General features: G+C 38.0%; 2 protein-coding genes across 2 annotated transcripts; both read right to left on the bottom strand.

The window, feature by feature from the left end:
* Positions 1–24,877: 24,877 nt before the first annotated feature.
* LOC126754966 (actin-2, muscle-specific) lies at positions 24,878–27,246 on the bottom strand. The gene is made up of 2 exons (XM_050467202.1): positions 27,096–27,246; positions 24,878–26,093 (listed from the first exon to the last, which is right to left on the bottom strand). Exons 1-2 carry the CDS (start codon positions 27,133–27,135, stop codon positions 25,003–25,005), a joined length of 1,131 nt encoding a protein of 376 aa, XP_050323159.1. The 5' UTR covers positions 27,136–27,246; the 3' UTR covers positions 24,878–25,002.
* Positions 27,247–49,215: 21,969 nt separating this feature from the next.
* Positions 49,216–109,571, bottom strand: LOC126756073 (retinal homeobox protein Rx). The gene is made up of 6 exons (XM_050468897.1): positions 108,705–109,571; positions 102,490–102,609; positions 88,182–89,576; positions 87,691–87,857; positions 50,828–50,993; positions 49,216–50,717 (listed from the first exon to the last, which is right to left on the bottom strand). The coding sequence occupies exons 1-6, from the start codon at positions 109,096–109,098 to the stop codon at positions 49,852–49,854; spliced, it is 3,108 nt and encodes a 1,035-aa protein (XP_050324854.1). The 5' UTR covers positions 109,099–109,571; the 3' UTR covers positions 49,216–49,851.
* Positions 109,572–110,341: the final 770 nt, after the last annotated feature.

Below are 110,341 nucleotides of genomic sequence, written 5' to 3'. Positions count from 1 at the left end.
AATATTAACACTCGATGAAATACTATGTTTGTGCAGCCGTCGATAAGTATGCGCAAGAGTATTTGTTGTTCATATGAATTGTCGCTCGAGTCGTTTCGATGACATTCCGAATGCAACGATTGAATAGCACGACTGTGTACACGAACATATGTGTGTGTGTGTGAGTACACGTTCCATCGGACTGATTTCATTTATTCTGCTGTAGAAAACGCAATTTTCGCTAAGATGACAAAATTAAATTCCATAAGCAAATAATCAAGTGGGTGAGCGCGACTTGCTCGAGTCTGGATTGCGGATTTGCTTGGCGACGTTTTGGCAAAAGGAGCAGCAATATTCAAATATCCTTTAGCGGTCGCAAAGGAGCGGAAGTTGTAAAGGCCACAATTGTATACAAAATTTCGATTGGCTACATGAACTGCCAAAGCGTTTAAGCATACACACACACTCATACATACATACACGCGTACGCAATCGGTGCGCGGTGGCGAGAGCTGAAGCTGATTGCTATGTATGTGCATCTGCCCATTGCAGCAGCGCGGAATGGAGTGCGCCGACACACGAAGGTAATGCCGAAAATTCAATAAGTTCAAGTAGCTCAGCTTTTTATTTGAGGAATCGGTGCTCGAGTGGCTGTCTTGCCACAGGCGCTGCAGGCGGTCGAAAAGCAACAGAATAGCAGTGTAACTCTTGCAATGAGCGCTCAGGAGTGTTCGTGCAAATGTGAGTGGTTCGGTATTGGACTTTCATCCGCACGTACATATGTGTGTAAGTACGCTTATGCCTGCAAGTACGTGTGTATGTGTGTGAGTATTAGAGGTGATGTAATAAATGATTGCGCTCTGCGGGCTACAAATATATGAAATTTATCAAGTGGACTCAAATGTGCTCACACTCAATAATGCACTCACTTCCTTCTTGTCAAAGCTGCACGGCATTGTAAGAAGGGTTGCCATTGCCCGTTGCATTGTTGAACTTTTTCTGCAAGTTTTTTGTAACAGAAGGTGTATTTGCGGCACTTGAAGTGGTCTTATTCATTATTTAGTGCATTCTTTGCCATATTTTCGATTATTAAAATGTGTAATCAACATTGAAACTCGCGTCAAGTGCCTCAGTCGGCATTCATGTGTCACAATGCTTATACTATTTCGCTCATTTCCGCAAGCAGTGGCGTAGTTGGAACAATTGGCAAGGCGTAAAATTGATTTCACACATTAGTTGATCAAAATAATAACTATTAAAATTATCTCCTTTAATTATTCGATCATCAATTAAAATATAGCAAAGGATTTTGTTTCCAGTCTTTGTAATACTTAGAGACTTAGAGCAAGTTTTATTGGAGAATTTTATTATTTGCATCTTGGTGGATGGATTTAGCATCAAATTTGACCAGGATAGGTCTGTGGATGGAACCGATAAATATTTCTTATCTAGATTGGTATACTAACCTTTTCTATAGTCATGTGAGGTTTGAGTCGATAACCTTGTCTGGCGATTTTGCCAATAAATGGAACAGCGAGTTTGCATAACATTTTCTGTTTCCAATGGTTTCCAACAGTGTTTTGGCGAGTCTTTTTATCAGAACACAAAGCATACGGGGGAAGTCATGAAGTCATTGAAATATCGGAAACTTGCCTTGCCTTATGCGAGTAGTTCATGTACCTCCGTTAATGACGATAAAATGGAAAAAGTTAATGAAACAGTGCTTGCTTATCATCATGAGAGGATCTCAACGTCTCTAACGAATCGACTCAACACATTTTGGTTATTGATTTGGGTATGAATCGTGTCAATACTACCTGTATGTTTTGCAAAAACGACGACGAGTAGTTGCGACCTCTACTCAGATGGTTGACAACTTTGTTGACAACTTCATATTCATCAAACGCATTACTACTGGTAACGGTACGCGGTTTTACGAATATGACGTCAAGATTGTTCAATAATCTCGCATATGTAAAGCTTAAGTACTAAGTATTCACGAGGATTTTACGTCTTCTAACTTGCCGATAAGACAAAGAACCGCTCGAAGTAATGAAAATATTGCTGCCGTTCTGCCAAGTGTTGCTGAAGACCGTATTTTGTCGATTCCAAGACGTTCTCAAGAATTTAGACTGTATCAAACTACAACCTACCAGATTTTGAGAGAGGATTTTGGCTTTCATCCGTATAAAACTGAAGCTACTTGGACTACCGTAAACGTCGTAATTTTGCTGATTTTGCCTTCGAACAACTTGAAAACGAGTTTTTTAATAAAACTATCTACTCCGATGAGGCTCACTTTCATCTACATATGAAAGTTGTGCGGTAAATAAACAAATGCCAATTCTAAAAGTTCTTCATGAACAACCATTATATTCACCTAATTTGACAGTTTGGTGTGGTTTGTGGTCTGATGAAATCATCGATCCGTACTTCTATATAAATGAAGCTGATGCCACCGTTACTATCAATGGGGATAGTTATATTATAGATCGACGATAACCAGGTTTTTCGACCGCAATTGGAAGAAGTTGATCTTGACAACATCTGGTTTCAACAAGATGGAATTATTGCGAGAAAAGTTTAGAGATTCGATAAGTTCAAGAAATTGTGACATTGAATAGCCTCCAAGAGGTTGTTATCGAACGCCATTAGTCTACTTCTTGTGGGGTTATTTGAAGTCATTGGTCTCTAGCAATAAATCACACTCTATTCAAACTTTAGAAGTCAATATTGAACGTGCTATTCATGGCACATGACTTGTTTTAGTGGGAAAAGTACTCGAAAATTGGGTTCATTCGTTCCTGTAAAGGAGGTCTTAGAAGTCATTTAAATGATGTTATATTCAGAACTTCACATCAATTGAAAGGATTTGAATTTCCTTACCAATTAGTGCGTTATTTTCTGAAAAGAAATAAGCTCACTTCTATTGGAATACCCTGTATAAGCAATATTAGGCAGGGTTTTAAAGTGTATAAGGAAAGAAATATTTTGCTGTGGGTTCTGGATAACGCTACGATAAAATTTTATTCAAATAAGTTATTTTTTATACAAAACCATTTCAAAGTGCATATTTCTGTTTAATTCCTTTGATAAAAATTTATTTTCTATCAAAATTTCCATTGACGTATACTTCAAATCTTAAAATCGCAAGCTCCGAACGCTCTCAAATATGCCTACGCCTGTGTGCTCACGAACAATAGAACTGTATGAGGCCACTTGAGCGCATTAAAATTGAATCATAACTCAAGCATACGAGCACATTCGCGAAGTATAAAGGGTGGAACGAATGAATAATGTATCAAATTAAATGAAATTTGTGTTTAATATGGAAACTGGAAATTTGAAGATCTCACAATCTATGATGCATATATGTACAAGAATAATCACCATTTAATTTCCCTGTTTTCACTCATTACAAAATGCCCATGGTTTCAAGGCAGCGAAGATTGCGTTACATTGCAAAATAATATGGAATCTGCACATCAACGTTGTCGCCTTATTTGCAGTCGTCTTTCCATATTTCTCGGTTAAATTTTCACTGAATACTGCGGTAATTAAACAAGTTAAATCCGCTCAAAAGGTGCTTACGGCAGATTTCATTTCGCAGCGTTTTGCTCATTACTTTGGCTTGCATCTCTTTATGTTTGTGTGTGTGTGCGAAGCAAAGTTGTTGAACATTTACTTGCATCTGTATTTGTAAATGTGCTCATTTCCCGTTGCGCTATGCGTCCTAGTTGCCGGGGAAGGCGCGTTAAGTGGAAACTCACTTAAAAAATTATTTAATTCATCAAAAAGTTGTCAACGAAATAATTACGGACTTGTTTCATCATTTGAATTCCATTCATTATGAAAGAGGATAAGTTTCGAAATGAGGATGCGCAGCGAACAATACCGTTATTGTGGAAGGAAAGATAAACGTTTCAATGGTCGGTAGTTTGGTGACGTACGACGCCGATGCTCAGCTTCTATATTAAGAAATCTTTTAAAAAATAAACTTAAAAATAAGTTTAAGTGCAGCAGAATCACAGGTCTGCTAAGAAGCTTTCTTCGAAAGACATTTATTATAGTAAAGGCGCCGCCGGATTGTTGTGTTTCGAGGTGGGCATTACCGCTATGCTGGACCTTGCGTGGGATTACAGCTCCTGCTGAACGAGTTTTTCTGATAGCGCTCAAACGTCGTCAGAATATAGCAGTTCTAACTGTAAAAGTTTTAGAATTAGAGATAGAGGATTTTGATGATTCATAATAAAATTCTTCGCTTTTGAATATTATAACTTGATATCGGAAAGTTTCTTTTATAGATATATATTCTTTAATGGCGAGGACACCGCATACGCAGTTATAGCCGAGTTTACAACAGCGCGCCAGTCGTTTCTTCTTTTCGCAATTTGGCACCAATTTAAGATACCAAGTGCAGCCAGGTTCTTCTCCATCTGGTCCTTCCAATGGAGTGGAGGTTTCTTTTCCTCTGCTTTCCCGGACGTTGAATACTTTCAGAGCTGGAGCGTTTTCAGCCATTCGAACGACTTGACCTAGTCAGCGTAGCCACTCATACAGCTCATAGTTCCATTGAATACGATACGATCTTCCGTAGAATCTTTCTATCGAAAACTCGAAACGTCGACTCATCAGATGTTGTCATCGTCCATGCCTCTGCACCATACAGCAGAATGGGAATAATGAGTGATTTATAGTGTTTGGTCTTTGTTCGTCGAAAGACGACTTTACTTTTCAATTACCTACTCAGTCCAAAGTAGCACCTGTTGGCAAGAGTTTTCGTACTTCGAAGTTATTACTGTCAACAGTGAAGTGGGAGTCCAGTAGCTGTTTGTTTGTTGACAGGAGATATTTCAACTTGCCCTCATTCACTATCAGATCCATTTGCTTCGCTTCCTTATCCAGTCTGGACAAAGCAGAACTAACTGTGCGGTTGTTGAGGACCATGATATCAATATCGTCGGCTTACGCTAGCAGCTGTAAACTCTTATTGAAGACGATACCTTCTTTATTTAGCTTTGCAGCTCGAATTATTTTCTCCAAGAGTAGATTGAAGAAGTCGGTCGATAGGAATTTGCCTTGTCTTAAACCTCTTTTGGTATCGAACGGCTCTGAGAGGTCCTTCTCGATGCTGACGGAGCTTTTGGTATTGCTCAATGTCAGTTTACAACGCCGGTGTTAGCAAATTCAGGCATCGCGGTGCCACAAGCAGCTTTAAAATCGACGAAGAGGTGGTGTGTGTCGATCTTCTTTTCAGGGGTGTTTTCCAAGATTTTCCAAAAGTTCCTCTAAAACTGAAATAAGTCTTATATATGTATATGAATACATAATACATATATAAGTAACTATAATTTAGTGATCGTGTGAAACGAAGTGATAAATTTGAGCAGAGAAAGGTAAAAGTGTCACTAAACTAAAAAGATGTAAGATGAGAACTGGTTTACATTGCATTGCAAAATTGGACATTTAATAATTTAATAAAATATTTATACTCAATTGCACAGTGATAAAAATGTATAATAGTAAAACAATAAATCTCTCTTAATAATAAAAACAATTCACTAAAATTTCCCTGGTAAATATATTTAGAAACTTTTTAATCTTAAGGCATACTGCCTTTATTAAATAAATTATCCAATTGCTTGAAAGAAAACCCAATATATTCAGCAATTATAGCCTACTTTTAAGAGCAATGATACAATCACGCCGCCTAACAACAACGCCAACAAGCAATTTAAAAAACCGCTTGTTTTGTGTGTGCTTATTGCCTATTAGAGAGAGAGATGCATATCAAATGACATTTCCTCGGCAGCTAAAGAAAAATTAGAAAGTGAAACCGATTATTATTTGTTAAATGATACAAATTGCCAGTCGAGCAGACAAGGAAAACAGCGCCGTCAATTGTTGATGCACCGCAGAACTCAATCCGAAATTGCAACAAATTCTTAAGTGTCTACAAGTAACAACTTAAGATACACACACACATACACACAATAAGTTGTTCGAGCAAGAGAGACAAATGTCGATTTCCGTTTGAGACAACGCTGTGTGCCGGTGGATAGGAGGGGAGGGGAGGGTTGTTGAGACGTGGCGCACCGCGGCGCTGTTGTGTAAGCTGATACTTTGACAGTGTGCACCTTTTCCAAAACAAAATCAAAAGATGCCGATCCGTGTTGCTGCCTACCTTTCGCGATCGCTAACAACTCAAGCGACAGTTTGCTCAACTTATGCTGTTGTTTTTGTAAATGAAAAATGGGTGTGCATGGCATTGAAGTGCTGTGTGGTGAGCGTCCTTTGGAAAAATGTCCACAAATCGTTGCGCTGCCTTCATTTGTTGTTCTTACAGCAGCTGATCGAGATCAAGCGGCATATCTGATACTTCGCCTTGGGCCGCTGCCATATTTGCCAGTTCTCCCATTTTATTGGTTGTAAATAAATCTTAATTCTTATCTGGTTTATTAAGCTGGACATGTGATTAAAAAAATAGCAATGCCATTGTGGAGCGGCTTTAGTGACCACTTTACAATGTCGCTCCTTAATGACGGTGGTGTGTTGAGGATTTTACGCTTGATGAACTAATATTGCGAAAATGGTATTTCTGCTAGATTTAATTTCGTGATAATGAAGTTGCGTTCAAGTCAAAAAACAACGAACGAATTGGTCAATGCTTAATTTGGTTCGAAATTTTCCTTTTGTTCAAGAATAATTGCCCCAATGGCACTAGCGAAGTTCCACTGACGGCTATCAATTTCTGTAAAGAGATTTATAAATCTGACATATTGAATGAAAACAAGAATCAAATAAAGTTCGGAAAATATGTAACCCTGAACATTTTATACTCCTTCAACTAACATGTCACATACAAAAATGTTCCCTGGCTTTCAAAGTCTTACATATATACAAACATCAATCATATGGAGTAAAGTCTGGCAGAAGTTTGAAAATCCTGATGTTAGTTATATTGAGGCCAGGTCAAGTTTTAGACCCGATTTTATCCATTTTATATATTAGGTTTGCTCAATAATACATAGTCCATTTTTATTAACATGTACATTGACATACGGTCAAAAATAGTGGAGTCCACATTTTGGCTTTCATTGGTTCGATTTGGTAAATTTTTGATCACATATCTACAAACATCAATCATATGGAGTAAAGTCTGGCAGAGGTTTGAAAATCTCTGCGATAAGGCCGACTGATATATTCTCCGCGGCTTATCCACCCAGTTTTACGACTTAGAAAAATTAGTAACTGGAAAAATAAGGAAGCAGCGGGAAAAGCAACGACACTCATCACAACCGTGTGTAAAATTTCCATTTATAATTGGGATTTATTGCCAATGTGATATTCTATCTCTAACTCACTCACTCAATGTGATTCGTCAGAATGAATCGATCGATCTGGCAAAGGTATCAAATATGATAGATACGCTGCTTGTAACGTTTCGAAATCGAAGACAAAAAGTTGAGAAATTTTTGCGTGAGAACTTGCGAGGAATACTACAGGGACTCAGTGTACATTCCTCAGTTGGATACAATCGGCGAAGATTTGAAGACGCGCTTTTCTAGAGAAGTATTGGATGGATTTCAACTAAGTTTGTTGTTTCCAGAAAAAGTGTGTGCTTTGAAAACCAAAGAAATGGAAAGTTGTATGGACTGCTTGATAGATAGGTTCAAAGGCCCTTTGGATAATGACAAAGCGACGTTTGAAGCTCAAATGTGAACTTGATCACTGGCAGTGCAATTGGGGCAGAAGTAAAAGTAAAAAGGCAACAAGTAACCGACTACTGTATTGAAAGCGTTGAAGACCTGCGATGAAGACCTATACCACATAATTGAAAGTTTTCTTCGCATATTTTGTACACTTCCTTCCTTCCTTCCTTTTTCGACATTTCGCCTCACGAAAACGTGGCTGAGGACGATCATGCTTCAAGATAGATTCATCGGCCTGGCGTTGCTGCACACGCATCATAACATTGAAGTCACTGTAGAAGAAGTTCTCGAAAGGTTCTCAAAACTTGGCTCTCATTGTTTTGTAATCTAGTGAATTGTTTGGTATTGATATCAACCATTTAACGCTTCGCTGATCTATATGGGTCTGGTGATCCAGATGTGGCAGTTTTGAGTATCATAAAAGTCCTGCGCACACAACTGTCCAAGTTAGATCCCACGCTACCTCTGCTGCGAGAATCAACCCTGCGACCTAACCTGATCTAACCAATTATTTATATTATCTATTTTGTGTTATTAATTTGGCTTCCGGCTTGGAGAGATTCAAAATTGGAGAAACTAGGGAAAATGTGAAATTTTGAAATGCATAAAAATTCAGTAATTATTTCCGCAAACATCCTGTACGAACACGAGAAACCTTTCCCAACAGCAGGCCCTAATTTATGCAATCATTTGCATCAACAGATTTTTCTATAATGCCACTTTCATCAAATAAAATTACAATCAACTACGAAAGTAGAGCAGCGAATAGCAAAACAAAATTCGACAAATATGTATATGCAAGCATTTGGAAGGAATGAACACAGCACGGTCTCTGGCAATTGTCAGCGGACAATTTGGGTCGCCGGAAATTCGCATTTATTTTAATCGGCGCATAAAAGGTGGCAACTTTCCGACATCTTCGACCATTGCGCTGCCGTTCATAAGCGTCACCTCTTTCACATCTCTCTGCCTCAACCTCAGGCTCTCAGCCTCTCCGCACAACCAAAACTTTTCGCAACGTCTTCGGCCGCCAGTCTCCACCTCCGCTCTGGCTCGTGGCATTCAGTGAAATGAAATTAATTTGCCACATTAAAAGCGCAACGAATGGAATAAACGAAACGGGCGCGTCAGGCGGGGGGAAATAAATGTAATAAAGTGAATTGAAATGAAATTCATTGCTCAAACTTTGCAATTTTCTGTGCGCTTCCGCTTTCCGGCCGATGACAATGAGGCGCGCAACCGCCACCATCAACGCCACCACTCCGCGCCGGCACTTGAGCAAATCGAATTGGCTGATGTTTGCAAGCGGCAAGTGAGTGTCGCAGCAATTTGCAATTGTCATTTTTCGCCGATTTTCTTCAATTCCCAGCTCATTTGGTGATTTTCCTTTGGTGCTCGTACACATTTTGTTGCCTTTTTATTGATTCCACAATGGATCTGGTGACAGGATTTTTTTGTTACACCAAAGTGGCGGAGTAGCGTTAAAGGAGCGGAAGCAAATGTTGCCAAGCGAGCGAGAAGACAAAAAGTTGCGCCGACGTCGTCCGCCTCGGTCCTTTCGACTGCGCTGCCTCTTCATTGTCATTGGCGTTGGTAATCGCACATCGTTATTGTTGTTGTTGTTGCTGTTGTTCTGACTCCAAAAGAGTGCGGAGTAAACGATTAGCAGGCACTTATTTTGGTTAAGAGGCCAATTGAGTTTATTAAATCAAGCGAGATAATTGCCGAGTAAGGCAGAAGCAGAGGAAGGGGACAGCACGTATGCGAAGAGAATTTGATGAAAAAAGAAATATCAAAATTTGGAAAAAGTGCGCGCCTTCAAATGCTAATGGATGAAGTGAGGAAAAAATAAGTAGAGGTATGAGAAAAATAAAATGGTTGGAAAAAGCGGAAGTTAGGTCTGTGAAGAGGGAATGGAAAAATGCAAATGTCAGTTGATTAACTGTATTTTGACAGGTATAATTACATACGATGTACATTTATGTGTGTAGATATTTTCTGACTTGTTAGTTTTATTCTCTTTAGACATTTATAGCGGGATTCTGTAACCAGTCTCTAGTCTCTGTTTGAGACATTTTGAGGTAAAATCTCAATTTGTGACTAGTTACTATTCACTAAACAGTCTCTAGCGTTAGTCTCAAAATATTGACTCAAACTTGAGACCTGGTAATTAGCAGGTCACAAAACCAAAAAGAACTCTTGTCTGCCATTTTGAATATACTGAATAGAGATCATCACAGATATTAATCGATTGTAGTTATTTTCTATTTTGTAAGCAACTCAAACACGAAAAGGTTAAAAATAAATCAATTTAACATAAATTTCGTAAATATTATGAAACAAAGCCAACATATATTTTTACTTTTATTGATAATTATGTTTTTTGACTATGTTATAGAAAATTTAATATTTGTTATCGACATATTTATTTTCATTCAAGTTTAAAAACATCTCTGAATAATGAAATGTAATAGATTTTGTGACTGTCACTTACAGAATAGCAAAATCGTCTCAAGTCTCAAAAATTGTCTCTAACTCAAAATCTCAAATTTAGAGACTTGAGACATTATCACAGTACAGAATCGCACGGTTAGTTTCCCCGTGTTTTCCCCATACTTCACTTCCATATATATTATTATCTTACTTCTTTCTTAATCGATCAGATGAGATATGCGATTTCAATAATAATCGAACTTAATAAAACTCCAATAACACCTTTTGGACAGCTGTGGCCGCTGATCCTTGGTGATTCCAAAATTCTATAGTTTTGTATAGTGTGAGCATATTTGACACATGCCCAGTCAGAATACCTACTATGGCGGCAAGATGAACCTTGTTAAGAGCAAGTAGTTTAAAGGACCTCTTACATTCCATTTTGGGTCAAAAAGATCTCGCAGCCATACACGTTTTGGTTGTTGACCAGCGCTTGCTAAGCTCACGGGAGGTCCAAAAATTCAACACTAGAGCCAAAGAGGACAGCCCCACTATCAAGCTCAGATTTGCAGTTCCAACCAAGTCGAATAAGGAAGTTGTCACTGATAAAGGGGTCAAACACTGATTGACTAGTATTGGACGCACTGTCAGCGAGTTCAAGGTCATTATTGCAGCTCTGTGATCGGAGTGAATATACACCTCTCTGAACTAAGCTGCATTTCGTAGCAGTACTCGTTCATCAATTGCCACCTTGATTACAGCTAGCGCCACTTGAATGACACTGCAGGGGCAGCCTGAAGGAGGAGTTAATTGAGTGTATCTCGATAGAGACTTCTATGTGTACGTAACCGGAACGGACTCGGATTTTTATCCGGCGAAGGACTGTCAACTCGGCATAATTCTGCCGCTACAACCAAAACAACAACAACAGATTTGAATTTGAAAATGGTTCAGATTTACTCGAGATTCTAGCTTGGAACACTTTTTGATTCATGAAACAGTGTTTTCTGCTTTTCGAATCTTCTCAATTGAGTTTTCTGAGACCTTGACGATTTTGTTTATCATTATTACGAGACTCGGATCTCCGTAAGTTGTCTAAAGTATAGGAATCATTAATGGATTACAGACGTCAATTTTTCGGGACCCTCCAAAAGATTTACTAACGTTTAGGCCTTGCTCGGCGCTGCAAATAGTCGTTTATCATTCGTCTACAGTGATCACCGTCGACTGAAGCAGCTCTCTTCCAAATTTACGACAGAACTTGACTATCTTAGGATACATTTGCTTCGCGCTCATCTTGTGTAGCTGTACCGATCACTAAATGCTCCATATTTCTTAAGGTTTATCAAACATTAGGCCTGATTTTGTTTCCTGCAGAGAGGGAGAACTCTTTATTTCTATATAAGAGATAGGAGAATCTCACAAATCAGATAGAACTAATAAATTACATACATTATTATATCTTCTTCTCAGTTGGCTAATATTATTATCTAGTTATGAAAAAATAAATAATATACAAATTTTCAAAAAACCACTGCTAAATATAAAAATAAAAAAAAATCTTAGCCCTAGCGACGTGACATAACAACCACATAGACGGCGGAATGCTTGCAGTAAAACTGGCGACAATGGTAACTGGCAATAAAAGCAATTAATTTACATTAGCAACATAAGTCTTGCAACACCTGCCAGGCGGCGTATGTGCGAGCGTGGTAATTAAATCAATAAACTTGATAGTGCAACAGCAAGTGAAGCAACAAAGCACGCGATGCCACAACTACAACAGCACAGCGCACCAGCTCAACGCTGGCAGCAAGGAAAAGGGACTCGGGACGGTCGCGGTGCGAGTTGCAAGGTGTTGAAGTGATACGCGACCAGAGCGAACTATCGCCAACCGTAGGCCTTGCGTGAGCATGTGTGTGTGCATGTGTGCTTCTGTGTGTAAATATTTATACAGAAAACATATCCTTGGGAACTAGTCTGTCCACATAACTACTTTACATATACTCATATGTGTGTATGTGTGTGTGGAGTCGTTGCTTGCGTGTGGGTGTTTCCGCCCCGAAATGACAGTATTTAAATGCAAACAAATTGAGACAAAGTTACGGAAATTAAATTAAAATCAAATGCGAGTAAGCAAACACACACACAAACTAATTTATACACACACACACACACGTATGTGAATAGTATATTACGTATGTATAAATATTAGTCCACCAAAATAGGGTTGAAGGTTCTGTCGAGACGCATGCGAGGTCTACACATATACATATTGGTATTTGTATGACTAAGTGACATGACAGCCAGGTGCGATATGCTCAGTGTGCCATTGAGCTTGATAGCTACTTTGCATGCTTGTTTACTTCCGAAACTATGAAGAATTATGACCCCGAATTTTCAAGTAAACGCCAACATGCCTGTATCATAGTTAATTGCAAACAAAAATAAATAACGGCAAAATGATTTACTTAATGCCGTTAAGTGCATTTCAAACAGCTGTTAGAATTCACGGTTTGTGTGTGCGAAAAACTACTTATAAACTCAATTCATAACGAAATATTGTCTTTAATTCCAATAGTGATAATTTGATATTGCCCTTCGAATTATATTTTGCCTTGCTATTTACTAACTTGTTGTATATACATGCTTTAGATCTTACATTTAGAGGAAATCTACAAAGTTTTTGTATAACACTTTGACTTTATCGATGTCAAAAAATATTTTCACCAAACTCTCACTCTTCAATTTTTATATCTCCCTCAACATGATTCGAATATAAAATGGTAAGATATGTAGATTAGCTTAGTGGCTCAATGCCTTATTCATACAATTTTTAAACATTCCAAACGGATTGTGAGAAGTTTTTGTATTTGTACACCAGAAAAAAATCCAAATTTTCCGCTAGGAATTAAATAGGATCGATTTTTCGCATATTTCGAGGGTAAATATATTTGAGAATATTTTCAGAAAATTGGAAAGCAAGTACTTTCAGAAACATATTATATGATATTTTAAGTATTCTAAAGGGTGATATATTTCGAAATTCCTTTCTTTTTTCAAAGAAAAAACACATAAACTTCATTTTCGTAATTGGTGAATGACACGCGTGATGTTTTGCTCCTAGGCCTGAATCGAAGCGGGATTGTCCCCATGGACTTTAGACTTTACATATCCTCACAGAAAAAAGTATCACACGATCTTGGTGGTCAATCAACCGACCCAAAATATGAAATCGGTCGACATTGACGGTTACGTTTTCACATTTCACTTGCGAACAAATATGGACCGATGATTCTACCGGTCCTGAAACCACACCAAACCGTTATTTTTCTGGATGAAATGGCAGCTCTTGCATTCCTTCATGTTGCTCTTCATCCCATATGCGCCAGTTTTGCTTGTTTATATATCCATTGAACTAGAAATGGGTCTCAACGCTGAACAAAGTTTTGCTAGAAAACGCCTTATCTTCTGGAAACTTTTCAAGAGCCTGTAGAGCTAAACGATGCCGCTTGGGAAGCTCAAGCGGCTCGGCTCTCCACCGTCTTTGTGAACACTCTCAGCTACGGCTGCTATATTTTCTTCACCGACACGACTCAGGCATCATCTGTCAAAAGAAACGAGTGAAAAAAGTACCTCTACTTCGATCACCATTTGACTTAGATTTTAGAGCTACTCTGAGTTGTAAATTTGGGAATCCAATTGACAAAGAAGTGACCGTAGCGTCGTTCTCAAGCGTTGGCCATCTCTGTGACGTCGTTGTAGCCAAAAGATCTTGGGTTACATCCTCACAAGATCAAATTGAGGCAAAAAATGAAGCCGTTTGACCACGAGAATCGTCGTATGTTTGTGAATGGGGTGAAAAACAACTTGAAAATGATCCGGATTTTCTTCGAAAAATCATCTTCAGCGATGAGGTTCATTTCTGACTGAATGGCTTCGTCAAAAAGCAAAATATGCGTTATTGGTCAGGCAGCAATCCACACCTACTCAATGAGTGACCATCTCATCCCGATTTATAGGCCGACGGTGTCATTGGGCCGTACTTCTTCCGTTATGATTAAGACCGGCACATTACTGTGAATGGGAATCGCTACCGCTCAATGATAGCTGAATATTTTTTTTATTCCGTCAGAGGCCTTACTTCATGATACTTGACATAACAATACAAATAATTGACTGTTATAGTATACTACTATATTTCCCATAATAGTCCTATGAACTCCTAAACAAAAAAATATGCGAGTAATTTTGGTTAGAGCTGCTGTTTTTTATCCTTTGACATTTCTATGCTCATCTCTTAAGCCTTCTATTCATATGCAAATTATGCCACATTTATAGTAGGAAATCGTTGTTGGATTATGAGTTCATTATAAAACCGTATGGCGGTAATAATATGCTTATCTCGGTATCACAACAACAATTAGCGATTGTGGATGAGTGAATTATGGTTTAATGAAAATGATATTGTAGACGCGACTACCGGAAGGGTGTAACCCGATATTTGTTACAAGAGATTTAAATTTTTATTTGATCTAAACTGGATTGGATTGAATTGAAATGGTTTGATAAAAATAAACATATTAACAGCTAATGAACGTTTAATTTCAGAGTAGCCTGCAAATGCTTGAAAGGTGCTGGTTTTTAAAGCGCTACCAAAAAAGGAAATGTGGGAAAAAACAAAATACTCAGCATATAACCAACACTGACTGCGCTGCACCTTAAGTTGTATAGTATACTCTACCAGAGACGTATGTAAGTATGTTTTATATTCATGAAATATATATGAATGTTTGTTCACCGATTCATAGACATATTGCGCTCGAAAAGTACCAATTTGAAATTGTGCGAAATATCTCACTTCAAAGCCATTAGCATTCACACACTTGTACGAGTAGGCATTGCCATGACAATTGATTCTTCGCTTTCGGAATTTCTTCTTCAATTCAATGGGCTCAAAGAGGCGCACTCACGTGTGAGCGAGCCAAAAACTCATTTGCCTTTAAATTAGTAGCATAATGCGGCTATTTAGAGGTTACTTAAATGCTCATTAATGAGGTGCTTCAAACGGCAAAACAGCAAAACACATACGACACAAAGCGGCTGTGCGGCCTCAATTGAATAAGTTCGTATGACTACATAGATACACACACAAGCGAATGTGTGCACTGCCGACAAGGTGTTACCCGAAGTGACAAATGTAACGCTTCTCCCAGCATTTGCCTTTGATTTCTTACCTTTTCACGGAGCATACCTTCGCACTTACGGTACTTTCGACACTCTCACACACAATGTACGGATTTACTTGGTCGCAATTATATATTTGTATGTGAAAAGGCTTATTTAGCTTTGTACAAACAACAAATTACATGCCTGATTTAATTTTTAAATGTTCGCTAATTTGCCAAAAATAGTATCCTTTCAATTCATGCTTTGTGGTGTTTTGTGTTTTTGTTGTTTTTTTTCTTTCGTCCTTCGTGCCGTACTAGGCATTTCAACTCCGTTGCTTGTTCGCGCACAATTTCCATTTCGTTTAGCGTGCGCATGTGCTAAGCACTTTCGTTAATACCCACCACCCGAGAGTGTCGCATCCTGTGCAGCCGGTGGCATCACCCACATCATACACACCGACACCGGCATGCAGAGCTCAGCGCTGTGCGAGTATTTGCGGCTTTGTACTGGCTATTTCACTTGCATGAGTACTCATTTGTTGTTCTTATTTGTTGGCTCTTTCAAGTGAGACACACTTGAATGTTTTTATTAAATGAAAATAAATTTCGAGTGCGCTCGAGAATTACTTGAATTTCTTTGTTATTCAGTAGTAGACTTGCTTATTTGTCCATAGCTGTATTTGTTTCATACATACGAACGTACATATGAATAAGCGGAGTACTTGAATTGGCCTGAACGCCTCGACACAATGTTGCTTTGTCCAATATTTGAATATTGTTATCCTCCTTTGCCCGGTAATGGATCCTCTTAAGCGAGAATTTAACACTTCGACGACTTTAAGTAACAGTAAAAATATATTTTTTAAGTAAAATTTTATTTAGAACGCAGAGTTGCCCAAGAGACGTTACAGGTTCATTGATGTGTGTAAGTATGTATGTCAATCGAGAGATTATCTGTAAATTTTGGTATCGTTAAGTAATTTTCAGAAAGATCATGGTACCAGCAGTTCTGCAGGGATGAGAAACCATTAACTAATTTTATACACAGACATATCTTAGTAATATCTCTTCTCCGATGCTCATTCTGGGGTTTTGAACATTTTATCTAAAATAACTTTTGATACCTGATATAAAAATTCTTGTCAGTAGACAAACTACTTGTATGGTGTATAGGACTGAACTTTTCCATCACTTTTACATATGGGTTGGATCTTCTTGTTGAAACAACTTTCATTCGTTACGACTAAAATAATTAACAAATCTTCATGCCATCTGATAAAGTTCGACTTCGACTAGTCCATTTAAAATGAACGCGGAAACCAAATCGTTGAAAATTCTCTTCCTAGATTGGTATTTGAGTGGCACAAAGCTCTCAGTGAAGGTCGTGAAGTCATCGAAAACTTGATTTAAGCGAGTCGTCCATCCACCTCTGTTATGAAAGATCCAACGTTTTCGAACCAATTTTTTTTCAGCGATGAGGCCCATTTCTAGCTGAATAGGAATGTAAAGAAGTAAAATTTCAGATTTTGGGACGAAGCGCAATCTGAAGAGACCAACATTTGAAAGAGATAATCTTCAAAAAATAAATGCCAAAGAATGTTCTTTCGAATGATATTAAATATTACCCATTAAGTTTGAAGTTTCTGTGTTTTTTCTTTTAAAAAGTAGGGAACCTCGAAATGGGGCACCCTTTACAACACTATATACGAAAACTTTGAAGATGTGCAATGAATATCAAAACATCGTGTGTAGTACCAAGGCAATTGTAAATTCATATTCAGACATACATATTCATCTATATAAATATACATCTATGTATGTGATGTATGTATCAAACACCACCGAGCCAAAGAAATATCGTCGACAAGGTCCCTTTCCACTTTATCGATTAGAATCAATTAGTTGGCGATTATCTTAATTTTATTATTTTTCATGCTGTGCTGGCTTTGTTGTTGGTCCTTGTTGCTTTCGTTGTTGTCGTTCAATTATTCAAGCGAATTTGCACATAAATTGCATAAATTGCAAACAATTTTTAACCCCTGCAAAAGTTATCACCGTTATCCAAACCGCACAGAAATCATCCCTTTCACTGCGGCTCCAAGGGTGACGCTGGTGCTTTTGTGTTGTTGTAACTGCGCGCTGCAACGTGCTGTTTTTATGCAACGCGTGGGCAGTGAATTTTAATTTTAAACGCAAATTGTGATCGCTTCGTTACGCTTGTCAAAAATCGAAATCATTCAAATTAAGGCGGCTTAACTCTTTTTATAAACCTTGATTGTGTTTATGTGGGTATTTGTGTGTGTGTGAAAGGCGAGCGATTTTTGACCAAATATTCATCTGAATATGATTTTCGTAAATATTTTTCTATTCCATTGAAAGTTGATTTTGGCTTTGATTTTTATTAGCTCCACATCAAAGAGAGCAGAGCACATTCAACGCATCATTTGTTTATCTGCTTTGATAACTAAGGTAATAAAGTCGAAAAGTCTTGGTATAAAATTATTGGAAATCCATGCCAATTTTGATTTTTACCAATGCTTAATGAGTACATTTCTTTGTAATTTTTTTTATAAATCTAATTCGTAAAATAAAATATGTTATGTGGGTGTGACTTTCCATTTCATTAAACAATTATAAGCCGACATTTCTGTATTGAACCCAGAAACCAAGAAAAATGCGTTTAATTGTGAAAAATAAAGAAATAATAAAGACACAAAAAATCACAAAATAGAAGGGTGGATTGATTAAAACCCAATAATGCTGCAAAAATCATCAGAATAGTCGCGAAAGACACTAGTTTATAATCAGAATTGGTTGATTAAGGGCCGTTTTCTCAATGTCCGGTCAGCAGCCAGCTGCCAGTTAAGATATGGTTAAAAAAGTTTCTTTATGGAAAGAAGGAGTCTTGGTTAAGTGAACCAGACATTGTGATAACGATCTTAAGCCGATAATTTTTGTTAAAGAGAGAGAGAGAGAGAAAAAGAGCACATATCATTGTTTCTGTAATAAAAACATGAAGCAACTGAGCAGTTTTGTGTCTGGCTTTAAATAGTAAGTTACATTCTTAGTTCTGACCAAAATTTTATATAACCTGAAAATAGCAGTTGCTTGCGGTTCGTTCTAGTTACAGAGTAATTTATAACCAGTTGCTTTCACTAGCAAACTAGAACTCACAAGTAAGAATGTAGTTACATATGTATGCAGTTTTGTACGAGCAGCACACCCGCCAATTTGGCTGGTTGGAACTTGAGCATTCAAGCGACAATCACTTCATCGATTGTAATTGATGTGAAAACAATGGAGCGCCTGATTTCTAAAAATTCACTTGAGTCTTGTCGAGAAGCGTTCTGCGACGTGCACACGCATACGTACCTGAAATATATGTATATATATGTGTGTGTGTGAGTACGTTAGTGGTGTGGAAAGCTTCGTCTGCTGTTCATGGCGGTGACACAAATTGACCAAATGCCTGAATAAAAAGTACTTGAGGGTTGCACCCTCTCCTTAGTTTACCTTGAATTTATGAGATTATAAATTGTATTTAGTTATGTTAATTAATATTATGCAATTACCATTATAAGATTTTTGCAAAGCAATTAACTTTATTATTATTATTAGTCGAACACATTTACCTATATTGTAGATCCTTCACATAAGATCAAACATGACTCGAATTTGTCCATTTAGACTGCGTGCGGAAAACCGAATCGATAAAATATTTTTCTTCGACCTCGAACCTTTTTGAGAATTATGTCAATTTGTGTGTTTGGCAGCTGTTTTTTTTTTGCTAAAAAAAAAGTTTTTCTGGTCGCTACTCTGCAACAAGGGTAAGCTACCACGCACTGGCTGACGAGCTTGCCCACTTTGCAGCTACTTCCAGGAAGTAGAATTAGAACTCTTTATCGCGGTTGGAGCTGCCATATCATAAAGGAGCTTGCCTGCGAACAGTAGAGAGGAAGAGGTATTACCAACAACTTTCAGGCATGCGCCAGGCAATGTTTCTTATAGGTAGTTACAACTTCATTAAGCTAAAAAGTGTAATTAATGTTCCCAGACACAAATTGCGGCAATTGGGGGTATTTTGGACCCCTGGACACTGCAGGCTCAGGAAGTACCTGCTTAATATGGGTGCAAACTGCCGGTTTTGCGACATCGAGCCGAAAGCTCCTGAGCACCTGATTGTAGACTGCATAGCATAATCAAGTTTCTTGAATTAATATACCTCAATAGGCTTAATATGGCCTCAATAGCGCTAACGGAATTTATAGGAATGATGGACCGATGTATATAAAAGGGGAGAGCACAATACACCTGAGGTTGTAGCGCAAGCCTCAATTTATTTCTATCTATCTATCTAATAGATATATTGAGATCAAAATCCAGCAATCTAGAAAAAAATGTATGCACATGCAACATGTTTCTACAGAGGGTAATAGTTTTGTTCACCTAACTGTAGTGCCATAACTACATAAGCGCTAAAATAAGATACATTATATAGTAGAACTCTAATATGACACAGGAGATCGCAGTACAGGCATCTGTGGGGTAAAAGTTTTAAAATTTGGGCGTGGTTCCGCCCTCTAAAAAGTTTCATGTACATGTCTCCGAAACTACTGAAGATAAAAAAATCAAATTCGCTTAGTGCAAATATTATTATGTTGAAATCGGCAGATAACTCCGTCCACTTCGGTATAGTTAAAAACTAATAAAAGTGCGATTAATCAATAACTAAATGCTACAGAGGCATTAAATTTTATACTCGAGATGGTAAGAGAGGGCATTATGAGAACCGGTATAAAAGTTGGACGATGGGCTTGACACCGCCCACTTTTACACGTATCTCGGGACCCGACCGACCGAATACATATGGTAAGACGTTCTTCGCACATTTTAAAGTCACAGCGAAATCGGACTACAACCATGCCTACTTCCCATATAGTACAAATTAAAATTCCACTTTTTCTTCCTTTCACTTTCCAGTACAGAAATCAAGAAGCAATTGATATAAAGGAATAAAACTTCGCATTAATAATTTCTTAAAGTATGCCACCTTATGACCAAAAGTTGTCCAAATCCAACCAAAACTGCTCTAGCCACCAAATACCGGAAATGTGTATTGGTATATACAATTAAAATTCAGAGAAAAATCTCTCGTGATAATACTATCTTGGTGTGTTGAAAATGGGTTGAGTCGGGTCAATACTTCTCCATACCTAATATAATGATTTTCGAACTTCTGGGTGTCTTTATAAATATAAAATTAGGCGATAACTTGACCCAGCCAGCCCTCATATAACAAATATCAGGGTTTTTGAACATTCGGCAAACTTTCCTCTTTATGATTGGTGATTGTGAGCTGAAACCCAGGGAACTGTAAGAGTATAAAATGTTCGGTTACATTCGAACTTAACTCTTCCTTATTTGTTATAGATTCGGTTTGCGCGCAAGTTTTAAATGGACAAGTCTGGGCCATATTTGATATTGTGTGTACTCCTCAGTCACTTTAAGCTAAACATAACAAACAAAACATAACTTTTTTTTGGAAGCTTTTAGTATTGATACTTTCCCAAAGCATTATCATTATCGAAGAAATGAGCACATTATGCGTTTTATATGATTTTCTCCCCTTACATCGCAAATTTTTGCTATTCTTCTTATTCTCCGATTGCTTCTGACATATTTTATTAAGTGAGATTAAGCCCAAAAACTGTATTTTCATTTGATTTATTATTATTTTTTATTTTTTCTCGCTGCAAGTCTTAAATTTCTTATGAATTATCGTAGAAATTAGTTAAATTAAATCTCAGCCACTAATTGTATATGACTTTTACATCAAATGGCATGCTGCCAAAAACCTCTTTTACAAAAACAAATCGCCTTAACCTCGAAAGAGTGAAATGAGCAGCATTCCTCTCTCGTTTAACACGTCATTTAGCTGATAATTTGTATCGCACAGATGCGCCTTTGACGAAACTATGAGCAGCTTTTCTTCTGATCATTTTTAAATTACACACTTATACATACATATGTGTGTATGGGTGTGCATAATTCTTTTGCAAATGCATCTGCTGATAAATCGTCTTGCGGTAACACTTACAAATTGCCATAATGAAAGCAACAAACATGTGCTCGCAATTTACAAAATCACATTCAACAAATTACAGTGGGCAACATTAATTAACGATCTTTTAATAAAGGAGGAAAGCTGCTTAAATGTGTTGAAAAATATTACGGTAATTATGTTTGAATGTGCATTAGATATTTAGAACTTGAAACTGAAAAGAAAATTTTATAGTTTTCAAGTGTTTGACTACGAGCAAAATTAATTAAATAACTGTGTTTAGTTTATATTTAAGAATATACAACTACAAACACATGAGTAATTAGCAAATACTTGCTTACATGTACATATGCATGAGTAGTTCATGGATGTGAACGAAGACGCTTCAGAATTGGAAAGTAATTAATATATTGTCTGTCAAAAAAGTATAAATCAGCGTATCAGAATGTATGTATGTACATATGTACTAAGCAGCTTTGCGTCTTTTGGGTCAAGGAAAGTGGGAAATGTCTTGACAATGACGCGTGACCACTTAATAGAATTAGCTGTTGGCTGAAGAATTGTCTTAGTGTTTCAAGGTCTTTTTTGTTAAACAATCTCAGCGCATTTTTTTAGTTATTATTTATGGTAAAATATGGGTCAATGTTGGAAAATATCTAACTGGACATTTTGGACAATTTTGAAAACTAAAGACCTTCGTAAACACTTGGTGTATTTTTGAGATAACCCATGTGCAATCTGGTATAAATCTAAATATTATTAATTATTACTCCTTGATATTATTACGAAATTTTTATCTGAAACTAATCGCTTTTGAACGTGATAAACACCAAACTTGGTTTTTGAATGTCACACGATGGCTTCCGATCAATTTAAAATTGGAATTAGGAAAATAAAAAAAAAAATGAATAAGAAATATTTAAAAAAAAAATTTCAAATCAACTATGCCTGTTCATCTCTTAGGACTTTAAAATTGTCAGATATCAGAAGTCATCACATAACCAATAAAAATATGTGTACGATGGGAGTTAGACTTAATAAAATAATTTATAATAATAAAATAATATTTTTTATTTTTATGATGGCCAGATATCCAATATTCAGTTATTTGTTGTCACCTTCTTAAAAATAAGAAAGACGTTAACTTGGGTTATATCGAAGCTATAATAACCTTCCCAAATAGAAAAGTTCCGGATAAAAACTTAATTTTCATCGGTAAATTTGTATGGCAGCTATGTGTAATTGTAATCCGATCTGAGGAAAAATTTCGGAGATTGTACCGTTAGCTTGGACAATTATGCGTCCCAAATTTCGACGAGATATCTTGTTTAATTTTGAGAGACCTTGTTAAGGGTATATTATTGTTATAGTAAAAGTGACCAGATATTTCGCTCCCAGTTAAGAAGTATAATGAACTCCTCTCCAAGCAGTTTCTGCTGAGTTGCTTTCGAGGAAATCATCCCTGAAATCACCCGCTTGGAGCGGCGTAGACGTCATAAAACAATACGCCGACCAGACTTCGGACGCAGACAAGCACTGACCGCCATTCACACCTTCGCCAACTAACCTCAGTGAATGACGTACTTGGAGTCAAACCACCTTCCCTTGCAGACAAAGAGCTAAAGTTGGCGCGAGAAACGAGATTGACTCTTGTGCAGCTTCGTTCTGGATACTGTAGCAGGTTAAATTTCTTCCTATCCAGAATAGACTCTGACATATCAAATATATGTCTAGCGTGCAGTGAGTTCCCGCATGACAATAGCCACCTCTTTGCATGCCCTACTAACCTTACACATCTGACACCCTTCGGTCCGATTCTGTCGAAACAGCATGTTTCCTGGATGACGTCGATGACTACATATCTAATCCTTACCATCCTAAAGGGGAATAGCAGGAATGTATTTAAATATGAAATCTTCTTAATGAAAGGTCCAGGTCCAGTCCAGGTATTGTTGTCCTTAAAACTTCTATTATATTTTATTTCATATTTCATTGAAAAAGTAGATGTTGATAAAAGAAACCCGCCTTTCTGAAGTATACAGACCTGGCGCTTTTCATTCCAATTGAATTTCAATTTCCATTCTGCTTCAAATATTTTTGGAATTTGTATTGATTACCAAAAAGCTCTTCACGCAGGCGAGTCGAACATATCTAGCAATACTTCGTGATCAAAATAGCTGCTAATAATAACAAATGATATCGAAAGAAAAATATGTATACTCGAATATTTGTGTGTGGAAATTCGGAGGAAATTTGAGCACACAACGCAATCTCATCTGCGGAACAATAAATTTAAAGTATAAAAATATATGCTTCTACATTTCCATATACATAGCTATATATGTACATATGTATATATAATGGCACTGTGTACATCCTTTGCTTTCCGACTTTGGGTCGAGCGAAGTACGAGCGCCAAGCGTATACATGAACTCGTACCGATTAGGCGAGGTAAAAATAAGTAATCATGTCATTTCCATAAATACTCGTACACACCACACACAAAATACCAGCAGCCCCTAATACATTAGCGTCTAATGCCAACAACTGCATGGTGTTTCAGCCAACGCAATCCCATCGATGTATACAGGCCAGAGAGCTTTTTCGGCGGTGGCCTCGTTGGCACCTGCTGGCGGTGTTACGAGCAGCAGCATTCGGCTGTGTTCCAACGCAACGTTTTGGCTTCCAAAAATAGACAAACTGCTAGCCAATGTTTTTACTCGAACGGTTAATATGTATGTATTTATACAAATATTATATTTCTACAAGATTACAAAAGAATGAACGAAGCTGTTATGCAACACGCCGAAAGCTCGTGTGTTTCGAAATGCCGAGTGGAGAAATGGGCGGCGTGTGCGGAGCTTGTGCATGGAAATATGATCGGTGCTTTCGGAATATTTTTTGGCGGCGGTGGAGGGGAGTCAAACAATTTTAATGCTTTTGTTGCTGGCGAAAGCTTTCTCGTAGCTACAACATCAACGGCAACAACATGTATGATCTAAGCGACCTATGGAGTATAGCGAAGACCCAACCCTATGTTGAGTGCTATGCGTGGCAGCACCCAACCCCTCAGCCCCTCAACCTTTTTAGCCCCCTTTGTTTGACCATAACTGCGTTATAAAGTCATTGATATGAAAAATTAAGTCTAAAAAAGTCGTTTTATTTATAAATAATTATAAATTGTTTTAATTTAATTACATAAGAAATCATTACATTATTTTACATGTGGCAAAAATACCCTTAAAACAATAATGCGTTCATTATGCTTTCATAAAACTATAAGCAAAATCAACAGTTAATCGAAATGAAACGAAACATATTCATAAACGGTAAATTGTTAAATGACAAACATAAAACATAAATCTGGTTCAGTGTTGTTTGTGTGTTCTTTTGTTTTTGTTTTTACAGTTGTGAGTTGTTCAGTCGTTATGAATTTGCGATCTGGAACCAGCGATCAATTGGTATTGACAACATTTATGCAAATAAATAAATAAACGAATGGGCGGGCATCTCTGAAGGCATGTTGTTGTTGTTATAGCTAATATGGTGATACTGCATCATCAGACACAATAATGTGGCGAACAATGCAATAGCCACGTCAGCGCGAACACGTAAAAGCGTATTACTAGCTGGTAACAGTAACTGCTTAGAAGCACTTGCGGTGGACAATGCCAGGGCCGGATTCGTCGTATTCTTCCTTGGAGATCCACATCTGTTGGAAGGTGGAGAGGGAAGCCAAGATGGAACCACCGATCCATACGGAGTATTTACGCTCTGGTGGGGCAATGATCTTGATCTTGATGGTGGATGGAGCCAAGGCGGTGATTTCCTTTTGCATACGATCAGCAATACCTGGGTACATGGTGGTACCACCGGACATGACAATGTTGGCGTACAAGTCCTTACGGATATCAACATCGCACTTCATGATGGAGTTGTAGACGGTTTCGTGGATACCGCTGGATTCCATACCCAAGAATGAAGGCTGGAAGAGGGATTCTGGGCAACGGAAACGTTCATTACCAATGGTGATCACTTGACCATCGGGAAGTTCATAAGACTTCTCCAGGGAGGTGGAGGCAGCGGCGGTAGCCATTTCTTGTTCGAAGTCCAAAGCAACATAGCACAATTTCTCCTTGATGTCACGGACAATTTCACGCTCAGCGGTGGTGGTGAAAGAGTAGCCACGTTCAGTCAAGATCTTCATCAAGTAGTCGGTCAAATCGCGACCAGCCAAGTCCAAACGGAGGATGGCATGGGGCAAGGCATAACCTTCATAGATTGGTACGGTGTGGGAGACACCATCACCAGAATCCAAGACGATACCGGTGGTACGACCGGAAGCGTACAGGGAGAGGACAGCCTGGATGGCGACATACATGGCTGGGGAGTTGAAGGTTTCAAACATGATTTGGGTCATCTTCTCACGGTTAGCCTTTGGGTTCAATGGGGCTTCAGTCAACAAGACTGGGTGCTCCTCTGGGGCGACACGCAATTCATTGTAGAAGGTGTGATGCCAGATCTTTTCCATATCATCCCAGTTGGTGATGATACCGTGCTCAATGGGGTACTTGAGGGTCAAGATACCTCTCTTGGATTGAGCTTCATCACCGACGTATGAGTCCTTTTGTCCCATACCAACCATCACACCTTGATGACGTGGGCGACCTACAATTGAGGGGAAGACGGCACGGGGCGCATCATCACCGGCGAAACCGGCCTTGCACATGCCGGAGCCTAAAAAATTAAAAATACAAACCGTACGTAAGTAAGAGATTCACCATGCTTTCGTTGGTCTTTATGTGTTGTAGGAAAAACGGACGGCGGGAAACGAAGAAACGTGCGGTAAAAGTGAGTGACGCAGCGCCATTTGATATGAACTGCTGCAAGTATGTGCGAATTCCAAAGTGGCTGCTGAGAAAAATGGCGCATAAATCTCACAGCCCGTCATAGAAACAGCTAACCTCACAAAATCAAATTTTTGAAAAAATCGCTTTCCGAAAAAAATCGGTTTGAGAAATACAATTAGAAACCTGATTGGCCTACTTTAATATGTTTTGTTTTTAATATTTGGTTTTGCTAAAATTATTCTCATTGAAAAGTGTGTCGTCTATTTCTGACAAGTACTGTTATTTTTAGTAACATATGTGAAATTTTCGAATTTTTTTCAAGTATTTTTTTAATTTGTAGAATACTTAGTCTTTCTGTTGAACGAAATTTTGAATTTATTTAATAATATATTTTCTCTTTATTAGCCAAATTATATAGAAAACTCTAATAACACTTTATCAGATTCTTTTCCTTTCCTTCTTTGCCTCAAGGGCTTTGCTATCTCTTTATGCTATGTTTACCACATTTTATTTCAGATTAATGGGGAACTGGTACAGTTCGAATGAAATATTACGTGATCCCATAGGGGGGGTCTCACGGCACACACTACGCAATGCTGGTCAATGCCAACGCCCTATTTCTTGAAACCAGATATTTCTGTATCTCTCTTGTCCTTAATCACTTGAGATTTAATAAATTATTTTTAAACTTTATCTTTTTGTTATCCTTTTCGTTTCAATGCTATGCTTGAGATGTTCACTTTTCACTACACCATTCTCGTATCTCTTCGCCTCCTTCCGCCGTAAATCCTTCAAACAGTAATCCAATTGTGCTTTGTTGCTGGTAGATTGGGCTTTCATCCGACCCACCAACAACAATATCCACAGATAATATCCAATGTTAACGCACCATTATCAACGACCAAAGCAGCAACCTCATCGTCACACATTTTGTTTGTGTTTTGTGTTTTAAAACCACGAGCAAGAAGAAATAATCAAATAATAAGGCAAATGTGTACGCTTTGGAACACTACTCACTGACTAAAGTGCCTTGGCCACTGCCAGTCGATTTTATACCAATCAACATAAAACTACAATTTTCATGTTCATCGTATGGGAAATCCAAAAAAGTTCTTCGGCAACAGCGATCGTCAGCTGCGACGCCGCTCAGCGTCACCAACACCCGCAACACTCCATTAACGGTGGCAACCTCACCTCCACCGCCAACTCGGCATACACGATACACCGCGCCACACACAGGCACACATACAGGTGCTTCATCAAAGCAGCAACACCAACACCAGCTCATGCAACGAGGAATATGGTGTGTTTACGATTTTCAACGCCGCTAAAAATAGACCGATCACACCGCCGCGCTCACAGTCATCAGCATCAACCAACACACTTACGCTATGCATTGCGGAGGCTGGATGGCAAACGATGTGCGCGCAGCCGAGCGAGTTAGCAATAGCGATCGTGCTCCTGCGCACTGTGGCACCCCCACTCACTATCTTCGGCTGATCGTATGCTTGTGGGTGTATAGGTTGGTTCGGCTTGCTGGCGAAGCTGTTGTGCCGTCATAGCGGCAGCGCTCGCTGTTCGTTGTTGATCGCAGCGTATGCTCGCCTTCGTTCGGCATGATCGAGTGTGATTGTGTATGATTGTACGAATGTGTGTGCATATTTCATGGGTAATTGGTTCGGCTCTCCACGGAAAGCGCTCCAAAAGCGCCGTATAAGGCAAGGCGACCGCGTCAACGCCACAACGCCTGCCGTTGCGAGTTCGTGGTTGGAGGGTGTTGTGCGGTGCGGCGGTACTATTTTTTTAACAAATTTATTCTCAATCTAAAATGTGTGGCACTTTTTGTTTGCTTTAATTTCTCCGTTTCAAGCACATACGCTGTTTATGTGGTGGGGGCATGTGAGGGGCATACATCTCGCCTTCTAACTCAGAGGCTGTCCCGCTTGCACGCGTTCGCCAGCGGAGCGCATAGCTTCATATCAGCAGCATTTTGTCGCTTTTCAAACAAAAATATTTTCAATATTCTATTTTCGAACATTTAATTTTTCAAAAATGCTTAATAAATACATATTTTCTGCTTGTATGACTGTAGGGCTGTGTGGTTGTGTTGTGGCTCTCACGTTGCGTACGAGCAACGCTCTCGTTAGCCGTTGTGGCCCCCACGCACGGGCGTCTAAATTTGCATTTGTATGGCCGAGCAAATTGGTATGGTACATGTGTATCATTATGTAGGAATTTTTCGTATTTTTGTATGCATATATGTGTATATGTACATATGTATGTGAATATGAATATTCGTTGGATAGGCGAAGGCAAGGTGGTCAGCGCTTACGTTGTTGATTTTATTTATTGGCGCCTTTTTCTGTTTTGTACATTTCTATTTTTGGTAATTTCCATGTTGCCACCCTCTGCGCATTTCTTCGGTGTTGCCACCTCGTCGTTTTGAGCTGTTTGCGCTTGGGCTTTCATTTATCTACTTTTTTGTTTGCTTTAATAAAATGTTATGCTCATGCACCATATACATATTTATATACCCACACACATACATAATCACATTTGTTTACATGGCGACACACTGTTGCACCAACATGTTGAATGTCGCTCCAGCGGCGCTCTACAGTTGGCTGGACAGTGAGCTTTCATGATTTTCTTTACATCTCAACATTTTGGGTTTGTTTCAGCGAAATTTCTGGACTTTTGGCTCAATAAAATATGAAATAAATCTTTATCACACATACACTCTCAAGTTCCATTAAATTCGGATATAATATTGTATACACCAAAATATGTATGTATGTATGTACATATCTATGCTAGCATACATGTCTCGACTCACACTTGTACATGGGGCGCAAGTATTTTTGGAATGCTAAGTGGGGCATGTTTACATACTTTTGCCGATTTTGATTCTGTAATCGAGCAAATGGAATGATTCCAGTAGTTTTATATATATGGAATTGGTGCATTCTCGAACTATTTACGCTTGCATGGGTTATAATTAAAATGATCAGCTCTAAATGTGGAACTAGTTCAGTCCGAAATAGCCACAAACATATAAATATTCAAGCAGGGAACAATGAGTATTTGAGAAATGTTAAGTAGAATCTACATTCCAATACGATCCCAAGGGAATATAATTTTAGATTTATTAGAGTTTAGTTCTGTATATATGTTGGGATGAAAAGAGATGTAGTGCAGACAAATTTCTGTGATATACTGGAGAAGTTTCTCCCACTATGAAATCTTCCAAAATGTCAAGCCAAGGTAACTTAATTCGAAAACCGGTTGGTCAGTATAGCCTACTCTGAACAATCGCCAATCTTGCATTTACTGTGAAGTCTGGAATTATTTGCCATGAAATTTTAAACAAAACTTTTTCTTTTTCATTTTTCTACAATTTTTTTCTAAGAAAAACAAAATCAAATTTCGGTAGCTCTTCCATCATACTGGGAAAAATCTTGTATTTCAATACATTTAAATGCTTTCCAGCACATATTTCAATGCACACACTATCTAATGACGCTTTATGCTTGAATGGAAAGCTTTCACATATTCCAGCTGATGTTGCACTACATTTGAACAAGTGAAATGGAATTACTTCCAAAAAACACATTCAATTGTTTACAGACTGACCCGCTTAATTCTACAAACCTCTGGAAATATCTGTATAAATTTAGAATTTATTGGCTGTTAGCGGAGGAAATTGAGCAGGAAAGTTTTTACGGAATATACACTATATTTACTCTATGGGAAATATTTCTGTTTATTAGGCCGAGGCGTAATGTGTTAAATAAGGTGTGGCTAAGTGATTGCTTTCTTTCTTTCTTTTGTAATTAGAAATATTGATTTTCCCTCAACTTAAATATCATTAGCAAACTTGAGTAAATCATTATAGACTAGTTTTTGAAAGCAAAAAAATTATTGTAGGATAATTGGAAAATAAAGATAAAATAAAAAAAATACAAAGAAATAAAATTATTGTTCGACTCGAAGCCGGAAAGAGCAAAGGACGGGATGGTTACATATTTAACCATTAAATTTTTTTCATTTCGATTTTTTTTTTCAAAACTACGAGTCCTATAGAAAAAAGTTATATACGAAAGTTATGAAAGAAAAAAGTATACAAATTTCGCAAAAATAAATTTATTTTTTCACATGATCTCAAAATGGATATGAAAAATTAAATAAACTGAGTTTTTAGTATTGTTTGCAAAAAAATATTTTTGTTTCTTTTTTTTAAGAAATTTTTCTCATCATTTAGTGTTACTATAGGAAAAGGACCCTAATTTTTAATCCAAAATTAACACTTCAAAATATTAGATTTTTAAAAGTATCGGTAGGCTTACTCTTCCTTGAAATTTCACCTTTCAAAAAATATATACATACATTACTATGGCGAACTTTCAGACTTCAGAAAACTAAAATTTTAAAAACTCTTTTGAATCGTATCGTTCATTTTACTTTCATCCCTATGTTGTTGGATTCTATCGCTACTTAATGCAGCTTCATTTCTTTAATGAAATATCAGTGGAATGCTCAAGATTCGGTTCCTAAACATAGATTGTACCCTAGGGTGTATCATTCTGAGGCAACCTTTTTTTTCAACTGAAAAACAGGCTAAAATCTTTCGAAAATGTGAAAAAGAAAGTCACTCAAAAGATGAGCTCTTAATATTAATATTAAGAGGTGCCTATTTCAAAATATCTGTTTTCCATATAAATTACATGGAAAAAAAAAACATTTTTTTTGTGGTGGTTATTGTGTGGTGGTGTATGTGCATGCGATGGCTGCCAGTAGGGATGGTAAACTCGATTCCGATTCTACTCGAAAATCGAGTTTTCTCGTAAAATAATCGATTTTTCGGAATCGATCTTCAGTAGTCGAAGTCGATTAAGAATCGATTCTTGACATCGTTTGCAATTAACATCATTAATGTTTCAAGAGCGGACAATTGGTTCTATATATTAAGATGTTTTTAAGAATCATCTTGTGTAGGACCATCAAACCTGCATGCTCGGCTGTCCATAGACCGATCTAAGAATCTTCTCAATATCTCCAGCGTTAAGACACATAAACCTTGGCTTTGTTGTTCATCAATGTCGCCATTTTATTGGTTTTCTAACTTTTCTAACTTGTAAAACTCGTAAAAAATCTACTTACAAAATAATTTGAGTAGAATTAGGGACAGCTGAAAAAAGCTATTGATATTAAGTTATTTTAGCCTAGTAAGAGTTATATTTCATAACAGGCGCAATATATTCTTTAACAGGCTATTTACAAGTAATAAGACCTAAATAAGAGATCAGTTGAAAAGTCTCCGGTACACATAAAATATGACAGATGTGGGATCATTAGTTTGTGAATTAAATCACTTTAAGTGAAGCAATTTTTGTTATTGTGAAAAATTGGCTAAAAAGGCATTTCGCGTGTTGATAAAATATTGCTTTTTGAAGGGGAAAAATACCAGTGAAGCAAAAAGTTGGCTTGATGATGCGTTTTCGGACACTAAGTTTAGACGTGAGAAAGGGAGCACCGAAAACGGTGGTTGTTACCGACAAAACATCAAAAAAGTACAAAAAATATTTTTGGATAACCGTAAGTTGAAGTTATTTGAGATAGCAGGCAATCTAAAGACATCAACTGATCGTGTAAATCATATTATTCCCGAATATTTGGGTATGAGAAAGTTCTGTGCAAAGTGGGTGGGCGTGAGCTCAGTTTTGATCAAAAACGGCGACGAGTTGACGATTCGGAGCAGTGTATAGAGATGTTTGAGCTCAATAAACCCGAATTTTGTGTCGATATGTGACAATGAATGAAACATGGCTGGATCATTTTGCTCCGAAGTCCAATCGAGAGTCAACCGCAAGGCTACGGCGTCTGTGTTTTTGGTTGCGCACAGAATAATTTTTATGGACTACCTTCAAAAAGGAACGGCCTAAAAAAGGAGCAACATCGACTATTACATAGCGTTATTGCATCGTTTGAAGAAGGAAATCGCCGCAAAGAGACCTCATTTGAAGAAAGCAAGAGACTTTTCAATTGAACTCTTATTCTACTCATTGAACAAAAATATAGCACATTTTCAGCTGTCTCAACTGCTGCATTCTGCAAATTTCCTTAGGCTTAGCGAAAGGTGTTATGTGGTCAGTGATGACCAATGGAAAAAGCCAAGCTGTGAAATAATCAATGCCTAATGCTCCCTCCTAATATGTGATGTAGGGTTCACATACGTATGTTAGGAGCGAGTTTTGTACAATTGTCAGTTGTGAGTAGGCTCATTAGCCATTGAAAGGATTTCGCTCTTCAATCGTTGAATGTGGTGATCCCTTTGTGGTGGCTTAAGCGTAATGAAAGGGTGCTAACTACTCCAATTCAATACTCTTGTATTTGTTATTGACATTATTAGCTTACTGTGGCCAAATGTCTGTCACTCACCCATTCATGGGATCCATAGAAGCAAAGTGGTATTTATTTACATTACGAAGTAGCTGACCCATGCCTAACTGATTAGTGTGATTTGGATTTCCATTGTGCTGACGGCGTAGGCTGCGCGGATTCAGATTCAACGCCTAGACCTACATTCATATGTGGTTTTGTGTGTTTGATTGAGCGCCTTTAATTGAATTTTCATTTGGGTCGATTTGTTTGAATTGCTGATTGTTTCGCGTTGTTGTGGGTATTTGTGGTCGCCTGCCACATTTGATTTGGCTCTGCGCTTATTTGGAACTTGTGAAAATATTTGCACAGCCACGCGACATTTAACAGCGAAATCCAATAGAATTTAGAAATGAGATTTCATGGGAAATTCGCACAAATTTTCTTTGTTCACAATTATTTAGGTTATGTGCATGTTAAAGGGTTATTTTTAATGTTTAGGGAATTACTCTAAGAAAATAAATTACTAGGTGTGTGAGGCATATATATAGCTTCTTTCTGATAATATTTTTCGAAGTTGAAATATCGAGTAGTCGACAAAGTCGACCTTTCGTTGAAAAAGTCGATGAAATTATGGAAAAGATTGACCAGGACCGTCAAATAAGCAGCCATGACAACGCTAAGGAACTTAACCTTCATGATAAAATGGTTTTAAACCTTTTTAAAAAGGCTGACTACAAAACGAAGCTCGATGTTTGGGTACCACATGAGTTGTCTGTGAAAAATTTAATGGACCGAATTAACATCTGCGATTCTTTGCTGAAACGAAATGAAATCAAACCATTTCTAAAGCGAATGGCAACAGGAGACGAAAAATGGAATTAAATTCGGCAATAATGAACGAAAAAGATCATGGTCCAAGCTCAAGAAATGGTCGCAAAGCCAGGACTGACGCCTCAAAAGGTTATGGTATGGGTCGAACGATTGATTCTACATTTAACTGTTAACAACTGATGAAATTGAAGCAAGCAATCGAAAAAACGGTCAGAACTGATCAACGGAAATGGCTCTTTTTCCATCAGGTCAAGGCTAGACCACAGTGATGACTCGGCAAAAACTGGAAAAGATTTGCTGGGAAGTTTTAAAGTATCCACCATACAGTCCTGACCGTGCAACATCGTTTTACCATTTGTTTCGGTCAATGCAGAACTCCCTTAATGGAGTCAAGTTGGCTTCAAGAGAAGCCTGTGAAAATTTCTTGTCGCAGTTTTTCGCCGAGAAACCAGAAAAGTTTTTCACTGGGGGAATAATTTCTCTAGCGGATAATGGCAAAAAGTTGTCCACTAAAATGGTACATATTTGTTTCATTATAAATATAAAAAAAAATAAGTTGAAGTTTGATTAGAAATACGAAAATACTTTTTCGTCTACCCCATATATTTATTTTGTTTTTGGATTTCAGATAAAAGACGAAAAATCTTTTACATTGCCAAACACCATTTTTCGTAGGTCCAGGCGAAAAAATCACCGTTTTTGAAGTTGATTTCTATAAAATAAGTCATTATATGCACCTTTCAGAAAAAATCAAAGATCAGCGTTCTCACTGCCAATTAGCAACAATTGAGTTGTTTAATCCCTTACGCAGGCCGCATAAAATCCGCTACTCATTCACACCAGAGAACACACACACACACGGGCACAATAAACAGTTCACACAACTGGTGATGAAGTGCACCAAATAAAGTAAATGGCAACTTAATAAAAATTCCTCGAAACCAGCGGTGAGTTGATGTGATGAAAGGCGCGTTACCATAGCTAAGGGGGTGGATGAAAGGATGAACGGGACGCTGGAGCGAAGGGAAACTGCACGAAACAAAATAAACGCACACAGCGAAGCACAGCTCACTGCATGCGCATGTGTGTGTTTGTGTGGGAAGAGCGAGTCCTTTCCAAACGAACGTCAGCATCACTGAGGCACAGCATCAACAACAACAAAAGCAATGCTGTGCTAAGTCAACTGGCAAAAGAGCAAAACATCTATGCGGCGCAGCTACCCACGCACATATCGCCCTGCAAAGCAGGAATTTATTCATTTTGGTTGGGTTAATGTGATCCATTTTATTTTGTTTGCTTAAGTACGCGTGCTAATGTCCTTGCCGTGTTCGGCGGTGTTCGGCGGTGTGCGATGACAGAGAGCGCTGCGCCAACTATATTCGTTTCAGAGGCAGGGCCGTGTTGTTGTTGGTACTAGATTGGGGGGCGTCGGCGTCCACACTGGTGACATTGCTCAATTGCTGCACGTGCTCTAACACAATATCCTTGACTATGTTTTCCTACAGTTGGCTTATTAAAAATCTAACAAATTGCATTGTAACACACACATATAGGGCGCGAATGTGTGTGTGTGAGGTTGTAACATTATTATTATGCGTGTGTGTACTTAGGTGTTTATGTACCTAAGGGATTGCTGTTTATTCTGGTGATTTTATTAAATTCTGATTTAGCAATTTTGTCAATTTTCTCGAAACCAGCAAAGCAGCAAAGCAATGAGCTTCCGCATTATTATTATTACAATCTATGTAAAACTGCACATACAAATATACATACATATGTATTTGTATGTGGGCCTGCATAGAGGGTTCAATGCTCAATAAACATTCGGATGACGATCAAATGGCTAAATGACTTCGGGCTTTGTTTATTCGATAACGTCTGCGGCAATTACTTTTACGTGTGACTAAATCATTGCAAATTGGTCAATTGGATATTTATGGCATAAGCTAAAGTTTTACAGAAGATCAAACAATATCATAGAACTCGTCCATTTTTTACCCTCAACAGGTTATATCAAGAAGATTTTAACCCCCAGAAGGAAACGGCGGGCACAATATAAAATATATTGTATATAAATGATCACTAGGACAAGCTGAGTCGTTTTGGCCATGCCTATCTGTATGTTTGTCTATACAAGGGGCGTTCCAAAGTAAATAGGACTTAAAAAAACGCATAACGCTTTCCTTTCATGAGCAAATGCATTTTTCCATGGTGCCATATCACCACATTTCATCAGCAGTCACAATATTGTAAATGAAGTTTTTCTCCTTTTTGACCTCTTTAATCATGTGCTTCGAATGTTGGATTCAATTTGTGCGGAACAAACCGTGCACACACTTTTCGTAAGCCCAAATGTTCGGTCAAAATGCGATAAATCGATGTTTTGGAGATGTTCAATTCCATTTCCATGAATTTCAGTCTAGCACCACCAGGGACGCACTTTCAGAGTTGGTTTTAGGCGAGATGGCAATTGAATTGGACTATTTTCAAACTATGTCACCCAGAAGTTCTAAATGCCGTGCTATCTGTTTGCTTTTAAAGATTTTTATTTTTGATTTAACTTTGTGGATTTTCGTGGATGATAGATACCATGAAAAAATTTTGCGATCGCTTATACATATTCATACTGCTGTACATATAAGTCTTATTCTTGAAAAATACTATATTTGTCGGCATTTTATAAACTTTTTATGAGAAGATTAGGTTAGATTGGGTTTAGACTGCGAAACGAAATGTAAGTTCTTACACGATATATAAAAAATTATTTATATTATATATCTTCTTTGTTCATCTCTGAAATGTAACATATATGGTACGAACAGGTGCTACCAAAGACTGCTTAAGTACTGAGTTTGAAGCTGAGCACGTTTAAGAACTTAAAAACTTCAACCATTGGCAGACTGATACTTTCCTATAGGATGATTCGAAAGGAGTTCGTATTAAATCTGTGAAATAGTTAAGAAACTCTCTCTTACAAAATAAATAATTTGGCATAAATTAGTGACAGGTTTGATTATGATATTCATTTAATTGATGTGGGTTTTTTAGCCCTGAAAATATTCATTGCAGTATCAATTGAGAAAATTGGGGAAGGATAAAAATGTTTTCAGTGGAGAGACGATATAATTCACGGCAATGAATATCATCTTGTCCTATGCTTCTTTAAATCGAGTATTGGGTTTCAAATTAACAAATTAAATACCTTTTTAAGAGTTTAATAAAATCAACACATATTGATTTTAGTCATATCGCAAAGGACCAAACTGGTCTATGCGTGGCTTTGTGGCTTACCAGATTAACCTAATCTTAGTCATAAAATTAAAATAAATGTTAAAGTAAAACTAAATGCATTCCATCATTTGTTACATCATTCGCATTGCGAAATTCCTTCAAGGCGTACTAATTAGGTAAAAAAAAGGGATGCAAAAAGGTGTCATGCGTTGCACTCAGCACGAGAGATATGCTAAACGAGACCTAATTTTATAACTTTTCATCGATTTCTAAAAACTGAACCAACACAATCGCGAAGGAATGTGCGCAGATTGACGGAAACATATGAGGGCAAAATGATCATATTCAAAATGTGTGGTATGACAAATCTGAGACTGCTGTTCACTTTGCTCTTAAGAAAATAAATATTGAAAAAATTAGATTTGTGTGAGTACAGAGATTAAAGTAGCGCAAAGGTGTTCGAAAATAGTGCACAATAATAGAAATAAATATCACAAAAGCGTATATGAATACATATATAAATACATATGTAGGAATATATGGATGCATATATGCATATAGGTGAATGAATATCTTTATATGCACGTAAGCTAAGGCTGATCGCGGCAGCCACTTTATAACGAATTGTCAACACGATTGTATAGCAATAAATATTTTGCTAAACATATTCTTGCATACGTTCATATATCGGTATTCGCTAACATTGCTATATTCCAATATTGTTTTCTCGTTACCATTTTTTATGTATTTATGTAATTATGTATATTTTCTAGGAAACATATAGTCGAAATTGTAGTGTCAAAAAACCACCGCGCTGCCATTGTCAATTAAAAATAAAAAAGTATTTAAGTCAAATTCATATTTTCCACTAAATACAAGCCAAGGGAAAAGGGAATTCGTATGAAAAAAACTAATTTTAACATATTGAAATGAAAATATCTAACTCTTCGAAAATAAATTCTCACATATGAAATGCGAATGTAGTCTGTTTTGTGGCGTGTATGTATTTGCTATACAAATTCCAATTCTCTTTGATGGCAAATTTTCACTATTACCTCGTACGCTAATGAAAGCCGAGAGTTGCATTGCTGTTGGCCGAGCGTTTTGTACAGAAATTCAGAAATTATTTAAAAATATTCTCCAACAAAAAATATTTCTCTATGTGAGTGTGTGTGTGTAAGTATTTCCAACATATTTATACACACACATACATACAAACCCACATAATTGTTTTTTTCGGTGTGGACCTGTGTGTCTATATATACATATATTTCTAATGCTGATGCTCAGATATTTTTATGTGTGCTTATAGTATATATTCATTTATATGTATTTATGTGTTATGAATGTTCATATGTATATATGTATGTATGTTTGTGTATGAATTGTGTAGCTTTTGCTTATGAAATGATACAGCGGACTTGTATGGTGCGCGTCGAAAATGTTTACAAGTTTAGAGAGAGTTTTGTTTTTCAAAGGACGGACAGGAAGGAAACAGTGTTTGGCTTCTTGACTTATTTATCGGGCGGCTCATCATATTTACAAAATATTTGTGCTTGATTGTTGGGCTTATAATAAATTTATCATATCTACCATATATGTACATATGTACATACATATGTGCATGTGGGAGTTATCAGTGTTTTTGTAAAGCATTATGTATATCCGTCATTTGATAGAAATATTTTAGAGATTTTGTATTTATTAAAGTAATTTCTAGTTATTATATCTATACATACATATGTACAAATATGTATAGAGTACAGCAGAAGTCTTTGAAAATGATAAAAAATTAAGAAATTGATATTAGGTTCAAACCCATCGGAAATGAAAGCTGAAATCACAAACATTAAAATTGAGTTTTTTACTTATTACGAATATATATGTATATACAAATACGCATAAATGATTAAACTTCTGCTATCAGATATAACCAATTTATAACCAATATTAAAGTTTACATTTCAGTATGGCTTGTTTCTGTTTTATATCATTCTTTCTTTCTCCTGGAATCTTTCGAAAAGTGATTTGACGCTATTTTGCTTTTTCGGTGATTATGTGAGTGTATCGTATGTACACACATATATATTCACTACAAGCAATGTCTAAAAAATAGCGCTCAAAAACACTTTCTTCGCATACATATGTAAATAGGTGCGTGCCAACAATGCTGTTCGGCCTTCGCAGCAACGCCACAACACCGCCGCAACCACCGCCACCGCATTCACTTCCGCTGATCGCTCGCCGATCGCTCAGTGGTTTTTCGCGTGAATATTTTTAGTCGGCTTATTCGTGCGTATAGTTGCCAAAAATTTTGGATCACTACACGACAGTCCGCCGAGCAGCCAACTTCCTGCTGCTGTCAGCCAACTCAGCCGCGTCTGCTTTCGCTCCACCTGCGCACTTGAAGTAGCTGTCATTCGTGATTATTTGGCGTTCGCATGTTGTACACTGTGCGGCTGTCCGAAATTCAAACTCAATTTTCAATTTTCACTTCTGCGTGGCTTTTCCGCATTTCCTTTTTCGTAAAGTCAAGTTGACTTTGCCGCTCGCCTTTCATTGACAAGTTTTCGTGTGTTTTTTGTGTCTTTTGCCGTGTTCACTTTCGGTTTCGCTCGCTGACGTTGCGGTATCTGTGTTCAGTTAGCTGTTATTTTTACAGTTTTTGCCTTTTTCGTTTGTTTACATTCGTGCCATCTTCACTTTTCAAGTTCAACGCATTTTTGCATTTGTCATACCGACGCTTCTCCGCGCCTTTTCCCGCTCCTGGCCACCCATTAGTGCTGCTTTGTCTTTGTTCGCCCTCACATGTTGCCATATCTGCTTAGGTGTAGTTGAGTTTGCGGTTAAAAATAGCCACCAACTGAGTGGGGCCAGAGTGAGGTCTGAGTGCGGCGGGGGAGCAACTCTTTGATGCAGTGCAGATGTGCTCGCTGCGTCGGTTAGCTCTCTACTTGGCCCTATGATCATTGCACGAGGATTAGCTCCTTATATGGCGTTAATTTATTTTTACGCTGCCACTAGATAAGGTGCCGTTACTCGCTGTGGTGAGTCAACAGTTTCAATTTATTTATACTGCAGACAAGCCAAAGGCAAAAAGCAAAAGAAAAGCAAAAAGTCACAAGCGAAAGCCATGTAAAGTGTAGTTGCGGTTGTGTATGTGTGTGTGTGTGATTCTTGCTTTTATTTGTGTATGTTGGAAAGGCATCCGTCATGTGGCGGGCGGAATAGCGGATTGTTTTCATTTTCAATAATGACGCTGTGCACTTTAAATTTACGATGTATTTTTAGTCAACAGTCAGTCAGTCACATACATACATACATACATACTTGTGTGTTTACATGCAAATGAATTTGTAAAAGTTTTATTCATTGGGGAGAATTCCTTTGAGTCTTCACGCGCACGAGAAGAGATTCATTCAGATTTGAGGAATTCAAAAATTCTGTAAATGCACAAGTAAATTAATTTGCTGGCAACGCGCGGCGGCAGGTGATGACGAACAAGTGATGTGGCGACACATGTGTACATATGTACATATAGTGATGTTCATATAGACATATCAACACTTTGATTCATGCGCATTCCTAGTATTTCACTAAATGTTTATATATGTATATATGTATATATAGGTTTGTATGTATGTGTACATGTGCGTAAATAAATATAATTAATAAAATTTTTGAAAGCAAATCAAACTAGAATTTGGTCGCTTAAGATGAGATGTTATGCATTGCCACCTCAAAATGACCAAATACATAGTTTTGCTCATTTACCGGTGGATGTCTTGATTTTAGTCCGCAGGACCAAATATTCGAAACTGATTTTCGAAATTGATAATGAAGGCAGTAATTGGTTGTGTCTTGATTTTAGTTAAATATCTAAAATACGACTCGTTTATGTACTGAAGTATGGCATTTGACATCGGAATTTGGATTGATTATTTTATATTCATAAAACTGCTTTTTGAAATTGATAATGAGAGATCAGCTCTCTTTTGTGACTTTTAACTCGGCTGTGTATATTATATATGTATGTATGTATATAGTATATGATATACAACATTTATAGTTTCTGAGAATATAACTTTAGGAATCCATGCGATGCCATTATGTATGGAACTCGTTTTCTTTTGCATAGCCACCAGGGGCATGCTTCCAGAAATCCAGACGGTGAACGGTTTGTTGGCATAGATCATAGGCTTGACGTAGCTCCACAAGAAAAAGTCCAACGGCGCCAATCGCAGGACCAAGGTGGCCCATTGGCTGGGCCGTTTCGCGAGATAAGACGTTCACCAAACTTGGTTTTCAATAAATCGATTGTGACATTCGCTGTGTGGCTTGCTGAAGATGATTTTCTCCAATGGGACCAAAAATAAATCCGGATCAATTTCAAGTTGTTGCTGAGCCCAATTTACTAATACTGACGATTCTGGTAGTCAGCCAGAAATGAGCCACATTGCTGAAGATGATTTTTCGCTGAAAATCCAGATCCTTTTCTAGTTGTTGCTGAGCCCAATTTACTAATACGACGATTCTGGTAGTCAAGCGGCTTCAGTTCTTGAGTCAATTTGATCTTGTAAGGATATAGGCCAAGATCTTTTGGCAAACTTCGCCACAACGACGTCACATAGATGCCCAACGCTTGAGAACGACGTGTGAGAGACTGACTTTGGTCTTCCTCAATTGATGCACCAGTGGCAGCAATATTTGTCTCACTGGCACGGGAACATTTTGAACTGTGCCCATGGATTAAAATTTTTCCACTAGACGCTCAATTGTTGACATGACAGGACGATTATGACGACTATAAATTGGACGTAGCGCTTTTAAAGTTGAAAGTGAAATTTTAATAAATTCGACTTGTTGTTGGATGATAAAATGGCAAACCTTACTGTAGAGAAATGTCAAAAGAGCCGGAAAATATGACGTCGTTTGCTGTCACTATCGGTCCACTTTTGTAGCGTCTCTATTGAAAACCCCGTTAGATATATTAGATATACTCGAGAAAAACTTCAGCTTTTTATAGGCAACATAAAAGAGAGCTGAAGCCATTGAAAATGGTTGAAAGATGGGAAATAAAATAACAAAAATACAAACTGGAAAATAATTTGAGGGTTGAATGTTGACATTTCCAACAAAACTATGATTCTTATGGAAAAATGTTTAATAACAAATTTGTATTCGATCTTTTCTATATACTTATATACCCATATATACCGTTTTTATTTAGAATATTTAACTTTTTTCCTTATTTGTACTTAATATTGGGAAATAATCCCAATTATCAATTGAAATTTTTTACGTCAAAATATCTGTTTTTTTTAAGTCGTCTAGTTTTTCTACGATGAAATCTCTAGTTTCTGATGGTATAAAAAATCTATATGTATATACATTACTATGGCATTTTTTTCAGAAAATAAATTTGTTGCATAAATTATGGACCCTGGTATAATATTTTAAACAATCCTTCTGCAAATCGATAATATTGATGTTAATTATTATCTCCCTTAAATTCATTAACTTTTCGGAAAAATTTATGTAACAATGTGAAAAGTCTGCATTTTTATTATATGAAGAAGAACAGTGATATGAGCTGTTTTCCAAAAATAGCTGAAATGTTTCTATTTAAATAAACCTATATGTATAACATTTTTTTTCGTACTTATAGTAAGCTTTCACCCAAAATTTGCTTTGGACTCTTCGTCAAGCTCCCTGAAATCTTTATCACAGTCAAGAGTCACAGATGTATTATTTTTATTTCCCATATTCTGGACTTTCTCCCCACTGTAAGCAATCAGTGCCTCAACTATTGTCCGTTAGATGACGCCGACAAACTAGCAAACACATGAACCGGAATATTTTATAATCGGATTTATTCGTTCAAAGTGCTGCAGCTTTGCGTGATTTTTCCCTGTTCAGACGCAAGGTTTCCTTTTCACTGCATGTTGTTAAATTTAAAAGCAATTTGGAAAACACATTCATAAAGGTATTGTAAACAACTGAGGGTTTCAATAAAATTCAGGCGTCCGACACGCCACAGCCACGACAATAGCAATTTGTAGGCATTTTCCGTTGATAGGGGAGATAAGCATCGCCCAGCACTCAGCAGCATGACGATGTGAACACCAAATGCAGTGTAAAGAAATGTACGCACACAATGGATATCTACATATGTATATACATGGTTTATAAGAACAAGAGTATATAAATATCAAGGGATGGCTGAGGCAGGGCAAACAGAATGTAAAGGCAAGCAGAGTATTGATATTTAACGAAATTGTAACGAAACAGCAATAAATGGAGTACAAATGAAGCAAGAGACTGCTGGTGGAGGGGTGTCAAAGGACATGGGCATATATACATTGTATATGTATGTATCTGTATACACAATAACAGACGAGGTGAAAAGTGAGACGCGTAATGCTTGGTAATTATCCGCAAGGTATATTTGTTTGTTCGGATCCTTTTGATTTCCGTGAGATTTTTTATAATACTGAAACATGTAAAGATTTGAAATTACAAGAGCAAGTCAACAACTCTTAAAAAATGTCACTATGCCCATATATATTTCAGAATCAAAATTAGCAAAGCGGAATGCATGTGGTTGATACTTTTAGCAGTTGGTTGACCAATGCTTTTGTTGTGCCTGTGGAAAGTGTACATATCAATGCTTTGAATATATATTCCTTGCGTCCTCACAACAAACGTCGTGTTTGCTGTCGCCCTATTAAGAGTAATATTTCATAAGGCAGCTAATAGTCTTATTATTAAAACATTAGCCGGCGATTCAGAGGGTGTGATAACGGCAGTCGAAGCAAGCCCACCGTCGGCAATTATAGACAATTAAAAGTAAGCACTTGGCTGTCTGCGAATCTAAAAGTTTGAAAGCAGTTCGGTCATGTTGTGATAGAAGGACGACATGCATCCAGTGTCTTTGAAGTGCGTACGCTCCGAGGACCTAACATCGACCCTGACCATTCTTGTTGTAGCGAAGATACGCGCCCGCTTGTGTACAGCAAAGTACGCTCTTCAACAAACACAGGGAAGCTACCTCGTTGAGAAGCTACTATCACAACCGACAGCGAAACGGGTTTCTACTCGATTTGCGCTCTTACTCTCTGAGAACACTCTGAGGATACTGAAGTTATGGAGGGAACACTTTTCTAGGCTGCTGAACGGCAGTGGAAGTATTACATCAGCAGTCGGTGAACCTAATTCCCCGTGGGATAAGCCTCTTTGCTATCGCATGCAAGGTCTTTATCGAGCATAGTGTGTGAAGGATTTAAGGCAACCGTCAACAAACAATTTGGATCTTATCAGTGTCGTTTTATAAGTAGACCTAGAAAATCAACAACTGACCATTCACCATGCGCCAAATCTTGGAAAAGACACATGAAAAGAGAACAAAAAAAGCTGCCTTTATGCCTAATGTCTGAATTTAGTATTCCCGCAAAACTAATACGGCTGTGTAAACTGACATTGAGCAATATCAAAGACTCCATCAGGATCTGCAAGAACCAGTCCGAGCCGTTCGATACCAAACGAGGTTTCAGACAAGGACTCTCTATCATGCGACTTCTTCAATCTACTGCAAATGGATCTGGTAGTGAACAAGGGCAAGACGAAATATCTCATCAAACAAACAGTTATCCCATTCGCGACTTGGATCCCACATCACTGTTGACGTCATAACTTTGAAGTCGTAGATAATTTCGTCTATCTTGGAAGCAGTATTAACATCAACAACAATGTCAGCCTTGAAATCCAGCGCAGAATAACTCTTGCCAGAGGTGTTACTTCGGACAGAGTAGGCAATTGAGAAGTAACGTCCTCTCTCGACGAGGAAAGAGCAAACTCTATAAGTCATGGACGATGACAAAATCTGTTGAGTCGGCGCTATAAGTTTTCAAGTTCTGCGGGTTCTGCGGAAGATTTATGGTCCTTTGCGAATTGGCAACGGCGAATATCGCATTCGATGGAACGATGAGCTGTACGAGATATACGACGATATTGACATGGCGCACTGTTGTTAACTCGGCTATAATCGGGTAAGCAGAGTCTACGCAAGTGTAGAAGAATAAGAAGCAGAAAAGTAATTATAATAACAAAAAAAGTTAACTTTGTCTGCTCCAGAGCTAGAATACCCTTCGCAAGTGCATTTTTTATAGCTTAAAAGGATAAAAAGGTTTTGTTCTTGATCTTAATGTATGCTTTGGACAAACACTTTCGTGAGGATGGTTCGTCAAATAAAAAAGTTCTCTATACGAAGATGTGAGTTTACTACATCAGTTTGTATGACAGATATATTCTATAGTGATCCGATGATACACAGCTTCTTGGGTTAATCTCTATCTCTATTCCTATCTCTTAATATGGTTTGGTCGCCTACATTTTCAATAAAGTAGTGGCTTAGGGATCTATATGATTTGTTGAGTTGTCTTGCTCGAATCTTTTAACCATTTAGGCGATAGTAGTTAACCTGGGATACCATAAAGTCTCATCGTTGTTGGAAACGTTGGCTTGTTCTTGATTCCCGAGATTCTCCTGTTTTTAAATGCACTTTTGCTGCCTGCATTTTATTTTCAGAACTATTTTAATTACAATTTATTGTATTCGTGCTTTTTTCCTACTCCTTTACTTTCACTTTCAGCCGCCGTCGCTCGTGTTGCTGTTCATGCACAATAAATTGATTAGCATTTAATAGCTTCATAATTGCGGTGTCCTTTATCGTCATGTTCGCTCAATCTAATTATCCTGTATTACGTTTTTGTTTATCATTCATTTGCGGTTATAATTGCATTTAATTTTAGCGTGTCAACAGTTTTTTGTTTTACCTTCACTTGCAAGTCATTTAATTTACCATTGCCGTTATTGTTGTTGTTGTAGTGGCAACTATGCATTAGGAGATTTATTTCTGTGATAAAACATTAATTGGGTTATTCGCTGTAGTTTGTTTATTTGAAATTTAGTTATTTTAATTGGAAGCGCTGTTCCATTTTGTGATACTAGAACACGTTCCATAAGTATTTGTGGTTGAATAATATACTATAATATAGTATACAAGGTATAGTAAATAACAGTGTTGGGTTAAAAGTTGTTGTATGAAAATCTTCTTATGACATTCCTCCAGATGTATGATAATATTAGCCGCCGATTCTTGTATAATTTTGGAGGCTCAGAAACCTTCAAAAACTCTGATTTATACTTTTTCAAAGATGATCCCTTAATGGGGGTGTGAGAAAATTTAAAAATTGTATAATTGTGGAAATTTAAGGTTGCAGAAAATTTTTTTCATAAATGAAGTGTCCAAATACAGCTAAAACCTTAAGGATACTCTATAGCGACAGACTAAAAAATATGTGGGTAGGCATTAACAAAAATCTTGCTTTAATTGTTTTAAAATTTTAATTGTGTTTTTATACAAACTTCTTTGAAAAAACATTGAATTTTTTTTTAATTACATCCGATCTCCGATGGCACTAAAAAGGGTCCTCCACTGCTGCAGTGTTTCCTGTCGTTTTCGTGAATGGCATCTACAAACCAAAATTTTTTGTAAAAAATTTTCGGTACAAAGGCCTAGGGTAAAAAAACATCAACAATTTACAAAATGGCGGCGTGAAAAAAAGTTTATTTTTACCCAATCTTTTGGTGGTTTTGACCTGTTAAAATATGATTTTTCATCATATCAAAAAAAGTAGGTATTGTGTGGAGAACTATGTACAGAACATGTGGAAGGATCGGATTATTTGTTAAGGAGTAATCACTAAAGCCAACTTGAAAAGTGTAGTTTTGAGAAAAACGCGTGTAAAGATAAACTGATGGAGCTGATAGAACTGAGCGGTTAAATTTTAAAATGCTGTAACTTAAAAATTATTTAAGATATGAATTTAATATTATAGTATGTTATATTTAAAGGCACAACCTATCGAAATCTGAAAAATATAGTTTTTTTTTAGTTTTCACATTAGCTGAACCCCTTACCGATTTTGTTTTTCTATCATCAAAACGGAGGGATTTTCATCAAAGTTGTATTAAAATGCCGAGTTCTAAACCTGCAAGATATTCAGGATCATAGAAACTTTGATTAAATTGAAAATAATACATACAGATATAAAAATAGCTTATCTAACTTTTCTTCATCAAAAGTGCAGATATAGTTTACTAGGTATTGGATACTATAGTTCAAAATTTTCGACAGCTTTTTTATTTGTAAAATACAGATGTATATTATAATACTTTAAACAAATAAGATAAAATATCTACTATGACTGTATATACGCTCCTACAACCTACAACAATCGTCTTGCAAACTGAATTACAAACCGACATTCATAGGAAATTTGAATTTTGCAACAACCATACATTTTCCTAAACATTTTTCAGACAAAATTCTCACCCACACCATGTTTTACAGTCAGATTCGACTTTGCTTGGTAATCTCTTAATTAAGCTCCACTCAGTCATTTCCAATTTGTTAATTCGCCGCTCATAACCGAATTTAATGACGTGCCGGCGAGGCGGATGAAATAATCAAACGAACGAGATAAAATTGATTTACTCTACTATAGTTAGATATGTATGTATGTTTATGTGTATGCATATTTGCAATGCGGATATATATACTTACGGTACTTATAACTGAACTACATGCACTACAAATGAGTGTGAGCTGGTGTGCTCTCTCGCTCGTTCGTTTTGTTGTTGGCGGTTGGTCAGATAACCACACTGTCTCCTGCATGCATTTCCACTTCCATTTTCAATTTCGCTTTACTTCCGTTTTTATTGACTAACACAATTTCGTTGGCTAGATTTTCTATTTTGCAATTTTTTTTTATTTCGTTTATTGCGATTTTAATTGAGTTGATTGGTTTTGGTTTTACCCTCCCGTATGAAAAATGCTTGCATGAGAGCGCGGCATGCGTGAGAGGGTCATGAATTGACCTAGATGACTATAGTATTTACTCGGATTCCCTTTTTTGAAATTGAAGTGGAGGTTGACTTTCCTTTATAAACAATGAGGAGTTAAAAGGTTGCATAGTCAATTCAAAGATTTTTCGAAAATTTTGTGTTATTGATAAAAAAATTTCAAAAGTTGGTTATTTCTCTAAGTGAATCATGTAAGAACTCATATATAAAACACATGTTCTTAATAAAGTTACAAATTTTCTCGACGAATTGCTTTTTTTTGAAGAGTATTGAATAAAATGCTGGAAATAACACCCTTACCACATTCTTCACCAAATTTATTTTACAGTTAGAAGCAAAATCGAGAATCTACCTTGTTTTTAGTAATATGTATATAAAAAAAATTATATTGATCCTCATCAGTTAGTTTTTAAGGCAGCTAGATGCTATAGTAGTCTGATTCGTATAATATATTCGGAGATTATAACCCTGCCTCGGATCATAATCTATGCTAAATTTCGAAAACATATCTTTCAAATAAAAAAGTTTTGCATACAAGGATTTGTTTCGGCGCGATCAGTTTGTATGACAGCCATATGTTGTAGTGGTCGGATATTGGCGGTTCTGACTATAGAATAGCTCCTTGACTAGTATCTTTAAACTAAGGGATTAGATCGCATATCCCACATACGCAGAAGGATAAATTGACTCAGCAAGTCACGCTGATCATTCCAAATCTACAGGGTTTGTCCGGAGAGTAATAGGACTGAGTCGATTAAAAAAAATTTATTGAACCAATCGTTACAATTCATTAAAAGTTTTCAAAATAGGCTCCTTCTGCATCGATGCAGCGCTGCCGGCGCGATTTCCAAGCATTGAAGGCTTCACGGAAGGCATTCTCCAGAATAGCCTTGAGGGCCGATGTGCATGCTGCTTGGATCCCCTCTGATGTCTTAAAATGCTTGCTTTTCATCGGCTTTTTCAGGCAAGGAAACAAACAAAGTCCGTGGATGCCATAGCTGGACTGTAAGGCGGCTGCGGAAGCGTTGGGATGCCGGCATTGGTTAGGTAGCTGTTCACAAGAAAGGCGGTGTGAGCCGAGGCGTTGTCGTGTGAAACTTCCAATCGGCTGCGATGTCTTGTCAGTCCCGATTGGCCCTTCCTTTGAGTCTTTTGAGGACTTCCGCGTAAAACATGACGTTGACGGTTTGTCCAGGAAGAAGCAATTTATGATGGACAATGCATGGGATGTGAAAAAAGACAATGACCATCGTTTTCAATTTGGATTTGCTGATTCTTCCCTTTTTTGGCACAACATCTTGGTAAGCCAACTTGATCATATCAAACGTCTCTTTCGCAGATTGGCCAAGTTTCACACAGAATTTAATCGCGTACCTCTACTCTAACGAACGCTGCATTTTCGGCTTGCACCACTCAAAGAAACTCGTCGCTCGAAAATCTTTGTCCTGACTCTCCAGGTTCTCGGACACAACTAACCAGCCGCTCGTTCGTTAGCTAGGAACGCCATCTACCGAAAAACAGTTCTATTAATTTCGGGAGAAACCCTGTACTTCCAATGTGCAGAGACATCGCGTATACCCAACTGATATTGCAACAAAATTAATGATTTCAAAAGAAAAACGGTTTTGAGAGAGTTTTGATGTTATTCAAGAATTTATTTACCACTAAGTTTAGCTATACATATGTAGTTAAGTAAGTGGAATGTGCTTTCGTGGTAACTACGTACATACATTGGTGCCTACATTTTGTGGACACGGCTAAAATCCATACTTAACTCTAAGGTCTTTTAGTATTTACAAAAGTTGCGAGTTGCTCTCCGCCGCTCTTCTAAAACTAATTTTTATTATGCTGTAGGAGCTAAAATTAAACGGATAGCGATATATTAATTGAGTATTTTGATTCGAGCATTAAATTTGTATGTACTTAAGCGTAATATAATATATATGTATGTATGTATCTATGTGATGATGATACAATAGCACAGAGGCATGCTAATAGATAGAATTCTATCATACAATTTATCTAGAGGCTACTCATACACATTTTCCATTTGCGAGTGTGCGTGTATGTGTTTATTTGTGTTTGTGTTGGTTTTGCTTACATTCGATCTCATTAAAATACGACAATTATTTACTAATTAAAATCACTAATCGCTGCAATCCATCAAATCAATTATAAATACAATTCAAAATAGAAAGCGAGTTGGTGCCTGGTCTTCTATGACGCCACCGCAGATAAATGTGTGTGTGTGTCAGCAGTGGTGTGGTGTGGAACGCTTAGACCATGGCCAGGCCTTTGTTGATGCTTTCCAAGTGTTCTTTTGCCTTGATGCGCAGCGTCGCTATGGAATTGGAGCGTATATCCGCCGTCTGCGGTTGATTTGCCGAAATCGGCGACTGACGATTGATGGGATTGCTTGTTGTGTTGTTGTTGAGTGCATGGCCGGGCGGTGGGCTGTCGCGCCCCACGTCGAGCAGTTCCATGCCGGCTGCATGGGTTTTACCGTGGCCACCGCTGGCATTGCCGCCGCCGCCGTGCATTGCTTCGTTCGCATCGGTACTTGTGGTGAGATTTTGCGGTGACTGCTCCAAAGCTGTCGGTTGAGTCGCGCGTTGTGATGGTGAGTTGAGCGCGGTGGCTGACGATGCGGTCGGCATTGATGACAGTGGCGGTGGCAGTCCACCGGACATGCTACTTGCCAATGGCGAAAGTGCTGTCCGCATGCCAACTGCATTCGGAGGGATGGAGGCGGGTGCGTTTGCATTCGCGATGGCTGCTGCTGTCGCCGCCGATGACATCGACGCGGAAGATGATGACGTAACTGACGTGGCAGTTGATGAACTCAGCTGTGGTGGCATTGTGGCCAAACTCTGTGGTGACATGCGGGACAGATGTGGTGATAAATGTGACAATTGTACATGATGACCGGGATGCGTAGCGGCGCTTAGTGCTGATGGTGGCGGCGGTGGTGGTGGTGCGCCTGGATGCCCGGTGGGTGGTGGAGGGTGAGCGGGATGCATAACGGGGCCATGCGGTCCATGACCCATGGCGGCCAGACTGCTCATGGTCAGATTGGATGGAGCCAGACTAAGTGGGGGCGTCAAATAGCTGGGATAGACGGTCTGCGGGTGTGAAAGGAAACCTGCCGAAGGACGAAGTTGGATGTGAATAGAGAAAAACTTGAATGTGAATAAAAAAATAGTGAAATGCTAATTGGATTACAGTTAATGAGATAAATGACTTAATAGTTACCTGGCAGTGCCGAAAGAAGTGGCGGTGATAACCACGGATCGACTGGCAGACCACCAGCGCCACAGCCCAAACGATGGGGAAGTTGAGTGAAGTGCGTGAGACCCAAGCGCAAGCTCTCCGATTTCTCTTGACGACGCCATTTAGCGCGACGATTCTGGAACCACACCTGAAATAAAGAAATTTCAAAAGTTATAATATTTCTACGACTGTTAAAATAGCTGTCATGTTGAGATATTTCTTCAGTTTAGTTATTAGTATCAATCCTCCATCAATAACCACGAAGGAAAAAAAATAAACCACGTCACCATTTTGTGGTTCTTCCGCCTTTTCTGCTATTTCGAATGGTCATTAAGTAAAGCAAACCTGCCACTCGCACACACCAAAGCAACACCCGCACTTAATTACACTTCAACGAGCTTAATTGCAACAACAACATCAGAAGTGAAAACAAAATGGCGGCACTGCTCATTAGCGAAGAAAAAATGCAGACATTAATAACGAAAATAGAGGGACAAAAAGTGTGGTAACCTCAAAACGAACATAACGAAGGCGTAGCGGGGCTCTCGGGGAGTGAGTAACAAGCAAAGAGCAGAAGATAAAATTCAATTAGTGCTTCGGCACTAATTAGAATTATCGTAACAATGAGTTTGTAAGATTTATAGAGCGACTTAAGAAATCCACAATCTAGGCAGACGAGCTGAGAGGGGAATTGTTGTAGCGACTGCTCTCTGAAAGTGACAGACACACAAAACATACACATTCATACATATATATTTTACTAATTGGTACGCTTCGTCATAATGAGAGAGCGAATTGGCGGTTTGTGTAATGTGCTGCTACAATGCCAAGAGAATTAGTAACACAGAGAAAGTGAGAGAGACAGGGAAAGCGTAGAAAAGAGACAGTGGTTAACTTTAATTCCCTGTGAATGACAGTTTGCCCCACCAGGCGCACTCAACACCCACAAAGGCCTCATCTCGCCGTCTGTGCAGTCGGCAGCAGGACACCTAGCGATTGACGGCCGTAGACTGGCGCACAAAGTAATTATTTACAATTTACGCGAATTAATAGGAATTATAATGATGGAAATTGAATTTCAGTTGCTGTTGGTGTAAGCCGGGAACCTGCGTCGGCTGGCAGGTGTGGAAGAAGTTAAATAGGTGTTTGTGAAAAAAGAGAAAAAATGCGGTTTAATGCAGGCTGTGAGGTTTATGATCGGATGGTTTTATTTACTTATAATGAGCGCACGTTAATGAGAGAAAATTATTTAACTATAAGGCTGTAATCATTGCATATTAAAGTTTACTTGGGTTGAAAATACAGTATCTGAAGTTAAGGTAGAGCTTTAGCCTTTTTACATAGTAAAGCATACATACTTATATTGGGTAGTCGAAAAGGTTTTTTCGTATTTGGTCAGTAGATGTAGTTGCAGCCGTATACTTATCTCACTGGTACAAATCACATTGTGTCACACCACCCAGTGTTGGAAAAGTGAGATCTTTAGCTTCATTTAACTAAAAACAAATTAAATTCGGGGAAGTTTAAAAAAAAAGTTACAGCTGCTCAAAAATGAGTGAAAAAAAAATGAAAAATTGGCTTTATTTTGAAATTTTTATATAAAAAAGGGAAGAATGCCACGCAAGCCGCCAATGAAATTTGTGAAGTTTACGGAGACGATGTTATATCAGTTCGTGTAGCACAACAATGGTTCGCTCACTTCCGTTCTGGAAATTTCGATGTGAAAGATGCACCTCTCTCTGGTCGACCTATCGTTGAAAAAGTCGATGAAATTATAGAAAAGATTGACCAGGATCGTCACATAAGAAGCCGTGAGATCGCTAAGGAACTTAACATTCATCATCAAACGGTTTTGAACCATTTAAAAAAGGCTGGCATCAAAAATAAGCTCGATGTTTGGGTATCACATGAATTGTCTATGAAAAATTTAATGAACCGAATTAACATCTGCGATTCTTTGCTGAAACGAAACGAAATCGAACCATTTCTGAAGTGAATGGTAGCAGGAGACGAAAAATGGGTCAAATACGACAATAATGTGCGGAAAAGATCATGGTGCAAGCGTGGTGAAGCTCAACATATAGTAGGTAGCAAAGCCAGGATTGACGCCTCGAAAGGTTATGCTAAGTGTTTTGTGGGATTGGAAAGGAATCATCCACTATGAACTGTTCCAGCCTGATCGAACAATTTACTCTACATTTTACTGTCAAGAATTAATGAAAATTAAGCATGCATAAAAAAAAACGGCCAGAACTGATCAAAAGAAAGAGCTGGACCACACACATCTTTGATAACTTGGCAAAAACTGGAAGAGCTTGGCTGGGAAGTTTTGATATATCGACCATATAGCCCTGACCTTGCACCATCGGACTACCATTTGTTTCGGTCAATGCAGAAATCCCTTAATGAAGTAAAGTTGCCTTCAAGAGAAGCCTGTGAAAATTACTTGTCTCAGTTTTTCGCCGAGAAGCCAGAAAAGTTGTACACTGATAGAACAATATCTCTAGCGGAGATAGTATATACATATATACATAAGTATTTATGTATGTACATAAAAGTAGTCCCAAAGTAACAGAAAGCTGCAGTAATCCCTACAGCTGGAATTATTGCATTATTCTTCAGTGGACCGGTAAACTATCGGCTAAACTTTTGAGTAATCGAATACCAGAAAGAAAAATAAATCCGTTATTTAATTAAAATTTTCCCGCTTTTATATTAAATTGCACACATTATCCTTTCTGGGTCCTCCATTAGAAATTTGCCACAGTTAGCTGGAGTATATGTAAGTACTTATATAAACAAAATATGTATGTATGTGTGTGTGTTTAGCTCACCGCAGCACGTCAGCTTCGCTTGCCTGTTATAATTTGCGTTTGTGCTTCTTCATTTTAATTAAATCATCAAAATCAATTTTGTAATTTCCATTCATGGCGCGCCATAATGAAAATAAACACAAGCAAATACACAACCCATACATATATATGTACACAACAAATACATCGAAGCGCACATATAAACAACATCACACCAACGCCATGCATGAAAAACGCCAATAAGTGAGAGGCTGAAATACCGCCCATCTTTTAATAACCTACACCCCCCGAGCTGCCGAACGCCAATCAACCACCCACAATTGCAGCCCAACAACCATATAAGTGCGCACATAACGGTGGTGCAGCAAGGCAGGGATGCTGTACTGTTATGGCAGATAGACTACGCTCACGCAGCCGTCGCTCTCGCTCTCACGCGCCGTTATGCTGGCACTCTCATTTTGTTGAAGTCATTGTAATTTGGGGTTGCTCATAGCAGTTAATTCTCACTTGATGAGCTCCCGCTCTCCATCTAATTATTGCGCTGTATCCCCCCTACCCGCAACAATCTCCTAGAAGTGAGTGAGTTTATTTGTGCGCATCTCGGATGGCGACGTCAACCACTTTTCAACTTTAATCTTTTTCATAAACTTCGCTCGGCGCCAGCCAGCAATTTGGGTCGTTTTTGTTTGGATACTTATTTGTTGTTGTTGTTCTGTAAAATCGTGTTGTCTCCACAGCACCGTACCCACCTCCAGTCTCCCTCCACTCTACACGCTTCAAAGTTTGCAATTTTATTGGAAAACTTCTTTGCCAGGGGCATCGCAAGGCTGGCACACCCACACCCAACCACCAAGCGCAGCCCACCGCCCACCACCCAGTGAGCAAGCGGACACCGAGTTACGCACTCCGTTGAATTTGCCGATTGCGTTGCGTTTGTGTTTCTTTTTCGGTGCTGCTGTTTCTGTTGTTGTTGTGCCAGTGATGGTGTTGTACGCTTTTATATTATGTGTGTTATTGTTGTTGTAATTGAATTGTACACCTTTCGGGATTGCTGGCCAGCAAGAATATTGGAGGTCCCTCGTCGCTGAGGGGATGAACCACTTCGGAAGGGCAAACATCAAGCGAATTCAAAAGTGAGTTAACAGCGCAGCCAGGTGAGCAAGGGGGGTTGGGGGGCTCCCCACAGTATGTGTGCATGTCTGCAGCGTACGATGTTTCATAAAAAGCGAACTGCGTGCTTGGCTCGGTGGAGAAGGGTCTGTGTGCGGCTGTGGCAAGCAACCGAGCAGGCGAACGAGCGAGCGAGCGAAAGAACACAAATTGCTTTTCGAATGTTTCTGACAGTTTGCAAATTGGAAAATTGACTTTTAACACACAAGCGTTCCAGCTTAATAAAAGCGTTTCGACTTCACAAACGCAAATGTGTGCGCAGCAAGGCAACACCGACGACGGCAGCAGCAGCAGCAGTAATGCCAGTAAAGTAACAATGACTAACACACACATATACACACAGGTGCACATGTTTGTAGCTGCAAACGGTTGCGCATAAAATGACTCTGCTTTCTTTTTGGAGCGGTTCCTGGTAAAACGCTGCTTTGTTGGCCGGCTCACTCGCCGCCAATTTAGTTTTGAACATGCAGCCAGTTTGAAATGAGAAAGATGAAGGCAAGCAATAAAGAAAACATTTCGAGACGGTTTATCTATCCCATTTTAACTTTCTTCTTTTTTATTAGTCTTGTTTGGTTGTTGTTGCTGTTGTTGTTGTAGTGGCAAATCTCAAGTGGTGCGCAAATTAGGTAAATCAGTTTGAAGTTCGTTTTCGCCATCTTTGTAGTCGCTGCTGTAACTCACAGCCAAGTGGTTTTGCCGCCCACTGTGCTAACGGTATATTCTAATATTATATATGTATGTATGTGTGTATCTGAGGTTGAAGTGTTTGGGACAGCAAAGTTTTAAAAGTTAATAATTGTCATTGGAAATCGAGTTAATTTGCTGATATTTGTGCTGGGACGTTGCCACCTCTATATTGTCTTGGGAAAGATTAAAGTTGCAATGGATAAAAAATTTTGTTTTTTTGAAACGCCATTTGGGCCTAAGTATTAAAGGAATATTATACATGCATATAAATTATTGCTTGTTATGGAAAATTCCTCTGAACATATTTATATAAACGCTGGATGTTTATCATCATCAGCGAACACTCTTTGGCATTAATTTTTGGAGATTATCTTTTTCAAACGTTATGGAATGGTCCATCCATTCCGATGACTGCTGCGTGATGTTTTGGATGTTTATCATCATCAGCGCACACTCTTTGGCATGAAATTTTTGAAGATTATCTTTTTTTCAAATGGAAAGTTAGCCGTGGCTACGCATCTCAGATGGTCCATCCATTGAGTCCGATTTTCGACGACTCGTTCAAGCATTTTCACTGGCGCATGACGCGCGTTTGTCTTGAAAACGTCGGATCTTCTTACAACTTTTCAACTTTCCCATATAATGAAGAGATGTCGCTAGAAACGGTCGAGCGGCTTCAGTTATTGCACAAACTGTATTTTATACGCTTTTAATTTAAGATCTCGACGTAAAACGCCCAAGTCGTTTCACACGTCAGTCCGAGATGCTGTCGAATCGACTCTTCACGGACTTCGTGTACATTCTTAGCTGTGGCTCTTATTTTTTCTTCACTGCGTTCTGGACGTGTTCTATTCAGTCGAATATAATCCAATAATGAATGCTGCGTCTAAAGATGGGTTGCGAATAGTACGCTCAGAAGTCCGAATATTTAGAACATAAGTTGAGTGTAGCGCCCAAAACACACTCTTTGCAGAACGTGAATTTTCGTAATAAAGTTGAACGTTTTGTAAAATTTGTTCAGGGTTAACAACGTTGACCAGTAACATGACATAACTTGACAGCTTGACACGACTCAAGCGTGATCTCCCAAAAAAAGGCTATTGAAAGTAGAGGTTCTACTTGGATCTTCCATTAGATAGATATTTTTAGGAAACTGAGCCAGAGTGGCTACGAAATCCTAGAGGAGTCAATAAGAACTCAAAGCCAGGGTGAATTTATCAAACAAATCGTGCCTTCGTTTATTCGATAAGTAAAAGTGAACTCCGTCGAGTATAAAATAAGCCCTAAAATGCATGAAATATAATGTTTGAATCATTATCGGGTCGACATCCAACTTCGTAAGATCTCGAGAAAGTATTACGTGTAATAGTGGCCGGTTGTGGAAATCATGAACTCTCTATTTGACTGTATTCTAGTGACTTCGGTATATCGAGAATATCTTCAAAACAGATTTTTTACTTAATTTAGCTATGTAAAAACTCTAATACCATATATTAGGTATTCAATGAACTTTTAGATACTTTTTCCAATATTACTAGTATCAAGACTGCAGATATCACAGTGTCATTAGTACAAAATTGACTCATCGAAACCCCAGAATTCGCGCAGACATCGTTTTATAAAGAGAGAGAGAGTTTTGTCAACCATGAACGTTATTGGCTCATAATGAGGAGTTACCGTTACAGTGGATGGAGAATAATATGAAATATGCTGTCGTGTGACACAACTCTTTTTGCAAGTTCAGTCAAATTTGGGTGGTTTTAAACTTCGATCGGGTTTTTAGAAGTTTTTCTCTTAAAATTTTAGATACGTTTTAATTTTTGAAGTAAAAAATCGGTTACCAAAACGCGATCTACATCTTCATAATAACAAATTATTGAAAGTTAAATTTCCAGTGAAAATTTCTCCGTCATCGAAAATTTCTGGGGAATACCAGTAATTAAAGTAATGCATGCGATATTTTACTGTTATTTCCGGAAAGAAATCGTGTACGCGTCTGTGCCACCACTGTGATAATTGCCGAGGTGAAGGTAATAACGGGTTATCAATGTAGAGTTTACGCTTCAAAGTGCAATTCAATCAAGTTGATTTTGTTTTTGTAATGCATTTACTCCACCAATAACGGTTGGACAACAAAACAACGTGAACCGAAAAAGCAGAATGTTTCCAACAAATTAATTTAAAATAAAAGTGCAGACTGCGCGATCGATAAGCTCCGCAACGCACCACAGGTGGGCGACTTATCATCGATCTAATCAAGGAGAAAATTGTTGCAACACCGGCGTAAAGTCACACAAACAAACATAACCGAAATTTTAAAATGTGTGCTGCAAACAGAAAACCGAACTAATTACTGGGTTATGTTAATAATGAATTTACCAACACACACGCACACAAACAATTGCTCTGCTGCCTGCATGTATGCGATTTTTGTGCGCGCCGACATCCTGTGGCGTTCCAGGACATTGATAGCGGCGCCTAACTGTGTGAATTTCGCTGCGAGCGCAAACCAGACCGAATGGAGGGAGGCAGTGCTGACGGGGCAGACGAAAGGCTTAATTCAATTAAAATCGTTTGCGCTCGCTTTTCATATTTTAAAATTACAAAATACATATTTATTAATGTTCATGTTTGCTTGTGAGTGTGTGCTGGCCGTTGCACATGGCGCTGCTGCTCAAAAGTGCAGTGCCCCGCAGTTATAATTACAGGACGCGCATATGCAGGAACCAAACTCGTGTGACAGCGCGGACGACCAGGTAAGCAAAACTCGACAATATAACAAAGTGTGGAGAGCGGAGGCCGGAAGGGCGCGCAGGCGACAGATGAAAAGTTCCTGTCATAATTATAAACAAAACTCCTTCATTCACCGAGAATTATGACATGTTCGGTTGGCGAGTAGCGTCTACTCAGTGTACGAGTACAACAACATACACTGTGTTTGTTGTTATGTATGAGGAGTAAGTTTGTGAATCCATTGTTTTGCGGCATTGATTCAACTTCTCTGCTTTTGCTTTGCTTTTCGACGGCTTAATTTTTAGTTCCGCCTGCTGTCGGCTTCATCTTTTTCGCCAACAAAACACATCCTGTCAGTTTGGCTTTCATTTTTTCCTTGATTTGCCTCGCATTTCATTGTGGCAGCATTGTTTAGCGCTTTAATGAAGACACAAAATGCTAATGAAATGTTTTAATTAGTTTAAATGCCGACAAGGATATTAATTTCCACACACAGTTCAAACGAACAAATGGAGCTCCGAGCGAGGCAGGGATACAAAATATGTTCTGGTCACAACCAGAAGAAGTTATCAAAAATAAAGGAGTTAATTAGAGTTATGATTTGGTTTGACTTGACATTTTCTGCAGCTTTTTTTACCCTGAACAAGGTGTATTAAGTTTTCCATTAAGTTTCTAACAGCTGGAAAGAAGCGGAGGCCCTATAAAATGTACCTACACATACATGAATTCAGCTATAGAAGATACATAAATCATCAGCATGACGACTTGAGTCTATTTGGCCATGCCCATTTCTTTGTATATCCCTAATGTAATCCCTCAGTTTTCCCGATATCGATTAAAGATTTTGCAACGTCCTTTCCTCCCCAAAAAGCTGCTCATTTGTTGAAATCGCCGGAAACGGACTACTACAGAATATAGCTGCGATACGAATTGATCGACCTGAAACAAGTTCTTGCATGGAAAACTCCGACAAATTGTTCATTATAACATACAGCTGCGATACGAACAAATCGATCAAAACATGCTTTTCTACGGAAAAGATGTTTATTTGTGATATGATTACACGATAATGACCGTGTGCAATGGCTATCGCTCCGACCATTTTCACTTCTTCGCTGTACGGAACATAAAATTTGTCCCCGCTAAATCCACAGCGATCATATTTACTAACTGGATGAAGGAGTACAGTCTTGACCTTAATGTTGCAGTCGATGGCGTTAAAATTCCGAGTGTCAATAATGGTAAGATTCTAGGTGTGGTATTCGACAGCCTGTGCTCTTTTACTCCTTACACGAACGCGATTATTGCCAAAGTAAAGAGCCGTGACAAAATTCTCAAGTCGCTAGCCGGCAGCACATGAGGAAAAGACAAAGAAACGTTGTTGGAAATAAACGAGGCAATCGGCCGGCCGGTCCTTAACTACGCCGCACCAATATGGTCGCCTGGATGCAGTGAAACGCAGACGAGGAAGCTACAGACATGTCAGAACACTGCACTCCGGACTACGGGATGGATGAACCCCTATAAACAGTTCGTACTGGGTGAGGCACAAGCTCATTAACATAATGAATTCCTCTATTCTTTCTCAGTGAATGGTTTTCGTACTGTGGAGCCAAAACACCACCCCTTAGTGAATGGCGTTCTTGGAGGCAGCTTTGTTCTTGTGAATACTTTGCCGCAGAATTTAAACCCTCTCGAGCTTTGTTCTGGATACTGAGCAGTTTAAACTCCCAGAATATACTTGTATATCCAGCGTGCAACGAGTCTATGCATGACACTAACTACCTCTTTGTATGCCCTGTTAACCCTACACATCTGACACCCTCTGTCTGTGGTTCGACCCCGTCGAAACAGCACATTTCCCGGGATTCCTGAAGAAGGTTTGGAGGCAACAAATAAGGATTTATGGTATTCTAAAGTTTACCAAACTAATAGAATTTCACTCGAAAATCAATGGAATACTCATTTAACCACTATTACAAAACAAAAGAAACGAATACACTAAAGTATAGTTTCAGGATCTGAAAAAAAAGTCAACAAAGAATGTCCCCTGAAGTGATTAAAAGTAAGCATAGTTCCCTTAAACAAGGTCATTTTAGAGGCAAGTTAATTAGAAATGCTCTCAAACGCGAGATATCTACTTCTAGTGAAAAGGTCAAAGGTTCGACGTTTTCAGGTTTTGTTCCAATGTGTGATGCGGATCTCATGATTTCAATTTTGAAAATATTATAACTGAAACAGGTAGTCAAGTAAAAAAAAATTTAATTATTAAATTCTCTACACTACCCCCTACACTTCAAGAGTTTACACTTTTGTCATGACTAATAATACAGAAAACTAATAAGCTAAAATTTTTGTAACGAAAATATCAGTATTAATCTACTTGTATGTTTTGGGTAAAGAACACTCACTTTCTTCATGTAATTATGGTGTAACGCAACACGCTACACGCGCATCTTGTCAAAAACAACAATGGGCATGAAACCAAAAACAACAAAAAATAGTTCAACAAATTGCCGACTTTCAAGCGACGCACAAAACATTGAACTTCTGTCAATCAGGGAGCTTGCCACAAACTAAATGCCGGAGTAGCCGCTGTGTTTCGTCGAGATCTGAACTAATTCACCAATCAGTTTGGCCCTTCATTCCACCCACGACGTGTTATGTTGCAGGTTATTGTTTTTGTCACAATTCATTGCTGTCGCTTGACATTTAACTTTACATCGTTGACAGTTTGTTGCAAGCTGAAATCTGCTACTTTGGCAAACAGAAGGCAAATAATAAGAATCAACGCGAGTGTGCTGAGCGGAGGGTGGCGGAGGCGTTGAATGCGTTGAATATTTGCGCTGTGCAGCACGTGCCGTCATGTATTTAATTAGCTCCTTCAAAGGCGAACGCCTGCCACAGGCGCTGGTTGTGGCGGTGGCGCTGCACAATGTCCTCCACGGAGACCGGAAGGTGGCGAAACCGTTAGACGTACCGCTTCATTGTGCTGGCATGGCAGTTCGTAGTTGGTTGTTGGCGGGTGTTTGGGTTGTTTATGACATTGGGCGTTCTATTTGTACTCGCTTAATAAGCAGTTAAGTTGGCAAACACAACAACACAGCGCATATACAAAGGAAACAAAGAAGCTGTTACAGCCAGCAACAAATAAGATGGAATGTAAATAAATCATAAATAACACCCACATCCAAACACACACGCATATGTATGTATGTATGTATGTATGTATGTATACACACACTAATGGATAGTAAAATGGTTAATAATGAAATGTTTAGTTGTAGATTTATTTACTTTTGAGTTGTGCTAACTTTGCAAGGGTCCCCAATAACGGTGTGTGGGAGAATATGTGTGAGAGAATTAATAAAATTGATTTTCGAATTAAATATTCAGCATAATATTGTAGCTAAAACTCTTCACTTGGCTATCATTACTCGTTCTAATATTCATATGATTATAACAGAAACTGCTAAGGTCAAAAGCGTCAATATCTATTTAATAATTATATAACACAATTAAACTTTGCACCAGTCGTCAAATAGTGACAGCTCATTGTTGCTTTATTAATTTCGCTTTTTCGGAACAGATGTTCAAAAGCATTCCGAACAGACCGACATAAAGCTCCTAAATGCTTAAAGCTATACAAATAAGTTTATAGTAGCATTAGGGTGGTTAGCTTTGCGAAATATTTTTGCCTTAGAATCACAAGAGTACATCATATGATGACAATATACATTCCGGACGATCTCCGACCTCTCCAACTGATGAAAATATTAAAAAAGTAAAGAACACCTTGCTCGAAAATCGTCAGGGAAGTGTTAAAGAGATGGCAAGAGAACTCGTTGTCTCTGGCGAGTCCGTTCGAATGATTTTGTTGGATATTTTAGGTATTAAGTGAGTTATTGGTCGACTCGTTCCGATAAAGCTGATTTTTTTCTTAAAAGAGTAAGATTGTGACCGAATTTTAAGCGAAAAAAGCAATAAGTACAAACAAACTGAAATTGCCGCTCCGTGGAACCCGTTTTCAGTTCATCGAAGAGATAAAAAAATCGCTGAAGACCAGTGCTTATAAAGAGCCTTACGAGAACTGGAAAAATCGTTGGCATAAGTGTATTACATCTGGTGGGGGTTACTTCGAAGGCGACAAAATTAATATTGATGAATTGGGTATTATTATTATAAAGTTTAATATTTTGCATTTTATTTACAATTTCCGAGTATTTTTTTGAAAGAAATGTCAATGTCCGTTATGAACCACCCTAAAGAGTCGGTTAATTGAACAGAATTAATTACCCAGACAACATTTCAGCAATACAAAAGCATTAACCCACAGAAGTCGCTTGACGTACACCTATGCTTTTCTTTTATTTTTTACCTTTTTCATTCGTACACCCCCTCGTATATGGTATAGTCGTAAATTTCAACAAGCGCCGACAGTAAAAAAGCGAAAATGTGTGTGTATGAAGTGAAATAATGTGAAAAGGTGCAAAATGTGTTAATTGTTCTACACCCTCGGTCCAAACTACTATTTACACCACAAAACCGTAATTTATAATAAATAAGGCCACTTATGTCAAATAGCTGACAAACAAGAGCTGGGTAAATAAAAACTCATATTTGCTCATGTGCTTATGCTTATTAGATATAATAAGCACAATGCATGAGCCGGAATGTGTGGCGGTGTGTGGGTTGACTTGTTTGCATTGTAGGGAATGGACTGTGTAGAAAGCTGCTGTGAGCGGCACCTTGCAGTAAAAATTGGAAAAATTCTATACCAAATTACATATATTTAACGGATTTGTGATTTTTGGAGAGAATTGCGACTCTCAGGTAATGTTGAAGTAAAAGACGAAATATCTCAATATGTGAAAAGAGCGCTTGGGCTTGATTGTGGTGTTGCAGTTTGGCACATAACCTCAATATATTATAAGGCGGCTAACAATGCTTTTCAGGTAGTTCGCCTGAATTAAGAAGGGTATAAAGCAAATGGGTCTAGTAGTTAACGAGTCGCACTCACGACTTGGCAGTCATAACTTCGGAGTCGTAAATAATTTCATCTATCTTGGAACAACGTCTAACACAAACAACCACGCCAGCCTCGAAATGCAACAGAAGAAGAAATGTAATTGCAGAAGGTAGTCCTCTCTCGTCGAACCAAAACTAAATTCTACAACTCACTCATCATCCTCCTGCTATATGGTGCAGAGACATGGACGATGACAACATCCGATAAGTTGATGTTACGAGTTTTCGAGAGAAATGTTCACCGGAAGATTTATGGTTCTTTGCGCTTTGGTAACGGCGAATACCGCAGTCGATGGAACGATGAGTTGTATGAGATATACGACGACATTAACATAGTTCAGCGAATTAAAAGACAGCGGCTACGCTGGGCAGGTTTTGTCGTCCGATTGGATGAAAACTCTCCAGCTCTGATAGTATTCGACGTAGTTCCCGCTGGGGGAAGCAGAGGAGGACCTCCACTCCGTTGGAAAGACCAGGTGGAGAAGGATCTGGATACACTTGGAATTTCCAATTGACGCCAAACATCGAAAAGGAAGAAGGACTGGTGTCTACGCTAATAAAGAAGAAGAAAAATATCAACTCTTATCTAACTGGAATAAACTAACCTATAAGCTTTCTAATATACGCTTCATAAGTTTCATTGGCTCTGTTGTAGTATTTGAAAAATTTCACTGTTTAGAATACTATTTGATCAAATTTGAACCGGACCGACAACAAAACCAAAATAAAGTTTCAAATATAAATATTTTTTTTTTCGCGTCAATACAAGAATGCCTACGTTTAATACAAATTTTTGGCACGTCCTCGCTAGATTTTTCAACGTGGAAGCTCATATTCATAAACCCCCGTCTGGTCGACAGTAATGATGTAGGGTTCTTAGCTGCGATTTCAAGTATCTATTTAGCGCTCTTTACTCTAATACGTTTCTGCAAACCATTCAGGCATTTTGGTACGAGTATAGCATTGTCACGCTTTATACCCAACACATCAACCAAAATGATTGAGTCGATCCTAAGAGATATTGAGACTCTCTACTACTTCTTTGGTACCAAGGCTATTATTTTAACTCGCCTAAGTTAAGTTTTCGATGAGTTCACGACCTTCACTGAATGCTTTGTGCCACTCAAACACTTTTGTTCGTGATAAAGTAGACTCCCCAAAACATTTCAATTTGCTTAGGGATATGATTTTTTGAAGTAAAAAATATAGTCTTTAATCCAAATAATAAGTTTCTTGAAACTGAATGAACATCGGGCTGCGATTATTCCTATAATCTCTTCATAACTCTAAACCTTATTCAACTGAAGCCTAAAGTTAGTTCATGATTGCACCTTCCTGAAAATTTTGGAAATTTCAAAATTTAGGAGCAAATACATCACATTTGGATATCAAAACTTTCGAGACAATGGGCTTAATTATAAAATATTGCCAATGTGACGCTGAAGCCTACGATTACACTACTCTCAAAAGAGATTACCAAAAAGCGTAAAATACAAATTCGTCGTAAACATCATCATTAGGCGGAATTAGTTTTGCATAAAGAATTTATGGCGATTATTTCCGCATATATTAAATATATTTGTTTTTTTTCTTGTTGTTTTTTTTTGGCTATAATTCAATGATATTTATTTGTGAGTGCATTAATTTCATCTGTCAAATGTAATTTCGTGTGTAATCTACCGAAAAAACATAATTTTATTGCGAATTGTGCGCTTCATATTCATACATGGACAACAAACACACTGACGGTTCGAGAAACCGTGGCATAAAACCACACAAATTGACTGTGTGTTGCTGGGGGTTGGCATTGAGACTCCCGTCTATTTTATATACTTTGTTTGTCGGTCTTCTTTGTTTGGCCTGACGGAAAAGTTTCCCACTCGAGAGTTTCGACTTCACGCTACCGCACGCAACGGCGGACCCTTCCGTTACGATTATGCAGTTATGTAACGGTGTAAGGACGCGTGTATGGCTGTGTGTGTGTGTCTCGCATGTTTGTTCTTGGCGTTTCTAATGGCTTTGTTGTTTCTTTTATTGTTGCATATGTCAAGTGAGGTTATGTTTCGGCGTGATCCCTTGCACGGGGGATGAAGTGATTTATGATATTATTTTTTGATTTCTACGGTGAAATGTGTTGACAGTTCAAGGTGGATTTCTGCATAGCAAATGAAGACACTGGCAGTAAGGCGTGTGTGTGTGTAAGTAAATAAATTTTATCAAAAAATAGACATATTCACGAAGTTAGACGGGAGCTGCCCAGGTGCACCAAAAGCAGACTGAAGTGTATGTCGAATTTATATTTGGAAATTAGCCTCCACAGCTAAATAGTTCATAAGTGGCAATCAGAAAAAGGCTAATGTGCTGTCTATCGCTCGTAAAGTAGCTTAGAAGAATTGTTTCGAATAACTCGAGTTGACATTCCAAGCGTGAGCATACAAATCCACATCACGTGTCGCGTCTCAATTCCGCTCAACTTCATTTCATTACCTTGCAAAGTAGAAAAACAAATGCTCGGGGCCCAGAACTGTCAAATGATCAACGATGATTGTCACTCACACACACACACACACCCATACACACACACCCATACACACATGTTTAAGGGCGACTGCATTACAAGGCGCTGGCCCAGTTAGAGGCGCACACTTCACAACTTCAATTACGGACGCACGCAGCAAAGCTCAAGGCGGCAAACACACACAGTCACTCACACACACACATTCACACAAGGAACATCATTGGAAAAAAGCAGTGTGTTACTACCTTCTGCGAAGTAGGTAATTTTACGCTAAGTATGCAACTGGAAACCACCACCAGCAACGCCAGCCACCGCCACGGCCGCCACCAACAACAAGCCGTTGTTTGTCCAACGCATAAACGCGCGCAGGACACAAAGCGCTGCAAGTTATCAGCGAACAAAAGGATGAGAATCAACCGCAAAGAAGTGGAGCACGCAGCTCGGTGTATGGTCATGTGAATGAATGGGGAACGCGAGGGTTGCAGCGCGCAGGACGCGGCTGTAATTGGATGCCATTGTGGCATGCCGACAAGGTAGGCGGAAAAAACTTCTGAAAAGGACTTGTTGCCGCTACAAAGTACTGAAGATGCCGCCACCGCCGCCGTAACTTGTTCCCTCGGCGGAACGCTCCGTTTGGCTGGCGTTCAATTGTAAAGCTTTTCTTTTGTGGCCGCCGCGTCGGCTTATTGCGCGTATTGCGTTTTAATTAATTGCGACACGAATTTGACCTTCGATTACGGTTGTCGGTTGTCGGTGCGTACCAAATGTAGGCGATTCTAAGGACAAAATGAAGAAGTTTTAGATGTAGGAGCCCTAGCGCAGGGGCTTTGTTGTTTAAGTCGAGTTTGGCCGGAGGCGGAGTAGCTCTATTATTCGGTTTATTGCTGAGCGCTATAATGAGGGATAATTGTGGCGTACTCTTCATTACTTTCCTATAGGCTAGTATAATTTGGCATTGAGAGGAAGAGTTGGCAATAAGTGCTTGGAAGGTGTATTAATTTCATGTATAATATACTTGTTTGGGATTTTACTTTGGGTTTACACCAGTTTTTCTGTACTCAGAAAATAGACCATCGAGAGACTGAACTTTGTAACTAAGTTTAAAAACATCTTTCGCTAAGTTACTGATATTTCAGAAATATCTTTGTCATATTTGGGTTTGAAAACAAAAAATTGGAAATCAAAGTAAATGATGAAAATCACTTTAATGAGCGACCGACTTTGTAGTGTTATTTCGAGTAATTTTTGGAACACCATTCGTTAGATTGTGGGACAGTTTCGACATCATAGTCGAAAACTCACGTCTCGCCACCAGTCATTTTGCGTTAGATGTACATATGTAGGGTTCTCAACTACATTGTTATGCTTTTGCGACATCTGCTCGAGAGCATTTCTGAAAAATTTCATACCCAAAACATTAACCAACATGTATTGAGTCCTTTACATGAGATCTTGAGGTTCTCTGTTGTCTCTCTAATGTCAACAGGAGAATTTTTTACCCCTTTCACTATTTTTTACCCTTTTCGATGCTTTTGTCATTAAAAGTAATTAGACGACTTACATAATGCTGATGTTTTGAATGGCTTTACGACCTTCTCTGAATTCTGGTGTTCGTGATAAATTGGGCTCCCCAAAAAACTTTTACAAAATTTTCTTAGAAATCATTCCATTGACAACTCAAATTCTCAACCTAACTCGTTGTTCTTGTTTTTATTGAAAAAATCGTCAGACAAACATACAGCGCACAGTTAAATAGGCCTGTCCGGGTCAAATTTGATCAGATGATATTTTTGTAAAATACTTTACGCAAAGTGGATCTTTTTATCCTCATTCCCCTTCTTTAATGACGTAGACACCGTTTACCCGGTTGTAGTCAAGTTTACAAAAGCGCGCTATTCGCTCTTCGTTTTCACTGTTTGGCGCCAATTGAAGATTCCAAATGTAGTCGGTCCTTCTCCGCCTGGTCCTTCCAACGAAGTGGAGGTCTTTCTCTTCCTCTGCTTCCCAGCGGGTACTGCGTCGAAAACTCTCAGAGCTGGAGTGTAGCCGCTGTCTTTTAATTCGCTGAACTTTGTCAATGTCGTCGAATATCTCATACAGCTCATCGTTCCATTGACTGCGGTTTTCGGAAACGGAACCCGCGGAACCTTTCTCTCGAAAACTCGTAACGTCGACTCATCAGATGTTGTCATCATCCATGTCTCCGCACCATATAGCAGAGCGGAAATAATGAGTGACTTATAGAGTTCGGTTTTTGTTCGTCGAGAGATCACTTTACTTCTCAATTGTCTACAGTCCGAAGTTTTAATAAATTATTTATAATGACTATCCTCCAATCCTTCATACTCCTATAAAATATACCACAGTATTGAAATATTATACTTCATCCATGAGGTGTTCGTATGTATGGATGATCAAATCAACACTTTTAGCAGGTTTCTTCTTTATTTGAGACATTATTCGAAAATAAGTTGTGACATCATCTACCATTAAAACACATCCATGAGAAAGTTTTCGAATTTAATTTGATTGTATAACTCCACCGAAACCTTTTCGTTAAGAATATCGTTCCACCATTGCAAAGTTATTCCAAAATATGAAGTCATCTCATATTTGTTACAAATAACCACCAATAAAGCACCCTTGTTTCATGTCACTGGTAATCGCTTTCAAAATCAGCAAACAAATCCAATTTGTTGCTTAATTCAATTTTGAATCTTTTAACAATTTTCTCATTATGCGCAACATTAACAAAAACAAACGGGGAGAACAAAAAAAAAGAATCAGAAAATCAAAGTGAAGCACCACCCACTTGACATCTGACACGAAATATGAGCGAACAAAAAAAAAAGAAATGAAAATACAACAACAACAACATCAACACTAGCCAAATCTACAAGTGCTCTTCATAATGCAATTCCGATGACTTCGCTTTTGTTGCCAAAACAACGGGCGAGCGATTTTTGACTTCTGCCACACTTCAAAACATTTAACATTCAACATAAATACCGTTTATTTTTTGTAAAACGGTTGCTACAACAACAATGTCAACAACGATTCATACAGTTACAATGTGCACAATAACAACATTATAACAACACAAATAAGTGTACGCACATATACCCGTATATGCAACAGTGTGCGGCTGCATGTGTGCAACATATTTATGTGCGACAACAACAGATGTGCAACTCATTATGACGCATTTAAGCGCTCAAATTGAATAATATTCATAATTTTATAAAAGCAACCTCTGAGGGCGAACGCAGCCGAGGAAATGTGTGAGTAGCTGGTGGAAGGACACCTTTTGAGGCAAGTGAGTCGGGGTTGAAAGTAGATGCGAGTCATAATTTTTTTTTTTTTTTTTTCAAATTACTCGCACTTAATAGGTATTTACAAGCTAGTGTTGTTTAAATATTGAATAAAATGCATTATGAAAACTTCTTCTTCTTCGCTGACACTTGTTTTGTGGGGCGGTGTATGAACACCTGACGCGTTAATGGCACTATGGTGCTTCTAAGCGAGGGGTAAAAGTGTAAACAGTTAATTTTTGAATTTCAATTGATTTTAGATGTATTGAAAATTGATGAAAATACAAAGTTTTGACATTTTATAACGTTCTAACATATTCTCAAACAAAAGTGCATGAATTATTGACACGATTTAGCTTTGTTTGCCTGTCTGTCTGTCTCTTAGTTTTTGAGACATCGACGTGATATTTCGCAGTATATAGTAGTCATACAAACTAATCATTCAAAATCGAGTCCTTTTTTAGTAGACAAGATATCTTCACTAATTTTTACATGAATTATTTTCTAAAGTAATAGTATAATCACCGAAAAAATAGTCTTTATTCAGTTGGCTGAAAGCGCGTAGTTCTAGTTTTATTCGTCGCATCGGGTCATGTTATACCTTTTTGGAAAGCTCATTTCACGCGCTAACACGTGTTTGATTGATTGTCGTTTCTTTTAAGGCGTTCGTGAGTTATAGTGTCGCAAACATGGAGCAAAATAAAGAGAAAATACGGCATATTTTACAGTACTACTACGATAAAGCAAAAATGCATCTCAATTTGTGCAGTTTCCATTTCCACCGCACAACGATGGAGAACGTTTTTTCTGGTGTTAATAGTCGCCTCCGGAAGGCCTGTCGTCGAAAATTGCGATAAAATCGCTGAACTGGTCGAAAGAGACCGGCGTAGTAGCAGCCGTAGCATCGGTCAAGAGCTGGGCATGAGTCATCAAAAACTCATTTCAATTTCAATAAGAAAATTCAATAAAAATACCGCAAGACTTTTTTGATTAATATTTCGAAGCACTATAGCAAACGTCCTTAAAACTACTTTTTTTTTTGACATTTAGAGTGTGGTATATGATGAATTCCAAAAGATCGATGTCTGATTTGTGATAGAGCTTGGCACTCACAGAGGAGAGTAATAGAACTGAGTCGATTTAAAAAAATTTATTGAACAATCGTTACAATTCTTTAAAAATTTTCAAAATAGTCTCCTTCTGCGTCGATGCAGCGCTGCCAACGCGATTTTCAAGCATTGAAGGCGTCACAGAAGCCATTCTTCGGAATAGTCTTGAGAGCCGAGGTGCATGCTGCTTGGATCCCCTCTGTCGTCTCAAAAGAAAAGGAAGATTGCCTCTTTGTCTCGGGATCATACTTAAAAATGCATGACTCGTCACCTGTCATTACTTCTTCTTCTTCTTCTTCTGTTCACCTGTCATTACGTTATTCAAAAATTGGGGGTCACCTTGACACATGTTTAAATTTTCTTGGCACACTTCCACTCGCCGCAATTTCTGGTCGTCAGTGAGCATGTTTGGGACCTTCTTCGCGCACACCTTGCGCATGTGCAAATGTTCCGTCAATGTCATGAACCACAGATTTTGATAAATTTAATATCTGGTCAATTAAACGAATATCTAGTCGACGGTCTGAGTTCAAAACTTTGCGCACACGAGTCACATTGTCGGTGTTTGTCGATGTCGCAGGTCTCCCAGCTCGGTCTTTATCAGCGACCTTTTCCCGGCCCTCTAAAAAAGCCTGGTGCCACCGAAACACACCACTTCTTGCTAGGTAAGTCTGCTTGATCATATCAAACATCTCTGTCGCAGATTTACCGGGTTCACAAAGAATTTAACCGCGTACCTCTGCTCTAACGAACGCTGCATTTTCGGCTTGCGCCACTCATAGAAACACGTCGCACGAAAATGTTTGTCTTGACTCTCTTGGTGCTCGGAGACAACTGACCAGCTGCTCGTTCGTTAGCTAGGGATGCCCTCTACCGAATCCAGTCGGTGCACGCACGTTCGGAAGTACAGTCGCGGCTGACAAACCTTCTACTTATGTAATAAGTGCCTCGATGTTGGCTTATCCATATCTGTTTCACTATCTGCATGTTTCGATCATTTTGCGCTATTCGTTCAAAATCGTTTAGAGCTCACTATTGATCGTTTTTAGTTTCGTTTAGAGGGGCTCCAGACTTATCCAACTCGTCTCCTGTTTCGTTGCCGAAAATGTTCCTATGACCGGGAGCACAAATTATGGATAAGTCGAGTTGACCTCCCAGTGAGCTTTAAGCCTTCCTCGCTTTCTTTGGTACGCTGGAGTTGATATTTAGCGACGACAAGGCTGGTAGAGTCGCATGGCTGTCTGTGTAAATGTTCGCTTTCTGTAGCCTAACCTAGTTGTTCCATAGAATACAATAGGACTTCTCTAAGCCTAGTACTCCCGCTTGGAAAATGCTAGCTGAGTTTAGTAGAGGAAAGATAGTGAGATAACAGTATAGTTGGAGTATACTCTTGTTCCTACTCCACAGTCTATTTTGCACCCATCTTCTAAGACCTCCAGAGAAATTTTCTTAGAAAAATGTTAATGTATAATGTTAGTGTTTGAGCTCTCTCCAGAAGGTCACTTATAAAATTTGTGAAATACGTATTAAAATCATTGGCATTAGTGGATGTTAGAGGGTTTGATTTAAAAAATATATTCATCGGAGTTTCTTATTAGAAATCTCCTAAGAAAAGACACACACTTCTCCAAGTTATATACATATATACTATTTTTTTAATGATTTAACTTTGTTCTGGAAACATAAAACTTGTGTATTTGCCGAGAAGAATAGACTTTGTTATTAATCATCATCATTAGCCTCATAAGCCATTGCTTGAAGTTGGTTGCGGAAATGGAATCGAGCGAGGTAAAAGCTTTATTTCCACCGAACAATCATATTCTAAAAGAGACGAATCAAAAATTATAGAAAAAAACAATTCTTAGATCGTAACTACAAAACTATTTGTTGCAATTTTCTTGGTAAGGTCCTTCACCTAGTTTTCCGTACACCTGTAGTGTCAACAAATTAACCCCTTTTGTTTTAGTTTCAGGTTTCAATTAATTCAATCGAATAATGAGGCATGCAACGCACCTATGCCATACTTTTGCAGCTAAATCAGCTAGGACCTAATTAAAGCCACGTAAATGACGGAGGGGATGTGGGTAATGGCAAGGCATCAAGGCCACTTGCTTGTTTCACTTCGCTACTTTGTCTCACACGCATGCAAAGGCAACAGCAAGCAAAAGAAAAATAAAACGCCAACTAACAACTAATTGATGGAGTTGTTAAAGCGCTCACAGGTGAATTATGAATCCAGAGCTGGCAGGTGAGCCACCCCACAGCACACTAACGAGCTTAGCAGCTCACTTGCCAGCTGATTATGCATAATTTGTTATGACAAAATGAGTTAGTGCAACATTGTGTGTATACTTCCAAATGCTTCACCTCACTCACGTCCTCATTCGCATTGCCATCGCACGGGCGAGTAGTTGGTGCACAGGCGGACAAGGTGGGAGAAGGGGCTGCAGCATAAATTAAAATTCCATCCTGTTTTGACGTTTTAGTTGATGTTTTAATTATTTTGCGTGCAAAGCGGAAAATTCATGGGGCACGCACCAACTTACATATGTATGTATGTATATACAGATACACAAGTCACACATAGAAGTTGTTAGTTTTTTATGATTTATGAGCATTTTATAGCTAGTTCTAGTCTAAGCGTGTGCTAAAGTTGGCCTTTGAGTAATGCTTGGCTAAATTAAGTCACCGAAAATTGGGAAGTGATTAATTAGCACATCATAATTCTCGCGGCACACGACAATTTCGCCGCTAATAACAGCCAAGCGCTCCATTAGGCAAGCTATTGTGTGTGTGTGTGTGCGTGGATATTGGCAGCTTTCAGAAATTATTCAAAACGATAAAAATATTTGTTCGCCAAACGCATGGCGGCAAAGAAATGCGGAAAAGTTTCGGGAGAAATTAATTGAAAGCGGAAATGTAAGCCTAGCGGTGTGAGGCGCAGACACGATTTAGCTTTTATGAGGCCCTCTGCGTCGAATACTGTACCTAAATGCATACGTAGTATGTAATGCCATATAATAATTAAGCTAATGCGTCAAAGTTGCCATAAAATTTACATTTTGGCTGCCCGCTCATTTCTGTCGGCTTCCTCGCGCTCCTTAATTGCGCTTGTTGTTGTTGTTTTTATAACCCGCTTAGCCATTTAGCTCCACTCAAAATACTCCGATCGGTGCCGTAATCGGCTTTGCTTGTCATAATTAGTGCGTGCGCACTATGCGCAACAACAACAACAACAACTATTCTTCGTTACAGTCATCCTTTCGCTCTGTGTCACAACAAATGTTTAATAACAAGCAGATTTGTAAAAATATTCTTGTTGCAGTGACATTTTCCATAAATGCACGCAAACATTCTCAGAAAATCTGCTGCACATACGCATACACACACATTGGCTTACATATATTTCTGTAAATGTAAAATTATTTTACCTTTAATTGAAAGTATGCATGTATGTGCATGACCAGTCACCGATATTCCCAAGCTTTGTATTTTCCTGTTCGATTTTTGACAACTTAAGCTTGGATTGATTTAAATTGACAGTTCGATTATTGAGATTTTTGTTTGTATGCGCATTATTTATTATTATTATTGTCTGCCTTTGCTGTAAGAATATTATTATATATGTGTTTAAGTACATATATACATATGTACACTTGCATGTATGCATGTGTTAAGGAACAGCTTGTCTGGCATCGAAGCAGATGATGAAGAAGGCGGAACAGGCTCAGGTGAAATTTGAAACCGTTAGTTAGGTACACATGCGCTTAGCTGAAGAATTTACATGGTGTAGACACGTGATTGATTGCACAGATTTAATTAGATTTAGAGTTGTATTTCATTAGGGAGAGTATCGATGTGATTTTCGGTTTGTTAATAACGTCCTCGTAAAAGAGAACCATATATAAATTTAATACTTTTTTAGATTACAAAAATTATAGAGAGACTCTCACTTCAGAAACCGCTCTGCTGATTAAATACTTTGAAACTTTGTTTAGTTTTCCGAATTGACTGTCTTGGATGATATACCAGCTATGAAATCCAGCTGAAGGTGTTTTAGTCATCTGAAAAAATTTTGCTGTAACTTAATCTAACCTGATTATTATATATTTCGTAGACGCATGAAGTCCTTAATATTAAAAATTTTATGAAAGAATAGTTAAGAAACCTTTCCAAAATTCTCCCCATGTTTTTTAACGATCTCTATAATTTCATTTACAAATACAAAAGATTTCATAGCAGAGCTTAATTTTGATTATTCAGTTTGTATCACTGATATATCAGGTTGTTCAATAAGTTCGATAAGAGAGGGCGTTGCTACTGGCCATATTTTATGTTTTATCTTCATATGAACGTATGTGAAGTTTCATTTCAATCTGTCATTTCATTCTTTGTTTACAAGTCATTTAGTGTCACCGTGTCACATAATTTTTTTATAATGGAAAAAATTGAATAACGTGCAGTGATAAAACTCATATTTTTGGATGGTGTGGCATCAAAAGAAATTCACGAATGAATGTTAGAAGTGTTTAATGATTATTCACCTAAAAATAGAACACTAGAAAGATGGGTGGCGGTATTTAAACGTGGTCGTACAAGCCTTGAAGACGACAATCGTCGATTGACGGAAAGAGATTTAGTAGATGCTCTACACATCACATTAGGCAGTATGAACCATATTTTAAGTGAAATTTTGGGTTTTAGAAAACTGTGTGCACAATGGGTGCCGCATTCGCTAACAATGGAACAAAAACACATTCGAATGCGACGTTATCAGCTACTTTTGAAGCGTTTTAAAAATGATAAAATTGATTTTGTGCATTGATTCATCACTATGGATGAGACCTGGGTCAATCACCATGATCCTGAATCAAAACAAGAGGCTAAAGAGTGGTGTGAACCTGGTTGTTCGACTTCGGAACGCGTTTTCCTCGAAACTTTGTTTTTGAAGTCGGTTGGCGAAATTTCTCGAGAACTACCTCAACTGATCTTCATGAAATTTTACACATATTTGAGATACAATTCTTAAAGAATTTTTTTCGATTACAACTATTTGAAAAAAATGTCACGTAATTTTCACTGAAATTTAAATTTTTTTTAATGTCTGTCAAAAATCCAATTTTCTGCTTTTTTTTCCTTCGTCCACGTTCTAAGCTAAAGTTTTAACTAAAACACGTATTTTTCACTTTAGATGATCCTGTGAGGAGCTAGACTGCCAATGCGAGCACATCCTTTTTCCGAGGGGTCATCGGATATGGCTTTGCAATGGCTGAGTTTATAAAATATTTTTTTCCAAAAATTTCAGAATTTCTTTCTTAATAGTGTACGTTGGTAAGAATAAACAATTCTAATAAAACATTTAATTGTTTATATGAGAAAAAATTTGCTAAAAAAGCTATTTTTTTACCTGAGAAAACCCATGTAACCCCTTAAACGGTATTTTAGATCAAAACTTTCGAATGGCAATAATAAAGTCGGTCTAATCTTCGCTATGCATTTGAATTAAATAGTTAAAGACCAACAAATAAAATAGTAAGGAAATAACCTCAAAAAACGAAAAACCCTGCTTAAGGTTTGTGCAGACTATCTACCATACGAGTATACTTGGAAGGGAAAATTATATGAACGGATTTCAATGTTTTATATTCAACTACCAAATCTTGAGAAGTTATACAGAAAACTTCAACGAAAGAGCCAAAAAGAATCATATCACTTCAAGAACAATGTGAGATTCCGTTTATTAGCCGAGCGCCCAATATATTATTTTAATTCTATTACTCAACAAAATAATTTTATAATTTCTACATTGTTTAACTAAACAAATCATTTATACCGCACAAAATGTCGTACCAATACCCTGAAGTCATTAACCAAATTGATTTTGAATAACTAATCTCCACCACGCTCGGCAATTATGTTCTCACACGACCACTTCATGCACTCAACTGATTTCATTTTCTAATCAGTGGATACGAGTTTCCCACTAGAATTCCAAATTATCGCTTTCATTGTGTTGATTGAATCATCAAGTGGCTATTTATGACCAATTTCATCACACCATTTGCGGCGATCTGTCCGTCTCCCCATTAAGTAATTCAGTTAATAGAACATATTGTTAGGAAAACTTGGTCCGTGCCTCACGGGAATCATACGAACACATTTCGGTAAGAATGATTACTGTTGTTCTTGTAAATGCTTTAGCAGGAGACCTTTTAGCTGAGCATACCCAAGGGAATTGTTGGCTTGTGGTCATATTAGGCAAGCTAGAAGTTAAAAATATTATTTATTGGTGGATTACATATATGAAATAAAAATTCTAACTGTACTATATAAAGTATAGAAATTTTCATATTTTTTATTATATTTTAAAATATTTGCTAGATAAAAGTCTCGATTACAAAACTCAGCTCTTGCTGAGAGATGGTTTGAAGTTCTCTATCTCGCTCGGAGTAAAATTAATCACCAATTGCTTCTATAGCGAGCCTAAAGCATTAATTTTCATATTAAGCAACGGATTTGGCTGACTGACGTTTTCGAAGTGTCTTTCGGTCATAATTGACCGGAACGTAGAGCAGAGTTTTTTTGTTACTAGCCTCAGCTAAAGATAACCCAATCATTTTATGGTGTGACCATAAACACTTGCGTTGTCGTGGTGAGAACTCAAGGATGCCGAGAGGGTGATGCAGAAAAATAAATAGTTCAGCCACAGATGACAAGCATATAACAAATGAAACTTTTTTACGACGCCATCTGAAGCCGAATGGTGAAAATGAGTGCGAGTAAAAACGTGGCAATGGAAAAAATGAACTCCGAACCGATTGCTTCACGAGGAAAGTGAAAGAGAATTTGCGCTGATTGAGATGAATAGCAAAAAAGAAAATTGCACGTAATAAATAATAGAAGGACAAGCAAAAAGGAAAGGGGTGGACAAGTGTACTTCCTCTTGAAGCGGACTGTCACAGCTAAACTTCGGTTGCACGGAGTTGGTTTGGAGCTCTTTAAGGATGCAATCACACGCCGAATTAGCCACAGACAGTTAATGTGGGAGTTCGACAGCATGTTGTGTTGCAAGAAAGCTATTTGCCGCCAAATGTGTGTCATAAATGTAGTATGTGTGTGTGCTTTGTTTTATGCTTTCAATTGTTTGAAGAAAAGGGTTAATTAAAGCTTAACGCATTGGAAAAACTAGATAATTACAGTTAATTAATACAAAACCAAAAGGCCGCAACAAAAGATTGATTGACTGCATCGAATCGCGTTAGAAAGTGTTGAATAGAAAGCAGCGCATTCGATGCGAGCGTTTTGTGAAAGCGGAAGTCAGTTGTGCACAAGTGAGTGTTCATATGTATGTATGTACATTAGAGTGATTATTGAGGAATACAAAAAAAAACATAATAGATATGGGGTTTTCACAAGTCTCATAAAGTTTTTTTTGCGTTTGGTACTTTTTTAAACGGAAAAATAGGTTCCTAGACACGTAGAATTAAATATATACGGAGATTTATAGTTTAATGATTTTAGTTTGCTAGGAGATTTGTTTCTAAGAAAGCCTATTATTTAATAAATATATAAGAAAATGTACAATTCTTGATTTTATATACTTTAGTAATCGGAGTTTCATTTTGAAAAGTACTGAACACTGAAAAAAGAAATTTAACGGTGAGCAAGAATTTTCAGCTTAAAAATAGGTTGAATACAAAAACCAAAAAAAAAAAAACAAAATATTAATACCTTAGATGACTACCGTAAATGATAGAAATACTTTAAAATTTTAGTTTTTGACAAAAGGACCGTCACATAAGCAACCATGACATCGCTAAGGAACTTAACATTCGTGACCAAACGGCTGGCTACAAAAAGAAGCTCAATGTTTAATATATTTAATTGACCGAATTAACATCTGCGATTCTTTGCTGAAACGAAATGAAATCGAACCATTTCTGAAGCGAACGGTAGCAGGCGACGAAAAGTGGATCAAACACGATAATAGTGTGCGAAAGGATCATGGTGGTGAAGCTCAACAAATGGTCACAAAGCCCGGATTGACGCCTTGAAAGGTTATGCTGAGTGTTTGGTTGGATTTCAAACGCATCATCCACAATGAACTGCTTTAGTCTGATCGAACGATTGATTCTACATTTTACTGTCAACCACTGATGAGATTGAAGCAAGCAATCGAAAAAAACGGCCAGAACTGATCGACAGAAAGGGCTTCGTCTTCCATCAGGACAACGCTGGACCACACACATATTTGATTACTCGACAAAAACTGGAAAAGCTTGGCTGGGAAGTTTTGATGTATCCATAATATAGCCCTGACCTTGCACCATAGGACTATCATTTATTTCGGTTAATGCAGAACTCCCTTAATAAAGTAAAGTTGGCTTCAAGAGAAGCCTGTGGAAATTACTTGTCGCAGTTTTTCGCCGAGAAACCAGAAAAGTTTTGCATTGCTGGAATAATGTCTCTAGCGGAAAAATGGCAAAAAGTGGTCCACCAAAATGATACATATTTGGCTCATTCAAGTTCATTATAAACACAAAAAAATAAAAAATAAGTTGAAATTTGATTAGAAATACGAAAAGACTTTTCCGAACCAACATTTACAAATACATTCATGGCTCCGTAGCAAACAAAATTGATTTTTGGAAACTCAGAACTGGAATGAAGAAGTAGGCGCAAAGTATCCAAAGCCAAACAAATTAAAACGAAACTAATTTTTAGATTTTCATTATATAAATCTACTTATATGTACCTATGTCAGTATATGACCGCAGGCGTCCGCCTGTCACAGGTTGTTACCGCAAAGTGCAATTTACGAAATGTTTAATAAATGAATACTCACAAAAGCGATCTAAAGTAAGAAAAAATAAGACAACGCTTGTCTATTTCCATTTCACATGTGACCTGGGGTTTAGTTGTGCGTGTGTAATGATAAATTAATGTTGAACAAATTTTCTTAACTTTGTTTGCAGAAGCACATTTTATTGCGAATAAATATAAAGCAAAGTAATGGCAACCAATAACCGCACAGGAACTATCAATTACAGTGCTAAGCAAAATGATTTAATCAGAGCATAAAACTGTCAAATAAAATTTGTGTGCCGCCCACTTTGCCAATGAGCCGCCACAAATATGCTTACTTCATAAAAAAAAGATGAATATATGGTTGGTATGTATGTATGTATGTATGTATGTATTTAGTTGATAGAAGGTGGTAAGACGCTGAAGCGCCTAAACCGCCAGCACATACATACGTCACCTTCAATGTCCCACAATCCGCAGACACACACACTCACATGCAGACTGGCAATCAATTTTGTTCAAGGATGCAGTCCTTGCCCATATATATCATATAAATATGTATGTATATAGTCTCATATGTACATACGCAAGTCTTCTGGCTGGTTTTTGTTGGGCGCTCGCTCAGGTATCCATCTCGTTAAAATGCCGAAAACAAATAAAAATGGCATTTCACTAACAAATAAAATGGATTTTTATTGCATTCGCTATTGCTTTTCGCTATTTTATACAATTTCTCGTGCCGTTATTGTTATTTTTATTTATTCGTATATTTATTTATTTTTTATTTCGTTCGCTTTATTGGAGTTTTTTTATTTGTTTGCTGATTCGATTTCATTTTGTTGTTTTTCGGTTGTCCTTTGCGTTGTTATATTGATTGCCTTCTGGAGTTATTGTTGTTGGTGGCGGCGCAATATTTGGGCTACCAACTAAAATACACACAAACATGTGAGTGTATACATATACATATATACTTCGGTACATAATGTGTGGCGTGTTGCACATGTCACGCCAGCGCAGCCAATTTCACATATTCATTCCACAATAAATTAGCTCGTGTGTTCATACATACGTACATATACATACGTTAAGGTGTGTGCATGCATATCGGCGTGCAAGTGTGTGCGTTTGTGGCTCAAAGTGCACTCGTACATGTCAATCTCATGCCAACATTTATTACTCGATTTGACTTTTATTTTTCCTAATACCCATTCAGCGATCACCATTTTGTGCTCTCATTTACATACCAATAAATTATTGTGATTTGTCCAATTTTTCCCGTTAGCGTTACCTGTGTTTGTCGAAATTTTATATCCGCCGCATTTAGAAATCAACAAAAGCAATCGTAAAGATTGCGATAAGCAAATTTTTGTAATTCTATACTCATTGAATAATTTTCCATAACTGCTGAGACATACACACATACACATATGCATATACATACATATAAAAGTTTGTGTTAAGTGTAGGAGCTGGAATTATTTATACAAGCTTTGGGAAGAGGTAATCTGCATAAATTTACAATATAGATTCGAAATAGTTATAACAATTGTATTGTCTGTATTTCAAAGAGAACTTAAAGTACTGTTAAACTGGGCTCTCTTATACTACTATAAGCAAAAATACTAAGACTTTGTTCATAATATTCTTATTCTTATTTTATTCTTCAAAATCTATGTCGTCACCGTCAAAGTTGTCCCACTTGGCCCCAATACACTTGTGCCGACGTTTTCCAATCCTAGAAACAGTTGCTGAAGTCAATTTCTGGTATAGACTTCAATGCGCCTAGCACCACACCTCGATAATCCTAGAAAACTGTCAATATAAGTCTAATTTTTTACCTGCTATGTGTGTTTTTCGGCCGATTGATCGTCTGTTTCCGGGTCGTAAGCATAGATCACAAGACTCAACGCCAGTAATAATACGTTTCACGACATCCTGGTGGTCGCTTGATTGAAATTAAGTGATTTCGGAACCACTTTTTATAAGCCCGAATGATCCTTCCGATATTACAACAATACCAGTAGGATCTCTGATTGTCCATTCTCAAGCACAAATTTCTTTATGTTTTTGAGGGATTGATCATCAGGGGATGTTGATGGCCGTCCTGTACTTGCTTCATCGTCAAAGCGTTCTCGACCCTTTGAATAATTTGTACCAGTAAAAAACACTCGCTCTCGACAAATAATTATCACCCATGGTCTTCTCCAACATTTTGAACATTTAGGCAATAGAAATATGATTTCGCACACAAAATTTAATGAAATGTCTTTGTTCACTCATCGTAAAAATCGCCGAATGCACATTATGTACTTCAACCTAAACTGTACTAAAATCGAAAAAAATATTTCGATGAATGAATTTTATGAAATGAAATTTAAATTCAAAAGTCTTATCATTTCTTGCTCAACTGGACGAAAACAAATAAAACAACCAAAATCTGTTTAGCAGATCCATAAGACACAGGTGACTGGGCGACTCACCTGATGAAATTATGCGATGAATTCACGATATTCACTGATTACTTCATGCCAAACGTGAATTCGTGATAAAGACTCCCCAAAACACTTTTAAGCACAAAATTTCTAGTAAACATGTTATTAAATTTTTTCCCAGCAAAAATTGCCAGAGAAACTTTTCACGTGGTGAAAAAACATCTATCAAACATACACTGATTGACTTATACAAGTAACACGTTGTACCAATCGAGGGAAAAAATTTTATCAATTCGGCCACAGTTTAAATGAACCAGTCCGGGTCAAATTTGATCATCAAGGTACAGAATGGCCTAAAATATAAATTCAATGAGAGAGAAAGAATAAGATTCATAAATGCTCCCTCTTATGTCTTGCATAATGATCTATGGCAATTTTGTGAAGATATCTTGTCAAATCAAAAATTTTCCCTTACAAAGACTTGAGCTAGATCGGTCAGTTTGTGAGACAACTATATGCTATATGCCGTGAAATAAGCTGATACTTGGAAAGTACTAGTCTGCTAATGCTGCTAGAAAAGTACGTGTGCAAAAATTCTGATTTAAGCAAAAACTGAGGGACTGGTTATCAATAGGCAGATAGATGGCCACTGAACATCTTGTTGATCTTTTATACATATATATTTTTTATAGGATCTCCGCCGTTACCGTCAGGGTAAGCGTATAAAAGCTATATTTTTTTATCGAAAACGTAAGATCCGAAATTTAGAAGTTACCAACCTTGACTCCATCAAAGAAAGAATCGCAGCACAATTGCGAATGCGTCTTAGCATTGTTCTAGTTAATACTCTCTACTCTCGTTTGGCGAATCGAAGATAGCTATGAAATCATATCTCTCCTCCTCAACTTGTACATATATTACTTACACTAACATAAAGCTTCTCCAGTTTAATTGCTTTAACCATTCTAAGGGTCTTAGTTATTGTAGGACGATATCCCGACAGATCCCTTAGAGTATCTTCCAAACATCTCACAAGGTATGAGATAATATATCAATGCTATATTATAGCGATTTCATTAATACATATATACATACATATATGTATGTATGCGAATGCATGTTAAAGGAAATATATTAACATTCTCGGAATTCTTACAATGACACATAAAATGTGGCCATTTAAATTTAGATTACAAACTATTGTCAATGTGAAAAGGCAAAAGGATACTAACAACTCATTGAAATGCAATTTACCGCAACAAAAAACCCAATCAAACTTTTTAAACTAACATTTAACAATTCTATTACGGAGCGAATAAACCAACTAACGGAACGACAATCAGCCGCACTCAATTGCAACCAAATAAATAAATAAATGCAAATAGTTATAAGCCAACAACAACAATAGCAACAACGAGAGAAAGAGCAACAAGAACGATTCCAATAAACTTTGAAGCAAATATATGAAAATGTGAATGTGATTTCGAAAACGAAAACGAAACGAATATTATTGTAAGCACATAAAAGTTTTCCATTTGATTTCGAAAAAAGGAAGTGAGCGATGCATAACGAGGGCAGCAGCTCGGCTGGGGAGGGCAGAGGCAAAACGAAACTTAATCAAAACAAATTTCCATCTAAACCAGCAATGTGAGCCCACAAACCACTAAACCGAAGCAATTTAACCAGGCAAATGCAAGCAAAATACCTAAACGACACGAGACCGCTTCCGTTGCCTCGGCCCACCACAAGCCCCCCCACTTCCACACTGCCGGTCGCTGCTAGGCTCCGCAAATGCTCGCATGTTGTTGCCCTCCATTTAACCGCAAAATGATTTGAGTATTTTACAAGTTTGCCCAAACAAAGCAGGGAGGGCCTGGGCTGCAACCCGCTCCCTTGTGGTACTGGGAAGGGTTGAGCGGCGGCGCATCTTGGTATTTGACACAATTTGAATTCGTGTCAATTTGACAAAGTGACACATAGGGGCCGAACGCCATAAAGCGCCATCTATAACTGCTGATAAACCAATTGTGCACGTGATGAAATTTCAAATGAAATTTCAATTCACGACGAAAAATGCTCGCAGTCACAATTTGCAGCGCGGCGAACCCCTTTTACGACCGACAAGCGCCAAGCGCCCCTCCCACTTGTCACGAACCCCAAACGCAGTTATATCATTGCAATTCCATTCTACGATTCTGTCTTACAGCCACAGTAATTTAGCGTTTGCTTTGACTTCGGCGTTTGCGCCGGCGAGGAGAAAGGTGCTCGCACTCATAAGAAGTGTGGGGTGCAAAGTGGCTGAAAATTCACCAACTTACGTGCTGTATACGTATGTTTATATATACGCGACTCAACCGTGTTTGTCTGTGGCTGTTTGCCACTTTGTGTGGCATGAACTGAGCGTGTGTGGGGCGCGCAACTTTGAGCGAGCAAAGTGAGACGACATTTTTATTGCAGCGCGTTGTGTTGGTGTGGTGACAATTTTTATTTACGTCCTGTGGTTGTTGCTGGTGTAATGTTTAGTCAATAAAAATGATTTGTCAAATCACGAAATTTGATAGTCTCTGCGCGGGGTTGCTGGCGGCGGTCCTAAGGCCTTTTCGATTAATATAAAAACTATAACGGAAATAAATAATTCGTGTGTACATACAAATGTTTCAAAAAATGTCCTGAGGCGATGGTTTTAAAATATATTATAAACAAATTGAATTCAGTAGAATTTTTTTTTCTAAGAATATTTATTTATTGGATACAATTTTTAATTGAAATATTTTAATGAAACATTATGCGACGAAATGGTTGTGATTCTCAAAAAGTCTTTTTCTGTTTTCTTTCATTTTCTCTTGCCGAGAACGATTTTCCATGTTTCGAAAATTTTCCCATGGGAACCTTATCATTTTTATTAAATAATAAAATTAAAGTCTGTTACTTGAGAGCAAAAAAATTATTGAAAGATAAAGATATTTCGTGTACTGCTAGGATAGTCTAAGCAACTCTGCGGCTAATCTAAAAGGTTAGACCACCAAGCATTGACAGATACGTAGTAGATCCAGTCAATATTTAATCTCCTGACATGGTTTAATGGTCAGATATATGCACTACTTACTTTTGGGTTTGCTTTCAGCTTTCGACTAACCTCAAAATAATAGCGAAAGCACGCCAGCTACAAAAAAGATTTGATGATAAAATGTTCGATGACGAGTCATTCAGCATTTTATGAGATCAAGTCGCATAGCAATGGTGTGGCAGTGGCGCAGATATTAGTTAAAGGGTATTTTAGTCTAGTAATTTGAAAAAAGCGTTTTTTTTACAAAACTCGATAGTTGAGATTGTCAAAAATATCTCCCTAAAAATTTTTCGAAATTTTTTATTTTTTCACATTTTTTTCGAAATTATGGCTGCTTTATTGCCGTGGTAACTGGACGTTAATGTAAAATTTTAAACGACTATTCTCGAAACAGCTTCGATTTCTACATAACTGATTCCCTTGAAATTTGATAAAAATCCTTATTCTACATCTCTCTATCGTGCCTGCCTAAGATTTTAGAAAATTTTAATTTTGAGTATTCAAAATAAGATATTAAAATTATTTTTGAAGTCTACGCCTTTTTGTGAGTTTTTTCTTTGGCAAAGGTCAATCCAATAATTACATCTTTGCTAATGAAGAATTTCTTTAATATGTTTGTTGTAGATTATACGAGAGTTGGAATCTTGTCAACTAGGAACCACCGTTTTTGTTTTTTTGATTATTTGATGTTTTGATAATTTCGTCTTAGTTTGAACAATGCCGATGATTCATCTTATTTCCAGGTAAAGGAGGCTAAGCCTTAAAACTTTTTAAATTCAGGAGACTTACTGTATTATCGTCACATATCAGTCGGAATCTGAATTGTTTTTTTTTTAAACGGAAAAAGGTGTACTTATGGCAAGGATCTCTTATTTACTTTGGTAACTCCAATAATTGTTAAGGGGGAATGCTGATATCTAACGTTCTAAAAGACAATTCCTCGACTTCAACTAGTTTAAGATATCTTAGAAAAGCAAATTCTCAAACATATTTATATATTTCACTATCGTTTAACCACTTTAAGCATATTTTTCCTTATATAATTTGTCTTCAAACTTCATCGTGTCAAAGCTGCTGGTTAAGAAAGACCATAATTTAATCAAAATCAAAATATTTCCAATAACAAACTTTCCCAATGCTGCCATTCAACCTGAGGACTCGTCTTCGGCTTATGAACTTCTTGCATGGTTACATTTATTGGGCTGTGAGGGGTTTCCACGCAAGTTCCGTTTGGCATTCTTTTTCGTAGACGAACACACATATGCACATACAAGCATTATTTGTTTGTGATATTATTTGTTTTCCCCAAAAAAATGAGAGACATAAATATATGGCAAATGCCTTTCGTGCGTGTTTTTTATGTTGCACTCTACACTATGGAATTTATGAGGCTCTGTCGCAATTTACCACCAACGAAGGCGACACCGTAGACGTTACCACAATTGCCGGCAAGCGCAAACAAGTTCATCGCGCCGACGACATGGTTTCGGTATGCTCATTGCCCATATTTGTCTTGCTTAAAAGTTGGCGCTTCTTATGAGTTACGGGGTTACGGAGTTATTTGCACACCGAGGTGAGGTTATAACTTAACTCCTAATTTGTGGGTCTCCCCGCGACTCTGGCTGCAAGCGCTCCTTCTGCAATCGCTTGGCTGTCTTAAGCGATTGAGACATAAATTTTAAATAAGAATAGCATATTTTTTACCGTTATTCGCACTAACTTGCTATTTTATTTGGCTGTATGTTTGTATGTATTGTGGATATTTGCATTTTGGGGAAAACAGTAGTTATTGCTCAGCCAGCACTATATTTACATTTAACGGGACTTGTCTTTTTAACCACAAACTTTTTACAAAGCTTTTAAGTTCCATAAATCACTGTCAAAAAACTTAATTGGATAAGCATGGCTCATATATATACATATGTAAATATCTATATTCACGTTCTTCATGTAGCCTCGATATTTGTATTTGGTTAAAATGAATTACGAACGGAAATTAACCAATTTCCTACGAAGTGAGACTGCGTACGAAATATTTGGCTAAGGTTTACACTTACGAACTGTTTGGGAATATATATGAATTCACAAGGTAATATATAATACATATTCGGAAATTGAAATAATCGATAAAAGTAATGTATTTCAAATATTCTTTAGGAACCGTATAATAGTAACTCTCCACTTTAACCCTGTTTTATTGAAAAAAAAATTTACATCACTATTTCAGAATTTCTTCAGCAATGTGGAGAGTCACTAGTACTGCATCAAAAAATCGAACTATGTTTTGTTGTTTTATTAAACTCTAGAACACCTCTACAATATTGTCCTAAATTTTTGATCCGAGAAATAGCTTCGAAGATACAGCCTTGAGAGCTTGTGCGTTCGAGACTAGGCTAAGTGCGCCGTCTTTAAACGTGTTTTTCTTGAAAATGTGCTTTTAAAGTTGGTTGGCAAGATTTCTCGACTACTCAACCGATCTTCATGAAATTTGACATAGATCTTAGAGATATAATTCTTAAAGACTTTGACGAAGGCGTTTTTATGAATGTCTGCCAAAAATCCAATTTTCAGTTTTTTTCCTTCGTCCAAGTTCTAAGTTAATGTTTGAACTAAAACACTTATTTTTTCACTATAGATGATAAAATATTTAATTTTTTATATGAGAAAAAAATTGTTGGAAAAAGACTGATTTTTAACCGAGGAAACCAATGTAACCCCTTAATAGGATCCATATAATAGTAAATCTCGACATTAACCCTGTGTTATCTTAAAAACAAATACTCTCATCAACATTTCAGAATTTCTGCAGTAATGATGAGATCTTCGAATCGCCTTTGTACTTTTCATTGGTAATACATCGGCTGCGATCTTATCCAGAACCAAGCTCGAGATATCTGTAAACCTGAATTTGGGTATGAAGAAACCTGCTTGATTAAAGAACCACCCTTTGGCTTATTTAGATTGGGTGCGAAACTATATTGGCAATAAATCGTGATATGAGGAAGTTAATACACAAATCAAGAAGAAGATTAATACCAATTTTAATTACTGATTTTATATACAAAAACTTAGAGGGATGCTCCAACCCTGACTATCAAAAAAAAAAATGGCAAAATTTCGGCATCAAATTTAGCAGTCATTCTTAACCCTTTCCCAATAAATTGTAGCTCACCTGCACTCTGACTTCGGGCAAATTGACTTTCATAGCTAATTCCTCGCGTGAGTACACATCCGGATAGTGCGACTTCTCAAAAGCTCGTTCCAGTTCGTGGAGTTGATATGTTGTGAATGTTGTGCGATTCCGGCGGTGTTTCTTCTTGGAACAATTGTCATCTTGAGCTGGAGAATTGAATAAAAATAATTTATTACAAGTTTTTAAAGCAGGGTAAGTTAAAAAATTATATTTAGAGTCACGATAGCTGTTGCTCACTAAAATCTCTTCGAAGAGCACGGAGCTTAAATTAGGAAGCTATTTTACTATATTATAGTACATGAGTGCATACGATCAATAAGGTTTTTCTTTATTACTGAAGGATTCATGGTTAGCGTTGGCTGCGCTTAAACAGGCAAATAATTTTGCGAAAATACTTTACGAACTTAATAACAATTTAATTTGGTGGCACCAAAAGCGCAGACAAATAATAACTATAGAATTGTTAATACCTTCATCGTCGCTGCCGGAAGTTATCTTTTCGCCTTGCTCGCTGGAGTTAGTCTGATTCAAGTCTTCGCTGGATGCACAGCTGCCATTCACCACGCTATCGGCGTCATTCAGCCGATCCGGACCATCGCCGCCGGACCCGCTGCCGCCGATCAAGCGATAATCGTCCATGTGACGCTGCTGAAACTGTTGCTGTTGTAGTTGTTGCTGCTGTTGCTGTTGTTGCTGCTGCTGCTGTTCCAACGCATTACAATTGCCATTTAATGACTGCTGCTGCACCTCTTCGAAAGTGCGCGCACGTATGCCCTCGAAGCTCTTCATTGCATAATTTTCTAAAGCATTTCCGTTGGCTAATTTCGACTCATTCGCCTCGCCGCCATCCAAGTCATCACAGTAGGAAACGGAGGATTTGCGTTTTAATCCACCAAATTGCAGTGAAGCAGCCGACGCACCGACATTGTTATAATTCGATGACGGCGAAGCTGATAGAGCTGCGGGCGACTGCGGCGATGTAACATCAATTGTGCCCGACATATCGCCCTGTCCGTCCTTCATGTCGTCCTCATCGCCTGCGTCGATCTCACCGCTGGCCGAGAGCGAAGACATGGAACGCTCATCGTAATCGAGCAGATTGTGATGATTGTTGGCGAGTGCGTTGCCGCCGACTGTCACAGCGCCACCGCTGCCGCCGCAAAGTGCACTGGAGCCATTGGCGAGACTGAAATACGAAGCGGCGGCGGCGGTCGACTGATTAGCCAATGTCGGTTCCGACGACGATGATTTGGCGAATTTTTCGAATTTTTGCTCTTGTTGCGCGTGTGCCTGCGCTTGTGCCTGGGCGTGTGCTGCCAATGCGGCCAAATGCTGTTGGTGACTGTAATGTGATGGCGGCGGCGGCGGAGGCGGTGCGCCGGCGTTCGGTGAGTTATGATGCGGGTGCGAGGGGTGATGATGGTGATGCAGTGCCGCTTGTAAGTGGCTTGCTTCGACCATTTGATGCATCGAATTGAGATAATCACCGCTGCTCATGGACGGACTGGTGCGTGTGCTGCCCGAGTCGGTGCTGCCGGACTCGAGTGGTGGATAGTTTAAATGACTGTTGGCGCCACCAGCGGCGTTGTTAATGTTTTGATGCGGAAAGCTCATCATTGCATTGTGATAGTTGAGCGGTTGGTGGTGCGGGTGATGTGGACCGGTGTGGTGTTGTGGCGGTGGCGGTGTGCCTAAATGCAAGGCGGCAGCATGTTGATGGTGGTGCGCGGGCGGCGACTGCATGTTGGGGAATGCGCCGTGTTTATTGTGTGTGGACTGTTGCAGCATTGAGGCCATGTGATTGTCCATATTGCGCAGATGCGCCAGCGACATGTTGCAGCGCAAATCGGTGGCGTCATCATTAGCTGTGGATGAGAAGTTATAAGTGCATGAGTGATTGAGTTGACTTAATTTTTTTTGGCAAATTACTTAAAAGCTGCAGATTTTCTGTGAATGGACTTTAGTACTTATATCAGCATAGTGACTTCATGTGTTGGCCAATTTGATGTTCTTATGGAGTCTTAGTTTATATAAAAGTGTCTAGTTAGAGCAGTCCGAGGGACCTTTTATAATAACAACTTTCAATAAAAATTTTTAGTTCGATCTCTTAGTGATTCTGACCTACTATTTTATGGTCAAGCTGCATCATGTAATAAATATAGCTGAGTCTCGCTGAAGTCAATCCCTATCTTGCTTAACCAGTAGGCAAACGTGGCATGAATGGGATATGGACAGCACAAGTTACTATAACAATTCAGTTTCCGTAGTTTTCGCTGTTTGGCGCCAATTGGGATTTCCAGTATAGCCAGGTCGTTCTCCGGCTGGCCTTTCCAACGGCGTAGAAGTCCTCCTTTTCAAGAGAACTCTCAGAGCTGAAGTGTTTTCGCCCACATGGCACGACATGGCCTAGCCAGCGCAGCCGCTGTCGCTAAATTCGCTGAACTATGTCAATGTCGTCGTATATCTCATACAGCTCATCGCTCCATCAAATGCGATGTTCGTCGTGGCCATAAATCTTTCGCAGGAGCCTTCTCTCGAAAACTCGTAACGTCGACTCATCAGATGTTTGCCATTGTCTATGCCGCTTCACCATAAAGTAGGACGGGAATGATGAGGGACTTATAAAGTTAGCTCCATGTTCGTCGAGAGAGGACTTTAAAGAAATGACATAGGACCTCTAATAAGAGTGCTAACGGGTCACTGACTAATTGGCAGACAATAGAACACCGTACTATGCTCATTGCCAGAAGGAGAAGAAGAAGAGACATATTTTAGTCGAATGATTTCAGTTAAAGTTAAAGCGCTTCATCCTCTCTCAGCTTGACGGAAACTCGATTTACAGAAAAACAGTTCACTCTCTTGATAAGAGAATCCTTAACTTAAAATATACATTCCCACATGTTACTAACAGCACGAATAACCTCTACATACGTCATTGATTTAAGTTTCTCATAATATCGGCCATTACTCAAAGCGCATTAGTGAACCAGGTTAATCACTTGTATAACTTCGAATTTCAATTTGTCTGAGCAGTCAGCGTAAAACTGGTAATTACGTTTTAATTGGACATTTCCCACAGATATCCCATTTCAAGATCCATATTGCCTGACTACTTGCCACACTTTCCACCGACCATCTACCCTCTGATGTGTGTAACTTTTGACCAACCCGCTAATCATATGTTGCGCAACAACTACATATGTATATAAGTGCTTACATATATACATATATATGTGTATATATGGTACATATATATACTTGGTATTTAAGTAAACATGTAACGGAATCAGCGACTGAGCAACCGAGCAAACCAGTCGTTGAAAAAGTCATATATCAGTATTGCCACCCAGGCGATTAACCAGTCGCTTGGTAGACGGTTAAAAGCAGGCGTACATGCAAGCGCATACAAATACAGTTGCTTCACACATATTCATACCGGAGCATGGCAATAAACGGCATTCAATTAGTCGCGTCATATTTACAATGTGCCGCAATAAAAATTCTTAAATGCCGTTTGTTTCAGCCACACGGCATTATTTTAAATGCTCACCCAGAAGCACCGCGTCCGCTAACCAGAAATACCAAAGAGTCTCACATACATAGACATGTGTCGCAGAGTGGTTTGAAGCACGGTTCGCTCGAACAATCGCTCCTTCGGTATTTGCCGAGGGAAAATATCCTGTGACATGCGAGGAAGTCATTAGCTGCTGCAGCGCGGCCAAAGGGTCTCCTAGTTAGTCAACGAGGCGAGAGAGTGGCGTTATCGTGAGTGTGGGTGCCGTGGCGTTAATGATATGTGGAGGAAAGGTAGTGAGTTGCCACCACTACCACCACTTTATTTGCTAACGGTATCGCCCATTGACGGTTTACTAGTCGGCGAAATATTGTAACTTCAACGATTTGAAAATGGATTTATTTTTCCGTGGAACTACTTATTGTATTAAAATGCGCCGAGGCAAACGATATGTGTAACGAGCGGATTGAGCAAAGAGAGTGCCGTGTGTGTGTGAGGCTCAGAGTGTGCTGTGCCCATTTGGTTAGCGTTCGGTGAGTCCAATTAGTGTTTTGAAAAATGTATAATTACGTTGTGTTGAGTAATTGCATTTTGATGTGTTTTAATGCAATTTTCGGTGCGGTTTTGCTCCGGCGCGGAGTCGGGGCGATTATAGATTGCTGCTTCCGATCACAAACCCGCACACGAATATTAGTGGTTGGAATGCAGGCTTGTAACGCCGTAATTTGAGTTGAAATGTAAATTAATTCTTTGATTGATTTCCACACTCTCTCCAAAGTGACTTTCTTTTCTCTATAGTCAGTGAAGCGCTCACTTACACACGCACACGATTTGCTCATTTAAGTTGAAAACCTTTCATTTCGACTTGTTATTTAAGTTAATTGCTGACATGAAATGTAATTAATCGCCTCAAGCATTCGCCAAAATCGCGAAAGTCGGCCTCGTTGATGGCCGTTTAATTGAGTTTACGAAAATTTCATAGACATTTGTTTTCCCGTCGTAAAAGTTACTGAGAGAGTTATTTTCAAGCTGCCGAAAATTATCATGAAACAAAATTTAATAAAACACCAGACTGCACTGGTCCAGGCGAAAACGAAGTCAGTCAATTTTTTTCTTACCGGTTGGGATGATCTATTTTACATTTATGAGTACAAAGAGCGTTTACCGAAAATATCGCGAACTTGTTTTGGTGAGTCTTATTTAACGAATCACTTTCGCTAGGTATGATGACATCGAGAAAGTGTAGGAAGAAGGAGCCTAGTATGGAGACCAAAATATCGTCTGAACAAACTGACTCAAACTGAACCGTTTGAACGGCGTTCGCACCGATTCACTAAAACATGGTCGACTCAAAACGTTTTGGTTTTGGCAAGTGTCAGTGCTAGACTAGTGACAAAAGATGTGAATCTTTTGCAAAAGCTACGTGGAATAGAGGTCATCAACGAGATGCTTGACAAAAATTATTGCTGGATCGAAACGTGGGTTTATGAATATGACGTCGAAGCTATCCAACAATCTTGCGAATGGCTCTTCAAAAATGAGCCAAACGAGGATGTCAGATGTCTTGGGTTAGCTGAGCATGCAAAGAGGTGGTTAGAGTCATGCGGAGACTTGTTGCATGCTGGACATATATTTTATTATTACTATTCGGAATAAAAAGAAGTTTAACCTGCAACAGTATCCAGAACGAAGCTGCGCAAGGGTCAATCTCGTTTTTCGCGGTGACTCCAGCTCTTCGTCTGCAATGGATGGTGGCTTGATCCAAGTACGCCATTCACTACTGAGGGTGCTTATGGTTCCACTTTGAATGGCAGTCAGTGCATGTCTGAAGTTAGTTGCGTCCGAAATCTGATCGGCGTATTGTCTTATGTCGTCGACGTAGTTGAGGAAGGAGCTCTTGATGCTCCGCGGTTCCGCTACAAGCGATTGACTGCAGGGATGATTTCTACGAAAAAACTTCAGCAGAAACCGCTTGGAGAGGACTTAATTATGCTCCTTAACTGGGAATATGCAGATGTTCGATAGGAGACATCAGGAGGCATTCCGTAATAGAGTGCAGTGTCTGATATGCCTGTAGCTTCCTCGTCTGCGTTTCACTGTCACACCTAAAATTTTAAGGTTATTGACAGTCGGAATTTTACGTCATTGACTGCAACATTAAAGTCAAGTCTGTACTCCTTCGACCAGTTTGTGAATATGGTCGCTGTAGAATTTATGGCGGAGAATATTTGGTTCCGTGCGGCGAGGAACCTAGAAAGGTCGGAGAGCAATCATCAGCGTATAGAAATTCCCTCTGGTGTAGAAGTTAAACAGTAACGGTGTGAGAACACCACACTGCGGAACACCCTGCTTAATTCTTCTGAATTTAGATTTTTTCACCTCGAAACAGAACGCTCAGGCAGTTCTTAGTCCACCTCTTCAACCTCTTGGACTTTTCACCATGATAATGGCATGACAGTGACTTTGATTAAACCTTGGCATAATTGCTACCATTAGCTCAAAATAAGTCTATTTTGAAGGCGATAAAAAGAATTGTGTTAAAAAACACAAATATATTTTTTGTTTCATTTTTTTCTTGTCTCTCCAGTCCTATTTGATAATTTAAATTAATCTAGGTTATGACTTCCTTTGCTCTCAGTGAAACCTTTTAGTAAAGAAAACGTTTATCTCTCGCCAGGCATATAACCGATGGCAGACAAAAATAAATATTAATATCAAATGTCAAAGTCATTCCTTCGCTGACCGACTCATCTAAGTGACCGAACTCGTGTCTTCCGTCCGCAACATGACAACCATGACATTTCGTAATACTCCCTAATAGCATTTCAATTAAGAGCGCCGATCGGCATTTACTCAGAAACGCTTCCTTTGAAAAGACCATAATAAAAGCAAAAACAAAAAACTATAAGAAATATGAGAAGATAATACTTTAAACAAGACGCGATTCCGGTCTCATCTACAACGAGAAATAAGATGTGTGTAGGCGATAGTTGCTGTTGCAGTGTTGCCCTAATTGCAGAGAGCTGTTGCCACATGTTGCAAGTAATCGTCTAATTGAAGTTGCAGAGCAGTTGTCTTTCCCGTCGCCGGCGGACAAATGCCGAGTCATCATTTTGACGCGATTAACGTCAATTTGTAAGACATTTTAACGATTGTTTTGTGGCATTTGTTTGTGTGCCCAAATAAATAGCGGGAATTAACGAAGCTAATGTTGGCGAGCGATTGAAGTGCATTATTTGTTGTGTTATGTGGATCAAGTGAGATGATCGCTGTAGATTGATTATATTGCTTCGATAGGACAATGTAGCATTAGAAGTGATTAGAGAGTTATTTGGTGGATCATAATTAGCGTGGGCGTTAATGTATTACCACACAAACTAGGAGAGAATGATTGACGTTAATGAGGTGCACTGGAAAGGCTCACAAGAAAATAATGTTTTGCACGATTTATTAATGGAAATCCATGAAAGTTTTGAACCTCCTCCGCATGGCTGAAGGATTTGTTGAAATATGTTTTTTCGACAAAAACTTGGTTTCTTAAAGAGTTTTTATTAAATACCGTTATTTCTTCTTTCTTTATGTATATATTTTCACTTTTCGCCCATTCTCAGCCATATTTACCTACACGGACACACATATGCCTTGATTTCTAATAAATGACGCTTTTAATTGCCAAAACGAAAGACTGCATTAAGTAAAGAACTCAGTGGTTCCAACACCACAAATTGAGCTGTCGATTACTCCATTAATTTTGTAGCACGCTCACAATGAAATCTAACAAATTATTTCACCGACTTTCTTCGACTCGTGCAAAGGCAGCGACGCGCGGCGTTAATTGAGCCAGTCAATCGTGTGGTGGTAATTGTTTTGCGATCAGTGTGGGCTTCCACCAATTAGTCACAGCCACACGATGGTGCCGCGAAACGGGCAAACGTTGAACGCCGCGCGCTCGCTGTTAACTGTTATTGTCTTAAACTAATGGCTGACGGGTTGACGAAGAGAGGAGAGCCACAATAGGCAAGCTGTTTGAGGTGCCGTGAAATATTAAGAATTGTAGTTGGATTGAGATGTTTGATTGTCTGCCGAGTCGAGTGCTTAACCCCGCGTAACTGGGTTAAAGTTCCAGTTGAGCTACCAAAATTTTCGCTACACCTATTGTGCGTGATTTTTTGAGAAAAAAATTAAAATTATAGAAATTGTATAATTTTCCAAACAATTCGTTGATTAACTAATTTCAGCAGCCGTTTATTTTTCCTTCTTCACAAATTTGTTAATTAGCAGCTATGAAAGCACAGCAGTAGCAGTAGTTAATTTGTACAACAGCCCACCTGGGGGTGCGTATAAATTTTGATTATTAGCCGCGAAGTACAAATATCCCGACGCGCTCGAGATCAATGCACTTGAAATTTTTGGTTGCCGTTCAAGAGCTCTGAACTCCGTTTTGTCTGTTTTGTGGGATCCCCGCGATTTCAGCTGCCTGATGACTTATGAGCGGCCCATTGTTGCTATTAAAAGGCAATGTTGCCCGCATGTATGTATGTATGTTGCCACAATGCAATGAGCCGCGCAATCAGCCACAAAATGTCAATCATGACAAGGATTTTCTACACTCTTTAGTCCGATTCTTTGGTGCTTTTATTTCTTTTGTAGCAAAGCATTTCCAGCGTTCGAATTAGGTGTACTTAGGCTTTGTTGTTGTCCGGTAGGCGTCAGATTCCAATGTCCATGTCACGCTTATATTTACAAATTCATTAATGTTCTTATTGCCGCTCAATTTAATGCCGCATCAATCGCTCCGAAAACATGCATTTATCTCAATCTTAATGATGTCGATGCGCGCGGCCACTTAACGAGCCAAATATGTATGTGTATATATGTTTTCATTTATATCTTATTGTGTGTATGTATATATATTTTCTTTTTTTTAACTCCAATATCCGTTGGATTTCTGGGAACACAGGGGAAGCTTCAATCTGGTTATTTGGTGTTAATGGACGAACATATACAATAGTTTAAACGAGAGTAATATGGATAAGACTCTAGATGGGTTTGGAGCGCTTTATAGAAGAATTATTAATAAGAGAAAACTTTCTTTTTTCATAAAAGTGAAATGTTTATGTAGGAAAGTTTGTTAAATAAATGCCTTCTTCAAAAATATTGAGTAGTCGAAAAAGTCTTTTCGTATTTTTTCAATAGATGTCGTTGGAGTCGTATATCTCCAGTGCTACCAAATACATTATGTCATACTATATAGAGTTGGAAAGGTGAGATTTTAAGCTTCATTTAAAAAAAAAATTAAATCTGGGAAAGTTGGAAAAAAGTTACAGCTGTTCAAAAATGAGTGAAAATAATGAAGAAATTCGCAATATTTTGAAATTTTTATATGAAAAAGAGAAGAATAACACGCAAGCCAATGAAATTTGTGATGTTTACGGAGAGATCAGTTCGTGTAGCACAACAATGGTGCGCTCGCTTCCGTTCTGGAAATTTCGAATTTTCGATTTACACTGATGGAATAATGTCTCTAGCGGAAAATTGGCGAAAAGTGATCGACCAAAATGGTACGTATTTGTTTATTTAATTATTAGTATAAATTTAAAAAAAATTTAAGTTTGGTAATAAATACGAAAAGACTTTTTCGCCTACCCCATATTTTGACTAGGGCAGGAGTCAGTAACTTAATTTTTTCAAATCAAATCCTTTCAATTCAAGATATATATGTTTTGCGCCCTCAATTTCTCTCTCTTGCCTCCAATTCCCTCCCTTGGCTTTTGCCACTACTCACTCAACTAAAGCGGTGCATGGGTGTCTGGACTTATACCAGCAAAGCATCGAGCAGCCAAAGTTCTAATGTGCTCAATATGCATGTATGTGTATGTGTGTGAGTCTGGTACCTACTTTAGGCATCAGCTGTCAGTTTAAATGCTTTTTGACAGTTTGAAGCAAGCTTCAGCCGGCACAATCGCACTCAGCATCTTGCGCTGCCACTTAAGGCGCCCAATCATACACACTCACACCATATTATATGCCAGCATATTTGTGTGTGCGCTCAGAGCGCCTCCGACCGGCTGGCTTCCCACTCACGTGTTATGCTTTAATTTGTCTGCGGCTGACGGATTTGCCAGGTCATTAAGACCTTTAATGAGGTTATTAACGAATTGTGAGCCAACTCAATTGTATTTGCAACAGTTTGCAACAGTGTTGGGCCGAATGATTGTCGTCTAATTTGCCCTAAGTAAGCATGTTTACTTACTTCACGAGACACTTGTGGCACATTGTGAGCGCGCCGAGTGCGCTGCTGAGTATGTGTCTGCTTGGTTTCTAACTTTATATTATAATTTTTTTACTTTTTTGCAAGTTTGTCTTTTGCAGCTGTCAATTATGGCATTTTGCAATACTCATACGCCGCTGTGTCCCATTTGCTGTTTTGTGTTTGGCGCTTTGAGCTTCAATGCAAACGGCGTTTGTTGGTTCATTAAAATTGCAAGTAATTCGATTAATTTCGCTTCTATATTGGCTGCCAGCCACTCAATTACCATGACAACTGGAAACGCCTACCGGCCGCTTAAGCGATCTGACGACTCCGCATATTGGCTGAGTGATAGGCGCGTCTCAGCACCAGCTTTTAACGGTCGCAGTCGAGTGACCACCACACACATACACCAACACACGCGCGCTCGCCTACGGTAGCCATTTTTAATTGATTTTTATTTTTGTACTGCGCAGCACTTAATTGATTTTAGGATCTGACCAGTTGCACAAAAACAGAAACAGAAATAATAGTGGAAATAATGACTGTTATAGGTAAAAAGCTTTTTTCATTGAACGAATTAAGTCCAAGTCCGTTTTGGAGTTGAAGTTGGAGTTGTAGTCGAAGCCTTCACGCATTAGTCAACGAGGTAAAAGCTACGCACGCCATAATTGTGTGGAAGGTTGTTGTTATTATTAATTTTTCAAGTTTTTCAAGTTGGGTAATGACGTGGCTTATTATCGTTGTAATTAAAACATAATTAATTTAAAGCTTTTCATTTTTTTATGTGAAGGCTGCATGGTTTGCTGGTGGAACGGCTAACCTCTACGAAATACAAGTATAATAATGCATATATCGCTATATACTTATGTATATAAATCAAATAAAAAAATAACAATGATATAATTATCGTAATTAATTGCTTATAAATATATATTAATTGCTGCTATTGATTGAATAGCGTTAGTTTTATTAAAGTAATTAGTTTTTGTGACCTCAAATTAGAGACAAGGACCTATTATACAAGTATAACCTCAAAATTACGAAATTACGAAATAAATCGTCATTTTAGTATGACAATAGTGTGCGATATATATATATTCTATATATTATATTCGTATGTACACATATTTGTTTGTTTATTTATTAGTATAAATATAAAAACGTAAGTTGAAGTTTGATTAGAAATACGAAAATACTTTTTAGACTACCCATTATATACTATGTACTATACAATGTATATCTAGTACTGTTTTCCGTTGGCTAAAAATATATTTTTATGACTGCAAGTAGTGCATAGACTTCGAAGAATTTGTGCTAGTTTTTATTTTGGGTATATTTAAAAATAGAATCACAACGAATCCATGACGGTGTCATCCACTCTAAATATACTTGAAAGACATTAATGAACACACAGAGTTTGACGCCTGAAAAAAGACAATTTTTGGGAATCAAAAGAACCAAAAAAAATTATTGTATTAGACCAGGATACCCAATTTTTGAAAACAAAAAAAATCAGGTAGGATGAAACTCTTTATAATTGAAAAACACAAAAAACAAAAATGAAAGAAAAAATGATTTGCGATGGATCTGAGGTCGCAAAAAGGATGCGACGTGCTTGATAGAATTTTGTGGGGTTAAAAACTGGGTATTTCGATTTTCGGCAAAACTACGAGACGTGAAGAAACCTGTTACATGGTAAATTTGCAAGGTAATTAAAATATGAACATTTTTTTGTATTAATACCTCTTTAACATAACCCCAAAATTTATGTGAAAAATTAAAATATTCAGGTTTTTTTGTTTTTATTTTTATCTTGTATAAAAAACATTTGGTAAAATTATTAAGGAGAAACTCTCATTTAATATATTAAACAAAAAACACAAATTTTCAATCAAAAATTCTTATATAGAGTTATGCGAATTTTTTAAGAGGTCAGTAGGCCCTATGTTTGTTGAAAGCTGGAAATCTGAAATTAAGGAAAATTTTCGGAGAAAATTCAAAAAAACACCGCACTAAACGGAGTACAAGTGATCTCCGACGGCGATGGAAACATTCTCTACTGCTGCAGTGATTTCGGCCTTCAATAATAAGAAAGCGAAAAAAATTATGCTTAAAAGATATCGTCTGTACAGTGACCTGTGCTGAAAAAAATCAAAATTTGTCGAAATGGCGGCTATTAAAAAAAAGCCGAAACTTTTGTCGTTTGTGGCCTGCCAATCAAAAAACTTGGTAGGTCATTGTATGGACACCTATTTATAGAACATTTGGTAGTGATCAGATCATTAGTCATTGAACAACTACTCAAGCACATTAGTCATTGAACAACTACTCAAGCACATTTGAAAAATGCCGTTTTAGGACAAACGGGTTTAATGATAAACTGATTGCCTAACTTGACTAGAATTGATGGGTATATTTTAGAAAGCTGTAACGCGAAAAATATTTGAAATATTACAGAAAATTTTAGTATGTAATTTTTGGAGGCATAGACAATCGGACAAGAATAAACATTTATTTTTAGAAATTTCATCCCCTTCTTACAAAAATAGGACTGCACAATTATTGGGTTTTCCAGACATCTGATTGAAACAAGGTTATTAATACATCTACTACGTATGTACATAGGTATAAGACAGAAAAAAAACAGAGCCATGAGAATATTGGTATATGTACATGAACAAATAAATAAAATTTTATTTACTAAAACTACGACTAATTAATTAAGATGTAGAAAGAAGATGTGTAACAAATAAAAATAAAAAAAAATTTTGCGATATTATATTTTATTACACAAAATATTTTAAAGAGACTATTTTTTAAACAAAAGTTAACGGTAAACCCCACGAATACGCTCTAAAATTAACTAGAAATCAATTATCTGCCAAAATAATTGTGCCTATTATTGTCTTATCTATTCAAGCGTACTATAAGCTAGTCAAATACATAGTATGTATGTAGAAGCGAGTAAGTTGCAGTAACTAACAAGCCGTTATGCGCAAGCAATAACTGTTTACACACACATTTGTAATTGTCACCGCGGCATGTCATTAATTTGATTTTATTACTGTCATTTGCGTCATGAATCAGGTTATCTAATTGCACAAAGGACACGGCCCCATCCATTAAACACAATCAAAGATTTAATTAAATGTTCGAGGTATGCGCGAGTGTTGGTGTATCCAGGCGGTGTTTGCTCGCTGGGCGTGCGCCATGACAGATAAATACATACCACATACATTTACTTACATATATACCAATACTAGCATACACATACTTATGGTATATAGCTGAGTGATATGTCTAAAAATAAGTTTTTTCTTGACAAGAAACGATATTCGAAGAAAAAGATTGACAGCGAGTATATCATTTGCTATTAATATACTTATATATTAATGTTATTGCATAGTAAACAGAAGTCAGTGATATAAATGGAACCGACCAGATATTCACCATGCGCCAAATTTTAGAAAAGACCCGTAAAAAGAGAATTGACACACCACCTCTTCGTTGATTTCAAAGCTGCCTTTGACAGCACGAAAATGTGCTGCCTCCAAGCCGCTATTTCTGAACTTTGCATCACCGCAAAGGTAATACGGCTGTGTAAGCTGACATTGATCAACACCAAAAGTTCCGTAAGGACCGGGAAGGACCTCTTCAAGCCGTTCGATACCAAACGAGGTTTCAGACAAGCCGACCCCCTATCGTGCGACTTCTTCAATCTACTGCTGAAGAAAATTATTCGAGCTGCACAGCTTAATCGAGCAGGTACAATCTTCTTTTCAAGGCGTACTACGATGAAAAAAATTTCAGACCGATATCTCAAAAACGAGGGACTAGTTCACGAGTGAACTTTCCTTCTGGACATAACAAACCTCTGACCAAATTTAATATACCCTGTTCATGGCATAAATACTACTTGTATATCGAAATATCGGTCAAGATGCAAAGGCACATTGCTAGTTATTAAGAAAAACGTGGAAATAATGAGAGGGGTGTACATATGTACCTTGTGATCAACCTAATTTGCCAAACTAATCATGCCTAAATTCAAATAACTAAAAGCTTGCTTCTTTAAAAATAAGAAAATACAAATGTGTTCTGTCCCATGCCAAAGTGGCTTGTGTAGATAAGCCGTGGAATGCTAATCGCTAAATCACATTAACACTTGTTTTCGTCTACACGAGGAAATAACTTCAAATTAAGGATTCCTTCGCAGACGTGGAATACCCCCTAACATGAATGAAAACGCGAACACATAACCAAGACACCATAACTGTGTGCAAATAGTTGAGTAAGCAGACGCTCGTCAGCTTACAGCGCTTCCCTCGCAGTTTAGTAGTTATATTGGCTGTTAAACACCATCAGCGTCACTCTGCACCACCTTCGTTTTTCGCTTCGGAATGTAATTTAGCGGATTTAGATGCACGACAGCTGATAAGAGCAGCGAGCGAAAGCGTTCGTCGTCGTCACCTTGCGCTGATTTCGTGATTCGCGATTTCGTAAAGGGATTAAGCCGATTTCATTATCCTCCGTGTGCCATTGTTTTACCGTTGTTTGCAGAAATCCACGCGAGTAGGCGTTTGCTGGCGTTTTGTTAGTTGCCATCGGCTGTTAGCGCTTCAAATTTATGCAGTTTTCTTGAAAGTTTTAATGCCTTTTTGGTTGGGCGGTAGTTTATAATGTGTTTTCGTCATTTTTTATTTTTACTCCAAGGATTAGTAGACGATTTAAATGGATTATAACGCAATTTCGACTTGGTGCCTGGCCGTGCTGCCACCTGTCAAATTTTATTGTGTTTCAATTTGCTTTTTGTTTTCTTTCGACACGGCTGTAATTGCCAAAAGCGACAATTGTGGGTGTTTTATGACGTTCGCAATCAAACATGGAGAAGAAGTCTGGAACACGCAACCCCCTCTAATAAAAATGTGATTTAAATCCAGTTGTCTTTATATTTTGTTGTTAAATTTGTTTCGAATTCCAAAAATAAACGCTAAACAAGCTTTGCACTTACCTTCCCCGCATTCACTGCGATTCTTTAGTCCCAGTATGGCGTCAATGGTATGGCGTGGCGTTAGAGCCTGACCGCTTGTGCCGAATTTCCGCGAGGTGTCCTTCAAAGTGATGTCAGCGTCTAAAAGATTTCAAATTTGAATTTGTTAAAATTAGTTTAATATTTGGAAACATTTTATGTGTCGAATTTAAAACAAGTGACGAAGAGCTAGGCTCGGGTGAACATTTCATTATTTTGCAACTTATCAGTATCAAAGCCAGGGAAATACTTTCAAGTGCATCAGGTTTGTTAGCTACTTGTATATGGGATTTAGGACAGGTTTTCACCCGATGTCATCAATCCCAGCTTTTTATCTTTATTTAGTACTTAGTTATTGTACTTTGCGGTCCAATTGCGCCCATCTACGAACTCGCCCTCACTTTTTTCAAGAAACCATGTACCGAGTGTCATTAAGATAGCTTCATTTTATATCTTGTAACAGACTGACAGATAGACAAGGGTGATTCATTTCGAGGTTATCCACTTTTTTAAAGAAAAAACACAGAAACTTCAAAATTAATGGGGAATGTGAATTATCAACCAAAAAACAATCTTTGGAATTTATTTTTGAAGATTATCTCTTACAAATGTTGGCCGTGACTACGTCTCAGGTGGTCCATCCGTGCGAGTATTTCCACTAGTAACTGGCAAATGACAAGCGTGATGTTTTGCTCCAAAGCCTGACTCGAAGCGGGATTGTCCGCATAGAATTCAGACTTTACATATTCTCAAAGGAAAAAGTCTAACGCTGTGATAGTACACGATGAAATGAATACATTGATTGATGCGAAACCATTTGATTGTGCTCTTATCGACTCTCCACGGTCTTCGTGTACACTCTCAGCTACGGGTGATATATTTTCATCTCTGCATGCTGGACGTGATCTATTCGGGGGAATATTATCCAATAATGAATGCTGGGTTTCAAAATGATTATGTTGACCATAAGTTGAGCGAAGCACCCAAAACACATTCTTTACATATTAAAGGTAAACGATTTGTAAACGCTGTTCAGGCTTTCTATAAAGTAATCCCAAACGATAATGAACAAAAATAAAATAAAAATAAAAATGTTAAAAAAAAGCTATTGAATAAAATACCTCTACTTAGATCACCCGTTATATTGTATATATGGTATAAGCCTATATCTAACTCGATTTTTTTAGGTGATACATTTCCGTTTTTAATTATTTCTTTCAAATTTGCTTGAGTGGACTTGCGGAGACAAATGATCCCATCACCATCAAATTTTGTCAGTCTATTCCTAAAGTAAGTATATTAGTGCTCCATATATTATTTTGCCAATGCAAATATGATCAAAAGTCAAATTTCGGTAGTGGAAGTGTCTTTTTAGCTCCGGTGGAGATTGCATGTAACACGGAATAATTTAAGTTTTTCTTTCAAAAAGTATATTCGAAGGTATCTATAAATCTCACACAGAGTTTTAATTGAAAGAATAATTTTTTTTTCTTAAATTCCCAAAAATTTATTTTTTTTATGCTGTCTCAGTAGATAAAGGGATAACAATGTAATTAAATGAAAAAAATTCAACTTTCATATTAGAATTAGTATGGATAATTTTTTAATAGGTACTATTTGGCAAGAAAATCAGTTTCAAAATCTTATTTCGAAGTCCAATACACCTTGTTCGCACTTAACTTGTAAAACTGAACACATTTGGCACACACATACACATATGTATTCGTAAGCTCTGGTCAAGCAGGCAAATTTTGTGCTGCCAGTGAAAGTCACTTGAATACAATTTCCATTAAATTAAAAAATCGGAATTACACAATTAAAATAATGAATGCAATTAAGTGCACGAGCCTGTCATAAATTTGTAAGCAATTTTTAATAGCATTAAAAGTGCACTCCATCACCAACACCACCGGCAGCGCTGCAGTTGCGCATTCACCTCCTTGCTCCACAAAATCCAACACACACACACACTCATACGCTCCTAAACACATGCATACATGTGTATGTGTGGCGTGTTTGCACAGTTATGTGGCGGTGGCAGTGGGGGTGGCGGGGGATGTCATTTATTGGCGACATGTTTGTTTTTAACGAGGTAAACACCGTAATTACCGATCGTTTCGTGCGCCGAACTGCAACTCGCCACACGAATGCCACCAAATGCGTCGCCGACCCAGCACACAATCCCACACAAAAGTGGGAGTTGAGCGAAGTGGCAAGTTGGCGGTGCTGGCGGTGTTGGCGGTGTTGGCGGCTGACTGTTGCACTTTTATCAGAAACTAAAAATCACTTTTATGACAATTTGTCATGACAGGCAGGCACAGCTTGTCATGTCACGGCAAAGCAGCAACATGGCGGCCTGCAGCCTACAGAGACATTCTTGTGTCACCGCTATCAATGCAAGCAAGCAATCGCATCCCAGTGGTGAAAACTAGTGACTCAGTTGGATGTGGTGTGGTGTGAATATATGTGGTGTCTTTGACTTAGTGACGTTGTGATGAAAATAGCTCTCGCAGTGTCTAGGTAATATTGAATTCGTAAATGAAGCCTTAATAAGGAACGGTACTATTTTTTGTTTGTCCCACCTATCAACCTATATTCGAGAACCGAGTTTTTCATTTCTATTGTAAACTCTATTATGCACGGAATATCGTCTTTCAGAAAACCTATAAAATATTAATATCAATAAATTTCGATGTGAAAGATGCATCTCGCTCTGGGCGACCTATCGTTGAAAAATTCGATGAAATTATGAAAAATATTGACCGTCACATAAGCAGCCATGACATCGCTAAGGAACTTAACATTCATCATCAAACGGTTTTGAACCATTTAAAAAACGTTGGCTTCAAAAAGAAGCACGATGTTTGGGTACCACATGAATTGTCTGTGAAAAATTTAAAGGACCGAATTAACATCTGCGATTCTTTGCTGAAACGAAATGAAATCGAATTTGAAGCGAATGGTAACAGAAAACGAAAAGTGGTTCAGATACTACAGTAATGTGCGAAAAAGATCATGGTCTAAGCTTGGTGAGGCTCAACAAATGGTCGCAAAGCCAGGATTGACGCCTCGAAAGGTTATGCTGAGTGTTTGGTGGGATTGGAAAGGAATCATCCACTATGAACTGTTCCAGCCTACTCGAACAATTGATTTTCCATTTTACTGTCAACAACTGATGAGATTGAACCAAGAAATTGAAAAAAAAAAAACGGTCAGACTGATCAACAGAAAGGACCATCAGAACAACGCTAACTACGAAAAGACTTTTTCGACTACTCATTAATACTCATTTAAATAAATGATGACTTCTTTTTCTCCCCAAGAAGCTGTTTATTTTTCGGAACCGCTTATATTTGACGACTATAGCATATAGCTGCCATACAAACTGAACAAAATGAAGAGTTCGTATGAAAAAGACGAGATATCTTCACCAAATTTAGCACGGGTTATTGTCCACGGCACAGTGCATTCTCTGAAGAAATTGTTCAGATCGTGTCACTATAGTTAATATATTATATATTTATATTTATTTTATATTTTGCATTTGTGAATATTTTTTCTTCTTTTTGTTTAATCCCGACACAACACTTTTTACCACTGGGTTTTGAAATCTAAATCTGTTTTGGCCATCATCGTTAGTTTGTGTCCAGTTCTATGTGTGCGTGGCGATTCGTGAGCGTGTTTAAATTGTTAATTATTGACCTAAATTGTTGGCAAATATATGAGGCTGAGATAAAGCGAACTGGCTTTTAGTTGTGACAATAATGAATGCAGTAAAGCTGTGAGTGCACCAACAACAAGATGGCGGGCAAACATATTTGAGTCAATTATTGCAGAAAAGGACACTTTAAAAATTAAAATTGATTACATTATATTCGGAATTTATATTATTTAAGTTTCATTTGCCACGAAACGTAAAAAAAATTAAAAATAAACTGGAAACATCTACACTTCATCAACAAATTTTTGCAACAAGAGTACGTCACCCGGTCATCGCATTAAACCCTAGTTTATTTTTTTCTCTGTGTAATAACGTGTACATAAGTATGTGTGTGAGCAAATATGCACAGCAACAAAGTTGTGAACAAATTTTATCGCAATTTCTTTATTTTTTCGGTCTATTGTTGTTGTTGCGTGTAATTTGCATTCAATTAAGGTTGCAGGTGTGTCATGTGCTGCATGTGTTGGCGATTTTCTCAATTTTTTATTCTAATTGTATATATGTATGTAGTATGCACATTAGCCGCTGAGAGCGTGCCTGCTGCACATTTGCTTTAATTAAATCAGACTGATTTTATGGCCATTATTATTGTTGTAATTTGTTTATTTGCATTCGAAGTCTTTTTGCCTATGGAAAGTGGACAACGGTAAATGTTGTTTTCTGTTTCTATTTAAGCGACGCATAATGGCGTTTTAATGGAAAAACGAATTAGAATCAAGTCAATATTTTAGTGCCTAGAACGATTTTATTACATATGTCATTGTGTCAATATTATCAAACATTTACAAAAGTTATTATATTTTTTAATAATTTTTAACTGCTGATTTCGAAAACTTCGCTTTAAAGTTGCACAATATCTTCATTATGAAAGACTTTTCAAAGTTACACAAGCAGAGCTTCAACGCAATCAATAAAAAAATGCGAAACATTTTTTGAAACAAGTAAGGAAGGGCTAAGTTCAGGGGCAACCGAACATTTTATACATACAGCTGAACTTTCCTAACTCGAAGCACCATAATCCACGATACAACTTCGAGTTAGAGAGACTTCGAGTTATAGAAGTTAAACGGTACACATATATGAATGATTTTATTTATTTTTTGCTAATACTACTACCTTCCATTAATATGCCACATACTAAGAAAATGTTTCCTGTGGTTCGTTAAGGTACCATCACCAATCATATGGAGTAAAGTCTCTCATATGTTATGTGTTAGTTATATGAGGGCTAGGTCGAGTTTTCGCCAAATTTTAGGTACAAGGGACCTAAGGGAAGCACGTAGACAAAGACACAAAGGCTATTTTCACGAAAAAATTATCCCTGAATTTCAATTGTATATCTCACACATTGATCGATTTTTTCGGTCAAAAATCAACTATAGGTACTGGGGTCCACATATTCGTTACCTATGGGCTTCAGCAGTTTCAGTCGGATTCGAACAATTTTCGGTCACAAAATGAAATACTCCAAAGGGATTATTCGTGCTAAATTGTAGCCCATTACATTAATTACTTCTTGATTTGCACACTGGGAAAAGAAAGAATCAAATATAATTTAAAACTGTGTTATATGGGAAGTAGTTTTCGCACTGTGATATAGGAATATTAAGGATTGACAAGTACTAAATTTAGTCGAAGTTGGGAGGCCGTGTTCCGAGATATGTTTTTTCTCAAAAGTGAGTGGTGCTACGCCCATCGTTCAATTTTCACACCCGTTCCCATAAAACCCTCTCAAAACATCTTGGATATGAAATTTTATGTCTCAGGCGTATTTAGTTGTTGATTTATTGATATTTTTCGTAGTTTTGAGCAGTACCGTTATATATATTTATATGGACATTTGTAAATCGCCTCAACTGGGCATACAGATCATTGAGATATATATTTTATACGGTCATACGTTTCCGTCTTAGTGTTACACACCTCGTAGCAAACTTACATAATATACCTATTTCAGAGTATAAGAGGAAGGCAAAGAAACGCAGATGTAGCATCAAGTTACGTCTTCAATTGGAGCCTTTTCACCATTCTAATCTTTAGCCAAGAAAACACGATCCATAAACGCAGACTTGAACTTACGAAATACGACTTTGGCTACCTTAAAAACTTTATGGATGTTAATGGACATTTAACCATGATCTGTAATGAATAATGTTTTCTGAAAAAGTTGGCTGCACACAATACTTGTTTTAGTTTTTAAGGAACTAGGAACTAGCAGCGTTTGATTAAGATGAAGATTTACACATGCTCGACACAAAACGTATACCAATTTTATCATCTCGAAAACAGTTGAAAGTTCACAGTTGATTAGAAATTATTATAAATCCTAATCACCTGCCACTTAAGTGATATTGACTAACTAATTTTTAACTCAGCTTAAAACTAAGCTATGATGCAACGAAATTTAACCGGGCAGCTCCCAGAGTTCACTTAATTTCAACACTTTTTCCAACTTAAAATCAACTATATTCAATACCTTCCGCAATGACCGAGTTATTATTGGCGCCGCTTAAAAAGTTCTGTTCGAACTGCTCCAAATTTTTAAATTTCTCCACAATCAGCTGCAAGTTCTTCGAATCGCGCACGTTCTCCAGCAAATGACGAAAATTCTCGAGTTGTTTGGGCGGAAACTTGCCACCGTCGCCATTACTGGAAACCAGTTTTTCAAAAATGTTTTGAAAAGTCTGTTTCTGCACGTTGGACATGCTGCCGAGCGCTGCAATGCTGCTCATGGCGCCGGCGGCCGTGGACGATGCCATAGCGGCGGTGGGAGAGGCGGGCGCTGGCGAAGTGGCGCTATTGTTGGCAGGCGGCGATGCAGTGGACCGCGAGTTCATTAGTGTGGGTGGTGGCGTAGTTTTTATATCCATTTTCGCTTATTTAATTATTAGTAATATTATTTCTAACGAGTTCACAAGCTTCTTTTTCACACCAACAAATTGCTTTAGAGAAGTTCAAATATTTTCGTTTCTATAAATTTTCACAAAAATAATTCATAATTTCTTTTTTGTTTAATTGCTTTTTATTAAAGTGTCACTGATTAAATTAACTGATTTTATTTTCAAAAGCACAATAAAAGCTCGCTTTAAAGCTCTCTTCTTGTGTTTATTTAATCGGCAAGCAGTGCAATGCCGACGCTTTTTCACCTCACTAATTCACGTAAGTGATTTGGTCACAAATATTTGTTGTGTTTTTCTTTGTTTTGAATGTCAACCCGTCAAAATTCCGTAACCGTTAGTTCAAACTTGACACGGACGCGCCGTTACCTCGGCCAGAGTACGAATGCCGTGCGTTGTTGAACCGTAAAACCAGGTAGCCGGAGCTCAAGTGCAACCGTGAAGCACACTGCCACAATGCAAAGGTGGCAATAAACAAACGGCAAAAACCAACACGGCCGTTCAGGTTGCCTAGGCTGACACGCTTTCCCGAGAGTGCTAAGCCCACCGTTTGCCAGGTTGACTGGTTGGCTGGTTTGTTGTTTCGTTGGTTGCTTGTTTCTGGTAAGTGTGAGACGTGCAGCAAACTCGAATGCTCGTAAATCGAATTGGGAAACTGGTTTGGAGGGTTGAGTGGCGTGGTAGAGAGTACACACACACACACACACACAAAGCCGTGTGATGAAGTGGTTTTTTTCGCTTTGCAGTGTATGGAACGCGTGAGAGGCGTGGCCTAAAGAAATATTGCGCTCACCAATACAGAGAGGAGTGTTGAGTAAGGAAAAGGATATTTTTGTTGAGTCTTGGCTGGCTTACTAGGAAAAATGTCTATTTCTCGGAATACGCACTTGTGTCGAAAACAAGGTTTTTGTTTCTGGGTGATAAATATTTCCGAGTGGCAAGTAGAAAAACACGGCCTGAAAGGTATGTGTTTGACCTCCGCAAAAAGCAGACAGAAATTACGGTGTATAGCCTATTTTTTTTTTTTTTAGACAGACCATGATTTATTCTGTACGTGATGGAAATTTTTTGAACCCGTTTTCACTTTGGATTTGCTCATTCTTCCTGTCTACATCAGCGACCTATTCCCGACCCTGCCTGCTTGATCATATCAAACGTCTCTGTCGCAGATTTACCGAGTTTCACACAGAATTTAGTCGCGTACCTCTGCTCTAAC

Source organism: Bactrocera neohumeralis, chromosome 4 (genome assembly GCF_024586455.1).
Source record: "Bactrocera neohumeralis isolate Rockhampton chromosome 4, APGP_CSIRO_Bneo_wtdbg2-racon-allhic-juicebox.fasta_v2, whole genome shotgun sequence".
In the NCBI taxonomy this organism is placed as follows: Eukaryota; Metazoa; Arthropoda; class Insecta; order Diptera; family Tephritidae; genus Bactrocera; species Bactrocera neohumeralis.
The sequence above is the reverse complement of the archived record's forward strand: the minus strand, read 5'-3'. Positions and strand labels throughout refer to the sequence as shown.

What these genes read in the sequence shown, in the direction of transcription:
- LOC126754966 (XM_050467202.1), bottom strand. Translation starts at nt 27,135, where the DNA reads ATGTGTGACGATGAGGTTGCTGCTTTGGTCGTTGATAATG. An exon ending in TGCTTTGGTCGTTGATAATG is followed by an intron (nt 26,094 to 27,095) that starts GTGCGTTAACAT and finishes TTAATTTTTTAG; the next exon opens with GCTCCGGCATGTGCAAGGCC.
- LOC126756073 (XM_050468897.1), bottom strand. Translation starts at nt 109,098, where the DNA reads ATGGATATAAAAACTACGCCACCACCCACACTAATGAACTCGCGGTCC. An exon ending in TCGCAGTGAATGCGGGGAAG is followed by an intron (nt 89,577 to 102,489) that starts GTAAGTGCAAAG and finishes TCTCATCCACAG; the next exon opens with CTAATGATGACGCCACCGAT. An exon ending in TTCCGGCAGCGACGATGAAG is followed by an intron (nt 87,858 to 88,181) that starts GTATTAACAATT and finishes TCAATTCTCCAG; the next exon opens with CTCAAGATGACAATTGTTCC.